A 112837-nucleotide genomic window follows, 5' to 3' on the forward strand; every position below is an offset into this window, starting at 1 on the left:
TCAAATTTCTCTATCCACATCTTTATATTTCTCTTTGGGCACCCTCTTTGAATTTCATCTAGGCCTTCCTCATGTTGAAAATGTAGATGCCCGTATAAGAAGATCCTCCTTCCTTGTTTAGAGTCGGCATCTCATCTCATCGACGACGCCGATGCCGACGCCGACGTGCCCAAATCAGGACTCAAATCTGCCTTTGTCTTGCAGCCATTCTAGTATCGGGTCTTCGAGTTGCGGACTCGTCTTCTTGTGGCGTCTCCGGTGCCTCGCCCACAACGCCGAAGCCTAGTTTCTAGTCTTACCTGCGCTCGGTGCCCCTACTGAGCTGCCTTGTTCCTAAGCCGTGCCCCCAGCGCAGCTCAAACCAGACTCTAAGCTTGAGGTACCCTACTGCGAAACTCTTCCTCTTTTCCCTTCTTAGTCACCTAACATTCTGCTACGTCAGCCTCGAAGTCATTGACGTCTTCTTCACAATGACCATGACGTCGACGTCGGCGTAGGCGTCGATGACGTCTTCTTTAATGTCTGTGGCGTCAACCTCGACAATGGTGACTTTTCCTCAATAACCTCGGTGTCAACCTCGACGTCGGCGCCAACCTCGACGTTGATGACTTCTTTCGCAATAATCTGGACGTCGGTGACGTCTTTCTCAATAACCTCGACGTCGGCGCTAACCTCGACGTCGACTCCAACCTCGACATCAGTGACGTGTTTCGCAATAACCTCAGTGTCGACCTCAACATTGGCGTCTCGTCGTCAGCCCTTGATGTCAACCTCGACGTCGGCGTAGGCGTAGGCGTCTATTTTGATGAAGGCAAGGGAGTCTCGACGTCGGCGTAGGCGTCTACTATGATGAAGGCAAGGGCGTCTCGACGTCGGCGTCCATTTCGATAAGGGTGCCTTGATGTCCGGGTCCATTTCGACAAGGGTGCCTCGAAATCGAAGTCTATTTCGACGAGGGTGTCTCGAAATCGACTCTCCTATGAGCCCCGAAATCGGCGTCTATTTCGACGAGGATGCCCCGAAATCGGGGTTTATTTCGGCGATGATGTCCCGAAATCGGAGTCTATTTCGGCGAGGGCGCCTCGAAATTGGAGTCTATTTCGGCGAGGGCGCCTCGAAATCGGAGTCTATTTCGACGTGGGCGCCTCGAAATCAGAGTCTATGTCTACGAGGACGCCTCGTAATCTTCGAAATCATCAATCTTAACGTCAGACTACGTAACGACGTTGGCCCTCGCAACGACGGTCATGGCTTCGATACATACTCCGTATTCCATTCTCCTATTGGCCCTCTTGTTTTTCTTAGCTGTGCTCGCAGACGCTCAGAAAGAAAAACAAAACAATAGTAAAATATTCGAGGCATGGAGCTGTGCAAAACAATGGAAGAATGGAAACCAAACCGTGATGGCGGGTCTATCCGCCAGGCATCGCGTTTTAACAACATCTGGGGATAGGATTGCCCCCAATTCTTGGACAGGACCGGTTACACACCCCATATCCTGCATGATTAAAATCTGTCACGCCATCCCACCCCCACCTGCAACGAGGGTGTGGTCCATCATCCCACCCCCGCCCTCGGCGAGGGGTGAGGCACGCCATCCCACCCCCGCCTGCAGCGAGGGCGTGGTCCTTCATCCCACCCCCACCCTCGGCGAGGGGTGAGGCACGCCATCCCACCCCCACCCTCGGCGAGGGGTAAGGCACGCCATCCCACCCCCGCCTGCAGCGAGGGCGTGGTCCATCATCCCACCCCCGCCCGCAACGAGGGTGTGGTCCATCATCCCACCCTCGCCGCTGGTGAGGGTGAGGTACGTCATCCTCCCCGAAGCATTAAGGTAACTGTCCTACTCGAGGAACCAGCTCCTATAAATCAAATGTTTTTGTCCTACTCGAGGAACCAGTTTCGAACCATTAAGGCAACTGTCCTACTCGAGGAACCAGCTTCTATGAATCAAATCAACTGTCCTACTCGAGGAACCAGTTCCGAACCATTTAGGTAACTGTCCTGCTCAAGGAACTAGCTCCTGCGAATCAAACGTAACTGTCCTACTCGAGGAACCAGTTTCTACAAATTGAATGCAACTGTCCTACTCGAGGAACCAGTCATACATTTTAATAGGACTGTCATACTCGAGGAACCAGTCCCAGTGATACTATTCATGCAAGAAATACATAATTTCAATAGTCTCTCGAATGAGATATCAACACGCGCAAAAATCACTTAAACTCTTTTATGTTTCTTACCTGAGTTTTACGAGTTGTGCCATCTTTTGATCAAAATGAAGTCACCATATTATCGTACATTCTCCATTACTCGAGATGAATTTCGACGCGTGGACTTTTCCATGAACCTTCTGATTGCCTTAATTTATATCATTTTATACTAAAGAAGTTTACCAGCCTTCATTGCTATAACGATTGCTGGTTGCACTCCCTGACACTTATATATTCCGTGCCCCTTGCCTCGTGGAGCGGGCAATATCGACTTCTTTCTACCTCGTCACTAGCCTCTGGTTGGGGGGGCGGCTTTTCAAATATTCCTTCATGACCGTGTCTTTTGTATATGGTCACGGGGTGAATCGTAAACCATTCTTCAAGGGGATAATCTTGAGGCTTCCCTCCTTTATCACTCTGAATGTCATTCTTTGTGTTATTCCATTCAACTTCTCTCGAGGTGACAACGGCAGTGAGTTGGGCTTCGCGTGCTTCTTTGGCTTTTTCAATTCTGATCTCCCCCTGAACCCTTGTAATGATGTCGTCCATGTCCTTTGGCGGATCACGCAGCAAACTTTCGCATAATGGAGTCCCCAAAAGCAATCCTTCTCGGAAGGCGATCGCGGCGAATTGGGGATCACAATTAACATAGAGCATTTCAGCTGTAAATCTTTCAAAAAATTTCCCTACCTTTTCCCCCGGCTTCTGCTTGGTACCGAAAAAAGTCGCCATGTCCTTCTTTTGTTTGCAATTGCAAAAGTATTGTGAAATGAAAGCGCGACTCAATGTGTCGACATCAAGTATGGAATGCGGCTTGAGGTCATGGAACCATGTCGACGTCGGCCCCATGAGACTAGAAGGGAACATCTTGTACATTAATTTCTCGTCGGTTGTCTCGATGGACATCTGTTGTTTGTACCCCTTGACATGGTCTACCGGATCGGTCGTTCCGTTGTATTTGTGGAATTACGGCGTGGTAAACCGGCGAGGTTTTGCCGCATTTAAAATGTCGTCGGTAAACGGCTACTTACCAACGTCTCTTGCGATTTCCGCCGCCAGCTCTCAAGGGCCGGCACGTTTGCATGAATCAATCATTTTTTCCATCTTCTCGCGCCACGATTCATTGCGCGCCCTTTTGGATTGGCCTACTCCGGCTCTGTTCTGCCCCCCATTTGCCGTGCCTCCCACCCCCTCGACGAGGGGTCCACCAGAGATTTCTCCCATAACTCCGCTGGCGCCTGCGTTTGCTACTCAGTTGTTAGTTTGATGGAGGTCGCTGACGGCGTTGTCGTCTGACGAATCACTGTCAAGTTGTAGGAACCTTTCAAGTTTTTGTCGTCGACTAGCCTCGCGGTCCTGCTTTTCCCTCCGCAATTGCTCGAGTTCCTGCCTTAGCCTTTGCATTTCGTCAGCCGGAGGCAAGTTCAGGTCGCCGATGGGACTCGGGATGGACCCGTTCGGTGGCTGGTGGGGAGGAATTTCGTCACTACCAGTCCTCAGTGACAGAAATGGAATCCCGTCAGGGGCAGCTCCCGCCATCACTTTTTAGGGAAAAGTGTTTCCCACAGACGGCGCCACTTGTTGGAGGTGAAAAATTCCGTAGAGGAGTTTGACCCAACAATTAATGCGGACTGGAGCGGGAGCTGACCTAGGAACAATTGAGAAGCTTCCCTCGAGCGTTGACCTGGAGTTTGACCATCAGCTCGAGGAGAAAGGGGGGGGGGGTACCTGCAGAAAACTCTCCGATGCCTAAGTCAGTACGTTTCTTAATCGTGGAGTAGAGATAGTCGGAATCAAATGCCTTACCTCGATGTCGAGCAGCCTATTTATAGGTGTACCTCGGCGTGGGCTGCAAGTAAACTTGCACAGTAAGTCGTAGTGACTTGACTGGCACACCACCATTAAGGCCGTATTCACTCCTGCAATAACTGTCACTTATTGGCGGTCATGATTGCCATATTGAATGTCGCATTCATCGTCGCATTTACAGCTACATTAATTGTTGCATTTACCACTGTCATTACTTCCCTTTAATTGCCTTGATTATAGGGTCAAATTTATTGACCACCCCCACAGCCTCCACTTGCTGTTTCCCTACATTTGAGCTTAAATCAACTCAAATTAGGCCATCTTATTGAAAAAGATATATATGTTATTGAGTTTTTTCATTTCGAATATTCTTGGGATTAATTTTTCCATTGAAAAGTTAAGAGACAATGACAAACATATGCTTTCACAAAATTCGCAATCTTTCTTTCATTTGTACATTTTCAATCCTGTAAGAGGAAACGTCTAAGTTTTTGCCCGCGCAAACATTTTTCTCCCAAAACCGTTTAAAAAGAAAATCAATATTATTACAACAACACGCTCAAATGAAATAATTTCTCGCACCTACGAGCGCAACCCTTTCGCATGCAGCACGTGTAGCAACAGAAGGAGGACAATATGCATATGTGAAATGTATTTCTCAAAACAAAATCCGCATGTGCAAGCACGACCCTTCTGTATGCGTTTTGATACGCACATAGTAAGAGAGGAAGCACAATGTGCATATGCGAAATGTTGAGTCTAATAACAAAATTCGCACGTGCAAGCGCAGCCCTTCCGTACGCGCATAGCGCATGCAGGAAGGCTAGTGATATATAAAAAAAAAAAAAATTTATATACCTGGTTAGGCCCGGCCCAAGTCCATTGTGAGACGCCCTGACCTCCACCTTGGTTTCCCGCCAAAACCGTTCCCCATCTGTTGATTTACCGCCAAATCTGAATCTCCCTTTTCTAACCACAAACCCCAAAACGAAAAAACAAGTCTCAGTCTCTCTCTTCTCTCTCTGGGCCGCCGCGTCTCCTCCGTCACCATGAAGGACCTCAACTTCGACGCCGACAAAGGTAATTCTGCTTCCCTAATCTCTCTCTCACTCTCTCTCGATGCATTCTCCGATTTCATTTTCGTTTGTTTCGTTTTTGTGGTTGACAGCGCTAGCGAAGGAATTCCTCTCCAACTTTGCCGATGCGGTTGGGGAACCCAAATACATGAACATCCTTGTGAGCCCTCTCTCATCTTCTTCCCTCACATTTTCTCATTACCTCCTCTACAATACTAAACCCTAAATCTCCCCCCTCCCGGGATTCTTACTTTTCTTCGCTTTTAATACACGAGTCAACAAATCCAGATTTCATTTTGACTTGTGTATTTCATATCCTCAAAATTTTTCTTTGTTTTCAGCAAGAAGTTGCAAATCGCAAAATTCGGGCAATCCAGATTGATCTCGAGGACTTGTTTAATGTAAGTTCCACCCAGCCGTGACATTTTTGATTATGTAACTTGTGTTGTTTCTGTTGCGAGCCAATTGTGGATTTGGCTTATGCAGTACCAGGATTTCGATGAAGAATTTCTCAGACGGGTTACTGAAAACACCCGGCGGTATGTGGGTATTTTTGCTGATGCTATTGATGAGCTCATGCCGCAGCCCACTGAGGCCTTTACAGATGATGACCATGACATCTTGATGACACAAAGGTCTGATGATGGACCCGAGAATATGGATGGTTCTGATCCACATCAGAAGATGCCTCCGGAAATCAAGCGCTACTTGTGAGTTTTTAAAAACCCTTAACTGCCATTGGGCTTGCCCAAATTTGGTCCCAACTGTGAATGGTGTGGTAAATAACTGATCTTTGCGTTTAAATGTTAGTTTAAGTACCAAAAGTTATGGGTTGGAATCAGTGTTGCCAAATACACTTCCTACTGTGGTTCCAATTTATGCCTTAGTAGCCCATTTATGACTGGAAGTAGATGTATTTAACATTTGTGGGATGGGAGCGGTACCCGTCTTTGTGTAGCTCAAGGTTTACATAATTCGTAATTTTTTTTTTTCTTCATACGTATTGTAGTGAAGTTTACATAAGAGCATCTTCAAAGGGACAGCCATTTACCATCAGGGAGGTTAAGGCTTCATATATTGGTCAGCTTGTGAGGATATCAGGTATTGTGACGCGGTGTTCGGATGTTAAGCCATTGATGCAGGTTGCTGTGTACACGTGTGAAGAATGCGGTTTTGAGATTTACCAGGTAATTAAGGACACGTCTATCTCAGATATCCTGAGTTTCCTCAGTAATTAAGAAGATTTTTCATGGCAACTTTTTGTACTGATGTAAATTGTGTCTTTTCCTATATTCCTCATACATGATATAATGTTAGACCCTTTAATTGCCAAGTAATCATAATAAAGCTAGCATCCATGTTTCACAGAACTAGCTTCATACGTTTGAAACATCATTTTTCTTTCACTCAATGGAGTGTTATCTGTTCAATGCTATTGGGTGTATACTCGGGTCTCATTTCTTTAAAGCCACTTTTGTTGACTCATTAATTCTTTTTTTGCTTGACAGGAAGTAACTGCTCGAATCTTTATGCCTCTGTTCGAATGCCCATCTAGGCGTTGTAATATTAACAAAACAAAGGGGAACCTTATTCTTCAGCTCAGGGCATCAAAGTTTTTGAAGTTTCAGGAGGTTCATATGTTATTCTGATTCAATCATAAATTATGTGATAACTAGGAGGGAATCTGTATAGTTTATGCGATTCACTCATATTATTGCTTATTCAATTTTTTAACTATATTGTATATCATTTCATTGCAGGCCAAGATACAAGAGTTGGCTGAACATGTTCCAAAAGGCCATATTCCTCGGACAATGACTGTTCACTTCAGGGGTGAACTTACAAGAAAGGTCGGTTGTTCTGTCAATTTCATAGGGTGAACTTACTTTTTCTTTTCACTCTGAAGTCCAAAGAAAAACACTTCAAGCTTTTCACTGAATCCCTCTTCATGGGAGTGAAAGTACTGAGTTCCCAATTTACTTATTTGCATGATAAAAAAGAGTGATGACAACCTTCTTCTACTTAACTGATTATGCTCTTTGTTCTTTGAACTTCTATTTTTTAGGTAGCTCCGGGTGATGTTGTTGAATTATCTGGCATATTTCTTCCCATTCCATACACTGGTTTTAGAGCAATGCGAGCTGGCTTAGTTGCAGATACGTACTTAGAAGCCATGTCTGTTACACATTACAAGAAAAAATATGAAGAGTAAGCCACTTTCCATTTCTCAATTCTAGTTTACTTATCTGTTGTATATTCTTTATATCAGTTCTTAATTTACAAAAGAGAGGACATGTGTACTTTTGTAATTTACCAAATTAGTTTTAAACTTTTAACACATCCATCTTCAACTCCATAATGTTGTCTCTTCTTTTAATTTTTGGTATGAAGTTCATCTGGTGCTTTAAATGCAGTTTTTGGTAAAACAGGAGCTGTTTTCTTACCTGAGATCAACCTTTTCACTTGTTATGTTGTGTACTAAGTTTTGTTCTACTGCAGGTATGAACTTAGAGCAGATGAGGAAGAACAAATTAGAAGTTTAGCTGATGATGGGGACATTTACAATAAGTTGGCACGATCATTGGCACCTGAAATTTATGGTCATGAAGATATAAAGAAGGCTCTACTTCTGCTCCTAGTGGGTGCCCCTCATAGAAAACTGAAGGATGGAATGAAGGTTACATACTGATTATAGAATGATTAAATTTTGAATGATTGGACTACAAAGTGTCTTAATATATCTCCTTTAACATTGCAGATTAGAGGAGATTTACATATCTGTTTAATGGGTGATCCTGGAGTTGCAAAAAGTCAGCTTCTCAAACACATAATTAATGTAGCACCCAGGGGAGTTTATACAACTGGTAAAGGAAGTAGTGGAGTTGGTCTGACTGCTGCTGTTCAGAAAGATCCGGTCACAAATGAAATGGTCTTGGAAGGAGGAGCATTGGTAAGATTATATATTTCTTTTATCAGAGTACATAGTGATCTTGTTCAATGTTAGTCTGCACATGCTATTCAAGTGAAACAGAGGATAAACAATAAATACTTATGACATACTTGCATGACTCAGACTGTCTCAAAAGAAAATCCCCTGCTGTTTAACTTTAGATTTGTTTCAGAGAACAAGACTATATAAAGTTAAAATAGTTATTGGAATATGTCAAATCTGTGGCTTTGATGCAGAATTAATAGGTAGGAAAGTGTGGGAGAGAGGTGAAGAGAGAAGTAGAAATATAGGGAGGCATATTTTGATCAAGTCTATTGCCAAAGTGTTGCATTTAATCAGTTTATAGAAGCCAATCCCAAACCAATTGGAATTCAAATCCCTTATTGACTCCTCATCATTTTCTACTTGACTTCCTATCTGATTGGTGTTCACGGGGTTCTGAGTCTTAGATAATAGAAGAGTTAAATTGTTTCAGGTGCTAGCTGATATGGGCATTTGTGCTATCGATGAGTTTGACAAGATGGATGAATTAGATCGTACAGCAATACATGAAGTTATGGAGCAGCAAACTGTCAGCATTGCTAAGGCTGGGATAACTACATCTTTGAATGCAAGAACTGCTGTTCTTGCTGCAGCTAATCCAGCATGGTACAAACCTTCTACTTAACCTAGTTTTTATGTAGGGTAGTCGTCCTACGTTTCTCATTTGCATCATCTTGCTCTTATGATGTGGGAGCTTTTCTGCTGCAGACAGCTAACTATTTTAATGTTATAGTCTTCCCTCTATGCAAAGTCTTACTATGGTTATCATACATTTTCTTGAAGGGGAAGATATGACCTACGTAGAACTCCAGCTGAAAACATTAATCTTCCTCCAGCCCTTTTGTCAAGATTTGATCTTCTCTGGTTGATCCTGGATCGAGCAGATATGGATAGTGATCTTGAGATGGCTAGGCATATTGTTTATGTCCACCAGAATAAAGAATCTCCGGCTCTTGGCTTCACTCCACTTGAACCATCTGTTCTTCGGTAAATTTAATTACTTTTGACATAGAAAGCACAACACAAGGAACAATTTTATATATTCACTCTTGGTTTATAATCTTTCTTAGTACATCACTTCTGTAAAGCTACATAAATCTCTATCTTCAAGTTTGTTGTTCAGTGGGACTTTCTGATACAATACTTATCTCCTCATCTATTGTTTTCTAGCGCATATATTTCTGCTGCAAGAAGATTGTCTCCATCTGTCCCACCAGAACTTGAGGAGTACATTGCAAGTGCCTACTCTGCAATTCGGCAAGAGGAAGCTAAATCTAATGCTCCCCACTCCTATACAACTGTGAGAACTCTGCTCAGCATTCTTCGCATATCAGCTGTAAGTCGAGCTATTCATTTGCTTTATGGTTTATTTAAGTTTGGCTTCATTGAATGAGAACTGTCTACAACAGGTGCTTTATTGGATTTAGCTTGCAAGAAATGACGTCGTGCTGAATAATCAGATTTTGAGGATAGAATTATAAAAGGGAAATATATTTAGAATTGCTGGCTAATGTTACCCATAGTGTGAGCAAAAGGTCTTTGTATGGTTTATTTGCTTTTATACATCTTTTATGCATTAAATGGGTCGCACAGAAAGTGTCATCCAATTAGAGAGAAATATCTATTAAGGTAAAGTTTTGTCAAATACCCTCACTATTTTTTGGGTAAATAGACCAAACCGGCTGTACTTTGTTTTTCTTTGGGTTGCTCAAATACTGCCATCCAGAGAAGTTATTGACTACCTGAATTATGAAACTGATTTGATAGGAAAAAATGGGATGAAACTAACTTTTTAATTGCAGGCACTAGCAAGACTCCGATTCTCTGAAACAGTTGCTCAGAGTGACGTGGATGAATCGCTCAGGCTAATGCAGATGTCCAAGTTCTCTTTATACTCAGACGATCGTCAGAGATCTGGACTTGATGCTATCTCTGATATCTATTCAATTCTGCGAGATGAAGCTGCCAGGACAAATAAGCTAGATGTCAGCTATGCACATGCACTGAATTGGATTTCTAGAAAGGTTAGTTTTTGAACCCCAAATTTGCAAGGCATCTGTGACATATGAAAAGTTGATTGAATGTAAAGCTATATCATGTTTATAAGCATCAAAGTGATAAGAAAATCAGTTTTATTAATATAGAAGTTAAAGACAATCAATTTGTCATAACATAGGTGATTCTAAAGAATCTTCCCTGTATATTGTCTTAATCCAATGGGTACGTTGGCTTTTGAACAGGGTTACAGTGAAGCCCAACTGAAAGAATGTTTGGAGGAATACGCAGCCTTGAATGTGTGGCAGATCAATCCCCAAACTTTTGACATAAGATTCATCGACGCCTGACATGCCTTGTTACTTCCATTGAGTGCTGCAGTCCCTTAACAAAGGAGTACTCTTGGACCTCTTCCCATTTGAAAGATAGTGAGCGGGGAGTAAAGAAAAAGGATTAGGCCTTGGATTTAATTTCATCTTTTGTTGTATTTTGTACTTTTCAGAGCTAGCTTGAGTTGCAGAAATAGTCATGGCATGCCATAGTTGGCACCGTCTTTATGTATCTTGAAACTGCTGGTGTTAGTTCAGTTAGATTGTTAACTAACCAAAAATGAATGGTTGCAACATGTTCTATGTTTAATTTGTGCGTTACCTCGCTATTTGCATGTTTAGTAATGCCTTGTGGTGGTAACATATTACGATTCACGATGACTGGTTAGGTCTTTCTCTTTGTACTTTGTTTTTGGTTTTAGGTAAAGATTATGCAACCTTCAGTTAAATCCATGTGCATTGTTCATATATCTAGTTTAATACAACAAAGTAAAACCTGATTTTATGTGAAGTTAATGCAAGCTTCAGTTTATCACGTTGTAAATTGTTCATAGATACTAGTTTAATACAACAAAGAAAAACTCTGCATGAACATATTCTACAATTAATCAGCTTGACAACACTTTCAGGGCCTGTCCCTATTGATCATCTTGACAAATTCAGATGATATTGTATGAATTTTTGATAGTTGCTGGTGCTACTCCTGTAACGTCTGCGATATCTTTGAGAGGCTTCTTGTTACTACATCTGAAAGCTGAGTGATGATGCAAATCACTGCTGCGGCTATCGATACAGGGCTCCTCCTTATATCAAATTCTTGCGACTTGTGCACAGCTTGTTGTGCTGCTTTGATTGCTTGATTGTTCAAGCCAAGAGAGGAACAGAATCGCCTCATATAGTCCCTAGCATTTGCTACTTGTAACGGCTTCTCCATTAACCCCAGTTGCTTGATTATGTATTCCTTTGCTCTACCAATCTCTTTCTTTGAGGCTCCATTCGCGACGGAGAAGATTTCCTTGAGAGTTCTGGGCTTGTCTTCTTGTTTACAAGCAATGTGTAGGCAAGCAGCCAATAATGCATCTTGGTTTCTTCCCTTGCTACACTTTTGTTCTCTTTTTTTTTTGGCTTACAGAGATATTGCATTGAGGTTACCTAATGGCACAGATTATTATCTCCGACTTGTTCGACTTGGTGTGTTCATGAACATACTTTAATTCGATCTGTAATTCTGTATACAACCCTGGAATGATGTACTCTGTAGAATAAGGAAAGCAGATATGATGGAAAAGGCTTGCAGATAAAATCCCAACATTCTATATGACCATGCACCAAATCCTTGCTAACACAGGGTTTCAAGTGCTTCACTTAACTCAACCTAAATAAAGGAACAAATGTAGTTTTATTTATACTTTCAATTCACCTGTTGACATATATATACGCTTAATATTCCTTCACCATAAGTTTGTCATCAGCAGTGTCTTGATTTGGAAATGCCTTTTGGTAATAATGCTAAACGACCTACAGGTTCTTATTCCGTGTAATAAACTAACAATTATGAAACAGAAATAATATGCACTATACAATCTGAAACATCAGAAAGCAATTGTACTACAGGACTGTTTAAATTTTAAGATATTAGGAAGATCAAGTGCGCTTATTATGGCATGCGGAACTGAATAGGAGCATGCTTTCTGAGGACTTACCATCAAATAACAAATTCATGACAGTAACATGTGTAGCTACTTCATAGCATGACTTTTCAAGGGAGCATCGTATCCATGCAAAAGGATGAGTATGTGATGCATATTGTAAAAAAAAAAAAAAAAAACTAAACAAAACAAATTTGTCCACTTCAACTTTACCTGAATTGGTTCTTTCTTAAACGGCTCTGTAGTTCAAAGTGTACAAATTGTAGGAAGCTCTAGCATTTTCTTCAAGAGCATGAACTATCCCTTTCCCTGAAAAAGTGAAGATGACTATTACAAATCCAAAAACCCACAAAAAGAAAATCTATCGTCCCACATCAATGAAGGGCTTGATCACTGTGCACACACACTGAACATTGTAACATATGAAAGATTTGAAATTAGTTTCAAAAATTTACAACAGGAAATACAAAAATAGAATTCATTATGCCTAAAGCTGAATTGACAAAAAAATATCAAACAAATTTGAACTGGCTAAACACCTGCTCACTTACCATAAGATACCATTCAAAACAATTGATAGCATAATTCAAAGGTGATCACAAACTTGAGCAAAAATATCCTAACTGACCAGAATAAGCAAAAGCTTTGATTGAAGTATATAGGCAGTAAGAAGAAAAAATCACATTCACAGAAGGAGATAAAAATGTATGAAGAGATGCATACCTAAGAAGCTAAGTTACTTCAAAGGCTTGAATGAAACAACAGCACCACACAAGATAGACCTGTGGAAGAACTGATATCAGTATTCAATTATGATTCACTAAAGAAAAATTAAGTGTAATGTTACAAAATTTTTCGCTGTTATCCTAATTTGGTTAGTAACAGTTGATAGTTAATGGAGAAGGTGCACAGCATAGGTATGAAGGATAGCATATGTTTTGATGTATGTACTCTGAGCAAGCATGAATAGCTAGAACTAAACAGTTGGTTTATTGTGTATTAATTAGCTAGCTGCACACGAAAAAATTAGTCTTTGGTTTGTGATTAGAATGATCACTTGATCAACAGTTTTTTGGATTTTCACAGATTTCACTTGATTTAAGGAAATGTAACTAATTGAATCAAATGATAAAAATCACATTACAACGAAATGTGGCAGTTGTTTTGTTGGTTTGTGAAAAGATTACACATGAGACATCCAAAACTAAACAACCAAATGAATATTTTATGTTATACATGAAATGGAAGTATTCCAGAGAAAGCCCTGTCCTGTGTTCCATTTACTTGTGTCTAATAGTGAATACAATAATATATGAATTCTCCATTTGACACCAAAAAAAAAAAAAAAATTGAAGAAAAAAAGCAAACTGATATAAATTACAGAAACCTATGAAGAGGTATATACCTCAGAAGCTAAGTCGCTTCAAACTTGAAAGCCTCAAATGAAATAAGATCAGCACAAATCAACCTGTGGAGCAACCCATATGAGTATTCAGGTATAATTCAGTAAACAAAAATGAAGAGTAATCCCTGATACTTTCTTTTCCTTTCTATTTTACTATTTTTCTTTTTGCTCTTCATCTTCTTTTTTTTTAAATTGCGTGTATCAAATGCAAGATCTATATGGATTCAAATTGAAATGTTAAACAATGAAGCATTGATCATATGAATAAGGACATGTCATATGTCACAGATGTAAGTTTGCAATTTCATGACTGAGAATTGTTTACAGCCCATTTACATGATAGTAATAATCCTCAGTTATGAAAGATACCAATTAAGTTTCTTACTTTGCTACTTTAAATGTTTACTCACCTTTGAGACACAGCAGACTAAGTCACTGTTTACATGATAGTATAGTAAACAGTATTTCATGACTAAGGAATTTTTACCGCCCATTTACATGATAGTAAATAATCCTCAGTTATGAAAGATACCAATTAAGTTTCTTACTTTGCTACTTTAAATGTTTACTCACCTTTGAGACGCAGCAGACTAAGTCACTGTTCACGTCTTTGTTGTTTCTAACTGATTTCAACTTTTGAAACAGAGATGAAGCTGCACAATGTTAAACAGAAATAATTCATATATAAAACAAATGATAAGAAGTGTTTTTTTCAATAATTGAAATGGCTAAACAAAATAGCAATCAAAATTACATATGAATCAGAAAGCTAGTTTCTTTACGATTGTTATGAACATCAGAGAAAGCAAGAAAGATAGAGAAGTAGCAACGAAATAGCTATAAACATGAGAGAAAGCAGGAAAGATAGGGAAGTAGCAACGAAATAGTTATACTGGGCTTGATTTTCAGTTTAAGCTCTCTAGCAATAGAGAAACCAAAGGAATTGCAGCATTCTATGATTTCTATCATTGTAATGATCTAGTATTTGTCCCTTATAAATGCATTTCACTGGAGTATAACTTTTCATTTAACTTCAATCAATTCTAACACTTGAAATAGGCTAAAAACGTTGACTGCTGAATAGTGAAGGATAAGATCATGCACTCTATGATATGTCTAATTTCATTCAAAAAAATGATTAAGTTGAAACCAAAAACAATGCACATTGCAGTTGCTCTATTGTGCAGTAACTAATTTGTTCTCAGTATAAATTTTATTACAAAATCTGTATCATTGTGAACAAATTATGATATGCAGTACTATCATCTTTCAATATACCAAGCCATTACATTTTTCTACGATATTTCAAAGAGCAGTAGTACAAAATATCAAAAGATTGACTAATACTATCATTTCTTTCTGAGAAATATGTGCTATCATTGTAAACTTCAAACTAAACTTGAAATCATTGACAGTAAAACCATAAAGAATATACAATCTGAAAATTCCAATTTTTCAAATCTTAATGAAAGGTGTAAATTAATTATATCATTTTGTGGAACTCAATCAGTACATAGTCCTAAAATCGATGACAGTGATTTAAAAATAAAAAAACAATTTTTTTGCGAAATCATGAAGCTAGTATTATTGCTGGTGCATAAGATTATTGCGAAGTCCATAACTTTGAGTATTTGATGCATTTATACATATTAGGCAGGGAAAGGAGGAGATTTGTGAAATCATGAAGCTAGTATTATTGCTGGTGCATTGGATTTGACACAAAAAACTGTCAAGGATGCTATGTGGACACCCATCTCTGAAACCTTTTCTCTGGACGTAAATTCCACACTCAACATGTATGTCCAATATTTCCTCCCTCTTTTACTTCTTTGAATCTTCCAATACGTTTACGGCTACTTTATATCCTGAGGCAAACAATGGGTTTAATCAAGGGCAAGGGTCACAGTCGTGTACCTACTAGTCCGGCAATCCCAAAAACATTATAGGCCTCATTCTGGTAAGCAGCTCCAAGAACTGAAATTGTTAGAATAGCAATTCAAGAGATCAGCTTATTCATGAGTTATTACATAACCTAATATTCTGCCCGGTTTAGGTTAAGAATCTAGTTTTCTCTGCCTCCCTGAAGATGAAACTCCGGTGAGCATTTGACTATAAGGAGAATGCTAAGGTATGAGAAGTTTTCCCATTGACTATTAATCACCATAGAATGTCATTGCTCATTATGTTTGTTCTGTTTTTGCTGCAGATACCTAACTCTATATAAACACACATAAATAAACATTTACTGATAATGAAGAACTACATAAGGAAAGGATTTAAAATGAACAGGTCCAAGAAACATGAAGCTGATGTTTATGATCATTACCAGAAAACTATATCAGAAGCATATATTCACTCCCTCACTTCATTAGGTGAAGCAAAATCAAGACAACAATTCAAAATCTTGTGGGTTTCTCAAGAAAAATGAACCCAGAAAAAAATGCTAGTGTACATGAAGCTAATCACAGAAAGCAGACCATGGAATTTACAAACCCAAACACAAAAACTTCAAATAAATTTCTTTTCCATTCCTCAACCGCATATCATCGGAATTAAATCAAAACCCATAATCAAGATTTCAATTTCGGAAACACTATCTACTAATTGATAACCAACTGAAAATACATCATAGTACATGCTGCATCGCACTAAGAACAAATGCATCACACTAAAGCAACCACATACAAAAACAACACATCCATATAAACAGAGAACAACATCAGATATTTCACTCTCACCACATAACAAAAACATCATCACTCTCAGCACCATTCAAACGCACACAAAACTCAATCAAAACCACAATTTTAAACAACTCATACAAACCCAAAATCAAACACACATGTTCTCCTGCTGAAAGCTATCCCCCAAACTCGATCAAAATTTTCGAATCCACCTCTCCGGAAACAAACCTAATCCCTCCCCCCAAAGTCCACCACAATCTTGAATCTCTCTTCTTCTCTTTCCCACCCCAGCAACCTACGATGACATCAAATCAACAATTCAAAATCCCAAATCTGGCAAATAAATTTTGAAAACCAAACCTCTCCCACTTGTTTTCAGCGCAACCTTTGTATCTCAGAACTTGATCAATGCGATGCTACGCTTCTATCGGACAGTCGATGCTACGCTTCTACGCCTGTATCTCACAGCTTGATAGCTACAGTCGATGGAGGTTTCCCGAACGCGCAAATACACCGACCCTTTTCTCACAACATAACATAAACCTCATGGACAAAAGCGCCATTTTACTGTTGATAGGAATAGTGCTTAGGAACAGTACAGGAGCTTTAGTAAATAGAGAATTGCCGGCAACTCTTGAAGACCAATTACTGTTGCGAGTTTAAGGATTATTCACAGAAACCTATCCAAGTTATGTACTGCAGTAGGCAGTGAAACCCAAATCTCTTCTGCTTCAATAGTTGCAAAGAGTAAAGAATGAGCAGATCTGTGATCAGACATAACAAAATATCATATAAAATTCTTCAATTATACAAAATAAACAATAGCAGATCGTAACCAATCCTCTCATGTTTTTTCAAATATAATAACAGATTACTACAAAAACATCATATCAATCCCCTCATATTAAAACCTCATATGCAGAAAACTTTTGATGCTGCGAGAAAAGTACCTCTGCGCTGCTCTTTTGGTAAACTGTGAAACGTTTGGTCATGGTTCATCCGCAAATGATAAATCAGCCTGCATCTTTTCATATCAAGACGCACAGATAGCCCTCCTAACTTTTGTTGAACAAACCTGCCATATCGAAACTGATCACATACACAGGTTTAAGATTGAGCAACAATGTGGAATGAGATATTAGGAAGATAACCCAAAACTGTGAATGAAATCAAAGCTAACATCTCAGATGCAACATGTATTGAAGTGACTCAGAATTGATATATTGCGCATTTCAAGTAACCATATATGCGTAATAACTCAAATGTGCCTTTTGTAAGTTATAAGAAAAATAGGAAACGTTAACAGCAGTATCTTCACATAGCAAAAGTGGGTAGAAAGTTTTTACTTGTTACTTTTTTCTCTGCCAATTCAAGTAATGATAGCAGTAAACTCATAAAAGAAAAGCATCAATAACAAAGATCAAGTAATGATTAGAGTGAATATATATGGAACATGTTGTATAATAAGATACTTGTTGCTAGTACTAAGATCAAGAAAAAACCAAGCCCACTTCATCTAGGTGACTTTGCCATACTCATCAGTCAAAGGTGTGCTAACTTTAATGTGAACATGTAAATCTAAATTGCATACCCTCCATTACTCCAATGTGTAATTCAAATCATCAATGACTCCCATGCACTTTTATTTCAGAATTGTCCCTTTGTATATGGAATATGATAAGATGAGATTAATGAGAGGACTACGAAATACCTGCTGCAACAGTTAAAACAACAATATTTGGATGAGGGTTCTTGCATATCTGATATATCAGCTTCTCTACCACATCACCCTGTAAAGCCACCAAACCTTACATTCAACTGAACAGTCATCAAATTAATCAGAACAGAGATAAACAAAGCCGAATAAGCACACTCGAGGAAGCCATGAACAATCGGCACATCCCTAACTACTCAGCATTTCAGCTAAAAGAAAACCATACCTCTCCAAACTCTCCAAGCTCACTATCAAATAACAAGTCACCCAAAATCCTAATTCCCTCCAACACCAAAAAAGTTTCTTCCTTTAAGCACAAATAAACTGACCCACTTCCGTCTCGCTCCCCACAAAATCACAATTCAAAGCATTGATTCCAGTAGCAACTGAAATAAATAGTGAGAAAAAGACATTAGCAAATTGAAATCCTGTGGAATGGTACAAAATTCAAGTAGCCTTTTGTTTCAGGAACGCACGGTCCCAAATCTTCGCTTAAGCCATAATACTGAACAAACCAATACATCAACTAATACAACAAAAAGGGAGCGTATTGGCAAATTTGCAACTATTACCGTCTCAAGCTGCTTGGTTGGATATAATTCACATTCAATTCCTATTGTATTGCAGTTCATATTCATAATTTTGATGCACAACATAACCAATGTATTTTTTCTTTTACTTTGAAAAGCAGAAACCACACCTCTCTGCATCTGGTCCCAATCTGTAGGATATAGAAAAAGCTGTCACTATTGCTCCTGTGCTGCTGTTCAAGATCAATGATTTCTGAGCCTGAAATCAAGATCGAAGTATCGAACCATAAAAATGCATTAAATTCTCAATTAGCAATTAGCAATCACGACAGCATATGGAATAAAGAAAACTCATAACTGAAGTGAACCCTTTGTAACCAGTAAGCAATGTTTTTGATTGATAATCACCTAATATAAAATAAAACTTGAGCATATTCAAGCATAAACTATCTTCACATTTAGTTCCATTGTATTGAGGAGATCAGAAGGTAAAGACGGATCTGGCTGCGGTGTTGTTTGCTAAAATCAACTCAAAGTAGGAAATTAATCGCTACCCAACAAAAATCTAGATAGGAAAAAAAAAAAAAAAAAAAAAAAAAACTTATCAAAGGCGGTGTTCTTCGCCGAGCCTCCGACGAATCTATTCATGCATCAAACAAATTCCCAGGAAGAACATGCCTGATTCTGGATTGTTCAATTTTTTTTTTTTTTTATGCATGTTCTTCCTGATGACCTAATGACCTTGCTGATGACGAACCCTGTTAGGAACCCAAAAGTGTTAGAATTCTTGTGTTACTAGGACTCTTGCTACCTATTTACTAAACGCACCGTTTTACTTGTATTGGTGCTGCGCACCGTTTCGGCATATATCTCTACAATGTTGGATAGAGCTGACTATGGTTACTCGTGTCCGTCAGCTGCCTATATATTTATTGTCTGCTTGAAGAGAAGTATATCAATGAAAAATCAGTTTTTATCTACTTATTTTCTTTAGTTTTCTCTCATTTCTTTCCTGTACGAGATGTCGTTTCATGGGCCAGCATCGTAACAAACGCGAAAAACATTGGGTGAGTGGCAGTGTCGTGAATAAAAGAAAAATAGGGGCAAAACAGTCCGTTACAGAGATGCAACATTCCATATATTATAATTCTCGAAAAAAAAAAACATTCCGTATATTATAAAAAGGATTTGACCATATTGGATTAGAGTTGGACAAAAATACAAAATCAAGAAAAGGAAATCTACAGCTTCATTCATATTTCCAAAATCAAGAAATACAAAAATAGCTATAATGACTAAAACGGCCGTGTGTGGTGGTTAGGTAGTAGAACCCAGAAGCCCCGAGCTCATACTGGTGACTGGTCACTTTGTTATACAGTTGCAGGCCGGTGCAGGGGCGGATCCCGCCACATATGGGTAGGGCTCAAGCCCCACCGAGCTTTTAGGTTTGTACCTGTTTTGGGAATACTCCTTTCCCACCACTGAAGCCGGGGTTGGACTCTCCCCAAGTCCCGATTCGCAAACACAGCAACCTACAACCCAGCCTATATCAGCGCCGTTTCTGACTTTCTCTCCGTCTCCGGTCTCCGAGCTGTAGGTATCTCTCTCTCCCTCTCCGCCTTCTTCTCCTCCTCTTCTTCTGGGCTATGATGCACGGATACGGCATTTTGCCTTCGTATCCCGTATCGATCCGGGATATGGGTACGATACGCCCCGGATACGCCCGGATACGTGTATCCTGATTTGGATACGATTTGGATACGTCCGTATCCTATGTGGATACGTAATTACGTAAATAAACTGGATACGTGGGGTACATTTGGGTTTTTACCCTTAAAAAAAAAAAACAAAAACAGAACACTACAGATCGACCTAACTCACCGCCGCTTCGCTTAATCGATCGTTCACTCGTTCCTCTCTTCTCATCTTCTTCGCAAGTCGCAGCTACCACCTACAGAGTTCTCATCTACTTCGTTTCGCTTGGAGCTTCAATCAAACTCGCTCCGGTACCTTCTCTCTTCTCTTCTTCTTATCCTTATGAACTTGATCGATTTGAGGGTCTGATGGTTTCAAATTTTCAATCGTTATACTGATAGTCTGATACTCTGATAGTAAGGGTCTGATGGTTTTAAGCTAGGAGAAAGCATCAGATTGGGGTACTCAGTAAGGGCGGGGTCTGATGGTTTTTGTCTTCTTTTTTTTTTGCCGACTAGGAGGGTCTGATGGTTGGCTGGATTCGATGATTAAAGGATAAGGAATTAAGGATATATGGGTTGTTTGGTTTTATGGTTTGATGATAAAAGGATAATGAATTAATGATAGTTTGTCGGTTAAAAAATTTAAACAATATGTCAATATCCCATTAAAGAAATCAGAAATGTATACATTGAATTGTGATAATGATACTTTGTCGGTCAAGTCATACATTGAATTGTCAATATCCCATTAAAGATTGCTGACCTTTCACTTGATGAACCACAATTAGAGGGAGTTTTGTTTAATGTTGATCATGATGAAGATGAAGACCTTGAGGATGTTGTCCAAATTGAATGAAGTCCCAAAGTTGTTATTTGTTGTTTTAACCTTTTATTTGAACCTTTGGACCTTTGGATTGATAATTTTTTATTGTGATAAACTAGTACTTTGTTTATGTTTCATAATTTTTTTCTTTCTAATTATATATATACATTTAATATATATATATATATATATATATTTAATTGACGTATCCTTCGCGTATCCGTATCCAATTACATTTAAGATTTGTCGTATCCACGTATCCGATCGCATCGTATCCGGATACTCGTACCCGTATCGGTGCTTCTTAGCCTAAGAACAAAAGGAACTGCTTAAATTTTTTGTTCTTTCTTAAGTAATCGGCGTTTTATTTCAAACAAAATAAATGAGTGACTTTTTATAATGATAGGATATGTCTGGTGGTGAAGGATCTGACTTAGAGGATTATCCATCAATCAGAGACACAGACTCGGAAGATGAAGAGAGTGGTTCCTCTGAAAATGAGGTATGCAGATATATGGAAAGAAAATAAGCTTAAAAAAGTAAAGATGTGGATTATTTTTCTATGCATTAAGTTCACTATCAATTTCCAATCTTATTATGAACCTCCACATAGTTTAAAGTTCAGGCGTTATGAAGTTTTCATGATTTGAAGAAAAATATGCCAGTCTGCATCAAGAAAGCTATCTGTTTTGACTGTTAATATTGTAAGTATTAACCATGGCAGGGTGAGCTCAACACCAGCAGAAATGATGGTTTGGCCATTGATCATGGTAATGAGGAGGAAAGTGATAGTTCTGGACTTCATGAAGCAGTCGAGGAAAGTGATTCATCTGAAGATGATGAGGTCTGTTGTTTTATCTTTTTTTTTTTCTTAAGATTTTTATGATAGTATGGTTATCTTAATGCATTTGAGTACGTTTCCCTTCATTTTTCTGTTTTTAACAGGTTGCTCCCCGAAATACAATTGGTGCTGTTCCCTTGGAGTGGTATCGGGATGAGAAACATATTGGTTATGATCTTACAGGGAAGAAGATTAAAAAGAAGGAAAGAGAAGATAAATTACAATCCTTTCTTGCTAGTGCTGATGATTCCAAAAATTGGTGGGTTTCAATTTCTAAGATGATATCTATCAATTGAAGTATTAATATTTTCATAGAAGTTTAAGTGCAGACTTTTGGTGAAATTCTGTAACATGCTACATTTTCCATGGCCAAAAATATCTATTATTACAGTATTTATGTAACATGCTACTTTTGTTACTTTTCAGGCGCAAATTTTTGGATGAATACAATGACGAGGAAGTAGAAGTGACAAAAGAAGATATGAAAACTATAAATAGATTGCTTGAAGGAAAGGCGCCACACGGTGACTTTGATCCATATGCGGTTCGTAGATCGCACCCATCAAATTCTAAATAGCGTTCTCTTCTTAAAAACAAATAAAATAATAAATAAATAAATAAATAGACGACTTTCTTATAGCTAAATATTTATAGTAAAACTTTCCATATATAATCTCTTTTTACATATGAAATCTTCATTTGTAAGTTGAATTGAAACTTCCAATATGTCACTTGCAGCCTTATGTTGATTGGTTTAAATGGGATGACTCAAAGCATCCACTGTCAAATGCCCCTGAACCCAAGAGACGATTCATTCCTTCAAAATCTGAAAGTAAACTGGTAAGGCATATGTTCAGTTATTGATCCTGTTGGGTGGTATGTTCCTCTTTAATATGTCGGCTTCTGTGATAAACCAGTGCACTTGTTTGAGCTATTGGGACATATCATTTATTATTTTTGTATTTATGTTTCTTGTTTGCAATGTGACATGGTTTCTTGTTTCATGCTCTGGACTTCTTCCTGTGGTCTACAGGTGAAGAGGTTAGTATTAGCAATTCGGAAGGGTTTAATTAAGCCTACAAAGGATGAAGAAGAGGAAGAAGAAAGTGTTTATCCCTTGTGGGGAGACGACTCTAATTCAACGGAAAAGGATGGTAGCCATTTATCTTACATTCCAGCGCCAAAGCCAAAATTGCCAGGTATTTAATTTTTATCCATATCTCTACTAGTGTCGAAATTCAATTAGATTAATTCCTCTTTGTTGGTGCAAGTATCCTGTGAGACAGCTTAAAGTAACTCTTTCTTTTAGGGTATGAGGAGTCCTTCAATCCTCCTCCGGAATTCATCCCAACACAAGAAGAGATTGATGCTTATCAGTTAATGTATGAGGAAGACCGCCCTAAGTTTATACCGAAAAGGTAACACTAAAGTTGCTTGAAATTGGGACTGATGTTAATTTGTTACTCTTAGTTTAGCATCTAACATCTGGGCTGCTGTATTGGTCAGGTTTACATCTATGAGAAGCATCCCTGCATATGAGAATGCTATTAAGGAGTGCTTCGAAAGATGTTTGGATCTATACTTGTGCCCCAGAGTTCGGAAGAAACGTGTAAGTGAGAAATTCAGATAGCAGAAGAAATTTAGCAGTGCTAATTAGTTTATGCTTTGATGGTCTTGCAAAATCATTTCAATCTTTGAATCTAATCAAATGAAGGCAAGAATGAGTCATTATGCATAACACTATCTTTCATGTCAGATCAATATTGATCCTGAATCTCTGAAGCCCAAGCTACCAAGCCGAAAGGATCTCAAGCCTTATCCTGTGAAATGTTATCTAGAGTATAGAGGTCACAAAGACACAGTTACATCAGTTTCCACAGAAGCTTCAGGGCAGTGGATTGCATCAGGTGTGCATGTCGTTCTTAATTCTTTTTTTGCATACAGTCAGGTATTATAATTCTATATCAGTATCATTAATTGTTATGGTTTTTACAGGTTCATCGGATGGAACTGTGCGTATTTGGGAGGTTGAAACTGGTAGATGTCTCAAACTCTGGGAGATTGGAGAAGCTGTCACATATGTAGCTTGGAATCCCAATCCTGAGTATTCCGTATTGGCTGTCTCTGTGTAAGGCTGCATTTATTTTTTGATTAATTCATCCTTTTATATTTGTTTGACTGGGATCCTGTTACTTGACCGTAACTATTACCAATTTTTAGGGGACAAGATGTACTTATTCTCAACACTGGTTTTGGGAATGAAGAAGTACAGAAAAAAACTAAAGAACTTCTTTCGGCTGAAAGACCTACCACACCAGATGACACGGGTGAGTGTGAGTTTGCTGTTGCTCTGAATATATTCAAAAAATGGTTTCTAACCCTTTACAATACACATACATTGGCAAAACAGCTACCTTCGTGAGCTGGATTCAAGATGAAACACATGAGGGCACCAGGTTAAGACATTTTAAGGTACATTTTTAATACATGGATTGTAAACTGAAGTCAAGATTGGAAGGAAGGTCTGTCAACAAAGAATCTTAATTGCTTGCTTTGTTGGGATCTTGCAGACTGTGTCTTCAGTGGAATGGCATCGTAGAGGAGACTACTTTTCAACGGTGGTGCCAGCAGATATCCTTTTTAGTGTCAAAATATCATATATGCTCTCTCTCTCTCTCCCTCTCTCTCATATCACTCACTCACTTTTTTTGCATGATCCAATTAGTCATCTCCTTGCATTTTCTTGACCTAGCTTTACGCCAATCGAAATCAATTTTTATGCATAGGCTCTCTCAGAAGTCTACCCAGACATTTTCAATCAAGTTGGGTGGGCTTGCAGTTACTTCAGTTTTCCATCCTGTTCGCTCCCACATCTTCATTTCTACAAAGAAAACTATTCGCCAATATGATTTGGTGAAGGGAAAGCAAATCAGAAAGCTTGATACAGGACTAAAAGAAATCTCCTCCATTGCAGCTCATCCTTCTGGTAAATTTTGATTTTAGATTCACTACATTTCTCTGTATTTAGTCAACTATATGCAACTATTCGCTTGTCTGTGCGTCATTTGTACTCTGATTTATCATCTGCGGTGGACCGTTAATGCAGGTGATCATGTAATTGTGGGGAGCAGAGAAGGAAAATTTTGTTGGTTTGATATGGACCTTTCAACCAAAAAACCTTACCTTATTCGCCAGTAAGTTCCACATTTAAATAATGGTGCCAAACATATATACGAGTCGTATGTTTTTTTCCTTGGTATATACTTTCATGCAAGGTTCTGTTATTCTTCACTCTAACTCTGCAGAATTTACAGGTTTTCAGAAGATGTTATCCATTACATTGTCGATTTATTATTATTATTTTTGGTCAGATCAGATGATCAATTTTAGAAACACTGAAATATGCATATACATGAATCTCCCTCTGCGATAACTTGGTTCTTTTGTACATTCATATTTCACCGCTGATTTTCACAATTTTATCAGGTGGCATAAGAAGGACATCAACAATGTGTCTATCCATCGTTTATATCCGTTGTTTGCAACATGCTCTGATGATTGCGCTGTACAAGTTTCTCATGGCATGGTTTATTCAGATCTTAACCAGAACCCTCTTATAGTTCCACTGGAAATACTCCGAGGTCATGCAAGCTCAGATGGGAGAGGTGTAATGGATTGCAAATTCCACCCAAGGCAGCCCTGGTTGTTCACGGCCGGTGCTGACTCGGTGATCAGACTTTACTGCGATTGAGAAGAAAAGAGATGAAATTGCATTCATACACAGTACTTATTGATCTAGCATCATCAGTTGGGTCACAATTTTCTGTGCTCCGAAATCTAAATACATTGTTCATCTTTTGGATGTCTAGTATCAATAATTGTTCAATCCCAATTTTGACACCATACAACTGGTCCTTATTAAATTTGTTTTCCTTTTCTATTTGCGTTTCGGCGGGCATTATAGACGGGATAATCTGAGATTATGATGTTCGTGTCATAGCACCAAAAGTCCAAAACTAATGGTGGTTTGGGTTGGGTTTCAGCCCTTCTTTAGGGATGTGGTGCGGGCTTTTATGTATTAAGTTCTCGATTATGCCAAGCATACAATTATTTTAGATGAGGTCTCTACCATTTTTTCTCCCCTGCAAATGGATTTTTCATTAGTAGAAGCAGAATTCAACAATGAAAGTCGACTACAGTACTAACAATAATCCAAAGAAATGAAGAAGGAAAAAACAGTCAGGAAGAAAATGGATTTGTTGGATGTTGTTCGGCCAGGTTGGGCCTGACCGTTTGGATCAAATAATTCACGCCTCTTCATCTGTGATCTGTGTATGATGTATTGATGTACCTGATTTAGGTAACTAAAATTGAGGGTTTGTTTTTGCTGCCAGAATGAATCAAATCAATTTTTGCAGTAGTGCCAATAGTATGAGTTGTGTTCACTTGGTTATCGTTAGCAATTTTAAATATAAAAAAAAATGATTTAATGTCTTGACCGATGATGTATTCATCGCAAGAGGTTTAGTAATTTTTTCAGACTCTCATATTGTCCACTTATTCGTCGGTCTAGGGGATAAATAAATAAAAAATTGGTAGAACATGCTTGCAAATGACTTTTCGTCGTTAGCAATTTTAAATTATTTATATATATATATATATATATATATATATATAAATAAGATAGAACATCTCTTTTAACGACGTACGTCTATTAGCAAAAAGTTTAAATAAAAAGATTGATAATGTGCCTTCGTACGTCATGCACCATTTAGTCTTTGACTTAGCACAAGGGGGAGTGTTAAAGGAAAAACAGATAATGTGCCTTCGTCAAAGCAACAGACGGAGAGGGAATCAAGGAATCAACAATTACCATCAATCAGCATTCAATGTATTTAATGTAATTCATATTTCCGTTGTAATCATCTCCCTATATAAAGGGACTATGAAATGAAATGAGTAGACCATTCCAATTATCATTTTACTTTTACAATATATATATATATATATATATATATATATTTATATATTATTTAATAATTCATAATAGAGTAAGGTCAAGTGAACAGCTTTAGAACGCGGTGATCTAATCTACAGTGGAGCTGTTATTCGCTGGCAAGTTCACGTGTGGCAAGGGCTAAGTAGAGCGCGATGGTGGATTTTGCTTGGGCATGGTCATGTGTTGGTCGATTGGTGCCTGGTTCGTATTGTTTCTGTCAGGGTGATTGATGTTTCGAGTGATGACGCATGTTTCTCTCATTAGGCTTGAATATGAGATTTCAATTTGGTCCCGATGTGGTGATTGCTCTGCTAACCAATGGTTAAATAATTTAGGCTTCTTTTTTGTTGTCCTATGACTCCTATCACAGCTATTGACTACTCTAAGGATTTCAATATCCATTTTTTTAAAAAAAAAAAAACAAATTTAGTAGTTTTAATTAGGCCGCATCAAAAAGTCCGCGGATCAAGTGGGCCGATGGAGGCCCGCAGGGCTTTTGGCCCGGCCCGGCCCGCCAAAAAGCCCGTAAAAGCCCGTAAAAGCCCGCCTTGGTGGGCCGATGGAGGCCCGCCAAAAAGCCCGCAAAAACCCGGCCCGGCCCGTAAAAGCCTGCAAACTATTTTATATATATATATATGTGTGTGTGTGTGTGTGTGTGTGTGTGTGTTTATAAATATAAATATATATAGATATATATGTGTGTATGTATGTATATATATATCTGTGTGTGTATATATATATATATATGTGTGTGTGTGTGTGTGTGTATATATAAACACATAAATATATAATGATTATAATCAGTTAATCACACACATGACCACATGTGTATATATATAAACACACACGAATATATATATATATATATATATAGATATAGATGTGTGTATGTCAGTATGTGTGTGTTTATATATATATATATATATATATATATATATATATATATATATAGATGTGTGTATGTGTGTGTTTATATATACTAGGGCTGGCCAATTATACCGATCCAAACCAACCAACCGATTACCACCCGAACCAACAATGTTGGTAACCGACATAGTTGGTTACCGAGATATTGGTACGGTAGTACCGAACCGAGTTCAAGATATTGGTACAGTACTGGTACTGATTTTCAAATAAATACGGTATACCGTACCGTACCGTATATTATATATATTATTGATTTATTTTAAATATATTTTATACCTATTGATCTGAACCGTTTATCATTAATAATTTGATTTCAAATCTTATCACAACCGTTGATTAGACTTGAACTGTCCAAACCCTAACTGAGAGTACAGAACGTCAGAACCTAATCCAGTTCCCATTCCCTACTCACTCCTCAGCCGCTCAGCCCCTCGACTCCTCGAGGACTCGAAGGCTTGAGGCTCGAACCGAGCCCTTTCTCTCAGACTCAATCACTCAAACCCTCTCCTCCTCTCGATTCAATTCAAAGTTTCAAAACACAGAACTCTTCGATTTCATTCTAGGCCTCGAAGGCTTGAAGTTCGATTCGATTCAAAGCTTTAAACCCAGAACTCTTCGATTCGATTCGAGGCATCGACGGCTTGAAGTTCGATTCAATTCAAAGCTTCAAACCTAGAACTCTTCGATTCGATTCGAGGCATCGACGGCTTGAAGTTCGATTCGATTCGAGGCATCGACGGCTTGAAGTTTGATTCGATTCAAAGCTTCAAACCCAGAAAATCTCGTATCTAATCAGAGATTCATGGCCTACGGCCGAAGTTCGATTAGATTCTAACCCAGAACTCTTCGCCTCTCGACCTCTTCTTTGAAGTTCGTTTCGATTCAAATCTTCAAACCCAGAAATCTCGTATCAATTCATTCGATTCATGGCCTACGGCCGGTGAGTTTTCTCTCTCGTATCAATTTTTGGTAGATTTGAGTTTTCTCTTTGGTTAATCTTTCAATTCTAGACTGAGTAATCTCAAAATTGTAATGGTTTTACTTTTTTGCATCTTGCTGCAGTTAATCACTTAATCTCAAGTGGAATCAGTCTCTTTGAAGTGGAATCTTGATTTTTTACTTGTATATGTGAGTTCTAAACCTGTGAGTTGGGACTCTTTCTTAGTTTCTTAGTTTCAGATACCAATTTATTCTGGGTTTCATGGTTTCTTAGTTTCTTTACCAATTTGTGCTTGCAGGAACAGGAGGACGAGGACTAAGAAGCAAAGTGACTGCACAACTGAAGGTATAATTCATATTATGCAAAGTGACTGTATGAATGTTCATCACTTGTATTTGACTTGAGAGTTTGTTACTGTAATTACTAATTTTCAAGAGGTTTAGGTAATGAAAATGTTATGGTTTGTGAACTGTTTTATTGTGTTATTGTTTTCTGTTTTCTGTTTAGGGTATGGTTTATTGTCTTATTTATTTTATGAATCATGATATTGTTTTTAACCTCCTCTTTGTTATTTTGCAGAGAATGCTTTTAATCAAGGAGTGGCGGGAACAATGACCAATACCAGCTCTACACAGTCACAAACTACTGCCTTGCTGCCCTCGCAGCCTACATCTTGAGCTTTCAGCTTTCTTGTTCATTGATTGAAATTGCAGAAACTACCTAAATTCTTCTTCATTGAGTGATGAATGATTGATGAGATGAACTGTGAATTGATGGGATTAATTATTGAACTGTGAATTGATGAGATGAATTATTGAACTGTGAATTATTGAATTATAATTTGTATGAACTATGAAGTGATGATTGATTGATGAGATAAACTGAATTGATGAACTGAAGTTATGTATGACAGGTTTTTTGCTTATTTTTCATTTGATTATGGTTGGGCCTTTGTTTGGAAATTTCTGATAGGTTTGAGCCTTTACAATTTCAGTTGGGCCATAGCTGAAAGCTGGCCCAATCTTAAACTCGGTTGGAGGCCCAACCAACCGATACCAACCGATACCGAGAAGTTGGTATACCGACTTTCGTGGCCGGTAATGGTAGCCTATTTTGTGTGCCAAGAGTGTTTGGTACGGTAGATGGTATTGGTCTTGAATGTCCGGTACCGAACTGAACCCACCCCTAATATATACTAGCCTTCCTGCACGCGCGATGCGCGTGCGGAAGGGCCGCGCTCGCGCGTGCGTATTGTCATTCCTCTCTTGCCACGCATGTTTGAAATATTACTCATGAGTGCGATATTGTAATTTTTGTGTTACATATATTACCTAACTCTTACCCTATACAGATATTATAAGATATTGTATATATCTTTAGCAATCCATTAGTAAAAACCTAAAACATGCACCGATATATACAAATCTTTACAATAGAAACGTACTTTTAAAAAAGAAACTTCTACAAAGTGCCTATATACATATTTGTTCAATAAAGTAAAGTCCACATGCTCCAATCAACTCCATATCAGCCATCCATTTGTCATCAGTCGTTGCCCAAACTACAAATTTAGAGTAGGAAAAGTAACAAAACATAAGATAGTGTCTTTGATTCAATTGAAGGTATTAAGTGAAGTACGTACCATGAAATTAGATAATTTCCTTATTGCAACACCCATGCTCCAATTATTGGAAGAGTTCTGTAGGGGAAAAAAAAGAAGAAGTTTTTAATTCTATGATTTGACCAAGTATAGCATATAAATCAACTCATTGTATAATCACCTTTATATTATGCTTCAACTCCTCAAAACGCTTGATGTAGAACTGTTAGGAGAAACACATAATATTATTGTGAGGAGGCCTCATAATCATTTCATATTAAGCATACTTGCTCTTAAGCATCAGAATTGAAATTTATAATACCTTAGCTAAAAAGCTGTTCTGTTCACGATGCTTTCGCCTCCTGCTCATCCATATTCAAAATTATTTTTAAAAAAAAAGTAAATAATTTGTTGTGACTATTGAATGCAACAAAATGATCAAATTATAGATCATAATGAATACCTAATGCGTAAAACCTTTCTCCAAGTTCGTTTAATTTGATAAATGTCGTGTGTCATCAAATCTGTACGTGCGTTTTTGTATTGCCAACTGTAAGAATTTCAAATGGTGAAAATCAAGTAAATTACTATACCTAAAAGGAAAAAAAACAATTAAGATTACATACTGTGCATGCTTCTTTTTCTTCCACTCTTTCAAAATTAGCTCACTAAGATAAGTTGTGTTCATTTTTACTGATTGTCCCATCCGCCAACCAGATGAGAATACGGAAACACGTCTCCTAAAGCCCTCGTCTCTTTGAAACTTTTTATTTTGTTGAGGGCACCTATTTCGTACCTTTCCTACAAATAAAAAGAATTACACAAAATCAAAGGTTGTAATAAATTTTTTTTTTAATGCAATCAAATAAATGTAAGTTCTTCTTCTTATTTATTCGATGATAAAGTACCTGGAGCTTGTTTTGTTATGTTGCTTGAGCTAGTTTCCACCATTGGTCGCTTTCCTTGAGCTATTGCACGTCGTCGTGCCAAATATGCTTGTCGTTGTGAAGAACTCATTGGCTGTCGCCATTGTCGATCTCGGGCACGTGCACGGTCCATTTGGTCCATGAGTCGTTGGGGTGTATTTCTATAAAAAATAATAATAATAATAATAATAATACATCTCGTTAGCGTTTTTCTTCAATGATAGATTTCAATGAGGTCCATATAAGTTCAACCAAACCAAAACAAACTTGAATCCAGAGATGCATGATTATAACATGTATATAGAATTTTAACAGAGCGGAGCAATATCAACACCAACCCATTTATGTACTATATGCTTGTACATGCATGTCCATTTGCAAGCATAATTAGCTATAATGAGCCACGCTCATGGTACCACCAGGGGTACCAACGCCCACCATATGAGTGACTGGCGTAAAGACAGTTAGCCGGGTTACCGCCTGAGCCCCGGATCAACCCCAAAGCACCGCCGACGCGCCGCCACGCGCCGTGTCAAGATGGCATCAGAAGCTACTGAAACTGGGAACTGAAGCACCATCAGTCCCACATCGAAAACAAAGAGAAGATCATCCTCTTCCTCACCTATAAAAGGTTCTCTCCTCTCTCCTCATTAATGACGCATTCAATACTTACCTACTATTACTTTGTCAACATAAATACATTGACTAACTTAGGCATCGGAGAGTTGAAGACCGCCCGGCGCGGTCTCCCTCTGACGCCCATTGTATTTTATTTGACAGGTAACGGGAACCACTCACAACAAAGGTATCGATCCGCCTGCCGGATCAACGTTAACTAAGGTCCAGCTACCGCTAGACTTTTAGACATTAACATTGGCGCCGTCTGTGGGAATCCTTGAACAGAAGGCCATCCCATCACAGTTACCATGACTAACGGTAGCGGGGGAAATATCGGGGAGCAGGCAGACCAGTCCGCCGTTCCCCAACCCGCCCGCCCAGCGATAAGTATCAACCGCGCACTATTCAACACCCCGGTCAACCCAGGCGGTGAAACAAATCCAAGCAGCAGCCGTCCCCCAGGTCAGGACCTCACCGCCTTGTATGAACTGGCGCTGGCGGACTTCCACAAAGCAAACAGAGAGCGCGAGCAGGAACGCAAGGAGAAGGCGGAGGCCCAAAACCAAGTGGCCACGCTGATGACACGTTTCGACGAGCTAAGGCGAACGCTGGACGCAAACGCCAACCCTGCACGAAGTGAGCAGTCACACAGCACCAGACACAGCCGGCCTACCGCTGGTATAGGACCCATCGTGCAAATGCAGGTACCGCTAAGCCCACCTGAGCTGGCAGGAAGGGGACCACCCCCTATCCCACAACTGCCGGAGCAGGAGGCGGAGTCATCACTGCGCACCCACCACTCGAGGACTAGAACAAGGACTGAGGGTAATCTACCCATTCCCGGGCGGGGGTTCGTTCCGCGGAACGCCCGAGCGGGCCCCGCTGGCGACGCAACCACCCAAATGCTATATAAGAATTTTAACAATGGTTTTCTTTTACCTGACAACGCGAAGAGCTTTAGTTTCATCAAATATCAATCATCATTACTATAGAAGCAATGCAAAGTATAATGGTATGTGTCTGTAAATATATTTATCAAACAACAAAAGAAAGGAAAGAAAGAAAGAAAGAAAGCAAGGAAATCACACACATTGCAATACCCAATGAAAGAATATCAAACAAATATAAAACAAAATAAAATGCAACACAAAAGTGAGAGTCTGAAATGCACAAATTTCATTGAGGCCATAGTGATATTGGAAAACAGTAAGCAGCCTCGAACAAAAAAAAATATTAAAAAGAAGCAGAATACTACAATAACATTTCGTAATGAAAGAGACCAACCCCTTCTAAGCATCAAATTATGCGATGACCTTAGTACATCATAGACATGAAATGAACAATCACTAACAGGTAACCAAATATAAAAAACATCCATGCATAGACAAATTGTCAGCAACATAAACAGGATCTTAAACAAAGAAATATCAAGATTCAGATGTTCTGTTACTTGCTATTACAAATTTTCAGTGCCTACTGCTGTTTTTATGAAGAAAAGACAGTTACTGCATCTATTCCTATCGAAGACCATGGCAGCTCTTCAAATGATCTTGTACCTACCAGCTCTAAAACCCTGAATTGGTCACTTTGAACCTATTTTAATGCCTCATCCAAACTTTTTCCTTTGTTTCTAAAACTACCAGATTCATCAGGTGTACGCAATCTTCATAATCATATAAAAAACCAACACAAAATACCAACATACAGTAAGTGTCCTATAAATGAAGTAAAAGAATAAGAAAACCGAATGGGAATGCAGAACTCTAAAGTTGAATGATGTAGAAGCAACCAAAAATAAATGCGAATTCAGATACCCAACTTAATGATCAACCAACAGTTACCTTTTCTTCATGAGTAGATTTTGATTGATGAATGTTCTTTGTTCTTTGTTCTTTGTTCTTTGTCAGTTTGTAACAGATAATATTCCACGACCAACCAGTTATATACTGTTAAAGCTTGAACTTAACTGAGCAACCCGCAGAATTCAGATTGAAATTAAAGAAAGAAACTAAAAGTATTGATGATTACTTGTGATCCATCCCAAAGCTGACCCCAGTAAAGACTTCCAAATCCTCCTTCTCCAAGTTTGTAGTCATAATTAAAGTTGTTTGTTGCTGCATGCAGTTCCTTCAAGGAAAAGATCCTCCATGTTGGCTGCTTCTTTCCTTTGGGAGAGATCATAAATATATTTAACGATTAATATGAATAGATAGAATACAAAAATCGATCATATACAATGCCATAACAAATTGAAACGATCATGATCTCTGCCTTGGTTTTTCCACGCCTCCCTTTTGGTTACCTAGAAACGATGTTAAGCTAAATAAAACCCAGTTAGCAGATTTAGGCCTACCTTTGTTCTGAAGAAGTGAGCGACTTCCTGCATCAATGCCAGTATTGTCGTCGGTGTGTACCTGGCAGAAAATCATTAACCCCAAAAAAAAACAAATCCCCAACAAATCAAAACCCCAAAAATTTTACATAAACCCATAAAAACCCAGAAAATGCATATGAAAATCAAATTCTAAAAAGGATCCAGTGACAATTATGAACCCTGACCTGAAGTGAATCCGCAAAATTTTCAGCCAACGTGATAATAATTTTCTCCTCTTGTTTGATTTTGCTCTGCTCTTCTTTCTGTGTTTGTTTTCGACTTTTGAGTGAGGGGTGAGTATTGATGTAGCCATATGTACTCCAATCAACTGTCATCACGTCGTCTGAATCTTCGTTTGTGTTGAGATCGTGCGCCATGGCAGTTCTCTCTCGTCTGCGGATCGTGTGCGACTGCGTGCGATCCGTTTTTTCTTTTTTCTCTTTCTGTTCTCGGTTGCACAATTCTGTAGTTCCGTATTTATATTTTCTTTCATTTTTTTGTCTTTTACAGTAATAACCCTCTTCATATCTTTTTTTATTTTGCTGAACTTTATATTTGCAGTGGGTAATTTAGGGACTTCCAAAAATTGGTGAAGCCTTTGACACCAAAGGAGCGCCTCCATTTCTAATAGTAGAGATATATATATATATATATATATATATAAACACACATATCTATATCTATATATATATATATGTGTGTGTGTGGAAGACTGGAAGTTCTCATACTTTTATGGAAAATATGTGCATATATATTCTAAAAAACAAGTGACAACGGTTGACCAATCTGATCGGATTCGAAAATATGGTGAAATTGGCTAAATTTTTTACCAAACTCATAATTTATTGTAATAAACTCATCCAACGGTCGGTTTTTCCATTTTCTTTGAATTGATAGGGGTTGCTCTTTGGAGTGTATGATTTATAAATATAGGTTTATAAGAGTAACTACGTTGACCTAGTTGATCGAATTCGAAACGAGAACCAAATTGGCTGGATTTTCTACAACCACCATAAAACATTACAATCTCTCTATCGAGCGGTTGGTTTCTCCGAATTCATTTTCCACTTCATGGTTGCTTTAGAATGAACCTAAACAATTTAAATGCAATGTATAAGTCATACAACTTTAGGAATAAAATTGGTATAGTCCAATGTGTTTGTAATTAAAATTAATTTTTTTTATCTTATGTCCTCGCACATCCCTCGATGGATTATATACAAATGTGATGTGAAAAAATAAGCACGTTTCGCGGTTGTCACGCCATCGGTCAACCAATAAAATAAATAAGTGACGACGGTTGACCAATCCGATCGGATTCGAAAATACGGTGAAATTGGCTAATTTTTTTACCACACTCATAATTTATTGTAATAAACTCATCCAACGGCCGGTTTTTACATTTTATTTGAATTGATAAGGGTTGCTCTTTGAAGTGTATGATATATAAATAATAAATATAGATTATATTTAAATTATGTAAAATTATATATATGTTTTTAGAAAACTATCCGTTGGTTTTCTAATCCTACCGTTGGATCCGTCCGTTTTCTAATCCTACCGTTGGATACCAGCTGTGAGACCTAAACCTAAACTTTAAGTCCTAAAATTTATCGCTCTCTGTTTCTCAAGCTTCACTGCCTCAGCCTCCTCTCGTCTCTCGACCGACTCGAAGACGATCTGAAAATCTCCATACCTCCTCAGCCTCCTCCTCGATCTATACCTCCATTTAGCCTCCTCTCGACCTAAACCTCCATACCTCCTCAGCCTCCTCCTAGATCTATACCTCTATACCTCCTCGACCGACTCGACGACGATCTGAAAATCTCCATACGGACCATACCTCCATAGCTCCTCAGCCTCCTCCTCGATCTAAACCTCCATACCTCCTCAGCCTCACGAGTTGAACACGGCGGCTTCACGAGTTCACGGCGAGTTGGATCTACTGTGGCAAAGCCGGTCACGGCGAGCTACTCTCCTTCTCATTGTCCATCGCTATATTCTTCCTCTTCCTCATCTCACGGACTGCAGTAGGGGATAATCTGAGAGCAAAGATTTGATCGAGCAGGTACTGAACTGACGAGTTTGAGTTTCATTTTCAGTTTCTGTTTTGTTTTGTTTCATTTTCATTTTCAGTTTCATTTTCATTTTCACATGCGTGCAACTTGATTCTTTGAAGTGGTTTTTGTTTTGTGTTGTTAAGTTAAGATTATAAGGAGTTATATGTGTGAAGACGTGAAGTTACCAGTTCTTGATGCAGTTATATGGTGTTTGTTCTGTTTGTTTATTGAGAAAAGGTGCGGACTTTGATATTAATATGGCAGAAAGTAGACGTTTTTATTGTAGTAAGATTGATAGGTTTTAAGGGTTTTGAATTGAAGCCCATTTGCAGCAAATAACAATCAGAAACTTGCCCTAAAAAATAAGAGACATGAACTAAATAAATTTGTTATTACTGGCTTATCTTAGAGTTAACAGGTCCAACTTGATCTGAACCTCCATACCTCCTCAGCCTCCTCCTCGATCTAAACCTCCATACCTCCTCAGCCTCACGAGTTGAACACGGCGGCTTCACGAGTTCACGGCGAGTTGGATCTACTGTGGCAAAGCCGGTCACGGCGAGCTACTCTCCTTCTCATTGTCCATCGCTATATTCTTCCTCTTCCTCATCTCACGGGCTGCAGTAGGGGATAATCTGAGAGCAAAGATTTGATCGAGCAGGTACTGAACTGACGAGTTTGAGTTTCATTTTCAGTTTCTGTTTTGTTTTGTTTCATTTTCATTTTCAGTTTCATTTTCATTTTCAGTTTCTGTTTCATTTTCACATGCGTGCAACTTGATTCTTTGAAGTGGTTTTTGTTTTGTGTTGTTAAGTTAAGATTATAAGGAGTTATATGTGTGAAGACGTGAAGTTACCAGTTCTTGATGCAGTTATATGGTGTTTGTTCTGTTTGTTTATTGAGAAAAGGTGCGGACTTTGATATTAATATGGCAGAAAGTAGACGTTTTTATTGTAGTAAGATTGATAGGTTTTAAGGGTTTTGAATTGAAGCCCATTTGCAGCAAATAACAATCAGAAACTTGCCCTAAAAAATAAGAGACATGAACTAAATAAATTTGTTATTACTGGCTTATCTTAGAGTTAACAGGTCCAACTTGATCTGAAATCTTTCTCTTATGATTGAAAAATCAAAACTTTGTTTCTGTTAAGATGATAAAGTTCAAAACCAGTAGTTGGATCTTTTATTCTTCGGTTTCCTTGATATGTATCTTTTTGTCCATTGTTGATTAGATTCTGATTTGAAACTAAATGTTATGATTGTGATCTCTTACATTGCAGGTTGAGTAAGAGCAAACAAAGGAATGGACAGTAGCATCTCTGCGAATAAGTTTTAGCTTGCTCATTCAAAACTCTCAAGTAATATCTTAACTTTGTTTATTTCCAGCTAGAAATGGATGATATAAATGCTGATAACTTGACAGAAGCCGGAGCTTCATCTATTTCTGCATCTTCTAAGAAAACTAGATTCACTAGTAATGTTTGGGAGTTTTTTGAAAGGGTTCAAGTTAATGAGCATGGAAGTATGGTACCAAAAAATAAATGTGGGGTTTGTAAGGCATTGCTTAGAGGTGGTGCAAGTGCTGGTACTAGTCATTTAAGAAGGCATTTACAAATTCATGAAAAAGGGCAGAAAAGATTAGGTATAGATAGTTCTGGAAATATCACTAGTTTTGCTTACGATAAGAATGTTGCACGTAAAGAACTTGTTGATTATGTTATTAGAGCTGAACTGCCTTTTACTTTTGTTGAAAAACATGATTTTAAAGGAATGATTAGTCGAGGATTTTGTCCTCAATCTCGTTACTGAAGTTACAATTTTTTTTATTTCATTTTTTTAAGACAACTAAGGAACCTAATCAATTCAACCAAGATGTCATCACCAGTCCTCAAAATAAACAAAAACTTAGCAGCAATAAGCACTGTACATACCTACAATTCATTCTCTGCTTGGTAAAAAAATCCAAGTATGTAAATGAAAACTGAACCCAGAAAACAGAGGAACATCTGGTCCTATGCTGTTTTCGACTTTACCAGGAAAGTGGTATACATTTATAAATTAAGCTATAAGAGTTCTGAAGTCAATCGCATAAGTAAGAGTCAACATCAATTCCCAAACAAACAGAAGACTGAAAAAGCTCCAAATCATACCCACCTTATCCACCTAAATTAAAATGGTAACAGAGAATAATATTGAAGTTGTATAAATTGCAAGATTATATGTACCATCACCTTAAAAACCGGAAACCTAAACTTGTGACGGAATTCCAATCTTAGTTCTATCAATTTACATCAACCTCTTAAAGCTTTGAAGCACCGCTAACCTTGATTCATACTTCTCCTAGTTTCAACAGCGATATACAGTACCTAGGAGTGTTCTATATCGATTTCAAAAAATACCTCATGATTTGACAGACTCCTCTCATCTTCAGCTCTGGAATCGTAAACAGAATCAGAGTCTACTTCCTCCGGTTGCTGTTTTTCTTGTTTTGCTTCAGGAATCTTCATCTTCCCCTTCCCCTTTTGCTTCTTCTGTTGTTCTTTCACCGAGTCTGCCGCAACAGAGCTCTTCTTCTTAACCTTCATTCTTTCTCCTTCAGCAATAAATTAACAAAATCAACTTGACCCAATACGGTAGAACAACACAATAACCTTCAAAGATGCGATTTTTCGATTCTCATTGTAATCCAATGAATCACATTGAGCAACAAATATAGTGAGTAACTTAACCAAATAATCAAACAGTACATCTCAGAAGAACACAATAAGCTCAAAGTTTGCGATTTTGGGTTCTAATAGTAATATCTAGCTGTAAAGCTTGGCTCAAAACAAAACCTTACAGTATGAAATTGGCAGAATCAAGCTGAAAGAAAAAGGTATCGAGAAATTGAAAACGTTAATCAAAGTATCTGTTACCTAAGAAGAAGAACAAGAGAGGCAAGGGCGTCCGAGAGGGTGAGGCGTCCGCGCCGAAGAGTGTACCTCAGGGCCGGCGACGTGGGGAGGGAGAGAGTAAAAGCGGGGATGTGAGGTTTAGGGTTTTCGGCCTGTTTAAACCCTTCTGGTCATTTTAGTAGAACGTCTTTTCTCACTTTTTTTAATTTTAGTGGTTTTATTAAAACTTTTAATAAAACCACCGTATCCGGGGCGTATCCGGTACGATACGCCCCGGATACGCCCGGATACGTGTATCATGATTTGGATACGATTTGGATACGTCCGTATCCTATGTGGATACGTAATTACGTAAATAAACTGGATACGTGGGGGTACATTTGGGTTTTTACCCTTAAAAAAAAAAACAAAAACAGAAGACTACAGATCGACCTAACTCACCGCCGCTTCGCTTAATCGATCGTTCACTCGTTCCTCTCTTCTCATCTTCTTCGCAAGTCGCAGCTACCACCTACAGAGTTCTCATCTACTTCGTTTCGCTTGGAGCTTCAATCAAACTCGCTCCGGTACCTTCTCTCTTCTCTTCTTCTTATCCTTATGAACTTGATCGATTTGAGGGTCTGATGGTTTCAAATTTTCAATCGTTATACTGATAGCCTGATACTCTGATAGTAAGGGTCTGATGGTTTTAAGCTAGGAGAAAGCATCAGATTGGGGTACTCAGTAAGGGCGGGGTCTGATGGTTTTTGTCTTCTTTTTTTTTTGCCGACTAGGAGGGTCTGATGGTTGGCTGGATTCGATGATTAAAGGATAAGGAATTAAGGATATATGGGTTGTTTGGTTTTATGGTTTGATGATAAAAGGATAATGAATTAATGATAGTTTGTCGGTTAAAAAATTTAAACAATATGTCAATATCCCATTAAAGAAATCAGAAATGTATACATTGAATTGTGATAATGATACTTTGTCGGTCAAGTCATACATTGAATTGTCAATATCCAATTAAAGATTGCTGACGTTTCACTTGATGAACCACAATTAGAGGGAGTTTTGTTTAATGTTGATCATGATGAAGATGAAGACCTTGAGGATGTTGTCCAAATTGAATGAAGTCCCAAAGTTGTTATTTGTTGTTTTAACCTTTTATTTGAACCTTTGGACCTTTGGATTGATAATTTTTGATTGTGATAAACTAGTACTTTGTTTATGTTTCATAATTTTTTTCTTTCTAATTATATATATACATTTAATATATATATATATATATATTTAATTGACGTATCCTTCGCGTATCCGTATCCAATTACATTTAAGATTTGTCGTATCCACGTATCCGATCGCATCGTATCCGGATACTCGTACCCGTATCGGTGCTTCTTAGCCTAAGAACAAAAGGAACTGCTTAAATTTTTTGTTCTTTCTTAAGTAATCGGCGTTTTATTTCAAACAAAATAAATGAGTGACTTTTTATAATGATAGGATATGTCTGGTGGTGAAGGATCTGACTTAGAGGATTATCCATCAATCAGAGACAGAGACTCGGAAGATGAAGAGAGTGGTTCCTCTGAAAATGAGGTATGCAGATATATGGAAAGAAAATAAGCTTAAAAAAAGATGTGGATTATTTTTCTATGCATTAAGTTCACTATCAATTTCCAATCTTATTATGAACCTCCACATAGTTTATAGTTCAGGCGTTATGAAGTTTTCATGATTTGAAGAAAAATATGCCAGTCTGCATCAAGAAAGCTATCTGTTTTGACTGTTAATATTGTAAGTATTAACCATGGCAGGGTGAGCTCTACACCAGCAGAAATGATGGTTTGGCCATTGATCATGGTAATGAGGAGGAAAGTGATAGTTCTGGACTTCATGAAGCAGTCGAGGAAAGTGATTCATCTGAAGATGAGGTCTGTTGTTTTATCTTTTTTTTTTTCTTAAGATTTTTATGATAGTATGGTTATCTTAATGCATTTGAGTACGTTTCCCTTCATTTTTCTGTTTTTAACAGGTTGCTCCCCGAAATACAATTGGTGCTGTTCCCTTGGAGTGGTATCGGGATGAGAAACATATTGGTTATGATCTTACAGGGAAGAAGATTAAAAAGAAGGAAAGAGAAGATAAATTACAATCCTTTCTTGCTAGTGCTGATGATTCCAAAAATTGGTGGGTTTCAATTTCTAAGATGATATCTATCAATTGAAGTATTAATATTTTCATAGAAGTTTAAGTGCAGACTTTTGGTGAAATTCTGTAACATGCTACATTTTCCATGGCCAAAAATATCTATTATTACAGTATTTATGTAACATGCTACTTTTGTTACTTTTCAGGCGCAAATTTTTGGATGAATACAATGACGAGGAAGTAGAAGTGACAAAAGAAGATATGAAAACTATAAATAGATTGCTTGAAGGAAAGGCGCCACACGGTGACTTTGATCCATATGCGGTTCGTAGATCGCACCCATCAAATTCTAAATAGCGTTCTCTTCTTAAAAACAAATAAAATAATAAATAAATAAATAAATAGACGACTTTCTTATAGCTAAATATTTATAGTAAAACTTTCCATATATAATCTCTTTTTACATATGAAATCTTCATTTGTAAGTTGAATTGAAACTTCCAATATGTCACTTGCAGCCTTATGTTGATTGGTTTAAATGGGATGACTCAAAGCATCCACTGTCAAATGCCCCTGAACCCAAGAGACGATTCATTCCTTCAAAATCTGAAAGTAAACTGGTAAGGCATATGTTCAGTTATTGATCCTGTTGGGTGGTATGTTCCTCTTTAATATGTCGGCTTCTGTGATAAACCAGTGCACTTGTTTGAGCTATTGGGACATATCATTTATTATTTTTGTATTTATGTTTCTTGTTTGCAATGTGACATGGTTTCTTGTTTCATGCTCTGGACTTCTTCCTGTGGTCTACAGGTGAAGAGGTTAGTATTAGCAATTCGGAAGGGTTTAATTAAGCCTACAAAGGATGAAGAAGAGGAAGAAGAAAGTGTTTATCCCTTGTGGGGAGACGACTCTAATTCAACGGAAAAGGATGGTAGCCATTTATCTTACATTCCAGCGCCAAAGCCAAAATTGCCAGGTATTTAATTTTTATCCATATCTCTACTAGTGTCGAAATTCAATTAGATTAATTCCTCTTTGTTGGTGCAAGTATCCTGTGAGACAGCTTAAAGTAACTCTTTCTTTTAGGGTATGAGGAGTCCTTCAATCCTCCTCCGGAATTCATCCCAACACAAGAAGAGATTGATGCTTATCAGTTAATGTATGAGGAAGACCGCCCTAAGTTTATACCGAAAAGGTAACACTAAAGTTGCTTGAAATTGGGACTGATGTTAATTTGTTACTCTTAGTTCAGCATCTAACATCTGGGCTGCTGTATTGGTCAGGTTTACATCTATGAGAAGCATCCCTGCATATGAGAATGCTATTAAGGAGTGCTTCGAAAGATGTTTGGATCTATACTTGTGCCCCAGAGTTCGGAAGAAACGTGTAAGTGAGAAATTCAGATAGCAGAAGAAATTTAGCAGTGCTAATTAGTTTATGCTTTGATGGTCTTGCAAAATCATTTCAATCTTTGAATCTAATCAAATGAAGGCAAGAATGAGTCATTATGCATAACACTATCTTTCATGTCAGATCAATATTGATCCTGAATCTCTGAAGCCCAAGCTACCAAGCCGAAAGGATCTCAAGCCTTATCCTGTGAAATGTTATCTAGAGTATAGAGGTCACAAAGACACAGTTACATCAGTTTCCACAGAAGCTTCAGGGCAGTGGATTGCATCAGGTGTGCATGTCGTTCTTAATTCTTTTTTTGCATACAGTCAGGTATTATAATTCTATATCAGTATCATTAATTGTTATGGTTTTTACAGGTTCATCGGATGGAACTGTGCGTATTTGGGAGGTTGAAACTGGTAGATGTCTCAAACTCTGGGAGATTGGAGAAGCTGTCACATATGTAGCTTGGAATCCCAATCCTGAGTATTCCGTATTGGCTGTCTCTGTGTAAGGCTGCATTTATTTTTTGATTAATTCATCCTTTTATATTTGTTTGACTGGGATCCTGTTACTTGACCGTAACTATTACCAATTTTTAGGGGACAAGATGTACTTATTCTCAACACTGGTTTTGGGAATGAAGAAGTACAGAAAAAAACTAAAGAACTTCTTTCGGCTGAAAGACCTACCACACCAGATGACACGGGTGAGTGTGAGTTTGCTGTTGCTCTGAATATATTCAAAAAATGGTTTCTAACCCTTTACAATACACATACATTGGCAAAACAGCTACCTTCGTGAGCTGGATTCAAGATGAAACACATGAGGGCACCAGGTTAAGACATTTTAAGGTACATTTTTAATACATGGATTGTAAACTGAAGTCAAGATTGGAAGGAAGGTCTGTCAACAAAGAATCTTAATTGCTTGCTTTGTTGGGATCTTGCAGACTGTGTCTTCAGTGGAATGGCATCGTAGAGGAGACTACTTTTCAACGGTGGTGCCAGCAGATATCCTTTTTAGTGTCAAAATATCATATATGCTCTCTCTCTCTCTCCCTCTCTCTCATATCACTCACTCACTTTTTTTGCATGATCCAATTAGTCATCTCCTTGCATTTTCTTGACCTAGCTTTACGCCAATCGAAATCAATTTTTATGCATAGGCTCTCTCAGAAGTCTACCCAGACATTTTCAATCAAGTTGGGTGGGCTTGCAGTTACTTCAGTTTTCCATCCTGTTCGCTCCCACATCTTCATTTCTACAAAGAAAACTATTCGCCAATATGATTTGGTGAAGGGAAAGCAAATCAGAAAGCTTGATACAGGACTAAAAGAAATCTCCTCCATTGCAGCTCATCCTTCTGGTAAATTTTGATTTTAGATTCACTACATTTCTCTGTATTTAGTCAACTATATGCAACTATTCGCTTGTCTGTGCGTCATTTGTACTCTGATTTATCATCTGCGGTGGACCGTTAATGCAGGTGATCATGTAATTGTGGGGAGCAGAGAAGGAAAATTTTGTTGGTTTGATATGGACCTTTCAACCAAAAAACCTTACCTTATTCGCCAGTAAGTTCCACATTTAAATAATGGTGCCAAACATATATACGAGTCGTATGTTTTTTTCCTTGGTATATACTTTCATGCAAGGTTCTGTTATTCTTCACTCTAACTCTGCAGAATTTACAGGTTTTCAGAAGATGTTATCCATTACATTGTCGATTTATTATTATTATTTTTTGGTCAGATCAGATGATCAATTTTAGAAACACTGAAATATGCATATACATGAATCTCCCTCTGCGATAACTTGGTTCTTTTGTACATTCATATTTCACCGCTGATTTTCACAATTTTATCAGGTGGCATAAGAAGGACATCAACAATGTGTCTATCCATCGTTTATATCCGTTGTTTGCAACATGCTCTGATGATTGCGCTGTACAAGTTTCTCATGGCATGGTTTATTCAGATCTTAACCAGAACCCTCTTATAGTTCCACTGGAAATACTCCGAGGTCATGCAAGCTCAGATGGGAGAGGTGTAATGGATTGCAAATTCCACCCAAGGCAGCCCTGGTTGTTCACGGCCGGTGCTGACTCGGTGATCAGACTTTACTGCGATTGAGAAGAAAAGAGATGAAATTGCATTCATACACAGTACTTATTGATCTAGCATCATCAGTTGGGTCACAATTTTCTGTGCTCCGAAATCTAAATACATTGTTCATCTTTTGGATGTCTAGTATCAATAATTGTTCAATCCCAATTTTGACACCATACAACTGGTCCTTATTAAATTTGTTTTCCTTTTCTATTTGCGTTTCGGCGGGCATTATAGACGGGATAATCTGAGATTATGATGTTCGTGTCATAGCACCAAAAGTCCAAAACTAATGGTGGTTTGGGTTGGGTTTCAGCCCTTCTTTAGGGATGTGGTGCGGGCTTTTATGTATTAAGTTCTCGATTATGCCAAGCATACAATTATTTTAGATGAGGTCTCTACCATTTTTTCTCCCCTGCAAATGGATTTTTCATTAGTAGAAGCAGAATTCAACAATGAAAGTCGACTACAGTACTAACAATAATCCAAAGAAATGAAGAAGGAAAAAACAGTCAGGAAGAAAATGGATTTGTTGGATGTTGTTCGGCCAGGTTGGGCCTGACCGTTTGGATCAAATAATTCACGCCTCTTCATCTGTGATCTGTGTATGATGTATTGATGTACCTGATTTAGGTAACTAAAATTGAGGGTTTGTTTTTGCTGCCAGAATGAATCAAATCAATTTTTGCAGTAGTGCCAATAGTATGAGTTGTGTTCACTTGGTTATCGTTAGCAATTTTAAATATAAAAAAAAATGATTTAATGTCTTGACCGATGATGTATTCATCGCAAGAGGTTTAGTAATTTTTTCAGACTCTCATATTGTCCACTTATTCGTCGGTCTAGGGGATAAATAAATAAAAAATTGGTAGAACATGCTTGCAAATGACTTTTCGTCGTTAGCAATTTTAAATTATTTATATATATATATATATATATATATAAATAAGATAGAACATCTCTTTTAACGACGTACGTCTATTAGCAAAAAGTTTAAATAAAAAGATTGATAGGACACATTTACTGAGTTATCGGTGGACGGTTTATATAAGAAAATTGGTAACATCTTTACCAATGACTTATTATTCAGTAGTAGATTTATATTAAAAAATTTAGTAAAGCATAATTTTATGATTTTTGTTGGTAGCAATTTTAAATAAGAAATAGTAGAACATCGAATTCGACACAAGATTTTCCTGCTGAACCTTGAAATGTTTGGTTAACGTCCAATCTATAGTCCAAATATCCAATGTAATTATCGTTTTTTTATTTATTTTTTATAGTTCTTCTACAATAAATTCAAGATGTCCAACTTATTCTTATCGGGTCCGAAAGGTCAAGTAGAATAGTAGATTACCAGATATGAGTACGATCAGAGATGTTAATAATGATCGAATTTGTGCAATGTGATTCACGTGGCTTGGCGGCACCAATTTTCACCAATCATTGGAGTAGTTTTTACCAAGAAATCATCTACCTAGTTCATAATTAATCTGCTCTTGTGGTAATAATTGTGGTGGTTGAAGTGATCGACTTTCTGCGTTGATCGATCGAGAACATTCTCTATGATTTCGAGGATATTTGGTCTTATTTTCATCTGATCTTTGTACTTGCTTTGTACTTGCTTTGTAGCTAAACAGCTAGCCTTTTGGTATTCCCCAAGTTATAAATCTGTTATAACACCTTGCTAAATCATTTGCTATTTAATTTTTTCGGTTATATATAAAAACAGGCATGTTTAACTTAAAGTAAAGCACTAGATGTGAATTCAAACAAGTTTGAATTGCAAACATAAATTTGAATTGAATTATTTTTAAAGTTTGTTCAACTCAATCTCAAATTTAAATATGTTCACAGTCGGAAATTCTAACTGACATTTAGTTGATTTCGCGGTTTGTTTTTATCATAGAAATTTCTTCAATGATTCAATATTTGACTAGTTTTGGTCGAGTTGGACTTGTGATCCTAATGATTCAATATTTGACTATTTTTGGTCGAGTTGGACTTGTGATCCTAAAGATACAAAACATTGTGAAACACAAGGCACCATATGTAGCAATACCTGGGAGGAAATCTTCTGTCTGTTGAGAATATATACATCCCACATGGGAAAAATGGGACCTTGCCTATGGGTTTATAAGGGTTTGGGCCACTCCATCCATTGCCAATTGGTTTTGGATGTGAACCCCAGATTACTTTATCATGGTATCAGAGCGGGTTACCCACGTGTGCATGCCTAACGGCCACACGGGCTCCACGTCACCCAAAAAGTTATCCACGTGTATGGCTTGAAAATTCGCCACACGTGCGGGGGCGTGTTGAGAATATATACATCCCACATGGGAAAAATGGGACCTTGCCTATGGGTTTATAAGGGTTTGGGCCACTCCATCCATTGCCAATTGGTTTTGGATGTGAACCCCAGATTACTTTATCACTGTCCCCAATCCCCCTATCCCCCCCTGTCTCTTCCTTGTGATTGGTTCACAAGGAATAAAAAATATTTATCTTAAACTTTGTTTCATTTTTTAATTCTTGTATTCATTTTTTATTCCTTGTGAACCAATCACAAGGAAGAGACAGGGAGGGGATAGGGGGATTGGGGACAGAAGAATTCCTCCCGCAATACCTGTACCGTTTGTTGTAAGTTTTGACTCTGGACGTGGTTTATGACCAAATGTAGAAGCCACCAAATTTGGTGAAGTAGTTTTTGTAAATTCAATCATATTTTTACGGATGCAACATCTTTAGTGTTTGAACAGAATATCTTGTTCCAAATAAAGCTGAACAAAATATTTGATTGATTTGGATTTTGTTCTTCTGTGCTGCACATTCCCATATTATTCTGAGTGACACATGCACTAACGATTATCTTAAATCTAAAATCAAGATTTTCATGCTCCTAAACATCTTAGGCCTTAGGGTCAACTAATTGCTCAATAAACTAATGCAACAAGAAGACTCTATTAGAAATGATGTCGCGATGTGCACTACGTTTTGTCTTGTTTTGTTTTGTTTTTTTTTTTAAATTTCTTATTATTATTATTATTTTTATGGAATTAGAGTAAGACTAACTCGGGGTCTTAATTCAAAATTTTATTAATATAAAGTGAAAGTACAAAGAAGCCCGCGGACTAAACCAAAACTAGGCTTGAGAAAACAAGGCGGACCAAACCGAAACTAGGTTCAAGAAAATAGCCTACTACAAGAGGCTGAATGAACAGCCAGCGGACTAACTTGCACTCTACATATATTAAAACACGTTGATTATTTTATTTTTACATTGGTCCAACTAATCACGTGGTTAAAGACATTATAGGATTATTATACTGATTGAATCTTTCACCTAATTACTTAAATTTACTTACGTAAGTCGTCATTCATTTGTATCGACTCACATGAGAAAGGAAAATTCTACAATGTGTTAACGTATGACATGCATACAATTGCCTTAAAAGTGGTAAAATGAGTCCTCAAAATAGTAATATTAGTCCTCAAAGTGGTAACATGAGTCCTTAAAATGGTAAATTTTCTTAATTACCACATGAGTCCTCAAAATAATAATATTAGTCCTCAAAGTGGTAACATGAGTCCTTAAAGTGGTAAATTTTCTTAGTTTACCATATGAGTCATGAAAATAGTAATATTAGTTCTCAAAGTGATAACATGAGTTCTTAGAGGGGTAAAAATACTTGATGTATGAGAAATGTTAACATACCATAACTTTACCCCATGAGAAAATGAGTACGTTTAAAATATTTCGCCCGCGGCCGATCTCTTGAGGTAGATTGATTGTTGAGCATTAATCTATGACTCGGCATATACTCGTTTTTTCACTTAAGAACGTGAGCTCATAGTTTAACAAGACAATGATAATGTCCCCATTATGATTGTGATGATAAACAGTGATTAATGTCTTAATAGTAACTCTTTGAAGGCGGCATTTTGCCATTCGACAATCACCAAATAATTACAAAATCTATCAAAATTTGGCAGAAGAAGACAAATTAATCACTTAGAAGTGACAAGTTACTAGTCTAGTTTCTTAGAATCACTTTCTATCGCTTAATTTGTGGGTCTCTAGGTCCGTTGCGGTAGCCAAATGATTTTGGACTTTTTTCTTTTGCATCACTATTAGCATCTCATGCAATGTGATCCCACTGATGTGGAAAATCAAATTGTCACATCCTCTGCCCGGCGCCAAATTGAAATGGTCCAACATGTGTATCATTTCATAGTAAGAATATTTTCAGTATCACATGTGCTTCGGATTTTTTAATTATTAGATTTATCTCTTTCATCAGATTTAGTAGTTAAAAAAATCTTTCATTTCTAAATTTCCGTTGAGGATCTACACCATTGTGAAAAAGACGAGGATAAAACAAACGTCAAGCGTGCTAAGAAGCTTAATTAGTAAATTTATAATACGAGAATAATATTCATATTGGGTAAAAATCACAAATAGTATCTGAACTATACATCAATCTTATCGATAGTACCTGAACTTTAATTTTGATCACAACTAGTACCCGAACTTTTCGATTTCATTTTAAATGGTACCTAGAGCCACATTCGGTCACTATTCCGACTAAAAACGGCATATGAGGTGATCGTAATGATGATCTTTGGTGATTTCAAGGGTTGCGATCATAGTGATGATGTTTTTGGTAATAAACTTTCCTTGAACTTTTATTTTTATTTTATTTATTTTTTTGGATTTGGTCTTTTTGGCAGGAATAATGACCGAAAGTGGCTCTAGGTACCATTTAAAATGAAATCGAAAAGTTCGGGTACTAATTGTGATCAAAATTGAAGTTCAGATATCATCGATAAAATAGATGATAAGTTCAGGTACCATTTGTGATAATAACTCATTCATATTTGGATATGATTGCCCTTTCATACTTTCTGCTTTCAAAATTTGATCTTTCAATACCGATCGATCAATTCTCGTCACACATTGCGTGTGATTATGAAGAGATTATCAAGCAAGCAAATTTTAAAAGCAGTTTAGTAAGCGAACACGCCTGCACACCGGCTAAACAACTAATGAATGAAATCGATTATCAAGCAAGCAATCCCAGCGACCCTGAACCGGCCAATTCATTGACATATAGAAAATCCAAACTGAAATAGTCAAATGGCCGGCTTTCTTGTTTGGCAATATATCTATGTATTATTGCTAACTTGAATGAAATTATTAGAATGAAGTCAAGATGGATCCATTTTATTTGGAGCATTATATCGTGGTCTGCAGGCATAGGTTGACATCATATCTTTGTCTGTGTTATGTGTTACAGTTGCCATTGATGTTCATTGGCACCAAGAGACAAAGGGGCCGAAAGCAGAAGACAAACATCGACCAAGATAAGCAATTAATAGCGAGATAAGGTGCAGCATTCTGTTGTGGTCTTCCCCATTAAGTCTCCATTTTCCAATTCCCCATAAAACAAAAGAGAATATGAATACACCTTATTTTCCTCGATGAGTATCCATCGTTCATTCACAACTTAATAGACAGAGCATGAAGTCAGGACCTTCTTTTCCATTGACTTCATTTCACACCTCAACTAGCTAGCATCATATTAACTGAAGGCATTTCATAGCCACCTTTTTCCCGATGAAATCTGAAATCATAGCGATTTGAAGTTGATTTAAAGAAGTTCCTTTAAATCTCAAATCGCTATTTTTTTCTCGATGAAATCATAGCGATTTGAAGTTAATGTAAAAGGACTTCTTTTTCATAAATCAATTTCAATCAATATTGGATGAAGTATTTTAAGTTTTTATACACTTCCTCTCTTTCATTTTAGGGATTTTGTCCATTTACCCTATTTTTAGGGATTTTTTTTCCACTTACCCATTAAGTATTTTTAATTTCCCTTACCCAAAACACACTAAGGAGGTTTTCCCTCCTACCTTATAGAGTTTTTATTTTATTTTATTTTATTTTTGAGATTATTTTACCCTCACCCCTTTGTTACGTAGAGAGAGAGAGAGAGAGAGAGAGAGAGAGAGAGAGAGAGAGAGAGAGAGAATGGAAGAGAGAGAAACCATAGGAGACTTCTCCAGAGCCCCGTCATCGGCCACCAGATTCAGATCACCGATTGTCGGAATCCGGCCAACTTTCACTGGAATCCGATCACTGGTTGCCGGAATCTAGTAATTGGTCGCCGGATTCCGGTCACCGGCTGTCGACCACCTGATTGTTTTGAAAACCTCGCCGGAGATCCCCAAAGAGGTCGTCGAAGATTTCATAGGTTGCTGGAAAGGTTAATTGCCCCCCAATAGAATTTTCGGTCCCCGGGAATGGGAACTAATCTCCCTAAATTTAGACAAATAAACTCTGATGAAAGAAAAAAAAAATGAGATTACATCAATTCAAAACGTTTATTGTTCCCTAATATAATTTTCAATCACCGGAATGAGAACTAATTTCCTAAATTTAGACAAATAAAGCTCTAATTAAAGAGAAAAAAAAAGATTACATCAATTCAAAATCTCTATTGCCCCCTAATAGACGTCTATTGCCCTCAATAAACCACTATTTTCTTCTGTCTTTCTTCTTTCTTTCTGGGACTTCTGCCCCAATTTTACCAAAAAAAAAAAAAAAACAGAGACTAGGCTGAATTCTACTCTGTCACTGTCGAAAAGCACAAGTACAGCTTCTCATTCGGTACAATCTAATGTACCACTGTGTCATACTTCCCTCCCAAGCTCTCTAAATTACTTCAAATTTCAGCAATATAACTGCCTCTTTTCCCAAATCTAGAAGCTCATAATCAAAGCATTTCAAAGTCCAATTCAAAATTCCAAAAGTTGGATCACACCACTGTGCGTCTGTGCAGACTCGCGAGGATCCATGGCCTCTTATTGTAGCAGCTCAGTCCCTTTAACTCTATTACTCTTCGTCTCAAACTTGGTCAACATCTTATACCACCGCGATCACTGTAATCCAATCCAATCAAATCAAAATTCAACCACCGCATGAACAAAATTCACAAACGAAATCGCATCTACTCTCTTCTTCTAGCCAACGAATTTCATATCACAAATCAATTGAAACGTGAAAAGATAAGAAGTAAAACATATCTGAATGAGAAACCTAGCTGAGAAGAAAATCGTACCTTAGATCCGATCAATGGGTGAGAGGATCCAAATGAGTTGCTAAGGTGCCGGCGAACTCATTGAGATCCGCTTCACATCCGGCACCTCAGACGTCCGATTCTCCATTGCAGCTGCTGGATTCCGCTGTAGATATAGTTGAGTTGGTCGAACTCGGAGCTTTTGTAATCACGGAGGGATGAGTGTGGCGGAGAAGGCCGGAATCGGACTAGGAGTGACGTCGGGGTTGGGTTGGTCGGACTCAGAGTGTTTGTAATCAATGTTCTCGTCGACGTCGTTGACGGCTTGCAGAGAGAGAGAGTGACAGAATGAGAGTCTGAGAGGGGGAGAGAGAGAGAGAGGGGCAATATATAAATTTTAAAATTTTGAGGGGCAATATATAAATTTTAAATTTTTGGGGGCCAAAATAGTTATTTAGCTGTTAAATTGGGTTAGTGGAAATAAAAATATGTTGCTGGGGTAAGTGGGATAATTTTGACAAATTTTGGTGCTTTGGGTCAACGACCTTTCATTTTATTACTTTTTTAGTTTTATTTTTTATTTAAGGGCAAAGCAAATATATATAGAGAAATTTTAAATACACCCCCTCAATTACTTAATACACATCTCTTACATTTTTTTGTCTCATTTTTTTTATCAAACTTCCATCTATACCCCTCCTCATTAAATAAATAAGGCAAAATAGCTAAATTACCCCCCGTCTTTTTCCGTGACCATCAATTTACACCCTAACTTTTCAATTTTGATTATTTACCCCCTCACTTTTCTAATGGTTGCCTATTCACACCATTCCGTTAACTTTTAGATTTTCTATCCAATTTTTCCGTTAGCTTGACCTTACGTGTCGAGCGTTTTCGTCTTTCCAATTTATCCATAACTCCTATTATACAATTCTGGGTTGTATTGCAAGAATACATATTCATCATGGCGCTTCATGAATCTAGTTTTGCTTAAATGTGAGATTGTGCTTATGCTTTTGTATACTTTGTGTTGATCTGTATGATTCCCCAATTTGAAAAAGTTGGGTTGATATTGTTTAATTAAATTATCATTTGCTATATTTCATATTAGCTGCAGAATTGAGTATGATTGATGCAAGAATGTTAATGCAATGAGTGTACTTTCGCTTCAATTTAATCAAATAGCATGAGGTTTTTTGTAAACCTTAAGGTCATATGTGTTAAAGTTTTAAATTTTGAAAGAAGGTCACTATGTTTATGCATTTCCATGTCAAAATTGATTGTTTGAAAAGTCATATATGGAATGGTTCATCAAAAATGAAGGAAACATAAGCAAGTGCGTGAATTTGCTTTAGGGAAATCTTTCTTTGAAGGAGTTTGATAGCTTGCCGTGTGCTTAATTGTTATAGTTCAGCGATGCCTCATCATCTATTTTTACCATCGAGGAAATTCAATTTAGTTGTAGCAAATACTCTTGAAAAGGGGAATAGATTTCAGTTTATGCCTGGAGATGGTCATCTCAAATTGTGAAGCATACAGACTATAATACCTTATGATGTACGAGTACGTTCCCTATCAATTGCCATTTTTTGTCCATGTTTAGTTGGCGATTTGTGAAACTTCATGCATGTACTACTCTTTACCCTTTTTTTTTTTTTAAAAAAAAAAACCCCACCTCATTCCCACCCTTAGTGGGGCTCGAACTCCTGACCTCTTATATATGAGACCAAAGCCTTACCACCCCACCAAACACACACACCCTACTCTTTACCCTATTTGAATTGCAGAATATCAAAAGAAAAAAGTGTTGGTTGCTTAATTTTTTATTTTTTGGGTAGTGCTTGTAAAGACAAAAATGCCTCTGACATGTTAGCCATGTGAATTCAAGTTAACAGAGAAATTGGATGGAAAATCTTAAAATTTAACAGTAGGGTGATATTCGGCAACAATTAGAAAAGTGAGGGTGTAAATAATCAAAATTGAAAAGTTAGGGAGTAAATCGGCAACCATGAGAAAAGATAGGGGTAATTCGGCTATTTTGCCAATAAATAAATGAGAAAAACTTTTTTAAAAAATTAGGTCGGCTATGTATCAAAAAATTTTATTTAAATTTTTTGATTTATTGTGGAATTTGATAGGAGCATTTTAATGTGGTATTTTAATAGTTAATTCCTCACATTTTGCTTAGTTAATTCCTTAACAAATCGATTTTTAACTCAATTTCTATTTTCTTAGGTACATTTGAGTAAATGATGGTGAAATGAGCATTAGGTCCACACTTACCTACAAATGGTGGAGAAAAATGGAAATGTACTAAAATGTCAATTTTACACATTTTCCTACTCCGGCTAGGAGAAACCAAGCCAAGCAAGGAAGAAGGAGCGGCTGCCTGACCAAATGAACTTCAAATGAGCTGAAACTCTGCAGATCTATTCTAGACATCCTAAGAAACATTTCTTATGAAGAGTGCAAGGGCCAAACAGAAGTGTAAGGCCTTCAAACAGTCAGCCCAATTTTCAGCAGAGGCAAAACTAGAAAACTGGACCTGTAAGGAGTCCAGCAGAGATTCTGGCCCAAATACATGGAAATAAATTCTGAAAATTTGACAGAATGATATACACTCATGGTAGATCATTTCATCTGAAGAAGTCACGGACAGAATATAAACTTTCGGTGGAGATAAAATTGCAGTAAAAATGAGCAGAAAATCCACCACCACCATCACCTAAAAACATTCCATGTTTTAGGGTGTAATCATCATGTTTTCTCCATCATTACTCACACTAATCCACCATCATCATCACCCAAAAATATTCCATGTTTTAGGGTGTAATCATCATGTTTTCTCCATCATTACTCACACTAATTTACTCCATCTTTTTCAATTTCACTCTTCTTTCTCTTCCCTATATAAACACCTTCTCCTCTCACTCTCAAAAACACATTCCTTCATCCATTCCATCTTCTTTATCTCTCCATTTCCTCTCCATATTTCTTTCCATTCTCTAGTTTTCTTGTTCTTCATTTTCAAGCCAAGAGAAAGAGAAACCATGCAATACATCAATTTCCTAACCGCCATCCACCCTTGTGTCGTCCCTAGAAGATTGCTTGCTTTCAAGGATCTTCAAGTTCTTCGTCTCAAGGCTTTATCATTCATCTTTCAAGGTGTATTATATCCTTTCTTTTGTTTTCTTTGTTTGATTTTGTAAGACCATGAATTCTAGTTAACAAATAATGTTAAGGGCAAAGTTTAAAGCCCGTTTATATGTTTTGAAATAAAGTTGTAATTTCTTTGTGTTGATTTCTATGTTGCTTATGTGAGATTGTTCGATTGAATTTGATTGATAGAAAACTTTTATATGTTTATCTTATTTGGGTCGACACTTATAGGATTTGCATGTAATTGGTGCTAGATTTAGGTAAACGATTCACCTAATAGTTTTGTGAACCTAAATCACAAGTAGTAAAGGCTTTGGACAAAGGTCGAATTCAATTGAAGAGGATTGCAAATAGGTGAACTTTTTCATAACTAGGTTGTGCACTTAAGTTGATAACCTTTCTCTATGCTTCTTGCATTGAACATGTTTTGATTAGCTAGCTTTCTAGACTATGATTGCATGTTTAATAGGATTGATCTAGGTGCTTTCACTTAGGTTAATTAGTAAAGGAAAGTAAAATATGGGAAATCATTTGCTTCAAATGTTTCACATGATCGACTTCTTTCTCATGACATTGAAAATCAACTATAGGAATTGTAATTGGATTTCTTGCTTATGGATGTGGTTTTGATCTTTGTTCCTTGCGTTCCACCCCTGTATATATGTTTTTACATTTTCTTTATTTTATTTATTTTAATTTTCAATTCTATAATTCTTAAACCCCCCCTTTTATTTCGTTACTTGTATATATTTCTATTCTTTATTTTATTTTTGTAAATAATACTTCATTATTTTAATTCTTTATTTGTTTATACAATTGTATATATTTATATTCTTTATTTTATTTTTGTAAATAATACTTTTCTTTATTTGTTTCACAATTACAAGTGTACCCTCAATCCCCGGATAGAACGATCCCTATTTACCATATACTAACGATGACATTTTACAGGGTTAAATTGCGCGCTCATTTCGAGCGCGTCAGAATTAATTGCTAATTAATTCCGGCTCATATCAATATGGTAATTATTAATTATACTTCTTCTTTCTCACATCAATAATGTTGGTATATTGCTAGTAGATTGAATAACTTTATTTTCTTACCTTTATTGTTCTTCAAGTTGAAAGACTTCATGCCTCTAAGATTTTTAAAGATTTAATATATGTCAATATCTTCATGATTCATATAATCATGGTCAATAGTAAAATCGGTAAAGAATGAGCTATGGTGGTTGTTTTGCAAACGAAGTGATTGATGATGATGTATTCATGTATCCAAGATATATTTGATGGTTTTATAACCTTTTTCAATATATTTCAACCAATTTGGTTGCTTGCTAATTCTTCATATGGACTACAATTATTTCATCTGCCATTTACATTGACGGATGATCTTGAAAAGACGTCGATTATATCACGATCCAAGATGAGAAGAAAATTTAACCTATGAGAAAATATTCAATTAATAATTAGATATATAAAGCATTTAATTCTTATTTTATTTTTATGGATTCTTCTATTTTTATTTTTATTTATTTATTAATTAGGAGGGGTAAATATGAAAGTTTGATGACAAAAAAATAAAGGCGTGTGCATTAAGTAATTAAGGGTGTGTATAAAACTTCTCATATATATATATATATATATATATATATATATATATATATATATATACAGATTCTATCCAGAGCGGAGCTCCGCTTTGAAAATTAACGTGTGAAGTTCAAGTTTTGGGTCACTTTTCGGTCGCATATCCACATCTCGACCGTTCAGTTTTTAGGTCCTAGTGTATAGATCGTCTCTGCAAATTTTCAGCCAAAATGATGATCGTTAAGGCATTGATAACTGCCTTAAAGCTAGTATGGTTTAGGTTGACAGATTCAGTCTGTCCATTGGTTTAAGCGAGTTAGATACCTTAACGATCATCAATTTAGCTGAAAATTTGCAGAGATGATCTATACACTAGTACCTAAAAACTGAACGGTCGAGATGTGGATATGCGACTGAAAAGTGACCCAAAACTCGAACTTCACACGTTAATTTCAAAGCGGAGCTCCGCTCTGGATCGGATCTGTATATATATATATATATATGTCTGTGTACACTTTTTTTCAAAGGGTATGTACATTTAAACCTAGAAGCTAAGGCTATGTTTGGGATTGCTTTTGGGAGGGCTAGAATAGCTTTGGAATTAATAAGAAAATTAGTCATAAATATAAAAGATTACAATATATATATATATATATATATATATATATATATATAATGTGTCTTGAGGAGTTTTGGAAGTACTCAAAAGTAGTTATGAGGAGCACTCGTCAAGTGATTTTTAGTTTAAAAGCACTTTTTAAATTTGACAAAAGCATTTTTAGGCATTTAAAACAGTCCAAAAAAAAAGCCTAAAAGCTAAAAACCTGAGGGCACAATTAGGGGTACATTTGATGTAAAACAAATGAAAAAAAAAGTTTCTAGAGCAATTAGATCCGTGCAAGGGTGCTTGGAAATTTTGAAAGCGCCACAATGTTGATTTGCGACCCATTGTGTTTATCCGATAAATTAATGGGAAGACAACAAAATTTGGTGCTTTGCCCTAATGCAAGGAAAATTATATATGCATTGGTAAATTTTGGACAAAGTTCGATCATTTTTCTCGTGTAGGATTTGTTTTCCATCTTTGTTTTGGATTGTTTTGTTGCTATGCATGGTTAGGATTCATAATTAAATTTTACTTAGGACTTGATTTTTCTCTATATAAGCACCAATCATAATCAGACCCAAAAAAAAAGCACCCATCATAAATTTTGAAATCATTCAGTAAATCAGAAAATCGATAATTAATTTCAATTGTTCCCGAGTTCTAAGTTTGAAGGTGGTCTGTTGTTAATCTCTCTCTCTCTCGTTGTTAGCCGCCGCACGCACGAAGGAGGAAAAAAACCGACGGTGAGTGTGCTCTCTCCCGGCCGAATGTAGCTGGCTTTTCCGCCGCTGCGTTTCTGCCCGGGAGAGGATGGTGTTTCTGAGTAGTGGAGGGGTCTCAAGGCAGCGGCGTGGCTCTGGGAGGGTGGATGGGTCGTCGTTTCCGGTTTGGGTGGATCGTTTTCGATTTGTCTCTATCGGATCGAGGGAACGACATCGGAGGTGCAGCGACGAAACTTGGAGTTCCGGCGGTGGTTTCTAATGTCATCGACCTGCTTTTTGGGCTGTGGCTGATCAAATCTGAACGAGGAGTTACCGATCCCGAAAGGGCTCTGTCGCGGTCTCGGCTTTAGACCTGTTTGAGGTCGTCCGCTTGATGCAGGGGCTGTTTGCGGGGTGTCAGGGCGATGCAGCGGCGGAGGAATTCGGCGAGGTGCAGTTTTGACGCATGGAGACAGCGTGGTGGCTTTGGGGCTCGCTGGTAGCAGGAGGGTTTGCCTGCCGCGCTTTCCCTTTGCTGGGGGTGGTAGTCTTTGGGCTGGACCTATGTTCTTGAGCCTCTCTGGTGTTGTTTTGTGTACTGTTGTTTAGTTATTTGCTGTTTGGTTTTGTTGGTTTTTAGTTGGGAATAAGTCCCTCCTCTTGTGAGCGAGGGTTTAGGTGTTTCTGGGTAGTCAATGCCATTGTTTGGTGTCTTGGTCGTTTTGGTGGGTCTGGTCTTTTGGCGGTGCTTTCTGGTTATCAGCGTGATGGTGAATCACTCTTACACGTGGCCTGGCTGTTTTGGGAGGCGGCGTCCAAATGGGTGGAAACAGTTCATCTTAATGTTGGTGGCGGGGTTGTATCGTTATACATAGGTCTGGTTATAGGTTAATTTGGGTGGGGTTGAGTTTTTTTAGCTCATGTAAGTCCCTCTCGTTGAAAGTCTGAAACTTTGTAACCAGTTTGGTTATTAATAGATTATTTATTCTCTCAAAAAAAGTTTGAAGGTGGTCTAATTATTATCCATAGCCTGCAACGTGACATAGCTACTTCAAAGTTCAAATTGATTTAAGAGGGTTTTGAAAAGGAGTGAGACAAATGTCAAACATGGATGAGAGGCTTCAGAGGATGCTTGGAGGGGCTTTGGGCCACCCACGACCTGATTCACCCTCCCTCGATGGCTCAATTCCTCCGAGCAGGTCTACATCTCCTCACTGGCCCTCCTCAAAATGCTCAAGCATGGAAGAACCGGGGTTCCTATGGAGGTCATGGGATTGATGATCGGTGAGTTCGTGGACGATTACACAGTTTGTGTGGTTGATGTCTTTGCAATGCCGCAGAACGGTACCGGTGTTAGTGTTGAAGCTGTGGATCATGTATTCCAGACTGATATGCTTGACATGCTTAAGTAGACCGGACCACCGGAGATGGTTGTTGGGTGGTACCATTCTCACTCGGGATTTGGTTGCTGGCTATCTGGTGTAGACATGAATACACAACAAAGCTTTGAGGCTTTGAACAATTAAGCGTGCTGTGGCTGTGGAGGTGGATCCGATTCAAAGTGTCAAGGGCAAGGTGGTTATGGATACGTTCCGCCTTATCAACCCCCAAACTATGATGTTTGGTCAAGAACCGAGGCATACCACATCCAATCTAGGGCATCTCAATAAGCCATCCATTCAAGCGTTGGTGCATGGGTTAAGCCGACATCATTATTCCATAGCGATTAACTACAGGAAGAATGAACTTGTTCGAGGAGAAGATGTTGCTTAGTCTTCATAAGAAGAATTGGGCAGATGAGCTAACACTTAAGCATTTTGATACTCATTCAAAGACAAATGAGCAAACTGTTAAGGAAATGTTAACCCTAGCTGTGAAGTACAACGAGGCGGTGCATGAGGAGGATGGGCTGACATCAGAGAAGCTTGCCATTGCAAATGTGGGAAGACCAGACGCCAAGAAGCGGCTCGAAGAGCGTGTCTCGAACTTGATGTCCTCGAACATTGTCCAAGGTTCCAAACCTTGGGCAGTGGTGGATCCAGGATCCTAGAAGTGTCTAGCTAGGCTAATTATAAGTGCACAATTTTTTTATTTTTTTTTTGAGGTTTGGAACTCAGTGGGAGGCTCATCCTCACGCCTTTATAATTTTTAATCAAAACATACAACGGAGGGGACATAAAACCAAACCCCGTAAATTAAAAATTACAAGCATACATTTGTTGTATGACACCATTAAAACTATATATATCTATATTTTAGACATAACAGAGCATTCAAGTCGGCAAGTCACAATAATTAAACAATGAAACCAAGCTGCAGCATTTAAACAATTATATATACCAATTGTTAATGCTCAAGCCCGGCGGTAGCCGAACTTTTGTTTAACGCGGGTCCGGTGGGCGGACCACTACTCCCAAGTTTTGGTGACTTCCGCTGACTGCAACACGAGAGACATAGCGTCAGAGGGAGACCGCGTTGGGCGGTCTTCACTTCTCCGATGCCTAAGTCAGTCACTGTATAGTGGCAGTATAATAATGGAGTAGTAAATGCGTAATTAATGAGGAGAGAGGAGAGAACCTTTTATAGGTGAGGAGAGGGCTGATCTTATTCTTGTTTCCGATGTGGGATTGATGTGCTTCGATTCCCAGCGTCTGGAGCCTCTGATGCTGTCTTGACGCGGCGCATGGCGGCGCGTTCAAGGTGATCTGGGGGTGGTCCAGGGCTCGAGCGGTAACCGGCCTGGCAGCGCCTTCGCAGGTCACTCCTTTGGCGGGAGTCGATACCTCTGGCGGTACGATGAGCGTGGCTCATTATAGCTAATTATGCTTGTTCTGGCACATGTAGGTACACCAATATACCATGATTACCAATTTACCATCATTAATTCATTATATTCAAGTCGGTAAGTCACAGAGTAAGTAAACAATGAAACCATGAAACCAAATAAGCAATAATAGACTAATAGAGCATATATGAAGAGCAGAGTCACAGAGAAACAAATCAACTAACCAAGTCGGCATTCGGCAAGTCTTTGGAATCAAAAAAATTCAACAGAGTAAGTCAGTAAGACTCTAAAGACTGTAAGCGACTCAATACCCACTTATCCAGAAATCCAGATTCACACAGATTCACAGTAGTAACCCGCTCGCCAACTCAATTTCTCCAAAGTCCAAATCAAACAATCTCACGTAGGCATGTAGCAGCAAGCCAGCAAGTCAGCCACTGACCTCCATCCAAACGCACAAGCAGGTCTGCCTACAAAATCAGTACACCACAAACTCAGAAATTTAGAGTAGATTCATGGGATTTCCCCAAATTGAAATTTAAATCTCCATGAAGATGAAAGATAGAGTAATTGTACCTGTGAAGTAGGGATCCCTAAATCGGATTGTGGGTTCACAGAGATTTCCGGCGGCGGTTTGTGGAAGTATTCAATCCTTCACTTCAACTGACCTAGTGAGCACTTAAGTAGTGACTTGCTGCGGCCTGTGGGCGATTGGGAATATGCAATTTCGGACTTCAAGTCTTCAACAGATACCTTTTTTTTTTTTTTTTTTTTTGTTTCTTTGGATTGGTATGGGAAATGGGCTGAAGGGACATATACTTAGGGGTTTTTGGGCCAAAATGTTGTCTGCGCTATAGCCCATAAAGCCTTCCATATAGTTCCGCACCTGACCTTGGACACAATGCTAGATACTGTTGCATTCTAGAGTACGTTATGTTTACGTATCAAGTTGATTTGCCTTGTATTCTTGAAGGGCTGGACTATTTGTAAGAATAACACAACCAAACAAACAACCATCATATACATTCAAGTAACACAAACCATAATTCGATGAAGAATTACTAACCTGATGATGTAGAAGCCATTGCAATGCTGAAAGCATAAGTCTTCTGTTCTCTCCAATGCTTTAGCAGTCTATAATGGGGTAGACAATACTGCTTGATTAATTGTGAGAATAGGGACCTTTCTTTATATAGGTGTTGATGATTCCTAAACCTTCCCATAAAGATTTCCTTGTGAATCATGGATTCAACTCCTCTGCAAAACATACTTTACTTCATGTCTTAGTAAACTAATTATAGTCCACATAGGATTAGGTTTCCTCAACTTGCAAAGAGTATAATCACACTTTCCTTATTTGCAAGTTATCCGGATTGCATCACATTGTGTAATCCTTAATTCTTGTTCCTAAGATGATCTTATATTGTGATTAATGAAGTTCCATATTGTATGATAGTCCAATCAGGTTTTACATTCTCCCACTTGGACTTTCATACTAGCTTCATTCACCAACAAAACAAGATATACAAGAACTCCTTAGTGATCACTTGTTATTACACAATAATGCATAACCTAATTTCAAGACTTTCACAAAAATAATTGTTGTAAATGAATCATAGAAAACTAACAATGAAATCTGACAATGATAGCACTCTATGATCACAAGAATAGAACTATGATTATGCAAGTCCCCAACAAAACATGAAAATTAACATATGAAGTGTCTACATTGTGATTTATACTTTATACCTCATACACGGTCCTCCTTTAGCTTCTGAAAAGTTTCAGAGCTATAAATACATCAAATTGAAGCCTGCAAAATCTCAAAGAGAATCCTGATCCTCTGCTCACTGTCGAAAACAAAATGACAGCTTAGTATGGATCATAAGCAGCTGCTCTTAGTCTTTTTATCCTGCATAAAATCAAATTTCTAAACACAGGCACATATGTACATATATTTCATTATTTCATAATTTATTGCAGTAATACAAACACCGAATTCAAGCTGCCATAATAAAAATATAACTGATAGTTCATCATCCAAATGAATCAGAAAATACAAAGATGTTCTTTAATGAAAATTACATCAAACCTGAGCTTCTAAAACAAATTATAAGCTCCCACTGATTCAAACAACATCTAAAAACTCAACTAAACCCATATTCTTAACATGTTCTTTAAAAACTGCAACAGATAATGGTTTAGTGAATGGATCAGCCAACATATCCTCAGAAGACACATGCTCTACACTAATTTCATCAAGCTTTACTTTCTCTCTTACCAACATATATTTTGGATCCACGAATTTAGATTTTGAAGATCTCATATTGTCTTTGAAAAGAACACTGCAGCACTGTTATCACAATATATTGGCAAGGGTCTGTGTATGGTATCTATAGCTTTCATGCCTCTAATAAAATTTCTAAGCCACACTCCATGAATAGTTGCCTCATATAAAGCAACAAATTCAGCATACATGGTAGATGTAGTGATACTAGTCTATTTCACACTATTCCAAGAAATAGCGCCACCAGCCAACATAAAAATAAAACCAGAAGTTGATTTTCTTTGTTGCTGGACCTTCTGCTTTCCCACAAAATCTACATCAGAGAAACCAAACACAACAAGTTCTTGACCATCTATCTTCTTATACACTAGCATATAATCCTTGGTTTTCTGCAAATATCTGAAGACCTTTTTCCCAACAACCCAATGTGCATGTCCAGGATTAGTTTGAAATCTTCCAAGTATTCCAACTGAGTAGGCTATGTCAGGTCTAGTGCAGACATGCACATACATAAGGCTGCCTACCAATGAGGCATAAGGCTTATCCTTCATTTCTTCTTGCTCTAAGTTGTTTCTAGGAAATTAATCTTTATGCAACATATCTCCTTTTGTCATATGAGCATCACCAGGAGCACATTTTTCCATCTTAAACCTCTTCAACACCTTTTCTATATAATTCCTTTGAGATAATCCCAGAAGACCTCGTGTTCTATCCTTGACAATCTCTATACCCAGAACATAACATGAATTTCCTAAATCTTTCATATTCAAGTTTCTAGACAGAAAAGACTTAGTTTCATTAAGCAAATTTAAGTCACTGCTGGCAAGAAGAATATCATCTACATACAAAATCAGAAAAATAAATCTGCTCCCACTAGTTTTCAAGTATACACATTCATCAAGAGGATTTTCTTCAAAACCAAACTTTACCATCACAGAATCAAATTTTAAATACCACTGTCTCGAAGCTTGTTTTAATCTGTAGATAGATTTCTTAAGTTTGCAGACTAACCTTTCATTCCCAGAAGCAATAAACCCCTCAGGTTGTGTCATTATAGACTGCTAAAGCATTGGAGAGAACAAAAGACTTGTGCTTTCAGCATTGCAATGGTTTCTACATCATCAGGTTAGTAATTCTTCATCGAATTATGGTTTGTGTTACTTGAATGTATATGATGGTTGTTTGTTTGTTTGTGTTATTCTTACACTATTGTCCCTCTTTGTTGTAGTTATTTCTTCGGGTGCGGCTTCTGTTACCCTATCATTTTTTTTTGTTCACTATACTTTCTCATTACATATTAAATTTAGGGAGAATAGTCACTTTGGTCACTCAACTATGACTCATTTGACATTTTGGTCACTCAAGTTTCAAATATATCACTTTGGTCACTCAAGTATTACAGTGTCATTCACAAAAGAGATTTTGATGATATCATCGTAAACAAAAGAGATTTTGATTATCTCACTAGTCACTATTCTTTTCTTCTCCTAGTGTAAAAAGTTTTTTTTTTTTTTTTTTGAGATAGTGTGAAAAGTTAATTTCCAATGATTTTTTTAATGAAACTTCCTAATCTAATACAGTAGCCAAAAGCTCCAATGGCCCATTGACATACATCAATCTCATTCCCTTTCGCCCTTTTTCTAAGAGTATTGTGTGGACCTTGGTCCACCTGCACCAAGGCAAAAAAATCAGCAGTTTTTGCACCCAAATGCCGTATTTTGCCCCTCATTTTGCCTATATATGGTCTATCTGGACCTTGGTCTATAGTAGAATTTGCTTTTTCTAATGTAAAAACCAAAAAGCATTGTCTATATCTAGCTAGTGGGAACTGTTTCTGATAGACATGTATCCGTTTAACGCAAAGAATGTAATATAGGGTCTGACAATGCAAAAGCAACGGAGTTCAATCAAATCACAGCATAACTAAGTGAACATTACATTCTCCTAATCTAGCTCGACATCTGAAAGCATCCAATTCAAAGCGACTGTTAAGCCCCACTACTAAAGGCCGGTGTTAGCTGTCATTCCAAAAAGTTGGATACTGAGAGCTAGAAACCAACAACTAGAAAGTTGGAAACTGAGTAAGCACACTTTTGCTTGCTCTTTCCTTCTAGCTGGAGTCCTGGACAGTGGACCAAGGAAGAAGATGACACCCATCGCGTGAATATAATAAGGAAAAAATGCTTCTGTCCGACTCAGGATTGCGTGGAAGGAGCTTGGATTAAAATTCAATGATGGATTCTTCCATCACAGAAGGAGCGACCGACGAGAAGTACCTGCTACAGATTCTGGAATATGCTTAAACATATACAGTTTCTTCAACTACCTGAAAACATACAAAAAGTGTGGATGAATTCATTAATTCATTTTATCAAGAGCTTTGATTTCAACCACTAATTATTTTCTTTCGTCGGTTTATACACTAATCGACTCATGAGTTTATATGGCGCTGTGTAAGGCTAGGAACAAAGCGTGCAATCCTACAAAAGTAGATCTTAGACACTATAACACGACGAAGACATGAATGAAAGTTTCAAATTTTGTGTCGAGTCTCCTTAGTTTCGGGTCAATTAAGAACAACGCATTAACAAAATGGTTAGGCTGCCATTTTGTGGAGGCCACAGGGCCACAACTCATCGCCAAGATTTTGCTCGTGGCAATTAATAGCTGAGCTTGACACTGATTAGAACGAATAATGATTTTCATGATCAAATACATCAAGTGACAATGATTGGGATTGATAGTGTATTTGATGATGTGTTATTTAAATACAGATAATATGGTTTTCTTTATTATACTCATTCATATTAAAAATAATGCAGCTGAACTATATTTTTGGGTATTATATGCATTTCATCACTTTATGTGTTAGTTGATGTGACATAACCACATTATTTAATGAAATCTTTTGATAGGTTGGTCTTTGTGCTATATTAACCATCACATAACGTGAAATACATGTGATACTCAAAAAAGGAATTAACTTAGTATTACTTTTCATACTGTGACTTACAACTAAAAAAGAAAAAAGATAGAACACTAAGACCTGGGATGCTTATGATTTTTTTTTAATCAACTTGGGTGGTGCCTTTGCCAACATTTTATGACGCTGAAATTGTGCATTCGGAGTTTGTTGTCACCCCTATCTTTACTGCTATAAATGGAGGCCCTTTTTTGGTGTTAAAATGCTTCACCAAATTTTGAAGTGTCTATAATACCCTTTTATAATATAATTATAAATAGATAAAAGTGTAAATTGAAATTAAAAATGGCCAAACCACCACTAAAAAAAATTTATTCCTTTTAGTCGACCATTTTTTTTTTTTTTTTTTTTTGACTTTGTCAAGGGGAACCCAAAGGCTTCCTAGGCCCAAGATAAACCCCTTCGGCGCATGTGAAATGCTCCAACTGTGCATTGCAGCACAGTGCCATTTTTCTTTAAAGAGAAACGCGGGCATGTTGCTAGTACTATATTAAAGAGAAGACCTTTAATCCATAATCAAATTATTTAATGCTAATAACCATCTTCTCAAAATAAAATAAAAAAATGCTAATAACCGTCAAATTATTAATTATTTGATAAGATGTAAACTGTCAAATTTCAAATAACCTTCTAGAAGATGGAAACAGTCGAGGATAAAAATGTCAAAAATAAAATAATTAGTAAAAAAAATTAAAAAAGATGATCAATCCACTACATGTCAATGAAAATTACCCACTCTCACAGTTTGATTTAGTTTCATTCCTTTTTCTGCCCAAGTAAAAATTAACCCCCATTTAACGCGTTGTAATACTAACTTACTACCCGTGCGATGTTTTTTTTTTTTGAAAAGGATTTGATGTTATTAGATATCAAAGCCATAAAAGCAAGCCAGAATCTAACATGCACTTACATAAGAATTCGTGAATCCAGAGAACCTATCTAAGCCAATACTAAACTCATTAAAGTATAAAGGGATGCTCGCTGGATGACAAGCCTAAGCAAGCAAGAACAACCTCGCTATTCTAAGGAAAAATCATTCATCTAGTCTAATCTGCCAGCACGCAATTATGGTACAAATATAACTAGAAACATCTTAGAAAAAAGCTCATAGAGATTACTCCAACTTTAGAAGGCTTGTAACCAGATGTCTAATAGTAGAGACCTAAAAAAATGCTAGCTCCGTCCCCTTAGGGTTGGAGCCAACACCCTCCTCGACCTCTTCGGGAGCCAACAACCTCGGTAACAGGTTGGTCTTGCTCTTCTTTACCGAAGCAATTGCAACAAACTCAACCAGCCCAAGCTTGAGCTCGAACCCAGACACAAAAAACCAAGCCCAAATCTGAGCAAATGGAGAAGAGTCCATCAGCCCAAGGTTAGGCCCAGGCCCAAAAGCCTAATTCCATACCCGAGTAGACACACCAGCAACCCTCGCCTCCAGTTGCCAGGCTTCGGCTACCGCCATCCGTCCTTCAGGCGGCCGGCCTTTCCACCACCCCATCAAGCTGGCAAGAGAGTGACGCGTCAACCTTGATGCTTCCTTGATCACTAGAGGTGCACGCCTAGCATGTTGACTCGACGATTTCTCCTCTCTTCAGACCAAGAATCTATATAGCTTATACTTAAGGATACATCAGTGATATGATCAATGTTTTAAAAGGCTGAGGTGTAGCTTGGCGTTGTCGGGAAAGCCTCAGCGAGGCGTTTGCCTTGAGGCGTAAGGCGTAAGTCTTACATATAAATGAGCTGTATTTATGTAATCAATAGTCTAATATATAGAACATGTATTGTAACCAAAAGAACATTATAAATTGTCATCCTTTCATAATAAGCAAGTACTAGAACTCATTGTGCCTACACTACACAATTTTAAAACTTATATCAATTTAAAGTGGGAGTAGGACAACTAAATACACAATGCAAATCATAAATAAAACTACATGTCATCAAAGAAATCTAAAAAAAAAAAAAAAATAGAGTATAGACAAAAAAGAAAACTAATAATGTTGGAGTAATATCATGCATTACATATAATCTAGTTGATAACAATAGTCGGTCCATGATGTGATAAAGATACAAGTGAAAGAAAATTGATCCAGCATGCTACATATCTACCAAGAAACCAATTTAATCGCCTCCCAATTTCATAGTTCATTATTGTAAGTTAACAAAGCTCACAACTAAAATAGAGTCTTAGACCTCCTCTACTCAAAGAGCAAATCTCTCTTACTTATGTCTTTCTATTTTTCATGTAAAAGCCAAACTATACCAAAATGTACGAATCCAATAGATGGTAGATTTGCAGGTGATAAAATATCCAATTGACTCAAGCTAGATGGTAGATTTGGTCTTATAGTACTGGAAATTTATGAATCAAGATGCAAATGGCTACAACTCATATAAATTAACAATCCATTTCGCTTACCCAGTTACCCCCAAATAACTTCTCAAACATTGAAAACAAAAAAACACATTACGAAATACAAATCAAACATTGAAATGAAACCATCCAAAGAAAACATCAAAAGTTGAGAGAAAATTCATACCTTACACTCCTCGTCTTCAAATCAAAATACAACTATCCAACTCTCTTCAAATCGAATTTCTTTCTTGCTCCAATTCTGCAAATAGCCTCCTTTAAAACCAAATTCTTGAGAAAACTTATGGGCTCTTCATAATTTGATCAAATTTTCGAGCAAGGTATTGGGATTGGCGGCTTTGAGTGAAGGAGTCGGGGAGGACACTCTGTAATACCCGCAAATTTCATTTTCGTCTCGTAGAATTGTGCGAATTGATTAAAGTGCTTTTGCACGAATATTGCTCGAAATAATTCATCTTTTTGAATTATCGAAGTTCGAAAATATTCGTTTTAACAAAAAGCTCGAAACTATTCGATTCAAGAAAAATCGACTTTTATACTTACGGATTTTGGGAAAACTTCTTTCATGAAAGTTGTAGAGCTCGTTGATACGATCGCGCGCATATGCGGAACGCAAAAGTCGGAGCTCGTATGAATTAGTTACGATTTTTCGAAGAAAATTGCAATTTAGTATAAAAGCTTCCAAAATTGGAAACTTCAAAAAAATATTCAGTTTCCAAAACTGGAAACCCGAAGCCTGCTGCTGCAGAAACGGCCGGAAATCGCATTTTCCTTCTCCAGGCGATATCTCCCTCCTCAGGCGAGCGTTTGAAGTGAAACCAAGCCCAGACCAGTTCGCCACCTCCCCATGAGTCGACCGGTGGCCTCCTTTCCTCCCCTCACGGTGGCTACGCGGCGGTAGAGCTCGGTTCCGATTTGAGTTCAATTTTGAGTCAACGCCGATATCTCTAGTTCTAGATGACCAATCTTCGAGATTCTTGGACTGATGAACTCAGATTGAAGTTATGAACAAGTTTCATGAAGGGATCGAAGCGAGTTGTGGAAGTTTTTACGTTGAACGGAGCCTATGCCGAATTCTGGAAAATTTCCGGCGACACCGTGTGTTCTAGGTAACTTTTCGACCACTTCCGATCATTTTCAGACTTTGTGCTAGTTAGGAAAGTGGTTGGGCTTGATGAGACGAAGAGGAACAGCCTGGCCCCGACACCATTGGCGGTGGTCGGCAGCGGCTCTGCCTCTAAATCCGGCGGCCTTTTCCGGCCACGTCTGGGAGTCAAAAATGTGATTTCTTTACATTTTTAGATTCTACATTTCAATACGATCATTTTGATATATTATACGCATTTTTTGGATATCGTATGATTTAGTTATGAATTTTACGATTTCGATTGATTTCGATCGTTCAATTAATGTTTTTTGAAGATCAGACCTTCCGATGGACTTGTTGTTTTGATATGTTGATCGTATGACTGTCCCGGTGACCTTGTGTAGTCATGGGCGAAGATCCGACCGTTGGATCTTTGTATAATTACAAAACAGTGTTTAGGAAGGTGATTAGTGAGAATCCAATCGTCGGATTTTCATAAAATTATATGGAGATGTTTATAAGGACGATTCAGGAAGATCCGACCGTTGGATCTTCGTGCTAATTTTGGAGGATGATCCTAAGGCCGATCTGTGAGGATCCGACAGTTGGATCATCGTATAAATTCGATCTGACCGTTGGATCGTTGTATAAATTCGATCCGACCGTTAGATCGTCGATTAATTATGTTTTTGAGTTGTTGGCTAAGTTAAGATCGTATTGGATTAAGTGATCAATGGATCGATTTGACGGACGATGGTGAATCGTGGATTGAGCTGCTAAGAAGACGCAGCGGGATTAGAGGTGAGTAAACCTCACATGGTTCATATTACGAACCGAGTTCTTTTAATTATTTTAATTCCTGCGGTAATTGCTTGAAATTATTTATTGAATAAATATTTGTTTTAAATCACATGGACTTGATCAACTACGGTCCATAGGTAAGTAAAATGTTTTAATTATATAAAATGAATTTCACGATTTTCTTGTGTGAACTATAGTTGGTATTAGTGGTCACTCCTGAGTGGGTGATTACGTATATATATAATTACGTGATTATATACGAATTGGTGTGACATTGAAGAGTGTGATTTATTGATGATTTATTTATACGGAATAAATTGTGAATTACCATATTTATACGTGATGATTATGATTGATGAATTCTTGTTGATATTTATGATTTATATTGGAGAATGTATAGAGTGAGAATGTAGGGTTCTGAGGACGGGGATGTCCGAAGTTCGACGGTTAAGGATAACCGCAGTGTTTGTGTTCTGAGGACGGGGATGTCCGAAGTTCGACGGTTAAGGATAACCGTAGTGTTTGTGTTCTGAGGACGGGGATGTCCGAAGTTCGACGGTTAACTAAATTTTAGTATGTTGAAGATCAGACCATCGGTTTTACTTCAAATTTTAGTATGTTGATCGTATGATTATTCCGATCACATTGTGAGGTCACGGGCGAAGATCCGACCGTAGGATCTTCGTATAATTGTGTATAAATGTGAAATAGTGATTTGGAAGGCGATTTGTGAGAATCCGACCGTCGGATTTTCATATAAATATGTGGAGATGTTAGTAAGGACGATTCAGGAAGATTCGACCGTTGGATCTTCTTGGTAATTTTGGAGGATGATCCTAAAGGCGATCCGTGAGGATCCGACCGTTAGATCATCATTTAAATTCGATCCGACCGTTGGATCGTCGTTTATTTATGTTTTTGAGTTGTTGGCTAAGTTGAGATCATATTGGATTAGGTGATCATTGGATGGATTTGACGGACGATGGTGATTTGTTGTTGATACTGCTAAGAAGACGCAGCGGGATTAGAGGTGAGTAAACCGCACATGGTTCATTCACGAACCGAAGTTCTAAATATTTATATCTAATTTTATGATATTTTAACTGATATTAATAGGCATTCCTGCGTGAATGTTTATGTACATATTCTATTTACGTGAAAAATATATATGTATTGTTGGATTTTGTGAGGAAACTATATATTGAGTGAGGTGTCAAGTTTATTTGCTTAAGAAACAATAAACTGTTGATGAGCGGAGTTGTATTGATCTGTGGAGATCAATAGGTCACAGGGGTGACCATGGCATCTATTAGTGAATCACGCTCTCGTACCGGGTTGGTGGTTATTAATAGCATTATATCGTGAATCACGCTCTCGCGCCGGGCTGGTGGTTACGATCAGTTAGAGCTCTAGTCTGTTGCCAAATGTTGAGTGATTTTGAGTGAAATTGAGAGTAACTCATATGTGGCTATACATATATGAGAGTGAGAAAGTGAGGTGGTTTTGGGGTAATCTTATGAAGGAAATTGAGAGTAACTTATAAGTGTCTATATATATATATGAGAGTGAGAAAGTGACGTGGTTTTGGGGTGGTCTTGTGATTTTGATATTTCTACAATTTCAATGCTTGTGTTGAAATTGTTAATAATAAAATGTGCAATCCCTTTCGTTTACTCATACGAGCTTTAAAGCTTACCGGGTTTTGTTTGGTTGCAATTCCCGGTGCACTATTAAATTAAATGGTGTAGCGGGATTATCCTACAGGGCAGGAAAATCAGGAAGAGGATCGAGCTGTGTAGAGTAGCTGCTAGAGATACTCTGATTATTTGTTGTGAGGTGTGTTATGCTCATTTAGAGCTTTACAATTTTACTATGTGAGAGTGAATTGTAATAATGAAACTCGAGCTTTTCGAGATTTTATTTTGAGTGGTTTTAATTCATGTTTCGAATTTTGAATTTGTTATTCTTAAAATTCGGGGCGTGACAGCCTACAAAGCATATTGTGAAGCAAGAGAAGCTCACTATGTGGAACAAGAAGATCAAGAAGATGATCTAGAGTGACGGGTTGATGACTACAAATCTGGCTGGGATCAATAAATCGTCAATTCTATTTATGTCTTTATTTTTTCCAAGATATGTAATAGGCAATTGCCATATATTTTTGTAGTAAATGCCAATGGTTTAGTCTTTCTTCAAAGTAGGCTCACCCAAAGTAAGTGTGATGTCTAGAAAGGTTCTGAGATTAGTGGTACTTAAGCGAGCCTTGCTCCACCGACATCTCTCTACTCACCTGGTCACATTTATTTTGGAATTACCGAAAGAAGTTAGATGACTACCATTGTTTTGCATTAGCTAGCATTTTGGATTAGATTTTCTTTGGTCAAAGAGACAATGATGTAACTCTGTTAGCTTATGAATAAAATTTCGAGTTCTTCTCATGATGATACCATTTTGATTCTGAGCATATTAGTTTTGTGACTACGATGGCTGGGTCATCAGTATTAATTCAAGGACATGGAATAGCCCAAGTTCTACTTGCCAAATGACACCTTGATTACTGTCACAGAAACTCTCTACGATCCTAAGGCAAATCACACCTATGAATAGCCAACGGATTTCATGCGAAAACGCATGTAGAGAACAAAAATGAGTTCCTTTGCAATGCCTCTAATGATTGCAAACAAAGGCGCATTTTAGAGAAGTTTATGTGTCTCTCTAGTGGACTCTATGTCACTATTCGAGCTATTAAATCCAATGAAGTTATGAGAGAAGATCTCTTAGATTTAGACACATATTGGCTTTGTCATGACATGATAGATCATCCTAGTCATGATATGATGATCCGTCTACAAAAGAATTCACACAGACATCCATTCTCTCTAGCGAAATGAAGCATGAATCAAAGGTTGATTCTTGGACTAAGTGTGACCACCGCCGCTACCTCTGGCACCGCCGCCGTCCACCACCAACCTAGGGCTGGCACAGTCCCTATCCATGACACCATGGATGGCGTCCATCATGGTGATGGCGCCCCAGGTGATGCTGCAATCACCAACTTGCTTTAAATAGCGTTTCAGACGCTCAAGCCCAACCAAAATCCTCATTGGTTGCTTCTAATGCCTCTCGCTCGTTTTACAAAGCCTGTTCCTTAGGGAAATTAGGATTGAGACCGTCTTATGAAAATGATATAAAAATACTCATTATGTTCTTACATAGAATCCGTAGGAATTCTGTGGACTAAGTTCAACCAACTTGCGGACGTGTAAATATCTCATGATGTTGGTTGACATGCAAACACACTGATCACGTGTTGTGCCACTGTTCACCTGTAAAAGCTGCTTATTCTACGCTCCTAGCACATACCATATAACAACGGGCTCACTCCCTGAATCATCCTATTCAGTCAGTTGGACTTGACATTGCTAGAGAGTTTACATCGAAGACTTTCGATGGATATTGCATTGGGACTAATGTTGGACATCATATTCCCATGAGCACACCCAATTGGTCTAGCGGAAACGACTACGATGGTAGTCCGGACATTGGTAATGTGCACCAATCTCCTTATATCCTCCTGGGGTGATGCAATATCGCATGCAGCTATGCTAATTCGTCTACGACCTACCGCCACTCAATGTATCTCTGCGTTACAGCTAGTGACTGGGTACAAGTATTTTGTACTTACACACATTTGAGTGAGCCATTTATGTGCCAATTACGCCGCCACAGCGCTCTATGATAGGTCCTCACAGACGTATGGGCCACTACGTTGGATTTGAGACTCCAACAATCGTCCGCCACTTCATGCCTTTGCTAGGCGATCTCCTTACCGCTAGATCTGCGGATGTCACTTTGATGAGACAGTCTTCCCGTTGTTAGGGGGAGATAAGAACACAGATGTTCAGCAGGAATGACATAAATTGTCGTGGTCTATCCCCACTATGTCTCATCTCGATCCTCGTTAAAGTGACGAGATCACACAAATATGCTGCAAACATGCCTGCAAGGATGGACGTTCCTACGAGAGGACGTAGCGCCACCCTACATGGAGGTAGGCATGGCGCCAACGCCAAAGAGAGTGGCACTCTCGCGTTATAGGCCATGGCCCCAACTAGGATGCGTGGGAGGCCCGTGAGTTCGAATGATACTTTGGCACATTTCAATCATTTGATCATCAAGACTCAAAATCCGTCTTATGAGAACCTTCCGGGTTATGGTTATCGTTGGGGGACGCCTCAATGTTAGAACCTATTCATGAGAATATAGAGCTCTATGAAAATTACACTAGTGTACATGAGACGTGGGATAGAAACTCCATCATAATTGATGATGTAGTTGCGCATTTCGTTGCGCATGAGTTTGTTGAGTCCGATGATATCGAACCACGCTCTGTTGATGAATGAATGCCAAAGTAGAGAGATTTGGCCTAAATGGAAAGATGCGATCCAGGTTAAGATGGATTCTCTAATGAAAATGAAGGTTTTCGAGCTAGTGATGCCAACACCTCCTAACATAAAACCTATTGACTATTGGGTCTTTGCTAGAAAGCGTGATGAGAAAAAAGAGATGGCAATCTCACCTTATGGCGCAAGGTTTCTCACAAAACGCCCTGGAATCGACTACGATGAGACATATTCTCTTGTAATGGATGTCATTGCACTTCACTACCCTGCCAGTTTGGTAGTTTCTGAATAACTGATTATGCAGCTTACAAATGTAGTCACTACGTATCTCTATGGGGATCTAGATATGGAATATACATGAAGGTTCATGGTGGACTTCATTTACCCAAGTCAAGTGGCTCTAGACCACGAAGCGCGTTTACAAACAAGTTAAAACGCTCACTAAAGTGACTACTTGATTTGGAAGGGATATGCTCGCGTGTTTCCATAACAAGTTTCGGATTCTATCACTGTTCATGTTGGACATGATCTTCATTGGAAGCCCTTAAAGAGTTAAGGGAAACCGCTGAACACTTGAAATCAGAGTTTGAGATGAAGGATTTTGAGAGAACACGATTATGTCTCAGTTTGGAACTTGAGCATCGTGTTGATAGATGCTTAGGCATTTTGACAAGATCAAACCTTCAAGCACCCCTATGATCGTTAGTAGTTTTGATCCTGAAAATGATCCTCTTCGTCTGCTCTTCGTCTGAAGGATGATGACGAAGATGTGCTAGAGACAAAAGTGTCTTACATGAGTACAATAAGTGCATTATTATACTTACCCCAATGCACAAGACCGAACATCTCATATGTTGTGAACTTGTTAGCTAGATATAGCTTTGCGCCAACACGACGCCATTGGATTGGTGTAAAAAATATCTTTCAGTACTTGAGATGTACGATTGATATGGGCTTGTTCTATCCCTACAGAGAGATGATGGAATCAGACCCATCACACCACCAGGATCGCCGCCAACACTTGACTGCTTCCTCTATCCCCATCCCAAAATGACATGTGTTTTGGAAGGTTTTGCTGATGTTGGGTATCTCTCTGACCCACACAAAGGTCATTCCCAAAATGGTTAAGTGTTCACCATGGGTAAAGACCGTGATATCTTGGAGGTCTACAGAAATAGACCCTAGTCGCTATATCTTTGAACAATACAGAGATTATTGCTCTTCACAAAGTGGTTCGTGAATGTTTATGGATTGGATCCATAATTACGCATGTTCGAACAATTGTGATTTGAGGTCTACCACAGATGAGCCTACGAGCATTTAGGATAATGCTTTCCATTTTGAACAAATGAAGCAAGGCTACATCAAAAGCGACAACACCAAGCATAATCAGCAACAACAGACTTTCCTCAAGATCAAAGTGAACTAGGTTCGATCTAAGGACAGTGTGGCAGACTTGCTCACTAAGTCATTGCCTAAATTCCACTTTCGAGAAATATGTTGGTAGCATCGTTTGCGGAAGTTATCCGAACTCCAATGACCGTAGTCGTCAGGGGGAGATGCAGACATCAGGGGGAGGTGTCTACATGTATGGTCTCGAAACGTGAAGGGTGTGTTGTGCTTTTTTTCCCATTCGACCGAGGTTATTTTTGTCCCACTGGGTTTTTGTTACTCGGCAAGATTTTTAATGAGGCAACGAGAGAACCACCACATTTGGGCGACACAAGGGGGAGTGTTCAAGTAAATCCAGAATATATATGTGTCTGGTCCAAACTCAAGGTTACTTGCTCTAGTTGAAATAGGGTTTATATTAGAGATATTCTCGGAGAATCTTAGGAGATATCTAATCAATGTACGATTATGTTTCCATGTACAACTCTATTTTTATGCTTGTAATCCTCTATATAAAGAGGCCCCTATTACCATTGAAAGCACGATTCAATTCTCTCCCAATTCAGTTTTCCTTAAACATCCATTTAATTTTTTGAAAAAGAAACTTCCTAAAAATCATTTTACTTTTAGGGTTTTGGAATTAACAAATTTTTCTAGAAGCAAAATCCCTTCACGACAGAAAAATAGCTTTATTTCTATCATTTGATCTCAATTATCATCTAGTATGAATGAAACATATAGTCTGCTACAAATTAAAGACACCTAAAATGTGTGTAATAGTTTCGTAACTTCAACAATAAGCCAGCCACTGCCAATATGAGGATATATATATAGTGTATACTCCTGCAGCCTAATATTTTGCTCTTAATCAACACCATGGGAAGGCAATTGGTTTTGAGTTACATCAATTATTTGTGGCTTGTCACTAGTAACAACAATATTCTCATCACCATGTTCATACTCTTTGAAGCATGCAATCCTTCCCAGTTCTTCAACTTCCTCAATCACATTGTCAAGCTTTGCCACTGTCTCCACCAGCAAAGCAGCAAAGGCAGCAAAAGGAAGTGCTTCTGAGAACTCGAGGCTAGTTATTGCGATTTTGCTCAACTGTGGCCGCAGGAACTTCCTCTCGGAAGACTCCCTCTTGGATTTCCATTCCATCAATGCAGAGCTGTCGGTTTTCACACTTGACAAAGAAACTCCTCCTCCCCCTGACGAGTACTTTGCGTGCTTTTGGGATGTGGCATGTGCAGCTGCTAAAGCAAGCATGTTGGTAGCCTGGTTGCTGTTTGCGCCTAGGAAAAGTCTCGGTTGTGACTTTATGGCGGTGTTGAGGTCTTGTAAGGCTTCATGGAGATGATCAGAGAGTATTTCGGGGGAGCAATGGCGACGATTCCTAACGCTGTTGGCCAGTTCCTTTAGTCCTTTTGATACTTCTCCTGCAAGCCTAATGCAGGGGTCCTTGAATAGACCTCTAACAGATCTTGGGGTCTGCAAAAGAAATTTAACCTCTTATTTATATTGAATATGACTGTTGAAAATATAGATTTCACATAGGTAATTGTAGAACTAGAAGTTACATGACAAGATATAAGTTCTCGGCCCTCTCCACCCGTGCCTTAGTTCACTTCTCTAGCTTTAACCAAAAAATGAAATAAGCCTAAATGAGATTCCCTTTTTTGTAGCTGTGCATGTGAAACTCTTTTCCAATATCTGTGATCTGTCACGGTCACAGCAAGCAGTATGTGGAGGCTTATTTCTATACAAATAAAAGTGATAATCAAGGATATTCATGTTCATTATGAACTAATTATTGTGTTTTCTAGCATATAATTATTAAGTCAATAATTAACCAACAAAAAACACTAACCAGGACAGGAGTTTAAGAATCATTTTTGGGGCATTACCATATACATACCACAAATATATATATTATTCTAGTTGCAGTAAGTTTGTTTAAGTCCTAAATGGATAGGTTTGTGTACTTACCTGAATTTCAGTTCGTAGACATCCATGTAGAGCTACAATAGTGTACCCGAAATGGCGAAGAACATTTCCCAATTTGACATATTGCTGCCATGGAAATCTGTAACAGTGCCTTGAGTGCCTTGGTTCCCAACTTGCATGTAAGGCCTGCTCATATCACCAAAAATATGAAGTTTCATATAACAAAATTAATGAAACCAATGACTTCAAACAAACTAAAGTACCTACCATGGTTTCATCAAAAGATTTTGAGTCCAAAACAGCCTTATAACCTTCATATATTGGATCCTCAGTTGATTTGTCTTGGTTTGCTTCTATTTGATCTTGTTCACTGAAGTACTCATTCACACAAGCTACAAATCCATAAATTACTAATTACTTTGTGCGCTAGTTATATATTGACATAAAATTATATAGTGATATTATAATATATAATAAGCAATTATACCTTCAATAGATCTAGCTAGGCCTTCAAGCTTGAAGACAGTGGAACTATGTAGCTCTTCTCCTGACCAATTTGGAAATACCAGAAGACTCATAAGGAGGCAGACACCACAGCCTATAGCGATGGTGAAGAAGCGATCATGAGCGATTTTCATGACATTGTCAACACGGTAGCTTGACACAGTTATCAGATTGAAGGTCAAGAGAAATATGACAACTCCATAATCATAGTTCTTCCTAATATAAGGAATGAACCTGATATATATATGTTGCTGCAGCTCCTGTAGCCAAATCAAAAAATAATGCAAATGATCGATCATATTTGAAATTACATTGAAAGTCTTAGTTGGTTTTTATTTAGCATATATTAGGAAATGTTACTAACTAACATCAGCTTACCTATCAGGAAAACTGCAGCTCCAATGAAAACTGCACGAAATATGTGACCAGATTCAGTTGCAATATACTCAATGAAAAATGCCAAAGATCCAGCTAACAGTGTCCCCAATCCTCTGTTGAGTCCTTTGCATAAAGTTGCCCCTACATATTTTCAAACAACAGTAAAATCTTCAGTGATCATATATTGGCTGTGTTCATGATCATATGTCTCAAATAAACAATTTATGCTCAGTTTAGAAAAAATAATTATCAATTAACCTGCAGTGAACTCTAGCACAACAACAACAGTCATGACAGCCCAAATGGCATTCTGTCCAATCCCAGTGAAGAGTGGCTGCAACAGATACAACAATGAGACCAGTGTCAAAGCCAGACCAACTTTCACAGCATGGATCGCTCTTCTTGGATCATCTCTTCCCACTTTCCACAAGGTCCTCCAAATAGAAACCGGGTATTTTTTCATCTTGTCAACAAGAATTCGCATACTCTTCTCTCCAATGATGCCTTTGCTTTTCCCACAATCCATGTTGCTGTTCATTTCCATATCCATGCCTGCATGAACTTTGGGAAACATAGAGCTGGGAAAATCCCCAAAAAAATATGAGAAGGAAAAACAAAGTAGAATGGTTGTAGAAATTCTGTACAGAAGTATGAATAATATGGAATGGTGATTATTAATGTGTTGGGTGGCTGGCTGGGGAGTCTTTGTGGTATTGAGCAGAGAACTCCAAGTTTGTGTGAAATAAGTTAGTGTTGCTTTATAGGGAGGAGATCTAGAAAGTGAGAAATAATGGTGAGTCCTCACTTGCTACCCTCACGTGTAAAAGTGAACACAAATTGATGGAGGGTGTGCTTTCGTAAGTGCCAAGAGTCAATACAATGAAGAAAACTGATTTCGTTAGAACTGTCTTATTTACTTCCTACTTCCTAGACCATGAATAGAGGTTACCATAATCTACAAGTGAACACGTGATAGGAGGAGGCAGGGTAGGTAGTATTTAGTATTTACTACTTTAATCAAAGATCAATTAGAACTTGTTTTCTAATTCTTGGTTCAGTTTGGTTGTCAGTTTACACAATGAATGGCTAGAAATGATACAGAAAAAAGTGATTCACTTATCCCTAATTTTATTCCGATTTCAGTTTAGTCATTGTATTGGAAATTTTGTGATTTTAGTCCTCATGTTTAATAACGCTTGCAATCTAACTCCATTTCATCAATCTAGCATCCAGGTGATGGAATGTATTATAAGTACATACAGATGACTTGTATAACTAGTGTTGGGGTTGTGGGGCTCGATGTAAAGCCAATATGTGAACAAAACTGACATGGTTAAGATACGCAACGACATATGGAATATAACTTAGACCTTTAAAAATAAAAATTCACACCTCTTCTTGCCAAATGTGACTAAGTAGAGACAATATTGATAGTAAGCCATGCAGGTTCCGTTGCACCATGATCGGTAACCGAGTTGAAGGTTTGGCTTATTCAATGTGGAGTCCCGCGAATGGTCAAGGTGACTAACTGGAAGATGCTATAGGTGGAGCCTACTCGAAGCAAAATTCCGAGCAAGGTTTACAGAGCTAAAATTGGAAGAAAAAAAAATGCATTAAGTACCGTCTCGACTTCCATCCAAGTGAACCAAAAACTGTTTAGCCGATTCTAACAAACAAACTTAATTTGTTTTCCTCCAAGCAACTGGTCGTAGATCTTCTGGACCAGACTAATTACCGATGTTAACATGCAAGAAAAATTAGGCTTTGGGGTCAACCGTGCACGGCGAGGGAGTTGACCAGAGACCACGTACAGAAAAGGGAAACAAAGGTATAGATGAGAGCATTAAAAGGTGCAGCTAGCAGCAGCAGTACGTACTGTTCAAGATCACGGACTGTATGACTTGCTACACACAGAGAGCCAACCAATTCAGTAATGACTTGAAATATCGAAAACTTGCTCCAAAAGGAAGTAAAGCTAGCTTTTTGATTGAGTATATTGTTAACCTAACATTATGAATTATGATGGAAGCACCTCGTTTGCATATGCAATGATGCTTCATATGCATAGCTGTTGTACTCAAAACAGCTGGGAGCTAGCAGCTTGATTTTTCTTGTGTGTATGTCAACACCTCTCGTGCATTTTGAGGAGCTACAAACTCCACCATCACTAAGTCCAATGGCAAACTGATTAGGTTCAGATGGATGAGCTGCAACTGCAGCTGGGTATACCATTCTGTTGTCCAATAATAGAATATCAGTGATCAGATGGCGAAGTCAATAGTTTATATGCATTTGTGCGTGTGTGTATACTTGGCACTTTCGAGTGTTTTTAAGGCATCATATTCTTTGCCACCATCACTTTGAAATTGTTGTAAGGGAACAAAAAATTGTGTTTTGATGTAAGAAAGGAAATCCTTGAAGTGGTTAATAACCTTAGATTTATGCTTCATAAAATATATCAAACTAAAATGAAAGTAATCATCGGTAAACAAAACATAATATCGATAACCAGAAACAGAAGGAGTGTGAGATTGCCATACATCAGAATGAACAAGACCAAAAGGAGAATGCGCACTAATGTCATGAGAGATGTGAAAAGTAAGTTGAGTAGATTTACCGGCCTAAAGCACAACCTTTGCAAAAAGATTTCTAAATTTTAAACTTTGAACTTAAGAAGTTATTGGTGCCTATAAAAAGGACATGACTTTAGTAGACGAATGACATAATCTACTATGTCATAATGATGAAGATTGGAGAGAAACAGACAGAGCATGAAGACTAGAGGGAAGAGAGGGTAATTTTTAAGGACCATTTCAACAAAGACCTTGGAATAGGAGAGAGCCATTTAATCGACAAATTGTAGAAATTATGGGAATCAAAAGCACAAAAGAACATTGTTATCAAAACAAAGTTGTACAATAGTCAATAGATTTGTATGCATAGAAGGGATAACGTAGACATTGTTTAACCTATCTAAGTTGGAGGAAAGTGTCATGTTACCTGTATAGAAGATTGGCATATGCAAGCCATTGTCAAGGAGAACGAAGTCAGGATCGATGTAAGAAAAAAACTGTTGTAGAAGTCTTGTATCGCCTATCATATGAGTGGATGCACCCATGTTTAAGTAATTACAACCAGTTACATCATGAAGAGGATAGCTAAGATCAAGCAATTAGGATATACAATGAATCTGAACATATATAAAAAAATCAAAGCGCTCATGTATACCTTTGGCACTCTTGGGACTGATAAGGTCGGTTATTTAGTTATGTGGAACCAAGTCATCATGTAACTTTATTCTATATCACACGTTCTTCGAGTCATTTATCTAGAAATATCTAAGTTTGTCGTTTTTAATTAATTTTTATATTTGTTTTTGTTTTCATACTGGGCCTAATTTATTACAAATAACTTAGTCGGTTTTCAAACCTAATCCTGGTGAAGCCCCTATTTAAATAACATTTTAGGTTCTAGTTTCGTTTCCTTCTTTGAAAAAAAAAAAAACCTTGAGTTCATTGTGCTTCTACTACCCGTGAACACTGTCGAACTTAAACATGGAGGTTGCATGGTGGTCTTTCGTAGCATGATGCATAAAAAAATTTAGAAAATTTAAATAAAAGAAACCCATGCCACATTCTAACTTGTAGCTAAATATCATCCATGGAGACGAACGATAATAACAAAATCAATGTAATACCCCGAAAAATCCAAATTAAATTCCATGGATTTTTAGAATTGATTTTACGGTAATAGGAGCGAGTACGAAGCTTGGAGAAGTTGTGGAAGTAGTTCAAACGATTTTATTTTCGAAATCGAACGTTATTTAGGGGGGGCATCAAAAAGTGACTTTTTATATGTACCGAATTTGGGAAAATTTCCTTCATGAAAGTTGTAGAGCTCGTCGATACGATCTCGTGCATATGCGGAACGCAAAAATCGAAGTTCGTATGAGAAAGCTATGATCAATTGAAATTTGGGGAAATTTCTATAAATAGCAAAAAAAATCCCAGAAATTTCCAGAAAAACCCGAAAATTTCCAAAAATGGAAATTTTCTCCCCCGACCCCAATTTCGCCTCCTCACCTTCGCCGGCCGATTTCTTCCTCCTCCGGCCACCTTTTGCTTCGATTCCAAAGGGAATCCTGCTCTCCTCAGTCCCCTCTACACGTCTGTGGTGGTGATTCGTTGTGGGAAGCACCGTAGACGACGCTACAAGGCCGAGAAGTTGCACGGTGGAGCTGAAAATCGCCCAAATTCGCCGACCTTGGTTCTCCCAACTCCGGCCACCATAGCTCGAGTTCTTTGAGGGCTTTTCTAGCCCAGAAGACGTGGATGCTACCCTCAAAACCTCTTGCAGCGATTCGATCTGTGGAGATCGAATTTTGGAATTTTTGAAACTAGGGTTCTTCGGGTTTCAAACCTTGCGAGGTAAAATTCTACTTTTTGGCTCATAATCTGACTTTGGTGTAGTTATGAAAGTTTCAATTCGAGTTAAGATGAAGAACTTTCGTGTTGGGAGTTTTGTCTAATTTTGACTTTGGATGGGCGGCGGTGCCGCCACTGTGATGGTGGTTTCCGGCGACCTCCGGCCACCCCAAGGACAGTTTCTGTCCATTTTTGTGTTCTACGTGTCGATACGATCGTCTGCATATATAATTCATAATTTTTGGAGATAGCATGATTAAGTTATGAATTTTACGATTTCGATCAATTTCGATTGTTCGATTAACGATCCGTGAGGATCCGACCGTTGGATCATCATATAATTTCAATCCGACCGTTGGATCATCTTTATTTTAGAATCCGACCGTTGGATCGTCTTTATTTTAGAATCTGACCCTTAGATCGTCGTTTAAGGTTATTTCGTGTTTCGTTTACTAAGCAAAGACCATACTTGATTAGGTACTTGACGGTTTGAGTTGACGAGCGTTCGGAATATTGATATATTCGACTTTTTAGAAGACGCAGCTGGATTAGAGGTGAGTAAACCTCACATGGTTCATATTACGAACCGAATAAATTTAATTACTTTATTTTTGTGGTAATTGTGTGAAAATATTTATGGAATAAATATTTGTTTTAAATCATATGGACTTGATCAACTACGGTCCATAGGTAAGTAAAATGATTTCATTATACAAATGAATTTCACGGTTTTTATACTTGAACTATAGTTGGTATTAGTAGTCATTCCTGAGCGGATGATTACGTATATATATATTTACGTGAAATATATATGTTGATTGGCGTGTGATTAGCATGATGAAATGATTGAGAATTGATTGGATATTATTCAAGCTATTAATCTCCTATTTAATTGTTGAATAATGAAATGTTGATCATGTGATGTGAAAGCTATTTTATATGGCCAATTGTGAATATGTGGAAATTATTTTAAGAAGTAAAGATTGTCTTGAAATAATATGTCTCTTATGTGGGTGTACATATGCATATTTACAATCTAAAATTTATAAAGATTGTATGTTGTGAAATTGATTATGTCTGAAAAGTACAATTGTGAAGCCGGGTGATTACAACAACCCCGTGCTTAAGTGAATTACTGGTAAAACTGTTTTGGGTGTTATGATGACGTTAAGCCTTGGGCCCTAGTCCCTACAGATAGTGCACTATTATACTCTTAGGAAGGGTGGTACTTTGAGTATACATACTTTAGAGAGTGGCCTTGGTATGCTGTGGCTTACCTATGCTTTGGTATTATGGATCCTAGCATGTGGTATCCCGTGCTTTGGGATTATGGCCCTAGCACGTGGATCTATGATTTGATATCAGTCAACCTGGTTTTCCCGTGTTTTGGTATTATGGACCCTAACACGTGGATATGTGATTTGTTACCAGTTAATCTGAAAATTCACTAAAAAGAGAAATGTACTTATGTGAAATTGATCAAATATCTATCCATGATATATTTTGAATATGTGAAGGTGTTAGTGAAATTGATCAAATATCTATCCATGATATATTTTGAATATGTGAAGGTGTTGGTAAAAAGAAAATCAAGCATGCATTGCTTTAATGTTATTTCACATATTAATGTTGCAATATTTGTTGGTTGTGATCAAGCATGTGTTGCTCAAATGTTATTTCACATATTAATGCTGCAATATTTGTTGATTGTTTACTTGAGTTATAAAAATTGTAATTTAATCAATCAACAGTTCTTTCTTGTTTACTCACGAGCTTTGCAAAAAGCTTACCGGGTTTTGTGTTGTTGCAATCCCGGTACACTATTCAAATTGTGTAGCGGGTAATCTCACAGGTCAGGAGAATCAGGGCAGTGATCGTGCGGTTTAGAGTATTAGTGTTAGATTTACAACATTTGTTTTTGTGAGGAGAATTATACTCATTTGAGCTTACAATTTGATTTGGTGAGAGTGTGCTGTAATAAGTAGCTTGAGGATTTGGTTTATGTAATATTAAGAGGTGTAAGGTGTGGTTGTTTCTGAGAGAAAAATTCAGAACGTTATTTGTATTGTTATTAGTCATGTTCCGGATTTGAATCCTTATTTCAAAATTCGGGGTGTGACAATCAAAATCTAACTTGTTATATCGATCCTAACTCCTAAGCCTATCTCAGATAAATCTTTAACATCAAAACCAACATGCACAAATACACAAATCAAGTCACAAGAGAATGATTATTACAAAACTAGCTCTACCTTGAATGTGTGTGCATAGGCCAAATAAACTTTAAACATCTCTAGAAGACGGAGCTTGCTGTGGTCCCTTGGTGCCTCTAGGAAAGTTTAGCTTCTTTGGCTCATGCCTCAGCTTCTACAAGTTTGACTTTGGCCTCTGCAAGTTTGTCTCTACCTCTTTGGCTTCAACTACTTCAACTAATGCTAGCGCTTTTGTCGTTCTACCTATCATTGTTCTCCTCTTTCACCTAATCAAACCTTAAACGAACAAAGTGAAAATAGTTATTGAAAGGATTCACCTCAAAAGTTTTTCAATGTTTTTGCTACGCGTTTTAGAAAAACTATTTAACAAAGAACCTTGTTCTTTTCTAGAATGTAAGTCGAACTCTTTAGTTTATGTTTTAGAGACTCACGACATTGTGACTGCTCAAGCTAGAGTGTGTAGTTTTTGGTGTTACGCCTTCAGTACTGGTGTAGTCCAGTCCTCATGCATGTACGCTCAAGGTTTTCATTGTCGACATTTAGTTTATTCAGTGTGGACAGCTGATTTTGCATAATGGTGGCAGGATATGTGTCATATGTAGATGATATAATGTGTATTCCTAATTTAGGTCCCCAATTATTAAGGTTCCGAGCATAGGAGGTGTGAGTACACGCCCGATTCAAATGAGTTTGATCATTAAATGTAAAACCTGAGATTTGATCCATGGTGAAAAGGGTGAAACCCTAGTTTTAAATCAACATCCAAAGGCCAACAAAGAGAACTTTGCTTGTAAAATAAGAGATGAAAACCCAAAAACCAACAAGGCAACACAATAACTCATGTAGAAGTAAATACTTTCTAATGAAGTGAAATTGACAGAACCTAGAATGAAATAAAAAAATAATTTCACGGTTTCGACAATGCAATAAGCCTCTAATATTACATTGTTGAAGTTCTGATCATAGAAGGTGTGAGTACACGCCCAATCCGAAAGAGTTTGTTCAATAAATGTATAACCTAAGATTTGGCTCAAATGATCCACGATAAAAAGGGTTAAACTCTCCTTTCAAATCGACATATGAAGGCCAAAAAGAAATTTGCTTGCATAATTATAGATGAAAACCCAAAACCAACAAGGATACACAAATGACTCCAAATCATGTAGTAGTAAATCCTTTCCAATGAAGTGAAATCGACAGAACCCAAAATGAAAAAGAAAAAAAAAAATCTCAGAATGGCAGTTCGTCCGACGGTGTAAAGAGGCTTGCCAAAGGAGAAGCGAGAAAGAAAGAGAAGCCATTGACTTGATACATATTTATGCAAGTGTACGTATCATTGTCAATAAAGAAAAATATTATGCCTGAAATTTATCGTACTATGAGGATTAGTGGGTAACCCACAATCTTTGAATAGTCGGAAGCAGTGTCACTAAGCAAACAAAAGAAAAAAATAAAAAATAAAAATGCTAAAATAAGCCTCGACAATGCTCAACTACCAAGCCTATTCAAAGCCACTAACTTGTAGCTCAATGGTGATTTTTCAAAATGAGTCGAAGTCCATTCAATTTCATGAATTGATTTAATAATTAACCAAAAGCAAATAAAATAAAATGCGACAACTAAAATTGCAAATAAATAAAATCAAAAGATGATAAAAATGGGAATGTTAGGGTGCTAGGATGGCTTCTTCACCCAAATCATATGTGTTGAAAGCCAATCTAATGTAAATGCAAATTCCATAATTAGGCGGTACTCGTATCCAAGGCGGTTCAAGGCTCAAGGAACATAAATTATAAATTTCGGTATTAATGTGCCGTTTCAAGGGTCACTAACTCACTCTAATTGGCATAAAGGTCGGGAATTAGACTACTAAGCAATCCACCCGTGCAATCAAGCAATGGGTGAAAATCACCATGCTTATAACCTCTATAACATGAAATTGAAGGTTCTAGCTTAGAATTAGAGTGGGTCAAGCATCTAACTCCGTCATAGACATGCTCAAAATACACACCCTATAGTTGACTAGACTCTTAGTTTTGATTGAAGTTTGGTGAGAACCAATAGCCGCATTTCACCAATTTCAAAGGGGCGGGCAATCCTCCATTTTTCATATTTTATTTTATTATTTTTTTTTTATGTTGATTTTTTTTTTCTTATGAGTTTTGTAATGGAGAGGTGATATTTGTTAATTACCCACGTCCTTGTGCATCATATCAATATCTAATAAAATAATCAAGTCTATGGATGAGGCTTCTAGCCTAGCAGGGTTCTAAACCTCTTAAAAAAAAATCATGCAAAATTGGGACGAAGAAAAAGTTGTAGATTTTGGGTGACCAATATCCTGCCAAAATAGACCAAAACTGCGTAAGAAATGAAAAAATGGAAGTTGTATAAAGAAGCGGCGACATAGGCATCCAATTGCCACCTACATTGAATCCCTTACCGTCATTAGTGATTAGTATTGGTCGATGAATAAGTGATTTCCTATTTTATAACTTGTCATTCCATTCAAGTTGATAACATCAGAGATGAAAAAGCTTTTGCTTACGTGAATCATAAGTTAAACTGTAGTTGAATACAAAGTTATTTTTAATTAATCTCTAATACAATAACTTGTTAAAAACCGTAAACCTAACCATTTTCTCGTGTGATATTTTTTCTTTACAATCTTAAATAAAGTTCTAATTTCAAAGTCAAATTTCCTCTAAAAAAAAAAAATTTTGTCACACCACATGATTCCCTTGTACATTTCTTTATACAAATGAATCCAAATTGAATGAATTGCTATATGAGGTAGATTTTTTCTTCATTCATAATAATTCCATCCTCCATAGACGGTAGGTGCTAAACCCTTTTTGGAACAAAACCCCATTCATGGATACAGATAATTATAAAAAAAGGAAAAAAAAAAAAAAGAAGAAAAAAAATGGAAAGAGAGACGGTTATGCATTTGTCCAAAAGAGACAAGCAAGGTCCACGCTGATTCGCCGAACCTGAAACCGATGGTGTACTTGGGCGCGCACACATCCAAAACCCACCTGGTAATTTTTCCCAATTCTGCAAAATTAAATTAATAATTTTAATTCATATTAAATACTACTTTTGCTGCTCTTCCATTTCGGGCGAGCACCTGTATTCTCATATTCACTGTAAACCAACCTTAATATATAGAGGAGGGAGGAACCCCCAAAACGAATTCGAATAAAAACCCCCAAAAAGATTCTAACTTTGAAATCGGAGGACTCCCAAAACCTATAAAGTTTCAAACTTTGAGTCTTCTTCGTGTATCTGCAACTCAGAAACCGCGATTTCTCGTTCTCTGTACTATCAATTTGGCTCTGTAAAAGGTAATTAAGTTTGTTTTTTTTTTTTTTTTGCATGAGGGGTTCGATTAGATACTTGAATACACATGATCTTTTACTATATTCGAATTAGATCTTGTGCATTTCTGCTGCTGAAATTTCTGATACATGTGTGACTGACTCTGCCTTTTGGATTTTCAGGGAAGCAAGTGCATACTGGACTCGGCCACAGCTTCAGTTTCAGTTTCAGTCAACCCTGTGTCTCTCTTTTGCTTTGATGAAGCAAATTTGAAGGTTGAATTTCAATTTACAAGCTTTTTTATTTTTGTTTACTTCCAAAGTTTGAATTGTTATGTCTAACTAATAGTATATTGACTTAGTTCTTATGAAATCCTTTGTGATTTTTCTGTAAACAAACCCTATTATCCAAAGGAACCCTATTAGCTATTGTGAAATAGGAGGATATGGAAATTGTTGATAGATTTACGGTATCTACAGAATCTTCAATTATGGAAGCTATTAAAGTAATCGGTCATGGATTTGTTTGTATAATTGAAACAGTTATAATGAAGCTCCTGCCTTTAGCTATTTGTTATTAGATTATAAGAATTTGAAGCCGTTGAAGTGTTAATGGCCAGAAAGGAAAAAATAAAAGGATTAGAGATGAAAACTTTTATAATTGGAATAGTTATAATGGATCTTCCACCTTTATTACGTGATGGCGTAATTTGAAGCTCTTGTAGTAAATGGAGGGAGTGTGTGGGAAAGAGAAGCTCTTGAAGTCAGAGCTTCCTATTAAGTTTTGCATGTGTTAGGCCTTATCTCCCCCCAATTTAGAATGAGCTTTTATAATGGAGAAGGTTAACTGTTTATACAAGGAACACAACTACCCTAATTGTTATATGAAGTCTTAAGAGTTCTTGGTTGGCTGCTTTAGGTATTTTCACCATCTGTCTCTATCTAAGACTGAGTGCAATTTTTCAACAAAGGACACCAAGAGATATATGTAGCCAATATGTTTGAGCTCATCCAACTTATAGTAGCTAGCTAGCTAGCTTGAGACCTGTTGGGATCAATCAATATTCTTTTTACCATGACTTGTTGTGCGGTCATGGTATCTTAACTCATTCCATCGTTGTTTAAACTTTTAGAGAATTATGTCTTGTATATATATGGTAAAGGAAAGGGAGAAAAAAAAAAAGAGAGAGAGAGAGAGAGAAGAGTTTAGGGAAAAATGGTGAGGAGACTCCTGCCATTTTGGGGCTTATGTCATATATACCATGTACCCTTACTTCTTCTTGCTGAGATTTTATTTCTCAATTCGAATCCATGATCTGTGGATAATAATGGAGAAAACCTAACCGTTACGCCAAACGTTACCTTCTGCTTAAATAGCCAGTGATAGAAAGAAAATAAAAAGTGTTTTATATATCTGGTTTTTAATTGCCCCTCAAAGCTTCGTTCGCAAATAAAGGGAGAAAATTCATGAACTTTCTGAAGAAGTTAGCTTCCTTTCTTGTTTGCGATTTTGATTTCCTTCCGGTCAATATTTTGAAATTCCAAATGGTGACTTCACTTCCCCCCAGGCCAAGCACAATGTACATTCTGGTATAAGCGTGTTCGAATTCCCTACTACAATGAATGGCTGAGTATTAACTTGGCTCAATGACATTCTTACTTTTTATTCAAGTATTTAGTCCTTACTAACATTTTCAGCCTCTGATAAAAATGATGTAGTAACTACCAGTATGCTGATGAAGCAATGAAATCAGACATGACTTACTGTATATTCTAGTCTGCTTATATGACTTGGTGTCTCCTTCAAGTATTGAACTCCTAGTCTTGGCATTGATATTCATTGAGATAGAAATCATGGATTTCCCCGGTGGCATTTGCTTTTGAGGAAACCTTTATTTCACAGATTTTGAATTGTATCTCATCCAACAGCATCATATTTCCGGGCACCAACAGTTTTTGGACTGCACATCCTTCCCGCAAGTCATTTATAGGCCTTTTAATTATTTACCTACAAAAACACAAAAAAATTTCTCTAGCTGCAATGTGGCATTTGCAGGCTATTTATGTATACTTTACAACACATTACCTTAGTAGGAATAGAATTTGCAGCTTTAGTAGTATGAAAGCTATTCTGTAGGATTAATTCATCATAACTTCCCATGTCCAGATCTGGGCGGTTATTCTTTCCAGCATATTATATCTTCGTACCCATGCTAATATATCTATTGGGAAACTATGCACTTCTACCTACCGTTATTTTGACTTTTGGTGTTTAATTTTACCGATATTGTTGTATACTTTCTTCAGTTTCTTGCTACTGACCGGCTTGCCTATACTTAGTATCTTGGTATTGTTTAATAATTTCAAAACATTTTCTGATATTTCAGGTTTTACTACAATAATGGATCCTTGGAAGTGCACTCCGTTTGGTGGTGCAAATTCTCTTAATATGGCACCTTCAAATATATTAAGTAAGGTGAATGAGAGGGCTAAATTTGAAAAAGAAGAGAGGGATACAGGTCACACTGTTGAGGCTGGAGTAGATATAGATATTAGAGAAGTATACTTTCTGATTATGCACTTTCTATCTGTTGGGCCATGTCGGAGGACTTTTGAACAATTTGCAAATGATCTTGTGGAACATGAGCTCCTGCCTAGAAGGTATCATGCTTTGTTTTCAAGAAGCGGTGTAAGCAGTAGCAATGATAATGATAATAACACCTCTTTCCCACTGAGTTACACCAAATTGGTTGAAAGGTACAAATACTTCTTATTTTGTTTAACGCTTACTATAGAAAACTTTAAATATCAAGTATTTCTTCTTGTTACTCTTGTTGTTTATGCTCATGCCATGTCTTCTGCTTATTACCTAAAATATATCTTTTATCATTAATTACTTAATATTTGCATGGTATATGCAATGCATATATTGCATCATACTTCAGCTTTGAATCCCGTTGCTCATAACATGCCAAGATTCCTTGACAGGGCCCTAACTCTGAACTAAATCCTCAATTCTTCTTCTTTCCAATAGTCAATCACTTACTAATATGCACAATAGGAAATGTGATGTGTGAGAATCAGTGATCCAGTTAGTTTTATAACTCAGTTCCCATTATGTTTTGCTGACCATTTATTTCTAGAAATAATCGAGTGAGAATCCGGTCTTAAATAAGTTTATACACAACTATATATGACCACAAGATAATTTCTATTTTGTTTAGAAATAGTACTATGAAAGTAAACCTCATGCACGACACACATGTTATAACTGAATTATGTCACACAACAAAGACACCATTTAAAGATGGGTAGATAACTTGAATCCCATCATATGAGATGCATGGTATTATGTAGCAAAAAGCTTTTAACTTGATCCTATGATCAACCAATCTCATGTAACAATGAATAGATATCTAGGTAAATTGGAGTTTGATAATGTCTGCAAATCCCTGGGTTTCTAACATTGTTGCTCAAGAGCTCGCTTCTTGCTGACTGGGGATAGACAAGAAACTGAACTCATGTATTGCACCATCACATGTTGGTTCTGAATTTTAATGGAGGAAAGAGGTGCACCTGCGAGGGGAATAAGAATATAGACTAAAACTTGTTGGCTCACATATTAATACGTACATTTTTGGATATGGTCGTAATCTGACAAACTTTATCAGGGTGCAGGGTTTTTTAAATTTTATTACTTTCATAGATATATATATATATATATATATTTTAGTTCTATTATTTCATTAGTTACTTATACTTTTGTTTGATTTGTTTCCATAATGAATGTAGTCACTTTATTTCTTGTATTGTGGTTGTAATGGTAAGCCTTTTTGTGACCAATAGGTATCCTCATATAGAGAAGGATCACTTGGTAAAGCTTCTAAAGGAACTGATGTTGAGTATAGCTACTCCTTTGCATGGCAAGGTTGGAAGAAATACTCTGAATGCAGCTGATGTCCCTACATTATTGGGAACTGGTTCTTTCTCGCTTCTGGATTGTAAGTGATATATTACAGCCCTCTGACACTTCATTGGTTGTGGGGGTGGGGTCTGGGGTTGAGACTTGCCCTGTTTCTATATGAAATGAATATACCATGGGAATATTCTTCTTTAATATAAAGCTATATTTTCTTTATCAAAATCTTTCGTGCTAGTAATACTGTATTTGAATATGTTGGTTACCAACTTTGATAGTTTCTTGGAGGCTTGTTAGGTATTCGTCTATATTGGTCCAAGTATATAGACAGATTTTCCATTGTACCATATATGATGGTCCGATATAACCAGTTACCTGCGGGTGGCCTTAGCAGTCATCGACATATCATGTTTGTGTAACACCTACACGACTCATCTTAATCTCCTGCTTCTTTGTAAATTATTTATTTCCTGTAAATGGTATTTGTAGCATAAACCTCTATGTTAATCGGTTAGGATCGGAATAATATAATTTTTACTTTTCATCATTACTTTAAGGCTTATGTATGCCTTCTGCACTCATTTGGAGCCTTTTTGTGCAGCTTTACTTTGAATGTAGATTAACCTTTTAGGCTGATTCATCAATTTTGTTTGTTTGTCTGTTCTTTTTTCTTTTATTTTTTCCCTTGTCTTTTCACGTTCTTGTTTATTTTTTCAGGTTCCATACACTGTGGGTTCTATAAGTATCACTTGTTTCTGAATTCTTACTTCCTGTTTATCAGGTGATAGGAATGTGGTGAATAGGCGAGTTAAGCCGCTTCCTGCTTACCTGCGTTGGCCTTACATGCAGGCTGGTCAAGTTCATGGACTTGGTTTAAGGGAAGTTGGAGGAGGTTTTGCTAAGCATCATCGTGCACCATCTATTCGCTCTGCATGCTATGCCATTGCTAAACCATCAACTATGGTGCAAAAGATGAACAACAAAAAGAAGCTAAGGGGGCACCGTAATGCTGTCTATTGTGGTATGTTTCACTTTGATAAACAGTTTACTTTCTAGGCACCCATGATGAGATATTGTTAAATTATAAATATCAGTTTAAATGGTTGTTAACACTTTCTGGGATAAAGGTATTTCACCAGGAGTTTCAAGTTAATTGATTGAAATTGAACACTGCACTACTTGTAAGTCCAAATTGTTGGAAATTTTGCTGTTATGTGTCTTGGAATTAAGGTTTTTGGTTGCCTTACAACATGCATCCTCCTGGTGCTTCAATGGCTACTTGGTATATTAACCCTTGAGCTTCTAGTATCTTTATGTGTTTTGCTAAACATATACGTCTTGCGCTGTATATGTAAATTTGTAGTAACTTTTTCTTTCCTGCGCGAAAAATTGACCAGTGCTTTATCTTGTAGCCATTTTTGATCGGTCGGGGAGATATGTTATCACTGGATCGGATGATCGTCTTGTCAAGATTTGGTCAATGGAAACTGCACTTTGCTTGGCTAGCTGTCGCGGACATGAAGTGAGTCATGATTGTTTACATAATATGGGCGACATGCTCTCTCCCCTCCATCCCCGCCTCTCCCTTCCCTCCCTCCTTCCTCATCCTCATCCTCCTCCCCTCCCTCTCTTTCTCTCTGTGGCGTTGAATTATTCAGTTTACTTACTTTTCTTGTTATATGAATCAAAGGGTGACATTACTGACTTGGCTGTGAGTTCAAACAACACTTTGGTGGCTTCTGCATCAAATGATTTTGTTATTCGAGTTGTATGTATACTCTACTTCTTACCTTTTTAGTTTGCTTCCTTTCCTTTTTATCAACCAGTTGAATAGTTATCTTTATCTGCAGTGGCGTTTGCCAGATGGATATCCCATTTCCGTTCTGCAGGGCCATACTGGAGCTGTGACTGCTATAGCATTTAGTCCAAGGCTTAGTGCAATTTACCAACTTTTATCGTAAGCCCCATTCTAAGCTTTATTGCTCTCTGATGTTGCTTCCCTCTACTTAGTTGTTCTGTCTGTGTGTACTGATTCTACTGAGCAGCATGATTTGGAAATATCTTCATGTAGAGTAAATTCCTAATACTATGCATTTTGTAACTCTTATTAAGTTTTCAGAAACGTTTATTTGAAACATGTTGGTTGTGGTTGTTATTTTATCACTTGACATTTAGCGAAACGGTACTTGAAATTCTTTTGCTGTTACTTTGTCGTCAATCCCATTTGTAGGTCATCAGATGATGGGACTTGTCGAATTTGGGATGCTAGGTCCTCTCAGTGCCCTCCACGAATATTCATGCCAAAACCTTCGGACCCTTTAACAGGTTAGATAATACTTCTTAGAGTGTTGCTTTATTGATTACTGTTATTTGGGTGGTGCAAACATACATATCTGTGGTTACTTGCAGGGAGGAGCAATGGCATTTCAAGTCTTGGACCCTCATCAAGCAGTGGCCCCCAGGGCCATCAATTACTTTGTTGTGCTTACAATGCTAGTGGAACTGTTTTTGTCACCGGTAGCTCTGACACTTTTGCCCGGGTATGTTTAACTATGCAATTCTTTTTATTTTGTTCACACTTTTTGTCCACTGGTGCATCTTTGGTTACTTCTGCCTGCCACATGTCAGGTTGAATAGTTCACCAACTCTAAATTATTTGCAGGTATGGAGTGCTGTGAAATCTAATGCAGATGACTCAGAACAACCAATACATGAGATGGATGTATTGTCTGGCCATGAGAATGATGTCAATTATGTGCAATTCAGGTAATCAACAATATCAGTGAAGTTTGCTGATATTTCTACATTGTGGAATGCTTTTGATCAAATTTTTTGTCCTGACCTAGTATCTGTGTTAGTGTTGAATTTCCCAAAGTTGGCCAAGTTTTTGGTCAATTTCAAGAATTATTATTATTATTTTTTCTAAACATTGTCTGATGCGGGTGGATATCCTATTCCACAAATTATCTTCTATGGAACTAAATGCAAGAAAGGGATCCAAATGTTACTAGCTTAATAATGTTTAGAAGAATCATAGGCTAGGGTGATTACGTAGCAAGATCTATCCAGTTTACATCAAATAGAGGTCCCTGATAGAGGCATGGTAACCTATGGGCACAACCGCTGTGGCTATCTTTGTGCACGGCCATTGGAGTCGGTGGCAGTCTCGGGACCCTCTGCTTCCCCTTTGCATCTTCCATATATTCAAAAAGATTGAATTGTTCCTTTATGTTTTAACTAGTGGCTGGCACTTCTCACCTAGGTTGCTTGTAGTATCAAGTTTGTGTAGTTTTCCGTGGAATATGTAAAATGTTATTGGTTTTGAGATTTTTAAGTTCCCTTTTTTGCTAGTCGTAGGTAACACAGTCGTTGTGTCTGACAGTGCTCACTAATCATACAAACCTACTATGCTCCCAAACTTGTTCTCATTTGTTAAATCAGTATGTAATTGACCAAATATACATCTCCTGAAGTTCAACTTCAAGTTTCCATGTTTTTCTCATAACTTTCTTTGTTTATCCCGAGGGATTTCCAAGGATTAATATATTATTTCCACATTTTCAGGCCCTCAATAATTCCATCAGCACCGATATTTCTTTCATTGATTTATTCTGCTACTAAATTTTCGTTTTAGAAGTTTCCTAACATGTATGTGGCTTCCATATGTGCAGTGGTTGTGCCATTCCATCAAAATCTTCATTTTCTGACTCTTTGAAGGAGGAGAATATAATGAAGTCCAAAAATTCCTGGTATATTATCTATACATGTATAATTTGGCATTCATGTATGTGATTTTGCTACTCTTGTCCTTGTGTAGGATCTGTACAACTATTCGTTTGTTGTTGAATGTGCTAAGCACCAGTCATTTGAATTTTAATGTTATCAGGTTTTGTCACAACAACATCGTTACCTGCTCTCGCGATGGCAGTGCCATTATATGGGTTCCAAAATCACACAGATCACATGTGAGCATCAGCATTATTTTATTTTCATTTCTGTGTTGTTAAATTTGATGTAAATGAATGAGTATGATATCATGCCAAATTATCACTACAGGGGAAATTTGGACGATGGATTCGTGCTTACCATCTCAAAGTTCCACCTCCCCCACTGCCTCCTCAACCTCCTCGAGGTGGCCCACGTCAGAGATTTCTTCCTACCCCTCGTGGTGTTAACATGATTGTATGGAGCCTGGATAACCGCTTTGTGCTTGCAGCTATCATGGGTACAGTACTTACCCATCTTTGCAGTTATAGAAAGTATTATGGAAAGGGGCCATTCTTGGCATTTCTTTTCCAGATTAAAACGAATTAAAAGAAAGCATATAATCCCATTTCCCTACACTTCAGTTTCCCTCTTGTACCACCTAAGTTCAGCCAAAATCACTTTCTTCTTGGGAGCATTGATTGCTCAAGTGAAAAATCCTACTTTACTTTTCCAAATCCTATGTTTAATGATGCTAAACAATTCTGCCACTTATCAATTTTAGCATGCATTGCTTTGTGCCGATTGTTTCATGTTTCAATTATTTAAGTAGTCTCATGTTTCCACTATACTCTTTTCAAGGGGTTATCGATTTATTAAACAGCAAAATGCTTTTGTTGTGTGCATTTAAATATTGTGGTTATAAATTGGTTCCTCTCTTTACTAAGTGTAAAAATTGTGCAGATTGCAGAATCTGCGTTTGGAATGCTGTTGATGGTAGCTTAGTACATTCTTTGACCGGTCATAATGCATCTGTAAGTGGGTATCTGATATTCATAACAGATCAGGATTTTAATGATGTAATGACAATAGCGTATATGCTGGTTCTTTCATACCAATTAGGATTTTAATGATGTAATGACAATAGCGTATATGCTGGTTCTTTCATACCAATTAGGATTTGTCAATTAATGCTTTTCTGCTCAATGAATAGTTTTCATTTGATTCTGAATATCTTAATCTATTGCTCTTGTGGCTCACTTGTCTGCGGTCAAATTCTTGGCAGTCTTATGTTTTGGATGTTCATCCCTTTAATCCTCGGATTGCTATGAGTGCTGGGTATGATGGACAAACAATCATATGGGATGTGAGTTTCCGGTTATCTTTTCTGATTCATTGTTCTCATCCTTCGTATTTTGTACTGAGTTGCTTTGTCTTTGTGTTTCTAGATCTGGGAAGGAACACCCATCAAGATTTATGAAGTTGGACACGTTAAGTTGGTTGATGGGAAGTTTTCTGCGTAAGTGAGCTGTACATTATTCACTTTGTTAAATTTCCTTTTCTTGTTTTATAGTTGAATCAACAGATTTAACAATATAATCTGTTGTGGAGTTAATTTATATGAGGAGGTATGGCTTGTCGTCCTCATACTACTTCGTAGCTCTTCATTATATCTCTGCCTCCACTCTTCTCTTCCCGCTTTCGGCATGATGCATTTTCTGTTACTGGTGCCACCATACTCTGCATGGATTATGAATAAAATAAAAATCTTGGAAATTAAAAGTTCTTTTTCTCTGACAAAGATTTAACTTTTTTTCTTTTTCGTATTTAATATTTCTGATGATACATGTTCTCTCTGTTCGGTAGGGATGGGACATCGATTGTACTTTCAGATGATGTGGGCCAAATATATTTAATAAACACAGGTGAAGGAGAGTCCCAGAAAGATGCTAAATATGATCAGGTATCCTAAGATTTTGTTCAGATGGTTGTCCACAACCCTCTCCCAATATCTTTTGTTCAAAATTTGGTGTTTTGCAATTCCTCTCTGATGGTTTTTTGTCTCCTCCAGTTCTTCCTAGGAGATTATCGGCCCCTTGTGCGGGATACTGCTGGACATCTTCTTGATCAGGTTAAATCATCTTGTCAATACCACTTACTTCATTGTTCTGGTGTGATTTTCTTCCATATCTACAATTGAATCCATATAATTACATGTGCTGCTTGCGTCAGATTCATTGTACAGTTTCTTGATGTTAAATGATCTTTCTCATATTTATCTTTTATTCCGCATGTCGTCCTGATTCAGGAGACACAACTTCCTGCTTATCGAAGGAATCTTCAAGATCCTCTCTGCGATTCAAGTATGTTTTGGCTCCTAGCTAGTTGGGATTGTGATCATCGGTTAATATATATATATTCTCATATGGCTGATTTATGGGAAATGATAGGTATGATTCCATATCCAGAGCCATACCAGAGTCAATACCAGCGGCGGCGACTCGGTGCATTGGGAATGGAGTGGAAACCTTCATCAGTAAATTTTGCAGTTGGCCTGGATATTGGTGCAGGCATGGACTATCATTTGCCTCCGTTGCCTGATTGGGAGAGAGTGATAGAGCCACTTCCAGACTTCATCGACGCCTTGCTATGGGAGCCAGAAAATGAATTCATAAGTGAAGATACTGATTCAGATTTTAATGTCACTGAGGAAAATTCTATTGAAGATGAGAAAGGAAATATTAGCACCAGCTCTTCTAGTGCTCCAGAATGCAGTGCAGAAGACAGTGAAGTTGGATGCAGCAATAAGGATGGCCTTCGCAGATCAAGAAGAAAAACACAAAAGGTAAACACTGTCTTCACCTATATAATATCTGTTCTTGTTTGACCTACTTGGACTGAATTTTAATGCTATTTAGGTCACCTCTTCTGAGAGACGTGGGAAGAAAAGGAATTTGGGTGAGGAGGATGGGATTATATCTGGGAGTAATAGAATTAAAAATCCAAAAAGTGGCCGAAAAGTTTCAAAGAGGAACTGTAGAGCAAAAACGTCAAGACCCCAGAGAGTTGCAGCACGGAATGCTCGAAATGTGCTTTCTCAGAATCCGGGAACATCTACAGATGGAGAAGAAGATGACTGGGAAGCTGATTCATCAGATAGTGAGCCACAGCAGAAAAAGTTCCGTAGTCAAAGCAATGAGTGTGATGGAAGCTTCCAGAATATGCAAGAGTTACAGAATAATGAAAAACTATCTCTTCGTGAGATTCATGATATAGCCAATCCTCTTGCTGTTCCTGACTCTCAAACAAATGTTACAAGAAAAAAATTGGTTTTGAAGCTTCCGCTTCGTCGTGATTTGAAGAAGCAAGAAGCTCCACAGGATTCTTCATCTTCTAGATATCGTGAAGTCGGTCAAGATAAGAAGATTAATAATAGCTCTGTGGATGGAGCTTCATCTTTGGCAGATGCACTTGATGTGCCGTTCTCTGGAAATTTCATGAGCAATGTATTTACAGATCCTGGGCAAACCGTAGAGGCTGGGTTTCCTTTGGAGGCATCTTCATGTGACATGGAGAACAAAATTAGGTGGGGAGAGGTCAAGACACGGACATCAAAGCATACAAGATCAGGAGATCCCATACCAATTGATCCAGCCGCTGGGTCGCTTGTCAGTTCTGAAGTCCATATGGCAGAGAAAAATGTCGTTCGGTATGTTAGTCGTGAGAACAATTTTTTGTAATATTTATGCTCAATCAAAAGTTTAGAAAATAATGGTCTGCTGTCTTGCCATTGCAGGGATAAGGAACATATTAGAGAGTTTTCTCATGAATCAACGTCAAAAGGTTCTGGAATAAAACACTCTGATGAATCAATGGATAATGCTTCCCTTAAGTTTCTTGCACAAGAAACAGGTTCTGGGAACTTAATGCCTGAAGATCCTTCATGCATGGACCGGAATTTAAATCTGGAAGTACCAGAAATGGGTGGAGGTTCTGGCACATTGAGTTCGTGGAGATTTTTCTGCAAGGATAGGACAAAAACAGAAGGGTTTGATGGTAAATTGGAAGAAAATACTTCTCGTATCAATGATCATTATGATGCAGGAATGAATCTCCCTGAAGCTGCAACTGATTCAGCACGCAGGCTAAGAACCTTAAAGATCAAGGCGACTTCACGGGAACCAGACTCTGTGAGCCGTATCCCTAAGTCGAGAGGGGGACACCAAAGGACATATATAGATGCAGAAGATCCCCCTGCCAAGGTCCGTGATACAAGACTTCAGAGATCAAGGTCCACTAGAAATCAGTCTGACCAAAGCTTGTCAACCCAAAGGATGTTGGATAACCCTGTTGGAAAACTTTCATGGCTGATGTTGTCTAAACACGAGGAAGGTTACCGTTATATTCCTCAGCTAGGTGATGAAGTTGTATACTTGAGACAGGTAAATTTCTTATCTCTCTAACTCCTAGTTTCTGGTCCTTCAGTTTTGAGTTTTAATTTTTAGAAATGACTGGTTAATGATTAACACTTTGGGCTTGTGATTGTTAGGGTCATCAAGAGTATACGGAATTGGCTTTGAAGTCAGATCAAGGCCCTTGGGGTCCGTGGGGATCAATGAAGGAAAAAATCAGAGCTGTGGAAATCTGCAAGGTTGTAGGCCTCGAGTATGACTCCATGCCTGGTTCAGGGGAAAGCTGTAGCAAGATCTTATTCAGATTTGTGGAGTCTTCTTCTGCCGTGTGTGGTAAAACCTTCAAATTAACATTGCCTGAAATTGACTTTAATGACTTCATAGTTGAGAAAAGCTGGTACGATGCCGCCATTGGAAGAAACTGGGCAGCGGGAGAACACTGTGAGGTCTGGTGGAGGGACTCAGATGGAGGCGGAGCGTGGTGGCAAGGCCGAATTGTGCACTGTCAGGCGAAATATCATGAGTTTCCTGATAGCCCGTGGTTAAGATACGCGGTTAGGTATGAGAATGAAGATGATATACCTCATAGGCATTGTCCTTGGGAACTGCATGATGTATCCATGTCGTGGGAAGCACCGCATATTGATCATGAAAGCAGAGATAAGCTGCTTCACTATTTTTATAAATCGGAGAAGAAGGTTTGTTGAAATGTTTGTGTCCCCGTGTGTTTTTAACTGTTACTAGGAAAATACATAATTGTGAACTGCTTTCTGTCATCAAGGATGTTAGCTGATCATGCTGTATTTTGTAAATGATGCAGGACTTTGAGGCCATCCAACAAATGAATCAAGCTGTTCTGAAGGTGGATTTCTGCAACAGGTAAAGAGAGGCTAGAGATTACCAGTTCACATTTCTGTGTCGGGAAAATATGCGATTTCAAGAAACTAATGATGTATTGTGAAATTATTGCAGCTTTCCTGTTCAATTGTACCCTGAACTAATCAAAGCAAGGTTAAAGAATGACTATTATAGGAGCTTGGAAGCAGTGAAGCATGACATAACCCAGATGCTAGAAAACGCCCGGCATTACTTCAAGAGAAATAACTTGCAAGCCAGGATTAAGCACCTTTCAAAATGGTTTAAGAAAAAAATTTCTAGGTTGTAGAGAGATCTGGTTCTTGATACTCTTGTTTCTTTTAATTTTGTTTTCTAGGTATTAGGGGCCCTACATTTTTTGGGTAAAGCAATCCTTGCAGAGGAAGAATGAAATCCTTGAGTTGGGATATGTTTCTTGTATGCACTCTTGGATCTAAAAAATAAAAGTTTCATCATAGTAGTTGTTTGTTTTTCATATGTGGAATCAAAGAAGAATGTTTGGCTCTTAATTTTATGAATGTTTTTGGTTCAGTGTCGGTGGAGAGAAATATCAATGCTTTAAGGGAGAATATGAACTTGAGACCTCATCTACATTATTTGAAAGATACGTCATTGGCGCAACTTGGTGTTAGTGTTACCAATTTGATTTTATAAAACCAAATTTGAAGCCTAAACCCATTTTCTGACAAACTAAATCACCTTTACTTATGAAGGGTGATGTGGTTTGTGAAGAAAAAAAAAAGTGTCAATTTCAAGTCTTTGGAAAAAATTCGAAGAGACGCTTCGATAACAATAATAATTTATTAATAAGTGTCTTTTAAAACAATTATTAGCAAATGCAGATAAATATTATAAAAATAAAAAATGAGAATTCTCAAATAAATAAATAAATAAAAAATGAGAACTAAAATGATTTGTAATATTTCTTAAAAAAAAAAAAAAAAAAAAATTAGATAATACCAAAAATAACCTCATTGGGGAGCCCTACTTGGGTTTAAGGTTGCGCCGCTCTGAGGGTTTAAGCTTGAGTGAGAATTTCAATGGCGGGAGGCAAAGTGAGGAAAGAGAAGGCGAAGGCGGGAGGCGCGCAGACGCCGTATCAAGGAGGCATCTCCTTCCACAAGTCCAAAGGCCAGCACATCCTCAAGAACCCTCTTCTCGTCGACTCCATAGTCCAGAAGTCCGGCATCAAATCCACCGACGTCATCCTCGAGATCGGTCCCGGTACCGGTAATCTCACCAAGAAGCTTCTGGAAGCCGGCAAGAAGGTCATCGCCGTTGAGATTGACGCTCGTATGGTCCTCGAGCTTCAGCGACGATTCCAGGGCACTCCTCTCTCCAACCGCTTACAGGTCTCCCCCTCTCTCTATTTCTCTATTTCTCTATTTCTATTACATCAAAGCCTAATTCTTTTCATTGTAAATTTCAGTATCAACTATACATGACTAATTTTGATTAGCGTTTCATAATATGCAAAGAATTTGGTTATTGTAATTTTGATTCTGTTTCAGTGATTTTTTTTTTTTGGGTGTGTGGAAAGAATGCAGAGAAGAATTATGTTGTATTGGTGATGCTCATTGTTGTTTGGTTTGTTGATAGATTATTCAAGGAGATGTGCTCAAGACTGAGCTTCCCTATTTCGATATATGCGTGGCCAACATCCCTTATCAAATCTCCTCACCCCTCACCTTCAAGTTACTGCATCACAAACCTGCTTTCAGATGTGCTATTATAATGTTCCAAAAGGAATTTGCAATGAGGTTGATTGCGCAGCCAGGGGACAAGCTCTACTGTCGTCTTACGGTTAACACCCAGCGCCTGGCTCAGGTCTCTCATCTTCTCAAAGTTGGAAGGAACAATTTCCGCCCTCCGCCAAAGGTTGACTCCTCTGTAGTTCGAATTGAGCCCAGGAAACAATTTGAAGTGAACGAGAAGGAGTGGGATGGCTTCTTGCGGATTTGTTTCAATAGGAAGAACAAAACGCTTGGTTCGATTTTTAGGCAGAAAAAGGTTCTCAGTTTGCTCGAGAAGAATTATAAGACCCTGCAGGCACTTAATCTCAATCCTGCTCAACAGGGTGCCGTGGAGGAGACCAATGAAGTGATGGATTTTGAGGATATGGAGATGGATGATGACGAAGCTGATGATGAAATGGAGGTGGAGGACGGTAATGCAGAAGGAGAGACATCTGAATTCAAAGAAAAGGTTTTGAGGGTCTTGAAGGATAATGATTTTGAAAATGAGAGGTCTTCAAAGCTTAAATTACGTGAGTTTGTAACCCTACTTTCTGAATTCTGCAAGGCTGGTATTCACTTCTCCTGAGTTTATGGCTCAATATCATCTTACTGTTCTATTGAGATTATACCAGACCCAGATTTTGTTAGGTTTCAAGTCATTTTCTGTATTAGTTGGTTTCCTTAATGTTTTGTAAGAGTGACGATTGGATAAATTAGTTTGAGATTACCTACAGACTTTTGGATCAATGTACGAATACTGTGTTTGATGATCTCTTACATCATATATGCTCATATACTACAATTTTTCATCAATAACTGCCGAGTACAGGCTTTTGGAACTATTTTATCTTATACCACTGAAGACAGTGATGTCTAATATAAGATCAGTCAGGGTTATAACTCACAAACCCCTAATGCCTCATCAGTTAGGTGATCTGAATTTGGACCTTTGATAAAGACTGCTTGTCAATTGCATGTTCGATCATGAAGTTTCACTGGAACAGGGTCATTCCTCTGTTCCATTCTTTTTAAGAGGAAGCGAAGCTCAAAAGGTGGAAGGCTTTGACTGCATAAACTTAAATCGCCTCAACACATAATGTGCTGAAAAAGTGGACTCTTTCATGTCGATATCTCCCAATTGCCAATGCTCTTATTGTTTCCCCTGTTATAAGAAAACTTTATAACTATCAGGTCTGTCATCCAAGAATCAGTTTCTCTAACATGCACTTGTTATCTAGAGTATCAGACATTAAAAATAGCCACTTGAGTTCAGTTTCCATCTTTTATTCTAGTTAAAAACAACTCCTTAATCTTGACTTTTAAGAATTAGACACTGTAGACAAAGCTGTAAACACTCAGTAGCCACATGATGCTAATAAATAGTTCAACACATCAAAGGAACTTTTGATAATGGGGTTTAGACCCTTGTACAGAAACAGAATCAAGTAAGCTTTGTCTTCTTTGACTTGACTTGAGGCTTCTCAAGAATTTCACCATCATCTTCAGAAGAGTCTTCAACAGGTTCATCAGGGACATCATTAGGAACATTGTGTTTGGTGATGAAGTCCTTCAATATGGCCATGCTCTCCTCTTTAACTGAAACCAGTTGCTCAGAAAGTATGCCCTTGTTTCCGCTGACAGAATATGTTTCTGAACCAAGCTGAAATTGCACCTTAACCTGAGGCCTACCAACAACTGATTCTTGGATTTGAACCTCCATCGTACTGCAGCATAGGAAATCCAACAAAGACACAATTAGTTAATAACTGATGATAGTGCAAGGCATTTAGTGAATAGTTTCTCTCATGACAGCTGCTGGTTATGTTTAGAAAGGGAAATGAAACGTCCAAACATGTTAGAATGGCTGCATATGAGGCAACTGCCTCAAGTCCCCAGAAAAGGTTACTTACACTACAGTAACTCAAGGAACCATGTGCACTACATGAATAACAACAGCAATGGGAGGATAAATTTCAAATCCCTAACGATTTTTGCAATTACAAGTGCATCATTTACAGCTCTACACACATTGTAAAGGTGAAACATAATAGAATTCGAGCTCAAATTAACTGACTGTTGCTGTTCAATTCCTACTTTACTTGCGATGAACTTGTCATGTTTTTCATTATTCTACACACCCAAGTGCCCCAACCAAAGACGTTTACTAGAAAAAGTAAATGAATCCCATTCTAGCTTGCAAGGATGCGCTTCGCTGCATAAAGTGAAAAAAATCACAAAAGAAAAGATTTGACAACAACTTGAAACACCGTCTGCTACTTTACTCAAATTTGGAATTTCGAATTCAAACTTCTTGTTAGCTGAATGTAAGAATAATAAACCTACTTACCAAACTGTGATTGCAAGCGGAGCCTTTCTTTCCGGAGGTACGGCTATCGCTCTAATTGTAGCGATAGTCGGTGGTGGCGTTCGATAAGAAGATGGACTCTTCGCCCTGCGGGCCCTAATTGTATACCCCCCACTAATTTTTCTTTTCAGTCAAGTGACTTTTTCCTACCATATATATCCAATTTATTTGGGGTTGGAGTAATTTTCTTGCAGTTTTAGGTCATTCGACCATTTGGTATTATTATTATTATTATTTTTTGGACCAAGAAGAAATAGATCCTCAAAGTTAGACTATTTGGAAACATAATTAGTGCATGAACTTATATAGAAGTAAATGTAATTTCATAAAGTGAATGAAGAAAAAATTTATTTGGAATACAAGTGATCAGACTACTAGTCACTTATGGAATAAACGGATGAGTAATTAGTTTAGATGCATCAATCTCCGAATCTCTAATGGCTAGATGGTTGATCGCCCAAAAAAAAAAAAAAAAACAAGAGGGGACATGTTTGGACATTGGACAATATGAATTTACTTAACATTGTTATGCACGGTAGGTATGTAAGTTGGGAAATAATGTACTGAAATTTCAGTGTCGAGTGCGATGAATCGGGTTTACAAGCATCAATGAAAAGTTCCCTTAGAGAGACATTTCCGGACAATATATTCATCGGCCAAGGTCCTTTGTGATTCTCAGCAACCTCATGGATTGCTCAGGTGAACCTGTTTGTCAGAAAATATTTTGTTTTTCCTTAAAACAAACATGAACATGCATAAGTAACAAAAAGAAGATGAACACAATAGAATTAGTGATGCGTCATCATCCAGAGGACTGCCCAACAATAAAAAAGCTGAAATCTGCATTCATCTCACCATCCTAATTAATTAATTGATAACCTTACCATCCATTCATGACAGACAAATCTGCTTCTATAAATGATTTACATTTCACCGATTGTATCTATTATGAGATTTAAATTCAATTGTCCTTTCCTAATCCAATCAGATTATGCTCAATGTAAAGGGAAGGAAAATATACATGCCTAAACTTATCAGCTACATTTTCATTTATTGTTCATATGATTAATTTCAATCTATAGCTTGTACCGTCTAATCTAGCTAGTTGCTTTCGTACTATGATCAATCTTTGCAAGTGTTTCCCTTAGACTAGTTACTATGGAGGTTTTCTCTAAATGTTCGTCCATACCAGCCTCCATCATCCTTCTTGTTTCCTCGCCTCCTTTTGCATGAGCTGTTAATGCGATGATCGGAATGCGAACATTGTAAGATTTCTCCTCTTTCCTGATTTCCCTGGTCGCTTCGAACCCATCCATTTCTGGCATCTGTTCATTTCAAACACATTTGTAATGTCAGATGCAATCCCATAGTTATTATTACATATATTTAGTTATATCATTATCTACCTGGCAATCCATCAGTATATAGTCATAGACATGTTTCCTTTGATTGAGTAGATCATTGCGAATTAGATCCAAAGCTTCTCTTCCATTTTCACAAAGCTTCACAGTTGCACCCAATCGTGACAAAGCCTGCATAGCCACCATGCGTAACGATGCTGTGTCCTCTGCAACCAAGATTTTCTTCCCAGTCAAGGGTTTGTTGCCATGGTCTGCTGGGGCTGATTGACTTGCTGATTTGGAGCCAATATTGTTAGGAGGTTGATGATGTTGAAGAGTTGGTGAATTACTCTCTTGTACTATTTGGTCAGGGGAGTTGTCATCATCGGTATGAATGTACTGATTTCTTGGTGAACCAAGAGCTGTGGAAACTAGTTTTGATGCAACCTGACCTGATGATCTTTTTGGTAATGCGCCTCCGCACTCTGGAAGAAGTCTTACAACTTCATATAGACAAGTACCATGTAGAGGCTTGTGTTTGATAACATCATCGCCTTCCAACATATCTCTGTTGAAGCTTAAATCGCTATGAGTAAATGGACTTGATAACCAAACAACCTTGCAGTACCAACCATTTTGGAGGCCTCTTTTGAAATCATTCACAATCTTGCATAGTTCGGGGAGTGGTCCACCTGTAGTATCAATAAGTAGCATTACGAAGCGATCATATGCTCCACGAAGATTACTACTACTACTCTTCTTATGAAAGAGAGAAAGAATGTTGTTATCTGTTGATCCATCCATGGAACTCATCAAAGACGCTTCCTTTGCTCTATTAAAGCTGAAGTTGGAGTTGCATGAGGCGGATTTGATCAAGCAATCCTGCAGACCCAAATCAGGTATTCCTGATATGGAATTATGTTGAGAATGGTAAATCTTCTTGTTTTTTATGTTCTGGAGAGTACGAGCAAGTTGTTCCCATCGTTCTGCTACTGATACTTTTATCCCAAGTCTCTCCATAAAATTCTGTGTAACTCTCCTGCGCTCTGCATTTTTAATCAGCATTACAACATAGGATCCCTCGACCTTAGGACTCGCGGTGGTACTGCGAATGTTCAACTTGGGGCTTGCAATTGGTGTTTGATTGACAGTCGGCCCGGGACTAGGGTTTAAGTCACTAATTCCAATTTCAATGTCTGGTTCTACTTTTATGCTATCCTCACAGGTATTAATAGTGCTTAGCAGTACATTGAACCTGAAGCATGTCCCTCTTTCCCCAATCTCCTTGTCCACAATTCCTATTTCTCCATGCATCAAACGCACCTGGTGCAAAACATACACATATCAAGGCATGCTCAATCCCGAACACTTCAATAAAGTTACTAATCACAACTACTATCTGTGTTTAAGAAGCTAGAAGAATATATATGTATAGATAGATATTGATTTGTTACTTACCAGAGATTGAACAATTCCCAGTCCTAAGCCGGTACCACCTTCTCCAAGTGCTTTTTCTTTGACTTGGACATAGTCCTCGAACACTGATTTTTGCCTCTCCTTGAGAATTCCCCTACCAGTATCATCCACCTCAAAAACAAATTCCAAAGCATTTGGATCACGTTCAGAACCATCCACTACTTCCTTGTCATCATTGTTCATGTTCTTGTAATTAAAGAAGCACAAGAACTGTTTCAAGAAACCATTAGTCCGCTCACGAGAAGCAGTTATTGACTTCTTAAAACTTGGTTTTCGGACCCAGGTGCGGATTGTGATTTGCCCTTCTGACGTAAATTTAACAGCATTGCTTAGCAAGTTGTTTAGTATCTGCTTAAGCCTTCCCCTGTCACCTCTCACACGTGCAAACTTTATAACAGATCCATCACAAGGATCCAACACCACATCTAATCCCTTCATTGATGCTGTTGGAAGAAACAAATCCACTACCTCTTCAACAAGCTGAGCCACATCAAATTCTTCATTTTCAAGTACCATCTTACCTGCTTCAATTTTGCTTTTATCAAGAACAGAGTTCAATATACCTACATAACAAGTAATCCTTGTATTAGTTAGGCTGGATAAAGAGAATAACTAAGGTGAATACCCTCAAACTTAGCATTATATAGAAAGCGACCAAAAGATCAAGATTGACGTTATTTACCTAAAAGATCTTCTGCATGAACATCCAGTCTTTTTAAGTTGGAATCTATTTTTGTTAAAACTGTCTCTATTTCAGAATGCCGGGTAGTTCCACCATTTGTGGCATGAAGATCAAGCGCATCATGAATATCATCTTTACAGAAGTTGATCCAACTAATAATTCCAGCAAGCGCAGCACGAATGTCATGGCTTGCTTTAGCAAATGCATCACTTTTCCTCATGCTCTTTCTCTCAGCTTGCTCAGTTTTCTCCCTTTGTTCTATGAGTGTGGCATAACGATGCATTTCCCGTTTCGCAACAGTTAGCATTATGAAAGTGTAACTGAAGATGAAGACACCCATTGTAGCAATCATCACAAAAATGAGGATAAGTGAAGCACTGCAATGGTTATGAACAAAGTTCATTAACTCTCTCTCCCTGGGAGCCAGTACATAAACCTGAAACTCAAGATATAGTTTATGATCATTAATATAGGCTGTATGTGCTGTGCTCTCCATAATATCAAATTCTACTTTAAAAATTAAAATTACTTTAGGTTTTAGAAGATTAAAACTTACATTATGCTCGATACGTTTGATGATTCCTATTAATAGACTAGAAAGTACCAGCACACTTGTAACCTGCACTAATCGAATTCAATTTAGTTCACATGAAGATAAAAGACAGATCAATATAATGAGAGAGCAATAAACAAATTGTGTTATGCGTGGATGGGATGTTACTCTCCATAGTTGCTCCTTTTCTTCTAAGTTAATAGATCATGTTTATAAGATAGAACAAACTAATACTGCAATATATGATTACCATTTTGCAAATATTACATCTCCTAAGTGTCATAGTGGATGGGAAGTTAACACAAAAGTAGACATTCTTGTTAAGTTTAGTGATATACAACAATATTTAGAAGAAGAAGAATTACCAAAAAGATGACAAAAACATGCTGCAACACAGTCAACGAGGGGAGCTTCATTGATCTTCTAGTTGTAAGTACGGCCACCTATAATAAATACAAAACTGAATGTTAGAGAAAAAAATATTCAATACAAAACCATAAACCCCAAATTCCAATAGATTAACATTCACTTTGTATTGAATATTTGTATAGCAGATAGTTAAATTAAAGTTTAAAATGGCATAAGTTTTCTTGAGAAAAAAATGGCATATAATGTTAAGGCTGCACATGATGTGATGTGCAAGTGTAACAGACCAGTGTATATAACTATATATACATTTTCAAAGAAAGAAGTGCATGATAGTTATTACGTATTAGTTGGCTTGTATTCCACATTATACAAAACATCAAAGAGTGGTGATCGATGCAGCCTTTACCCTAGCTAGCCCTAAAATTATAAGATTGATATCCAATCCTACATATTTGTGTGTATGTTTTTTTTTGAGTGGAAGACGTCAATAAAACCAACACACACACCCATGCAGTGTATCCCAGCATAGCCAGACTAATCACTGCACCGCAGACGCACGAACCATTGGGTGTTTTAACTAACCCAGGTCCCTCAAATCTGCTGGCCACGGGATGAAGCTGGGATTCGAACTCTAGACCTGGGGGTTCCAGACTAGGCAGCTCGACCAACACACCACACCATGTGGTTATATTTGTGTGTATGTTGATCAATGACCCGTGAATGAGCGTTAAACACTTACATATATAACTAAATTTAAAGTGCACATACATTTAACATCAAACAAAACTGCATGTTCAAATAATAATTTCATTAACACCTAAAGCAAATTAGCATGTGGCTGATGCTTCTTTGGTATGTTTCATATAGCCTTCTACAACTCATAAAGAGCTGGATCCTAGGGTAATCGTATTTGAGTTCATGTGTGATGTTTGATACCATATATAATGATGGAGAGATGATATTATATGTTATTTTGTTAAAATTACGGATGGATAGAACTAAATAAACAATAGCATGCCAAATTTGTAAGTAATGGCCGCGTGCCAAAATAGTTAATATGAGTGGGTCATTCATCAACGTATACTGGAACATTTTTTCACTAATAAATGAGGGTTGGAGAGCTCTAAATTCTCTCGTTTAACCAAAACACAAGAAAAAAATTAAGTCCGTAAATACGTTGATTAATGGCGCGCCACTGATGGTCTGAAATCAGTTATATAATATCGATTATCGAACATAGAATCACACATTAACTCAAATACGATTCCCCTAGCATCGTGCTCTCTATATTTGACTTATAGAAGGAGGCTACAAAAACATACCAAAGGATTCGGAAATTGAAGGAATGCAAAACGGTCTTGAAACACTAAAGAGTAGATATATATATGATCTCATATTTTGTTTTGTTAGTTTTTCTTTCATTCCTTATGCTTCCATTACAAAAAGATTATGAAAATCTTTTACTTTAAATGAAGAAATCTCGTAGATCATCATGGATTATGTGCATTCATGGGGTCATCATGTTACAGTGAAGAAAATTCTCGGAAAACGAATGAGCAGATTCATCTAAAAAACTGAAAGGAAGCCATACATATGATCATCGATGGATGCAACCAAGAAAAGAAAAAGTAAACAAAGCAATTGCGAAAACGAAAACAGTAAACCAATTAAGCAATTCCTTTTGGCTACTACGATTTAACTACTAGCAAGAAAAAGCAAATATATGAGTGAGAGAAAGAACAGACAAGCGAGCGGGACAGAAATATCTGACCTGAATTAAGAATTGAGATTGCGCCGAGCAGAATGGTAGGGACTAGAGACTGATGATGAAGACAGACGACGACGTATAATCTGGGATTCCTCCTCTTCCGTAATCTAGGCCGGTTTTCTTTTCTTCTCTTTTAGGGCAAAACGCAGGTTTTTCTGTGAATTTCTCCCCGGCTTATATCTCTCTTGTTGATGTTGTCTTCACTTGAAGGCATAGCAGCCGAAAGAATTGAAGACTTTTTGGAGTGGGTAGCCACATGTTTTGCATCCCATGTTTGCATGTGCCAAGTCTAATAATACATATGTGGACAAGGCAATTATGGAGCAGCTGCATAAAGCCATGGAAAGAGAATATATGGCAGCTGGAAAGTAGAGAAAGAGTCAAAAAGCTTGTTGAATTTGGCAGCCTAGTGTTGGTATTCATGATGACTGCGTGTGCTAGACATAGCACATAATTATAGACAGAATTGGGGCATTGCAGCCGTATGGGAAAATAATGAGAGGAACGTGAAGCAGAGAGAAGCAGAAGGGAGAAACAAATTGATAGCCATCCTTGAATACTCATAAGCCTTCCTATTCTTGTTGGTGACTTAGCTACTCCATAGTTGAAGCTTCTTAAGCTTAGTTGTTGGTGTTGCTATGTATTGTATATGAGAAGTAAGAATTCTTCTTCTTCTCTATTTGAATCAAAGGAGAGTTAATAGGTTTGGGTGTATTGGGGATTTGGGTAGAGAGAGTTGTTCATAAACTCTAATTGTATGTTTCTCCAAATTGATCATAGTGGAATATCTTGCCGGCTCCGTAAGTGGATGTAGTTCAATCACACTGATTGAGTGAACCACTATAAATCTTGGTGTTTCTT

At 37.7% G+C, this 112837-nt stretch overlaps 10 protein-coding genes, 5 long non-coding RNA genes and 2 pseudogenes across 32 annotated transcripts; 9 read left to right on the forward strand and 8 right to left on the reverse strand.

Annotated features, from left to right (window-relative positions):
* Positions 1 to 2408: 2408 nt before the first annotated feature.
* Positions 2409 to 3119, reverse strand: LOC112178458. Its single transcript, XM_024316601.1, has one exon. The coding sequence runs from the start codon at positions 3117 to 3119 to the stop codon at positions 2409 to 2411; it is 711 nt and encodes a 236-aa protein (XP_024172369.1).
* Positions 3120 to 4941: 1822 nt separating this feature from the next.
* Positions 4942 to 10724, forward strand: LOC112176932 (DNA replication licensing factor MCM7). Its single transcript, XM_024315077.2, has 15 exons — positions 4942 to 5102; positions 5191 to 5258; positions 5440 to 5499; positions 5585 to 5808; positions 6108 to 6285; positions 6607 to 6729; positions 6859 to 6948; positions 7164 to 7306; positions 7598 to 7775; positions 7857 to 8048; positions 8524 to 8696; positions 8874 to 9077; positions 9261 to 9426; positions 9893 to 10114; positions 10331 to 10724. The coding sequence occupies exons 1-15, from the start codon at positions 5072 to 5074 to the stop codon at positions 10433 to 10435; spliced, it is 2157 nt and encodes a 718-aa protein (XP_024170845.1). The 5' UTR covers positions 4942 to 5071; the 3' UTR covers positions 10436 to 10724.
* A 165-nt stretch (positions 10725 to 10889) lies between these two features.
* On the reverse strand, positions 10890 to 19241 carry LOC112176933. 11 transcript variants are annotated; one of them, XR_005802968.1, is made up of 12 exons: positions 19225 to 19241; positions 18805 to 19154; positions 18567 to 18655; positions 18093 to 18252; positions 17864 to 17942; positions 17103 to 17227; positions 15383 to 16916; positions 14042 to 14121; positions 13469 to 13531; positions 12787 to 12845; positions 12277 to 12372; positions 10901 to 11669 (listed from the first exon to the last, which is right to left on the reverse strand). It is a non-coding gene; the product is annotated as an uncharacterized LOC112176933 (long non-coding RNA). The 11 variants fall into 11 exon arrangements; XR_005802969.1 differs by lacking the exon at positions 19225 to 19241 and having other exon boundaries at positions 15383 to 16447; positions 16538 to 16916; positions 18805 to 19186; XR_002927216.2 differs by lacking the exon at positions 19225 to 19241 and having other exon boundaries at positions 15383 to 15442; positions 16311 to 16916; positions 18805 to 19183.
* Positions 19242 to 20252: 1011 nt separating this feature from the next.
* LOC112179140 (ribosome biogenesis protein BOP1 homolog) lies at positions 20253 to 25872 on the forward strand. Of its 2 annotated transcripts, none has more exons than XM_024317469.2 (17): positions 20253 to 20402; positions 21323 to 21418; positions 21641 to 21760; positions 21862 to 22016; positions 22184 to 22301; positions 22496 to 22597; positions 22791 to 22956; positions 23067 to 23175; positions 23264 to 23366; positions 23514 to 23664; positions 23753 to 23885; positions 23978 to 24084; positions 24168 to 24229; positions 24328 to 24388; positions 24516 to 24743; positions 24864 to 24951; positions 25244 to 25872. In XM_024317469.2, the coding sequence occupies exons 2-17, from the start codon at positions 21326 to 21328 to the stop codon at positions 25506 to 25508; spliced, it is 2061 nt and encodes a 686-aa protein (XP_024173237.1). In that variant the 5' UTR covers positions 20253 to 20402; positions 21323 to 21325; the 3' UTR covers positions 25509 to 25872. The 2 variants fall into 2 exon arrangements, with proteins under 2 accessions (XP_024173237.1, XP_024173238.1); XM_024317470.2 differs by having other exon boundaries at positions 20254 to 20402; positions 21641 to 21755; positions 21860 to 22016.
* On the reverse strand, positions 20548 to 40620 carry LOC121050507. Its single transcript, XR_005803190.1, has 2 exons — positions 40252 to 40620; positions 20548 to 21000 (listed from the first exon to the last, which is right to left on the reverse strand). It is a non-coding gene; the product is annotated as an uncharacterized LOC121050507 (long non-coding RNA).
* On the forward strand, positions 28396 to 28969 carry LOC121050508. Its single transcript, XR_005803191.1, has 3 exons — positions 28396 to 28623; positions 28746 to 28811; positions 28922 to 28969. It is a non-coding gene; the product is annotated as an uncharacterized LOC121050508 (long non-coding RNA).
* LOC112179142 lies at positions 29976 to 34744 on the reverse strand. Of its 5 annotated transcripts, none has more exons than XM_040510641.1 (10): positions 34327 to 34741; positions 33796 to 34181; positions 33609 to 33713; positions 31132 to 31310; positions 30850 to 31024; positions 30687 to 30773; positions 30546 to 30585; positions 30405 to 30446; positions 30266 to 30322; positions 29976 to 30184 (listed from the first exon to the last, which is right to left on the reverse strand). In XM_040510641.1, the coding sequence occupies exons 3-10, from the start codon at positions 33617 to 33619 to the stop codon at positions 30140 to 30142; spliced, it is 636 nt and encodes a 211-aa protein (XP_040366575.1). In that variant the 5' UTR covers positions 33620 to 33713; positions 33796 to 34181; positions 34327 to 34741; the 3' UTR covers positions 29976 to 30139. The 5 variants fall into 5 exon arrangements, with proteins under 5 accessions (XP_040366575.1, XP_024173242.1, XP_024173243.1 ...); XM_024317474.2 differs by lacking the exon at positions 33609 to 33713 and having other exon boundaries at positions 33796 to 33932; positions 34121 to 34181; positions 34327 to 34737; XM_024317475.2 differs by lacking the exon at positions 33609 to 33713 and having other exon boundaries at positions 33796 to 33932; positions 34327 to 34744.
* Positions 36724 to 44948, forward strand: LOC112179141 (ribosome biogenesis protein BOP1 homolog). The gene is made up of 18 exons (XM_024317472.2): positions 36724 to 36862; positions 37482 to 39661; positions 40578 to 40673; positions 40892 to 41008; positions 41110 to 41264; positions 41432 to 41549; positions 41744 to 41845; positions 42039 to 42204; positions 42315 to 42423; positions 42512 to 42614; positions 42762 to 42912; positions 43001 to 43133; positions 43226 to 43332; positions 43416 to 43477; positions 43576 to 43636; positions 43764 to 43991; positions 44112 to 44199; positions 44493 to 44948. Exons 3-18 carry the CDS (start codon positions 40581 to 40583, stop codon positions 44755 to 44757), a joined length of 2058 nt encoding a protein of 685 aa, XP_024173240.1. The 5' UTR covers positions 36724 to 36862; positions 37482 to 39661; positions 40578 to 40580; the 3' UTR covers positions 44758 to 44948.
* A 14024-nt stretch (positions 44949 to 58972) lies between these two features.
* On the forward strand, positions 58973 to 59924 carry LOC112178459 (annotated as a pseudogene).
* A 1124-nt stretch (positions 59925 to 61048) lies between these two features.
* On the reverse strand, positions 61049 to 63497 carry LOC121050701 (secreted RxLR effector protein 161-like). The gene is made up of 2 exons (XM_040511572.1): positions 63240 to 63497; positions 61049 to 61129 (listed from the first exon to the last, which is right to left on the reverse strand). Exons 1-2 carry the CDS (start codon positions 63495 to 63497, stop codon positions 61049 to 61051), a joined length of 339 nt encoding a protein of 112 aa, XP_040367506.1.
* Positions 63498 to 69028: 5531 nt separating this feature from the next.
* LOC112179060 lies at positions 69029 to 72180 on the forward strand. 2 transcript variants are annotated; one of them, XR_005803934.1, is made up of 3 exons: positions 69029 to 69415; positions 71150 to 71224; positions 71943 to 72180. It is a non-coding gene; the product is annotated as an uncharacterized LOC112179060 (long non-coding RNA). The 2 variants fall into 2 exon arrangements; XR_002927628.2 differs by lacking the exons at positions 69029 to 69415; positions 71150 to 71224 and adding an exon at positions 70134 to 70194.
* Positions 72181 to 76673: 4493 nt separating this feature from the next.
* LOC112178835 lies at positions 76674 to 79558 on the reverse strand (annotated as a pseudogene).
* A 3281-nt stretch (positions 79559 to 82839) lies between these two features.
* LOC112180101 lies at positions 82840 to 85385 on the forward strand. Its single transcript, XR_002928071.2, has 3 exons — positions 82840 to 83245; positions 83720 to 83796; positions 85080 to 85385. It is a non-coding gene; the product is annotated as an uncharacterized LOC112180101 (long non-coding RNA).
* Positions 85386 to 88550: 3165 nt separating this feature from the next.
* Positions 88551 to 102196, forward strand: LOC112176222 (bromodomain and WD repeat-containing protein 1). The gene is made up of 26 exons (XM_024314047.2): positions 88551 to 88802; positions 88959 to 89051; positions 91163 to 91532; positions 92622 to 92776; positions 93476 to 93715; positions 94107 to 94216; positions 94385 to 94462; positions 94545 to 94651; positions 94925 to 95019; positions 95104 to 95234; positions 95357 to 95460; positions 96366 to 96443; positions 96581 to 96659; positions 96751 to 96919; positions 97363 to 97433; positions 97685 to 97765; positions 97848 to 97918; positions 98266 to 98362; positions 98471 to 98530; positions 98708 to 98762; positions 98850 to 99244; positions 99318 to 100108; positions 100196 to 100841; positions 100949 to 101509; positions 101632 to 101690; positions 101784 to 102196. The coding sequence occupies exons 3-26, from the start codon at positions 91177 to 91179 to the stop codon at positions 101974 to 101976; spliced, it is 4782 nt and encodes a 1593-aa protein (XP_024169815.1). The 5' UTR covers positions 88551 to 88802; positions 88959 to 89051; positions 91163 to 91176; the 3' UTR covers positions 101977 to 102196.
* Positions 102197 to 102687: 491 nt separating this feature from the next.
* Positions 102688 to 104200, forward strand: LOC112177154 (ribosomal RNA small subunit methyltransferase). Its single transcript, XM_024315374.2, has 2 exons — positions 102688 to 103039; positions 103287 to 104200. The coding sequence occupies exons 1-2, from the start codon at positions 102728 to 102730 to the stop codon at positions 104007 to 104009; spliced, it is 1035 nt and encodes a 344-aa protein (XP_024171142.1). The 5' UTR covers positions 102688 to 102727; the 3' UTR covers positions 104010 to 104200.
* Positions 104201 to 104686: 486 nt separating this feature from the next.
* On the reverse strand, positions 104687 to 105927 carry LOC112179275. 2 transcript variants are annotated; one of them, XM_024317643.2, is made up of 2 exons: positions 105771 to 105927; positions 104687 to 105147 (listed from the first exon to the last, which is right to left on the reverse strand). In XM_024317643.2, the coding sequence occupies exon 2, from the start codon at positions 105141 to 105143 to the stop codon at positions 104865 to 104867; it is 279 nt and encodes a 92-aa protein (XP_024173411.1). In that variant the 5' UTR covers positions 105144 to 105147; positions 105771 to 105927; the 3' UTR covers positions 104687 to 104864. The 2 variants fall into 2 exon arrangements, with proteins under 2 accessions (XP_024173411.1, XP_024173412.1); XM_024317644.2 differs by having other exon boundaries at positions 105767 to 105921.
* A 958-nt stretch (positions 105928 to 106885) lies between these two features.
* On the reverse strand, positions 106886 to 109626 carry LOC112178460 (histidine kinase CKI1). Its single transcript, XM_024316602.2, has 4 exons — positions 109287 to 109626; positions 108587 to 109167; positions 107195 to 108451; positions 106886 to 107113 (listed from the first exon to the last, which is right to left on the reverse strand). The coding sequence occupies exons 1-4, from the start codon at positions 109624 to 109626 to the stop codon at positions 106886 to 106888; spliced, it is 2406 nt and encodes an 801-aa protein (XP_024172370.2).
* Between the last annotated feature and the right edge of the window lie 3211 nt (positions 109627 to 112837).

This window comes from Rosa chinensis, chromosome 7 (assembly GCF_002994745.2).
Source record: "Rosa chinensis cultivar Old Blush chromosome 7, RchiOBHm-V2, whole genome shotgun sequence".
NCBI lineage: Eukaryota > Viridiplantae > Streptophyta > Magnoliopsida > Rosales > Rosaceae > Rosa > Rosa chinensis.

Coding starts and splice junctions, on each gene's coding strand:
- LOC112178458 (XM_024316601.1), bottom strand. CDS start 3,119: ATGTCCATCGAGACAACCGACGAGAAATTAATGTACAAGATGTTCCCT.
- LOC112176932 (XM_024315077.2), top strand. CDS start 5,072: ATGAAGGACCTCAACTTCGACGCCGACAAAG. Junction 5,103..5,190: donor CAACTTCGACGCCGACAAAG/GTAATTCTGCTT, acceptor TGTGGTTGACAG/CGCTAGCGAAGGAATTCCTC. Junction 6,730..6,858: donor AGTTTTTGAAGTTTCAGGAG/GTTCATATGTTA, acceptor ATTTCATTGCAG/GCCAAGATACAAGAGTTGGC.
- LOC112179140 (XM_024317469.2), top strand. CDS start 21,326: ATGTCTGGTGGTGAAGGATCTGACTTAGAGGATTATCCATCAATCAGA. Junction 22,017..22,183: donor GCTGATGATTCCAAAAATTG/GTGGGTTTCAAT, acceptor GTTACTTTTCAG/GCGCAAATTTTTGGATGAAT. Junction 23,367..23,513: donor CCAGAGTTCGGAAGAAACGT/GTAAGTGAGAAA, acceptor CTTTCATGTCAG/ATCAATATTGATCCTGAATC.
- LOC112179142 (XM_024317475.2), bottom strand. CDS start 33,887: ATGCAGCAACAAACAACTTTAATTATGACTACAAACTTGGAGAAGGAG. Junction 30,774..30,849: donor AAGAAAAAGAAGCATGCACA/GTATGTAATCTT, acceptor AAATTCTTACAG/TTGGCAATACAAAAACGCAC. Junction 30,586..30,686: donor AGAAAGGTTTTACGCATTAG/GTATTCATTATG, acceptor ATGGATGAGCAG/GAGGCGAAAGCATCGTGAAC.
- LOC112179141 (XM_024317472.2), top strand. CDS start 40,581: ATGTCTGGTGGTGAAGGATCTGACTTAGAGGATTATCCATCAATCAGA. Junction 43,333..43,415: donor TACCACACCAGATGACACGG/GTGAGTGTGAGT, acceptor TTGGCAAAACAG/CTACCTTCGTGAGCTGGATT. Junction 43,637..43,763: donor TTCAACGGTGGTGCCAGCAG/ATATCCTTTTTA, acceptor ACCTAGCTTTAC/GCCAATCGAAATCAATTTTT.
- LOC121050701 (XM_040511572.1), bottom strand. CDS start 63,497: ATGAAGGATAAGCCTTATGCCTCATTGGTAGGCAGCCTTATGTATGTG. Junction 61,130..63,239: donor ATTTTGTGGGAAAGCAGAAG/GTCCAGCAACAA, acceptor CTGATTTTGTAG/GCAGACCTGCTTGTGCGTTT.
- LOC112176222 (XM_024314047.2), top strand. CDS start 91,177: ATGGATCCTTGGAAGTGCACTCCGTTTGGTGGTGCAAATTCTCTTAAT. Junction 94,652..94,924: donor GCAATTTACCAACTTTTATC/GTAAGCCCCATT, acceptor TCCCATTTGTAG/GTCATCAGATGATGGGACTT. Junction 97,919..98,265: donor GTTGATGGGAAGTTTTCTGC/GTAAGTGAGCTG, acceptor TCTGTTCGGTAG/GGATGGGACATCGATTGTAC.
- LOC112177154 (XM_024315374.2), top strand. CDS start 102,728: ATGGCGGGAGGCAAAGTGAGGAAAGAGAAGGCGAAGGCGGGAGGCGCG. Junction 103,040..103,286: donor CTCTCTCCAACCGCTTACAG/GTCTCCCCCTCT, acceptor GTTTGTTGATAG/ATTATTCAAGGAGATGTGCT.
- LOC112179275 (XM_024317643.2), bottom strand. CDS start 105,143: ATGGAGGTTCAAATCCAAGAATCAGTTGTTGGTAGGCCTCAGGTTAAG.
- LOC112178460 (XM_024316602.2), bottom strand. CDS start 109,626: ATGGGTGTCTTCATCTTCAGTTACACTTTCATAATGCTAACTGTTGCG. Junction 109,168..109,286: donor TCATGCAGAAGATCTTTTAG/GTAAATAACGTC, acceptor CTTGTTATGTAG/GTATATTGAACTCTGTTCTT. Junction 108,452..108,586: donor TGGGAATTGTTCAATCTCTG/GTAAGTAACAAA, acceptor GTTTTGCACCAG/GTGCGTTTGATGCATGGAGA.